The sequence below is a fragment of the Amia ocellicauda genome, chromosome 4 (assembly GCF_036373705.1).
Source record: "Amia ocellicauda isolate fAmiCal2 chromosome 4, fAmiCal2.hap1, whole genome shotgun sequence".
NCBI lineage: Eukaryota > Metazoa > Chordata > Actinopteri > Amiiformes > Amiidae > Amia > Amia ocellicauda.
The window spans coordinates 20,389,309-20,503,845 of NC_089853.1; the positions used below are offsets into that span (position 1 = coordinate 20,389,309).

Consider the following 114,537-nt stretch of genomic DNA (forward strand, 5'->3'; position numbering starts at 1 on the left):
TAAATTAGGCGTCAAGGGATTACTACACTTTACACAGTTTAAATAAATACAGTGCTCAATACAAAAGTCACAAGAAGATAACATCCCTTCAGTGAACCACTACTGTGAGTTCCCTTAGTGCGGCTGAGTGCTAGGGCAACATGTTAAAAATGTTTTCGCGTAAGTAAAGGCATTTTAGTTGGAATGTATACATTGAGAATATTCGTTCTCAGAAAGTGGCAGTACCATTAAGATCAAGGGAGACAGCAAACCCTTCAGCTCAGAAGTTGCTTTGTGGTGTGGGTATATGTATCTATAGTATATGTACTTGGGACAACACTAAGGGGGATATTTTTTTCTTCCCCACACAAAGCCATGCTGAGCAGATCAACTGGGCAGGAGGCGAGAATTAAGCAGACGACCCCACCTGGGCATCACAGGAACTGCCGCTCCCCAGCCCCTATCCCTCTGCAGAGCTTCAGCCAGCAGGGGCAGCTTTTACCTGCTAGCAAATATATAATCTAGCATTTCCGTATACTTGTTTGTTTTTTATGCTTTCATGTTTGATTAATTATTACCCCAGGGGCAGGCAACAGGGTTATTGAAAAGCACTGCAGAGATCACCTGTAAATACTTATAGTCACTAAAGCTAAAGGCGTAGCTCTGAGAGTCCGGACCAACAGATTCTGCAGAGGTACAGCCTCTCTGCTACCCCCTGAGCTGCCCCGGACTGCGATACAACAGCCCTGGTCTTTTCTGCCCGCTGGAGTTTAACTGCAAGGGGACGATTTTTCATTTATCTGGGATTCTCCTGAAGCAATAAATTCAGCCAGTGTGGGGAGAGCTATTCACCATTCTCAACAATGTCTTCTATCTCTTTATATTAGTATATAATATTTCTCTATGTAGCGTGTGTTGGTTTCCCCTTTTTAAAAAGATATGTCTGATTTATTTGTACTTTGCTCTATCATTCTACAAATAAGTGCTATTTTGTTTTTTTGCCAACTCACCCACATAGTAATACAACTATAGAAAACGCACACAACACGCACACATACCCACACAGATGCGCGCACACACGCATGCACACTCACATGTAGAATAGTTGTTGGGACATTAAGCGTTAGAGTAGTGTGTATGTCCTAGTAAGGCAAAACTGGGTTAGGTATAGATTGTAAAACTGGGTTGAGATTAATGCCCGTATAGTCATTTCAGAGTGCAGCACACAGAGAGGAGTTGGGGGGGCGGGGCTGTGGTTGCATCCTCAGCAACCTAGGATTACTCGGTCACTCAGCGGGCTCCTGAGCACATCCCTCTGACAACACAGACTCCCGAAGCCTTTATGTGTCAACAAACTTGTAAACATAATGAAGAAAACCTTTGCAAAGAATACAGATGAAATTGCAAGACGTCACAGCGAGAGAGGGGTTCTGTCTGCTCCCAACTCCCACAAAGAGGGCAGTGGGTTGATCCTCTCAGGGCTGAAAGGTACAAATTTATGCCATATTCTCTCTTCCCATATTCTGGCTGGTTCAACACCCCCCCCTACCCACCTCTCTCTCTCACTCACTCAAACACACACATGCTTTATCTGGCAACACAGTCAAACATGGAGACACTGGCCCCTTGAACACAACTACTGTTTTTGCTACTAGAAAGACTCTGTTTGGTCGAGTCACTGTATACTGATCCAAAGAGAGGAAAAAATAAAATAAAAATAACGGTATTGTGTATTATATATATATACATATACATACATATATATATATATATATATATACACATATATATATATACATATATATATATATACATATATACATATATATATATATATACATATACATATACATATACATATATATATATATACATATATATATATACATACACGAAGAGCTTATTAACTGACTGAATAAAAAGAAAAAAAGGCGATGAATATTTTCTTCAAAAGGAAGGTCTGTTGCTGTAACAAGGTGCAATTGTCCATCGTTTTTATCCAGATTTTTTTTTTTTGCTATAAAATACATCAACTTCTAACCTCAACACACTAGGACTTCCATCACAAATATAGTGCACTGTGCGACGCATAACAAAGTTTGGCCGACTGTTACCCTTTCCTGTTGTTCTCCGGTTAAAAAGTTTGGTGAGGGAAAACGAGGATGCTGGGGGGGGGCAGGCACAGACGGCGTGAGAAGAGGGACTTGTTCGTTTGCTCGCTTGCTTGTTGTAAACTGGCTTGCTCTCTCGTCCGCTCTCCTCTTCGTGGGGCTACACTCGAGGCTCCAGGTGTAATCCACTCCCCAGTTACAACAGCACACACCTGTCCTTTTCTTTCTCTTTTTCCTTCAGCTCTTTCTTCTGCTTGCGCTCGCTGCCCCCGGAGGGTTTGCCCGCGCTGGGGGCTGCCCCGGCTGCGGCCGCGGCCCCCTGAGGCTGCTGAGCTCCCTGCTGCAGAAACACACATCAAAATCATTCCTACATAAATACATAAATACAAGATTTTCCTCATTCGATCCTGCTGCTCACATACATTTCATGACTTCAGGTGAGGATAGGGGGGGTTCAGCTTGCATTATATTCCTGCTGACATGCACATTTTCTTTTTAAGTTTATCGTTTCATCACTTTCACAAGGTTGCAGTGGGTTAAACAGGTTTGCCTCTCACACGCCACTGCTCTGCCCAGAGAGGGCTGTAGAGACACAGCGCTGTTAACAAAAGCGGTAAGTTAGTCTTGGCAGGAACTGTGAGGTACAAGGGCTTTAGTTTTCTCTTGGGCTTCCGCAGTTCAGTGGTCTCCACCGGTTGGCTGCACCCTGGTCCTGCCTCTTCCTGCCCTCACTCAGCATTTCTGGCCTGGTTCTTCTCATTACACTGCTCAAACCTCTTCCCAGCACAGTATCTCTGACTAACATACATCTGCAACAACAGAAAACTCTGCTTGTTCAATAGAAAACTCGGCCTTCAGCATGTTTGTCTCCCCTCGTGCCTCACACTGACCTGCCCCTGTGCGGCAGCCGCCTGCGCCTGCTCCTGCTCCTGGTAGAACTGAGAGGCCCGCCGGTCCTCCTCCTCCTGGAGTTTCTTGGCCAGCTCCAGGTCACTGATCCCTTCTGGGATCTGCTCCCAGTTCAGGTCCTGGCTTTGCTGCTCTTGCTGCAGTGATAGGGCCATCAGATAGTCCTAAGGGGAGAGTTGTGCAAAAATACAGGTTTACTGTGGCTCAGTCACAGTTACTCCATATAAATGAATATGGAAAATGAATGACTGATTGATTAATGAAGAAATGAAGCTAGGTCTAAAATATATATCTTGACCTCATCCTGTGCAGCTGAAATTAGAAACTATACATCAGACACCTTGAACAACTTTGGGAAAACCAAAAAGAGCAAGGGGTTCTGGGGCCCAATCTTGCTACCAACATGGTTTACAAACCCATCACATCCCTACACACACCACCTCCTGCAGTGGAAACCCCTCCAAATGAAAACCGTTGCAAAGAAGTAATTCCGAGTGCTGGACACCTCTTTAAATGCTAACTGATGCAGATACAAATAGTGCAGCTGTCAAGAAGTTTATTTAAACATCATATAAAGAAATCGTAAAAATAAAAAGCCTGATCCTTCTAATCCTCTGCCAGGGCAATACGGGTGGACAGAGCAGAACGTGCTGCTGTAAAGTATGTTTGTATCATATGCACATCCCCTGGACACAGCAGGGCCCCGACTCTCACCTGGTCGATCTGGTCCTGCTGACCCCTGTACACCGTCTCGGGGTCAGAGGGGGGGCGCAGGTGGAATTCTGAGTCGCAGAAGTTGCCGTCGCCATCCACGTTGTGCAGACTCTCCCAAACCACCTTCTCCTCTGTCAGGAAACCCTGGTCCGTCACCAGTAGGTAGAGCTGCCCCTGGGGGTGGAATGTGCATCCGTCAATTTGTGTACAGAAAAGAAACAAGGAAACTGGATATTCAGCGTACAGCTGCCCCTCTAATTCTTCCATGTAATTTTCCTTGGCCCCACACAGGAAGTAAGTTCAACGGACTGTTGGTTCCCAGTCTTTTAAGTACTGGCTAATCATCTTAATTCTCATATAGTGTGTGATCTTTTATAAAAGTATATAAAAGTATGGCATTTTCCTTGCTGGGTACCCTGTAAATCGCCTCTGATAAAATGTCAGCCGAATGAAAAACAATATACAAATGTACAAAGGCAAACAACTCCAGACGGGATGGTACGGGAAAATCAAGCAAAGACAGAGGGATAATAACCGAAAAACAGATGTGCTACAACAAACTGTACAAATCGGCTGTGTGTTGAGGGATACATCCCTACAAGGCCACAGTGTCCTAGTCTCTGAAAGAGCCACATCTCTACTATGGAAATATGTACCCATCCCTCGCCCATGACCTACGCCTATAGCTCCTTGAGTTATTGCACTGGGGTCCATGGCAAGCAGAAAGGGGGAAGGAGGAAGGCGAAGGCGGGTGCTGTGATGATGTCAGTGGGGTGAGCGGAGCAGTTCGGCCTGTTTCACTTGGCAGGCATGCGGCCGGCTGGAACCGTTTGTGCAGGCAAGGTGCGCTTCCTCAGCCGGAAGATAACAGGAAACCATTTTTTCCCCCTATGGAAGGGCCGTGCATTTGTGCAGCACCCGGAAACCACCCCAGAGGCCTGTCCCCACCCTCCCCTCACACTGGAAAAATAAAGGGAAGAATACAAACAAAAAAACATTGTAAATCCCCTGGCAGTCCACTAGGTGGCCTCCAGAGCCAAGGGGACCCCGGTGAGGGGTTTTCCTGTGAGGTGAGCTGCTGTGTTGTGCTGCTGTGCTGTGATGAGCAAGTTAATCTGATGTAGTGCTGTGCCATATTGCTCAGAGTTTGTGCTATGTCTCTATATTGTGCTGTACCGTGCGGTTACCTTGTACTTGGTCATGGTGCTGAAGTGGTTGTTCCTGAAGAAGACGCAGAGTTCGCCCTCCTGCACAGTGGATGTGAGCTCGCACAGCCCGTGATAGGTCAGCTGGGTGGCTGTGTTGTGGAGGAACTGCTCTGCCACGAAGCCTGGGGGGGGATACAGACACAATCACACACCTGACTTGGCCACCTCTATCCTACCAGGTGCTTTTTCACACATAAAGCATCCCAGAGCACCCCCTGCCAAACAAACAGGATGAAACGCAATGTGCAAGGCCAATAAAAAAAAACTTTTACATAAACCAAAAATAGCATGCATCTGAATTATATAAATAAATAAAAACAGTAACTCGTACTTGATGAAACGCCAACTTGTAGAGAGAGAATAAAAAACCCAGCCCTCATCCCTGGGGTCAGCTACCTCAGAGTTGTAAAGTATACAATTGAGTTATTACTTAGCTTATGGACTATTTCAGTGTAGTACATCTGCACAGCTGCAGGCTCCCTATGACCCAGGACACAGACCCCTCCCTGCTTCCCGTGGGAGGGAAATTTCACTGCTATATACATATTATATAGCAATCAACCTCAACTACAGCAAACATTAGCGTAAAACACCAAGGGCCTCCACTGTGTCCGTTGTGCAATGAGATTTGAGTGAAGACTGCATGACTTCATCAACAGATGGTGTCTGCTGTGAGTGACCTCCCATGGTGCACTGCTTCTCCCAGTTCAGAGTACAGCTTTCTGGAAGCCGGTCTTCCAAGTAAAAAAATCCCTACTAAATTGCTGTACTATCACCATCACTGCCAGCAGTTGGAAATGGTCTGTAATCGGGAATTTCCTGTACGTGATAGACTGTGTCAAATCTGTAATTTGTGGGCTGTAGATGCATACCCCCCCAACATTTTCTGAAAAGGAATCCTCCCATGATCACATTGTGCTGTTCCACATGACCAGCACCAGCCTAATGGTAGCCAGAGCACAGAGCGCAGATATTAGACAAGATTACGGCATTGGTTTTTGGTTTGACACCTTGATGGGCAAACACACTGGATCCTCCTCTCCAGTAACCCTCACACTGGCCAGACAGCTGTTTACAGCTCTGCTAACGCATGAGAATGACCTAGGAGTCTATGTGGACTCCTCACTTTCTCCAGCCAAACAATGTGGGGAAGCAATTAAAAAGGCAAACCGATTGTTAGGGTATATTGTCAAAAGTGTAGGGCAGTAATGTTCAGACTGTACAATGCACTAGTTAGAGCTCATCTGGATACTGTGGACAGTTCTGGGCTCCACACTTCAAGAAAGATATCGCTGCTCTAGAGGCAGTTCAGAGGAGAGCAACCAGGCTTATTCCAGGTCTGAAGGGAATGTCCTACTGAGAGACTGAGGAACTGAACCTTTTCACCCTGGAACAGAGGAGTCTGTGGGGACTGGATTCAAGTCTTCAGAATCATGAAAGGCATCGAACACATCAAACCAGAGGAGCTTTTCCAGATCAGCAGGGACACACGCACCCGGGGACACAAATGGAAATTGGACTTCAAGACATTCAAGATGGAAAACAGGAGACATTTCTTCATGCAGAGAGTTTTCACAATCTGGAACAAACTCCCCAGCGATGTGGTTGAAGCTGAAAATTTTGAAACATTTAAAAATAGTTATTAATGGACACCAAACGAGCACGATGGGTCGAATGGCCTCCTCTCATTTGTAAACTTTCTTATGTTCTTATGAACATGCCATGACTGTGCCGTCAGTCAGTACAGGACACAGCGGTACAGTCCTGCCAACTTTCAGGAGCATCCAAAAATCACATGACAGATAGGGGGAGAGAGAGACAGGAAAAGGAAGAGTGGAGTTTAAGAGAGCTTATCAGCTGGCCTCCTGTTTATTGTCTCAGAGAGAGGAACTAGAGAGGAAGAGCACACTACAACCACCCACCTTCCCCTGCCAGCTCGCTGTTATCGGACTGTTTACAAGAGATTATCTTCTCCACCAGCTGGTTGTAGCTGCAGTTCCCCACTGCCTTCACAATGTCACTCATCTGAGGAGAGAGAAAGAAGGATGGAAATGAGAGAGGGAGAGCCTGGTCACCATTTTCATCAGACTGCACAGCTCATACTCACAGCTATTTCCCTACCAGCCCAGCCCCAACTACCACAATGTGCATGCCCCACAATTCCAAACACAAAACAGAGCAGACAAACTCACAACTCTGGGCATCACACAGACTGAGACAGAGGCTCTGGCAGCAGGCAGGCACTCATGGGTGTTTTGCAGGTATAACAGAATTATTTTGTTGTGGGGGATGCATATTTCAGTTTGGCAGGGGTCTTGAAGCATTTTAAACCAAATTAATCCTGACCAGCAGAGCACACCTGGAGCCACTCACCTGCGGGTCGACGAGCCAGCCGTGGTACAGTGGGATGTCGAGCAGGTCGAAAACTATGCACTCGGGCGTGTACTCGAAGACACGCACTCCCGTAAACCTTACATTGACATCCAGCCCCGTCTGCAACTTGTGCAGCACAGCCATGGCATCACTCATGTTCTGCAAGAGAGCAAATGCACTGTTAAAATTTGTGAACCCACACACGCAATCACACACACACAAACACACACGTTTAACTGGGCTCATTGTGTACACAAGCTCCTTATGGTGATGTAACCCCCCTGTGAAATCAGTAGAGCATTAAAACCTCCCCCCGCGTGTCAGGCTTATCACCCTACTGGGTGGAGCTGTGTGGTGTGGAACTCGAGGGAAGATCTGTGGGGAGAATCCCAAGTGGGGAGCTCCCACCTGCATAAGCTACACATGCTCCATATGGCCCCACACCCTCTCCCTTTCAGTGCTGAGTCACCGAAGCAACCCTCGCCCCCCCACTTGCCTGTGCACTCTGCTTCCCCCCCTCTCCATCCTCACACCAAACACAGCCCATCAGAGCCAGCAGCACATCCCTGGTTCTACTCCCTGCGCATCACCATCTCTCAAATAAGGTAGAGGAGGCGAAAATATTAATTCGCAGGCGACATCTGGAAGCTGGCACATGAGAAGAGCCAGCTGACTCAAAATAGGAAAAGCATAAACTCACTGTGTGCCCGCCAGAGCCACCGCCTGAAACCACTTGAGCTGAAACTGAACAGAAACCAGGCCCAATGAAATCAAGCTACGGAAAAGGGATCACGATAGCAACGCCTGGCTTTCAGATATTAAAATTCATATCCCTCCGTCATCTCCTTATCACACTTTCGGAACAAGCAGAGCCTCTAACGCAGCTCTGTTAACAAGGCCTGTTTGACCTTGGGGATGGGCCAGGCAGCCATGCCCAGGTGCTCACAGCTCACAGAGTTGGGGGGCTGTTGGTCACAGAAGCTGGATCTGCATTGTGTTCGTTCTCCTGCACGCACTCCATGCAGCTGTTAAGAGCCTTTCAACAGCATTTTACACTGTCATCTGTGTGCATTCCCAGAAAATGATGCACGGATCATTCTGCAAAAAAAAAAAGAAAAGAAAGCACCCTACCACTGAAAACACCCAGTCAGATGAGATGGTGTCACATGACCCATGACTGGGCTGACTAACAGTTATTCTTGAAGTTGTGTTGTTTTTAATGTACTCCCCTATCATATCCAAATCCAGTTTATCTCTCTCTTTTTATTCTGCCTTCTGGTCAGTGGAAAATACTGCAGTAAAATCCTACTGTCAGTCTTGGAACAGAGATTGGGATTCTTCCAGGGGGCTAAGGGGACATCCAAGCTCTTACAGCGCAGCCAAAAGGACAGGATCCCGTGGTGCAGAGAGAACAGTGTGTCTGAGCTCCCTTCACACACTGCCGGTGTCGGTCAGCCTGCCCCGTGGCACCAGAAAGCTGTGGTCTCGGTCAGGCCACACCAACATGCACATCGGAAAGAAAAGAAAAGCAAAGCAACAAATCATCAGTCCCAAAGCCAACTCTCGTGTTCCTATCCCACCCCCACAGGGCTGGCAGGGTCTCAATTCTGGCTCGGCCCAGAGCTCTGCGGTTCAGCCTAGTGATCATGGGGCCAAGCAGCACAGCTCTCTCTCTGCTATGGTGTCTGGCACAAGAGGGTCCCAGTGCGGCCAGTGCTGTGGTCTGGCCTGCAGCCTCGCCTCACTGCTGCCCTGCCCACACGCTCCCTGGCTCAGACGTCTGACATGCGAGATGGGGAAGCTAGAATCGCACGGAAAATTTTAATATCATAAGGTAAAATAAACTGTGTGGTTTTACTTAAACTGCATTAGTAATTCCAGGTTATTTCCTCTCACCAGTTCATTAGAGTAACAAAGACTTGCAAGATCCACCACAGAAGCAGCCTCTAAAAGAAGGGAGGAGAAAGGCAAGGAAAATAAAAGGATGAGGAAAAAAAAGGGAACCGGCCACCGCATTTCCATCTCTCATTGGCTTCTGGCTTCATGAGACCAGCACAGCTGCGCTTAGACTGGAATGGATCTTTAGCAGACCACTTAATTGACTTTTTATGTGCCTCTTCCTGTCACATGGAGGTTTATGGATTCGCCAAGCAGCAGACACACGACTGGTGTCCTGCACCTCAGCTCTCGCTCTGCTCTCAGATTTCGCTGCCAGCTGGGGCACTGAGGGGTGGGACGCTGGTTGCTGTATCCCAGTTCTGTTCCTCCACTTCCAACATTCTTCCTAGAACCTCAACCACATTCAAGACTGCTCCTCGTTACTTTGAGATTCTACATCTCACTGCTGGGATATAATCTTCAAAGAACAGGCAACTGGAAATTACTGAGGTTCCAAATTGAGACCCAGATCTGCTTTCCTTTCTTTTTCATTATTAATGGTGATAAAAATATATATAAAAAAATAAAATGGAAAAGGGCCTCAACACAGGCATACACTGCGCTGCGAATCACAAACCAGCCTGACTGCAGCCAGAGCTCGACGTTCAGATTGACGGGAAACTCCAGCTGCCAGACCGGAGAGAGCACGCAACTCTGAAAATATCCATAACCATGGTTGGAATAACACTTTACATAAATTACACTGCATGAATACATCAACATGTTATTCATTATGTTGTTTTATGGCTATACACACACTCCCCCCCCCCCCCACTTTTAAATGAATATATGTGAATATAGCTGGGTAATGTTATACATTCCTTATCCAGCACAGTTTAAGGCAAATTCTTTACTGTTTGTTTATGCAATTCTTTGTATCCGTTTATATCTAGTATTTAGCCACCTCTCTCTACTGGTACAATGGAAACACCCCCTTAAAAACACTTCCATTATTAACACACATACACACACACACACACCCCTCCCATTACTGTAAACCTCTTTAACGCTGAAATACACCCCGGCTTTGCCGTCATCTCAAACACTATATCCTTTCTGCTACACCTCAGAAACCCTCCCTCACAGATTTAACATGGGAAATGAAAACAAAGCCAGAAAAAACTATAATGATCATCATCTGTACAAAATCCTTCCACAGAAAACGGTGCATGGTGGAGACCAGCTTTTCAAAAGCATTTTTGTTTTGCATTAAGAGAAAACAAACAGATTAATAACTCCGTTTCCCAAACCACAATTCTGAAATAAGTGATCTGCTTCTCCACAATTGAGATCAGTTTATAATACATTTCAAATGCTTTCTCCCCCCATTTTCATGTCTATCTTTTCATTTCTTATATGTGTTCTCTCTAGTTTGATGAAGAAGCAGTGTTAAAGGGGAATGAGAAAACAACAATCACCTCTCCTCGATGCTTTCACCCGGTTTGTATAAGCAGCACTCTAACAGGGCCTAGGTCTTAAGTTAATGGTGATAAGCGGAGACTCTCATACTGGCTTAGGTATTTAACCAATCTTGTGCATTATTATAAATATATTTGCCGCTGGATGTTATTTTCAGCATTCTCCATCTGCAGGTTAAAAAGCAAAATAAAAATCTTTAAAAAAAATTCTAATAAAAAAAGCCTCAGGCTGTGGAGCCAGCTTGCACGCTCTGTTCCGCACAGGACTGAGAGATTGGAGAAGGAGGCGAGGTGAAGGGAGTGCCGTTCAGACCCACATACTCTCCCAGAAGCTCTGAGAGTTCACACAGCTCCAGGGGGGGGGGTTGGAAACAGCTCAGACAAAATTGGCCAAGTGACCCCAACCCTCCAACATTTCATGTACAAATAACTCTGGGTTACAACATGCTCATCACCTTGCTCTGAATGACACGCGAGGTAAAGGCACTGGCATTGATTCCACGCCAACCGTCATCCACAGCCAGTTCCTTCCCAGACTTGCCTTTATAGCACATGGATGCTCAAGCTCCAGCACAGTAACACAGGCTTGATGTGAACAGGGCTGGGTGCACAGAACGTGGTCTCCCGTTATGCTCAGCGCTCTGATCACGCGGAGCTCCATCTGCAGAAGTCATGCCTGTGCGTCTCATGTGCTTTGTTACCACCAGAATTATACACAGACATCCCTGTTGGTAGCACTGTGCATCTCATACATGTGAGAATATAAAATATATTTTTTTCTCTCTCTCTCTCTCTCTCTCTCTCCTGGAACCTGTACCTGCTCATAGTTTAATCGCTGAGCTTCAGAGATCTCTTTGGGTTTGGCATCGAGAATGTAGTCTCCTGCAGAACAAGAAAAAAAAAACAGCAGGGTGAGACACAGAGAGCAGACAAACTAGAAAAGCCTAGCAGAAATTAAAAAGTAAAAGAAAAACTACCAAATCAATAAAAATAAGTGTGAATTGTGTGGATCAACGGCAATGTGAACAGAGGCTGTTTCGGGAAAAGCCTCTCCCACAGCTCACTAATGAACGCAGGCTTGGCTTGCGTTTCCCGGTGGGACAGAGGGAAGGAGCAGGTGTGGCCCTTAGCTGTGTATTTACTGTTCCACAGACCCCAGAAACGCATCCTCTGCAGTTCTCACAGCATGCTTCTCTCTCCTTTTAATCTTTTACTTGCTGCACTCAGAAAAGAAAAAGACAGTGTTGCAAACATGAAATGAACATCATCTTCGTCCTCTCTGTGTAGACATAGGTGGAATATCAAGGTGATAGCTTTTACAGAGCATTTTTGCAGTGCCCTTAAATTCAGCATCCTAAACAGTTGACATATATATATATATATATATATATATATATATATATATATATATCCTGGAGCACTTTCCACAGGGCAGTGTTGTTTTTCACAACACACAAAGTTTTTTTTTTTTAATTAATTTTAATCAGATTTTATCCAAGACACCTGGAAATCAAAACCAGAGTTGCAGTATGGTTTTCCTACAAGGTTTAACAAACACTATGCAGAACAACAACACAATACTAATATATTCTTCCCACTGGACACTTCCTAACTTAAAATCAATGAAATCATGCCTTACATTATATGCTTAAAACACACGCAGTACAAGACCATATTACCTCTAAAAACAGGGAAAGCAGTAATTAAGGGATGTTCCTTGGCAGACGTTGATATCACAATAGCAACAACTTTGCTGTAACAGGATGCCTAAAGTATGTGTTACGTTACAGGATACACATTTTCAGTCCACTATGGATAACTGTAATTTACATTTGTGGTATAAACATTATTTTTGATGCTCCTATTGAGAGAAATATCTTAAATGTAGAAAAAATAAGATTACAGAAATCCCTCAGCACCGGGAACACATGGTCCACACAGAATACAGGTAGAAAGTCTCGGCCACATAAGTCAGTGTGAAGGGAAGGTCACCGAGCTTTGATTCTAACTTTCCTGATTTTTCTAAAGTATTGTTTATTAAATTAGATTACAAATATCTAGGAAAAAATAACACCCACTTTTCTGCCTACTTCCTCGGGAATGAAATAGAGAAGAATCCGCTTCTGCTCCAGGCAAGTGACCAATCAGATATGGACTGTTTCCTGTCAGGAGTTTGTCAGTCAGTAATGCATTCACTGTGTTAGTCTGGGGCTCTGCCGAGACCACCCTCCCCCCAGTCTCTCTGTCCTTCACTCCCTTGTGATGAGAGTTGTACACACTTATTCCTCTATATGCTGCAATTTTTTTTATTTATTTTTATATATATATATATATATATATATATATATATATATATATATATATACACCAGCTGAGCAGCTGAGGGAGCACTGTGGAGAGATCCCACAGTTGAGCTTCCACATTGATGCATGGCTAAAAAAAGAAACCGCTATCCACTTTGAAGCCTGTTGAATAGCTAATATAACGGAAATTACTATTTATATGAAAGTTATTAGGCTATTTATAAAACCAACTTTGAATAGTTATGCATGTATTTTTCCTGCAGATGGCTCTTAATTATTGCAGGTGGCTTACCTCAGTATCTTCTCCCCTGCACCTATCGTGACTCTCCACCTCCCACCTCCCCCACCACACAAACGCACCCACGCAAGCACACGCACTAGAAAGAAGCACACGGACATCTCAATTTGCAGCTACATACACACATATCTACTGCTGTTAACTCAGTATAAGCAATCCTAACCTTAACAGACAACTGTTAACCCCTAGTTAACCCCCAAGATGACTGGGGAATCTAACCCTAGCCCAGGTCATAACATAACCCTAATTGTATTACTGTCATTAAAAATATATAACACAGATGCTGCTAGATAGCTTATACTTGCTAACTTAATTTGAGTAAATATGCCCAAGAACATTGAGAATTAAGAAAGCACTGCCTTTGATTTGTCAGTGATCTAGATCCTGCAAACAGGGGTGCCTGGATTGAATGGATATGAAGAGTCTGACGGTGGTTCAGGGCTCAGGCCGTGCCAGAGGATCAGGAACATGCCAGCAGGACTGTGGGGGGAGGGTGCAAGGGAGGGAGGGGGGAGTTTGAGTTACGGCAGCAGTGCCCACGATGATGCATAAACACTCTCGTCTTTCACTGCCATCAGCCAGGTGATTCCCCAGCTCTGTGCTGGACCTGCTGACCTCTCACAACAACACTAAACAATGCTCCCCTCCCCTGGCACATCCAGATCACCTTCCTCGTACAAAGCTATAGACCGAATGAGACAGAACTGCACTGGTCCACACTGATTCTCCTGCTAAGTCCACACACAATGCTCCTGCTTGGGCTGGAATCAGATTACTGTGGGTATCAAGAGATCACTGTTCTAACCTCTAACCTCGTTGCGGACACTGATGCAGCCACTGACAGAACAGCTTGTGGCCGAACAGATTGTCCCAAATACACTGAGAAGGAAGACAACGTGGGAAACAGTAATTGTCACTTCAATAAATGTGGGGAATCTGGGAGGGAAGGGGTAGTCTTCTGATAATTTAATTTCCTTTAATCCATTGTCTTACTGATTATTAAAAAATTGTATTAACTTATCTTTTCCCACAGGGGGTCTTTTAACTGAATTTCTGATCCCCATAATCTGTAGAAGGCTAGAAGAAATAAAAAGGTTCGATGTCAGTCTACAGCCTACGGGGATAGAGTCCCAAACAGTGATTAGCAGTTACGAGCGTCAGCGCTTCCATAGTCTGTGTTGGCAGTTACTGTAACAGCTAAGAAGTAACGCGGTACCATGGTCTCAAGGCCAGTAATCCAAGATTTCTGTTTATCTGAGTGTGGGCCAAGGATCCCAAATCAGCAACTGCCAATTAAGTGAATCAGACAAGATCACTGTAAAACTGTACAGACACGTGTAGGTTCCAAAGTTGGCTTTAAACGCAATGTGTTATAATGCCACGGTAGTCGATACAGAGATTATAAAAGAAGAACAGATAAAGACAAAGGTGTAGATGCTGGAAAAATTTAGTGCATTTCACAAACACTGAGGAGAGAGGTGTTCCAGTGAGAGTCCATTACAGACACAGGATAGTAAGGATTAATCTTCCCCTCTTATTTATAACTTGTATGTGGAATTGAATACCGCAGGTGTAGATCGCAGATAGAAGTGGTCATTATCGAAAGAAAGAGAACTTGGTTCAACTTAAAGGAGTTTAAAAAGAAAGAAAGAAGTAATAAGGGTAAAGGCTTGGTCGGGGTGTTGTGCAACACAGTCATGACTCAGACAGGATGGCACATAATTACCACACTCCAGCTTATAATTAGGGTCAGCAAGTTTGTTCTGCCAGTCCAGACTTGCTCTAATGTCTTTGGCTCCTAGCTAAATATACTGTAAAAGGTTGCAGGGTAGCAATTTGCAACATGGCTTTCTGAGCAATACAACAAACTGCTAAAAGCTATACGGGGCTTTTCTCAGCCCTACACCTAGGTGACAGGAATTCAAAAACTCAATTACATTCAATGTAAATATTTCCAGCATCCAGACTTTTCCTATACATGCATCAAGAATCCCACCTAATTACCTAAGGGGGGAAAAAAGCACCAGAGAAAAATGACAAGACACGTACCAAAACCAAACAAACAATCAGCTCCACTTCCAGCTGGATTGAAACACTCATACCGTTACACATTTCAGTGTCTCAAGAGCTCAGTGACACCCCTGTCAATCCTTCTGTCCACTTCACATCCTGACAGCTCTGTCCACAGTAACACACATACCGCATGAGAGAAAATATCTTGTGAGGTGAAAAAAACGCAACCAGGATGTTATCTTCTGGTACATGCCGAAACATTACAGGTATTGCATACAACCCTGTTGCAACACATGATTACATAAACCACAGTTTCTAAACCCCATAAGTTACGTATTTTTTAAGACTATTGCAAGTAATCTACAGAAGAAATTTCAATCATGAACCATTCGTTTGACCTGCCTCATCACAAAAGACAGTTACTTCTTCGAAGCTCAGCTACCCCTCAATTATTGGCTACTGTCGTCGAGTGTGCTGACACAGTGCAGGTCTCTGATCCTGTAATATACATTTCTGAAGCATTCTACAATCCTATTTCACTTTTAACCCCTAGCGATTTTAGAAGATTGAAGAGCTGCCACATGCCTCTCACTTACCTAGATATTCCATCAGCTGTTCTGCTGTGATGATCTCCATCATAGGGGGCATCTTCACCTGTAAGGGAAAGCATCTTTTATGGGTAGTTCAGCAAAACAGCCTGCACTGAAAATAATGACCACTGAAAACTATGACAACAATTACAACAACATACAAGAGTGCATTGAAAAGGAGCACCCTTAAAAACAGTGGGAATAACAATGGCAACACCACCACCCCCATATAACAACACTGGAACACAAGAACATTGACAAAGGGTCCCGGGTTGTTGTTTTGTTGTACCCAAACTGAAGTTGTAACGTATTGTGTCGAAAAGGAAAAGCAAAAATAAGAAAAATCCATTTGGATGGATAGTGGGGTCATTTTTCATTTGCCTTTGCAAGCATCTTACTCTCCTTTGACCAGCTATCTGAAAGTTATATTTACAGTGTTACTGCACAAACTTTGGTGTACATTAAATTTGCCTCCTAGCCGTATATTCTTTATATAAAAAAGTGCTTTATAAAGGATTCAACCCCACTGGTTTATGTATTTTTATTCTTTCCTACTAGAAAACTGTAGCATTAGATTTTAATTAAAAAATAAAAAACTGCAATGTAATACAAACACCAGGCTTTTCATACACTCCTTGTTTGCTATATCGCTTATTAACAGCGTTTATGTCTCTCAACAATCATAATGAAAGTCCAGCATGTACTCGAACACAGAGACGCAGGAAGTTGTACCAGCCTGAAACAAAATCTGCAAGTAAGGCTTCTGAAGACCGTAATTAAATGCTATCTTTCCAATGTAAATTAAGTCGGGATACATGGATGTGGATTTAGATCTGGGATCTAATGCAGGAAAACGTATTAGTGGCGAGAGGTCCCTGATACTGGAGCTGAGCAGAAAGTGCTGAAGGACATGCTGTTGTAAAGAGCACTGCAGCGAGCAGAAACACAAAGGAGGGTCGGTTAGCTTTGGAAATTGCTAGAGAAGAAACTGTAAAACAAGAACTCAAAACTAGCGAGCCACAAAGAGAGGTCTGGTGTGGTTTGGGTTCAGTAGTCATTGTCCCTTGACAGGCCACTTTAATGCACAAATATTAAGTAAGCATCATAGTTACTAGTGCAGGGAAGTGCAGTTCTCCACAGTGAGTTGCACGTTAGTCATTAGGTTCAGGGAGTGATCTTGTGGCTTCTCCCACTTTTGTTTTTCTTCCTCTGCTGATGCATATTCTGGCCTTTGTGTCCCTTGGCTCTCCCTACAAGTTAAGAAACGCAAAGCGGCCTGATTACAGTTTATAGCTTCGTTTAACAAAATAAGAGGACTTGGCAGCTCGTTAAGGTACAAACAAGGCCTTACTGGAAACCCTCCTGTCCACTGTTAATGTATATGCTAATGTTACAGACCCACACTTCAGCAGAGGAGAGGGGAAGACTAATTAATGTTATATTTGATAGTTTTCTTTATTTTTAGGATGCCTTACAAAAGCAGTAGTGATCTATAGCTTACCAATTGATTTTCACACCCTCCTGCAGTGAAATAAGTCAAATTAATTGTATATGACAGTAGAGTATAAGCCACACAACCCTGTACCCAAGATCAAACCCAGTGACACTAGGGACCTTTTCATGGTTCCACACACACCAGCTTGGCTAGTATGCTAACAAGGTGGGAGACCTGTCATATCAAGGTAGCTGACACAGGAAGTGGCCGTGCATAGCAAACTAAAGCAGACTTCCAATTCTTCACGAATTTTCAAAGCACAGGAAGCAAAAGGAAGCTTCCCGCAGAGACATGAGGCTGCTGACGGTCCTGCTGTGAAAAAAGCCACGCATGTGTCTCCAGGAGGAAAGACCTCGATCAGTACGAAAGTAAATCTGTGGCAAACTAGAAGACTACGGTGCTAAACAAAAACACAAACAAGAAAAAGCTGTGGTCTCTAATCTTCATAATAATCATGAGCATCCCAGCTGACACAGCAGCACACACACGCAAAGGAGAGGCAGAGGGGGGGAACAGACAGCACGGCCTGTCATCACTCATCTTTCTGTGTGGAACAGGTCTTCATTGGAGACACTCCTGCAACACACGTCCAATGACCTTTGACTCTGCCCCTACTCTATGCTCTCTGGGCTGCTTTCCTAAACATTACTGAAACAGACAAAATTTAGATGCAGTTGACAAAGTACAGCCTGTATCTTATTTCTACAGGCCCAATTAAAAAAAAAAACATAGGGCATTGTAGAACATTTGGTGCCATATATACATGTATGTATTTAGCAGGCAATTGGACAGCAGATTAACAAAGGGGCCCTTACTAAAGAGCTTTTTTTTTCATCTTTAGTGAAGGAGAGAGCCCTTCATAAGAGGGAAAGAGCTGCTCTCCAAGGAATGACTCAACGGAAATTCAAACTGGAGCCAAACAAAGCACCCTGAAGATAGAGATGGGATCATCTGTGAATCAGTGTGAAAGAGGCAACTCTTTGTGTTTTATAAAATATGGATGATGTGCATTAGAACAGTTTAATTAGATTCATTTCATTTCTTATCTATAGTGGATATGTAATTTTATTTTTAATTGTATTCTTTTAGCCGATTCTTGTCAGCTAATGTTATCTGGTGCCTTCATTTTCACATTTGCATAAACTGCCCAAGCACTTCTTTCCAGGCAGGTAATGTTAGTTTTTAACTGTTCAGCGGCCATTCAAATAGAAAGAAATACAAATACAGACACAGACACGGATTTTGAGCAACGCTGTATGTTGTATGACCAACCTTGAAACACTTAACGCCAGGGATGTTTCTTTGTACGGTTGAATGAATCAGTCTGCCTTGCACAATTCAGTAGTCAGTTTGGGCACAGGCACAAGGCAAAAAGACAAAACTGAGCCAGAGAAATGTATTGCAGATGCTTTTGGTGTTAAGGGTAGTTTTAATTTTCAACTAAAACTTACTTTCTTCTTGAACACAAACTCACTGTATGCAAGTATGCTACCCGGAGAGTGTACACACAAACCGCGCCTTAGCATTTCCTATCGTTAAAGTGGTATCAAGTACCATGGCACCAATGGCACAGACACTTACGAATAGGGGGGGACGCCATAAATGTTATTTGAATTTCCTTGAGAAAACAAGCTGAAGATAAAACAGCAATGCAATTATTTGCACACACAAAAAAGTATTTCAAAATATATTGAAAACATGCTCGTTTTTTAAATTCCCAAGTGGTAGCGGCAATCTCTAGAAGATGTTTATTTGTGAGAGAGGAAATTACTTCCCAAACTGGGTCAACTCCCCTTCTGCCTCCCTCCCGCTCAGTACAATAGCATGCCAGCTTCAAACCTGTTGGTGATGTGTTAGAGAAATCATTGCAGAGCTGCAGCTATAGCCTGTTTGGTCATATCACCCTAAAGAACATAGATTAGTATTATTATTATTATTGATCATGTACTTCATATTGAAGCAGCGAAATGCAAAGCCATCCTTGTTTGTGTGTTTGAATGCCATGTAAACTATTTACCTTCCACGCCAGCAGAAGGACATTCATGATGGCAAGTAGGGGACACGGCCCGTTCTCGTTCTGGGTGATGATGGGGGTGCTCTCCTCTTTCCACTTGATCCACTTGATGTGGTAGACGGACTGGCCGGCGCCGCGGTCCTTGACGGGGACGGCGAGTTGGGCACCCCCGGCTCCGAGCTCGTCGCTCTGCAGGGCGCTGGCCAGCACCCTGTCCTCGGCCCCCTCGCTGGTCAGGTCGGAGCTGGGGCAGGAGTGCAGGTTGGAGAAGGACTCCAGGGAGTCGATGCTGCGCGATTCCCCGGCCGGGCTGGGGTCACTGCCGCTCGGATCCTCGCTCAGATGCTCACTGGAAACTAACCCTATGGAGCTCAGACTTATTTTGTCCGTGTAGAGCATGGTGGGAGGGGAGAGCTTTTGCTGCCCGGGCGATGCACACTCCTGGACGTCTGCAATGCCAATCGCGGCTGTGCTTTTTGCAGAAGAAGGAGGTCCACCCGCTTTGTTGTTGACCAACTTTGTTGTAGTACCACTAACCTCACCATCACCGCCGCCGTTGGGTCCCGAGCACTGGCTGTGTCCCGTCCCATTGCTGAGCTGCTCGGTGCTCCCCTCCCCGAGGCTGGACTGGACCGGGCTGCTCCCAGCCGGCAGAGATCCGCAATTTTCCCGACTATCGTCAGATTTCTGATAACCCGAGGGATCAACACTGGCAGTGTCTGTTGTTGTAGTACTACTAGTACAACCTAAAGTACTGAGAGGAGCAGCAGCAGTAATGGTCTTGCAGCTCTCGCCTCCGCTTTTCAGACAACTGGGCGCTTTATCATCGGCCATTTCCCTTGTTTTGGCAGAACAGGGAGCACCTCCTCCGATATCCATATGGAGGTTTGCATTTTTCTCCATTTCGGCTCCCACTAACGCCTAGTCTTTATCAGGCTTGCAGCTCCAGCTCCTGCTCCAAAGACGCCATGACATCTCTCTACCTCTCTGACGTCACGGCTGGAGGGACGCCTCTCTTCAGGTCACGGAAGGGCGATAGTAATATAATGTGGATCTCAATTTGACGCGGCTCTTCATAAAGGGGTTTATTTGCATTTTAAATATTAATAAATACACGTAAATAATCAAATCTATTAGCTTAATCATTTATTTTCATTATTCTTTATAAAGTTTTGGGAACAAAAAGCTTTTACACATTCAACGATATTGTTGCATTATAACAATACATCTTCCTTCGAAACAAAAACAGTTTGATTGTCTGTGAGAGTGTTTTATTACGACCACGAAGTCAGATCCCCTCCCCCCACCAAAATCCATAAATACTGTATAAAGAAAGACAGAAAACATCAAAGCTTAGTTGCCCATGTTTTATCAACAGGAAGTGCTACTTCTGACACGACGCCTGCGTAGAAGACAGCCGAATGTTCTTAAAGGCGCAGTGACTTAGAAATGCTGGCGTAACAATACACCCATTCGCACGACAAATGTTGTTTATACAGCATTCAGTGATGAATCGTTATGTATTTATTTTTCTTTGTTTGTGATTATTTTTGTTTTTTGTTCAAATACAAATATATATCATCTTAAATTGATTAGGAGGTTATGGTATACTGTAAATAATGGTCAAATTGCATGTTTTTTTAACTACCACGCCCATGTTTGATTTATATTAAAATGTAGTGCATGCAACGTGTTCATGGATAGGCAGTGAGATGTTTTGCTCATGTTCTATGGGGTTGTGACATCAATGCTAAATAAGGCTCTGTACTACAGACCTATTAAGCCTGAACAACCTGATAAAATACATTATTTTGAGAGTGTGATGGTTTTGTTCACACACTATAAGAAGACTAAAATAAAGCAAAACAAAAACGTTGACCAAAGTGATTGCTTTTGCTTTTTTTTTTTTCTACACGCCTTTCTACTCCGGCTCCACAGCTTTCCACCCACACACCGCCCCGAAGAATCCCGGCCCATGACTCCACACTGCGCTAGCTGCCTGGCTGTAATGTGTTACACAGACCAGGGATATGAAATCAAATCTACATAAATTATACAGTAATAGCACTGATACAAATTTAAAGCTTACGGAATGTGAGACATTGATATTTCTAAAAGAAAGAAATCAGGGCAGGAAAACAAAAGAAGTAGGCAGCGATTTGAGAGGGCAATGATTTAACAGCTCTGACATAATGTGTGGGAATGTGCCTCCTTCTGCTGCAGGCCGGCCCTGGCGGTGACCCAGAGAGACTGAGCTGAAGACAGAGGAGGCACAAATTAAACTGCTTAGCATGTTTTGCTACAGTAAAGGCACAGATGCAGCTCAGATGCACACAAACAGTAGTAATGATTAAATAATACATCAAAAACAAGGAAGCACAAAATGCTCCATGTTCCTTCAGTGTTACAGTCAACTGCAAATCATTTGCCATCATTGTAAAAAGATTTGTAAACCCTATAGAAAATGCAGATTCTGTTAAAGGTTCTGCTACTACTTCGTCTATAATAATAATAATAATAATAATAATAATAATAATAATAATAATAATAATATAGAGTTGGTATGATAGAACCAAAGCATATCAAACTACTAACTAAAATGTAGTCATTAGTTTTATTTTTTTAAAGAACACTAAAACAAACAACACTGTTATTTTTTTAAGTGTGTTTGGCAGTCTGTTCTCAGATTGGTGTTTTTATTTTCAGCCCTGTCTCCTAGCACCACTGGTCAGTCTGCTGGTGGTTCCTATGAGACAAGGCCTGGCTGTGTACTGCCCTCTGCTCACTCACTTTCTGTTGCTATGACAGGAAGTGCCAACCCCCCATTGTGACACACTGTATGATGCACTGCACAATAAAGACTAATTTCTCATTCATTTCAGTGGAGTTTTATTATTGTTTTGGTTAATTAACCACTGCTTGCGCTAAATCAAATGGGATAATTCTTTAGGTTGAGTGCTCATTTTTAATTTTATTTTCCGTGGAGGCATCATTTTGGTTGCTCTCACCCAGCTGAACCCGCAGCAAACACATCAACCTGACTCATACTGCGCCCATCTTACCATCTGTCCCCCCAGTTCTCTGTGTCAGATTCTGAGACAAAAATGTTATTCATTTATTGACTGATTTATTTGTTCTTTATTGGGGAAGTCACCCGGATGTGTCTATGAAATATAAAGAAAGTTCAATTATTGTGTCAGAAAAAAAATTAAAAGTCACTCAAACATTACATTACAACCTATATATATATATATATATATATATATATATATATATATATATACTGTTTATCATTTGTCCGTTTTTCTGTTTATCCATTTTCTGCAGTCAAGCCACAGGCCTTGACACAAATTGGATTAATACATTAAAAGATCTGCTCCAGTGTTATTGACTGGAAAATCTGAAAAATCATATCAGTGTGTTTATTGTTTGCTGAAATTTGTATGTAGTTTGTAAATGATGGCCTCCAAAGCTAAATTCCATTACTATTATATATACATTCATGATAAATACTTAATCTCATAGAATTTAACATGCCAACTGTTTATTAAAAAGCAAACAGTTAATTTTAGACATGGAACAATATAAGAAATATTTTACAGTACAGTACAGAATAATTGTTTAAAGTCACGGTTCTGCATTTATTACACTCATGCTAAAGTCAGCCATCGGTTGAAATAATGGGTAACACTTTTCAAACATTCAGCACAAACAACTTGAACCAATTATGTAGTGATATAATGCAAGAAAAAACAACCAAAAAAAACTTTTATGTTTTGCTTACAAATAATGTCAGTTGCATGTGTTGTGTTGACCCCTCCTTGAATGCCTGCAGATCTTTCTTCTGCCACTATGGGGAGCATGCATCACAGAAATTGGCAAGGCGTGTTTTAAGGGTGGAATCTGTGTTTCTTTTTCAGATAAAAGGCCTATTCTTTATTTATTTCATTACAATTCTAAGTAAACAGTGTCTGTTATCGCAATGGTTTTGATTTCATTCCGTTACTGGAGGGGAGATTTATAATGCTTCTGTTGGGATGTTGTAACAACAGAAATAAAATTAAAAATTAAAAAGAGAAATAACAGGAAAACAGCTTCTGCATTGATAACACAGTTCTGTAAAAACAGCATAGAAGGGAATGCATGAATACTAAAGTTAATGAACTGTAGATTTTCTTTTTTTTCTTTTTTATCAAATATCATAGAGCATTTAAGAACCACATTTCAGATTTCAGTCAAATGTTGAATGTATTTTTCAAGTTGATGATTTTCAGAGACAATTTCTCCTCTTTTGATTTGGAAATATATATATTTGTAAAAGACACTATGCCAAACACAAAGTCATTTCTATTTATCTCGAGGGAGTATTAGAAGGCGATAAATATAGCAGCCCACACATTAAAGTGGGCTGCTTTAAATTGTTTCCTTAATATATCTTTACTGTGAAGATATAGACTAATTACATATTTAGTTGTGACATCTGCAATTGCACAGCATTTCATGAAGTGACATTTCCTTACGGTGTCCATCTTTCACAGCTTATTAACCAATTTCTAAGCAGACACCCTTACCCAGGGTGACAATTGTTACACCATATCACTTTATTTTTACATTTGTACCCATTTATACAGCTGGGCATTTATTGGAGCAATCTAGGTAAAGTACCTTGCTCAAGGGTAATAGCAGTGTTCCCACCTGGGGATTAAACCCACAATCCTCCACTCCAGAGTCCAGAGTCCAAACCACTACTCCATACTGCTTATTCACCTGTGCTGTACACATGGGCTTTTGTGTGACCTATGACCTTTTCTCACATGAATACTCTGAGTATGAATCTGCTATGGTGTCAAGGACTTGTTTTCATAAGCCTAAGTATGATGGTACCTGGTGTTGCTCTGCCTTTATCTGCAACATTACCCTCTCTTTTGACAGTGATGGTTGATTTGCTGCAATCCTGGATCAGTGGCTATGTTTCTACACCATTTGCATTTATTGCAGTGCTGTCTGTTATTCAATGCGATACACTTTTGAGACTGCCTAGTTTACACACTTGCTGTATTGTTGTACACTACTGTGCCATGCTTGCTTGGCCACCAATGGCTGCTACAACTTTATATTTATAATAGGAAATAAGAAGAAATAGCCAAAAAAATTATAATCATAATAATCTTAATAATACATTATCTATAGTAGAACTGATTGATATCTGAGAGTGACTTACATGAATGATCTATTAAAAATGTGGGAAAAATAAAATAAATGAGGTGTCTGTGAGTACATGTGTGTATGCCTCCTTTCCCTGAAGATGCCTTTACTGCTAGTGTGTAGAATAAATACTCTGTGACTCAGCTTCTGTGGGGCTCTGTGTTTTGGATGTGTGTTTGGGTCAAGCACCTTTACAATTACTTACTGCCAGATTTCAATGAGAGGCCTATGTGATATGACTCCTTAGCAGCCTCACTCTACAGAAGCAGATAAGCAATCCAGACAGTGTTTTTTGCTTAGAGTCCCTGCAAGTCACCTTTAGTCTGGGGTTTATTATTCAGTTATGAATAATAGCAGAATACTTGATTATTGAAGGGAAATTCTATCTGTAAAATAAAAGGAAATCCAATGTTAGTCTCTCTCTCTCTTTTTTTTTAAATCAACCATGACATATCTATTGCTGCTGAAAACACTAAATTACATGCTATGGGTGAATTTCCTTCCATTCAAGCTGTGTATTTATACAGTATTGTGTTTGCAATCACCACGACGGCATTGTAATAACCAGTACAGATACCTCACAGATTAGGAGCATTTTTGTCATATATGTGTGTGTGTGTGTGTGTGTGTGTATTATTATTTTTAGTATGTCCTGGATTTTTGCAGCTCTATCTTGAAGGTAATGTTAAGAAGGATGACTGCATTACTTGCTTCAGTAGTCTCATCTCTGTTGTGATTCCCTTGTAAGTTGAAATGAAGCTGAGCTTTGCGTTTCTCTTTAAGTAACAGAGAACAGTGGTAAAGCCCTTCAGTGTTCTCCTGTGTGCACAACTCAGTTCAGATTGATTATTAGCTTAGGTTTAAAAAATATTTAAATCTGGCTTTCTTACCAATATATTATTTTGAAATATATGAAACTGGTTCAAGTTTCTTGTAGCTTGCACCTTTCTGTAAATACATCTTTGGTAGAATGCAGAAGTGTGCCTTAATTACACAGACTGTTAAAGGCTTCCATAACATAAGCACAAAGAACCATGATATCTCTCTGACACAAAAGCATTGGAAATAAAAATAAAACCAGTACCAGGGTCATGCCATTGATCCCCTATCTCCTGTCTGTGACAACAGTGCGTTTAATAATGAATAATAATAATGAATCTGAAGAATAGAGAAAAAACACAGTATTTGTGTTAAGCAATACACAGTAAAAGTATGAATATACAAAATATCCTGTTTAGATAAGTAGTCAGTTCCTTAATAATCAGCAGCATTTTCTGCTACAGCTATATAATAAAAACAACCTCTCTGCCTCTGCAAATAATTACATAATTTAAGGAAACGTGTGATTTTAATGATGTATGTATGTTTATATAAACACATACATACCCTAGATTATTTCTGTGCATCTGTGGAAAAAGGTAGATACAGAACGGATCCTAAAAGATGACAAAAGACCTAGAAGAAGACCACATATAAAAGCTGTGAAGATTAAATCAGAAGCTTTGCTGGTATTACTTGGAAAAGAAACACCAGCAGTGCATTGACAAAACTTGCTTCTGATGATCATATACTAGCAAGTATTAGCAATGTGACAAACACGAACAAAAAACAACCTGTATTTGACAATAATAAATTACATCCAAAACAGAAACGAAATCCATAAATAAAAAACCCACAGCGACATAACGTGAAAATGACAATTGAGAAATCACGTCTACGCGGATGGGCGAGGAGAAGAAGAGGTCAGCGACCTTTAAACGGGCTGACGACACAGCGGGGCCCGGGGTTTTGTAACCTGAGAGCGGGGGCGGGGCCTGGTCCCGGCCTGCGCATGACGTCACGCCGCTGGAGACAGCCAGTGAGAGAGACAGAGGGAGAGCGGCCATAAACACGGGGCGACGGCGCCTTTAAGAGGTGGAAATCGGAACCATAACCCGCGCTCGGTGTCAATGCTCTAACAATGAATTTAATCGACATGGTCTTCGTCAAACTCTTAGTTTTTCTTTACTGCGCAAGAAACACCGCAGGTAAGTGGCCGTCCGACGTGTGCTGGAAAGTGTTTTCGTCGCTAATCGCCGGAGAGAGGGAGAGACACCCGGACAGGGAGGGGGTTGATGGACCGACTCTAGGACTGGGAGCGGATAGCGCCGCTGCAAACCCCGTGTTGTGGAAGTAAAAGCAGCACAATGCCCGGGATGGGTTTTATACAGCAATAGCATCACACTCCGCGAAAAGCTCCTCACTTGGGACTTGGGTGACTTTGGCGTCTGTTGCGAGCGGAGACAAGTTAAACTCGGCGAGATGGAGACGCAGTGCACTGATATTATTCATAAAGATGGAGGGGGTTGGATGTGCTTTCTCGTATGACAGTACTGTGGGCATTATGGCATCAGAAACGGGCGCTGTGTGATCCCCCCCCTCTCTCTCTCTCTCTTCCTGGTTTCGCCGTGTTTGATCATTGCGGATTTCAGGCAGGGGCTTAATCTCGGCGAGAAATGACGTGTGTTTACCGGGGATCCGGACCGTGCGTTTCGGAAGCAGGCTTTCAAATGGCTGCTTGTGTCTGATCGCTGATGTAGGGTGTTTTTTGAATGAATCGGCGTGTTAGGGTGTCTGATCGCTCATGTGGGGTGTTTTTGAACGAAGGGACGTGTTAGCTTGCACTAGCTGAGCTCTATAGCATACAAAAACAACAACTGACGTGTAAGGTCTCGCAGGCAAAACCTCCTGCCATGCATGTATGCACTTGTCCTGTGAAGAGCAGCAACTTCATTGTGCGTGTCGGGAACGATTGGCTGGATAGCTCTGTGGTTGGGTTGGCTGTAATGACATTTTGAATGAATACATTTAATTACCCCCCCCCAACCCCTTGGAGAGTCATTATTAAGAAACTACGGCCATGCATCCAGTATGTGTAATGAAGATCACAAATCTATATTTTTCTCTGGGGTAGCTTTGTACCTCTGGCGAGTATGTAAATAAGACCTTTCATGTTATCTCAATCTGAAAGTTTTTCAACCGAAAGGACACCTCCTTATACTGGCTAGAGAAAGACATCGGGCCAGCAGATTACAGGCCCACCTGCTCCATAACTGAGACCGCCAGACCGATTTGATAATTTTTTTTCAAAGGGACAAGTTATGCTTTCTGTTTCCGCTTGATGGGCTCCAGTTGCGCGATAAACGGGGACAAAGGGAGCCCGAGTCCTCCTCTTGTCCGCCCGGCAGGTTTAGCGTCAATTGTGGTCGATACTGACACGAAACCCTCTCATGTGGTGGTGTTTTTTTTTATTTTTAATATTTTATGTAATATTAAACATTTTCTATAATAAAAGCAAGTAGACACCATTGTTGTTTAGCTGCAGGAACAAAGAGCCGGCCAGCGCTGGGACGCATTTGCTGTGATTATTCATAGATGTAAATGGAGGGGACGACGCTGTTTTCTGTGCCATCCGGATGCTCAATGTCTGCTCTTCCTCGTCGACTAAACAATCTAATTGAATCTAGTAAATGTCTGCCAATAGCCATGCAAATCGTAAATATAATCAAAAACAAAACAAAATTAAAGGACGTGCATTTTCAACACCTCCCAGTTGTCTCTTTGTATCCGTGAGCAGGATTTGTTATTGTTTTGCAACTGTAAAATGCAATCTAAAAAGTAACTCAAACGACACAGACAGCAGTGGGGTTCATACTGGTGTATTCTAGTAATTTATTGATAGATTGCCAGCCTTGGTCAGGAGGGTTCCCTGGTAAAAGGGTGAGACCCTTTGTGTGACTCATTTTCTCTATACATGAAACATAGTTTCTGATGTGTTTCTGCCAGGGATGGCACCCATGGCAGTGCTGGCTAGATCTGGTCTTCGAAGGCAACAGTTTGCAGGGCCTTTATGGGTATCTTGAACCCAACGCCACCAAGACCCAGTACAATAATTTAACTGGTTCACTTCTGTCAGCAGGGAGTGTCCATTAAGTAGTTAAGAGCTAAGTCCTTAAGAAAGACAAAAGATCCTTTGGGCCACGAGACCCAGAATAGGGCACTACTGCATCAGGGCTCCCAGGGCTGGATCAGTGGTTCCTATCAAGTCCACAGACGGTTTTGTTTTTAACCATGAAGTCTAAAATAAATTCTAAAATAAGTACTTTATCTAGATGGAGACAGAGTCATGACACCAGACAACCGTTTTAAAGTGTGAAAACCTAAAACTGAAAGGACCTGGGCTGGCTTTGCTCCACAGGAACTGGGCCACAGGAGCCAGGGGCCACTCTCTCATGTGGCAGTTGTGTTTTTCATAGGAGTCCTAAGAGAGTGCTGGGCATCAAGCAATTGAATAAGAAAATAACATTCATAAATTGGCTTACTTCCGCTAGCTTGTGCCTGGGATGCAGTAGTACCCAGTCAGTTCTGAACAGACGGCACCCAAATCTAGCACAGGTGGTTCTGTCTTTGTGTTCCCAGGGCTTTGGAAGCCCCTCCCTAAGTGGTGACAGTGCCGCCCTTTCTGGCATTGTAATTTAATCTCTAAGCAGGCGACCATAAAAGCCAGCATAATATCAGTCACGCAAATATTGATTCATTTTCGCCGTATTGAGTACAACGCTTTAAAGAGAATGAAATGTGAATCCTTCAGTGGATGCATTTCTGTGCCCAGCTGGTGATGGTTGTGTGAAATACATGAAATACACCTTGGGGGCATAATTTAGTGAGACGTGATTTTATTTATTTTTTTTGAAAGCAATTTTTGTTTTTCTACTGCTGCTGCCGTGGTTACTGTTTGGAAGGCGAGGTATGTATTGTCTCTGCGTTGCATTGAAAATTAATGCAGCGCCATGGGGTATTATAATAATGAGATAAGCTTGCGCTGCCTACAAGGATTCTTCATGATCGAGGAGTTTACCTCCACCTGTCTCCTAACACCCCCCCCCCCCCCCCATCCCGTTTAGTCCAACTCGAGTACAGATATCCAATGTTGTTCCCCACATCTCACTGTTCAGCCCTGTTGCACTGTGGTCCTTCACCTCATTTCCAGTAATTCGTGGCATGTAACACTTCATCTTATTTAGCTCCGTAATGAAATGCCTCACACCACATCCTGTATTGTTTTTGTTAAACCACTTGATGCAGTGTGTCTGTTTTTATGGCCCACTGTAAGTGTAGTAATGCAGTTGTCTGTAGCTGAATGGCATAAAGGGCATATGCAAAATAAATAAAACGTATGATGGGGCCTTAGCCTAGCCATCATGGTGATATTTTACTTAATTGAAAACGTGGAGGTGTTTCTGAATTGTTAAAAATGAAACCGTAAGCAGGTGATTTCTGTTTGATAACTCTAAACCTGACACTCTTTTTAAAGAGGAGATCTTTGGGGTAGCATTTTACAATAAATGTAGTTTAATTTGTACACAATAAAACCTGGTTTAGTGACAAAGATTAATCCAAATGTTTACATTGAAATTTATCCCCAGATAGCAACATTTGTTTTAATTATTTATTACAATCTACACTTTTTGTTGTAAACTGTATCAAAGTTTCGTTCAAGTTCATGTTCATTCATCGTTTTTAGAGCCCAGTGACATTAAGATAGTCCCCATAGCAGGGAGGGGAAATTTGCTTCTTTGGCAAAGGGTTGCTTTGCAGAGGGCTTGCTCCAGTCCCTGTGCATCACCAATTGGACAGATGATAGCCTGTGAACATACACCACTCCTTCTGTACTGTGAAAATTGGAATGGAAAATCTAATTGAAAGTGCAGCTCTCAGAAAATATTGAGTGTACAGTGCTGTAGCTGCTGCCATTGTTCAGAAATGGGTCTGCGCTGGTAAATGAAAACGTATTCCATGGAGCACGGGAAAAGGAAATGGCAAACGGTGTCTTGATTCAGGAAACACAGAACAAACAAATTATAGCTCGATCTCAAGACGACTGTGTTTAATTTTAGAGCTGTCTCAGGCTTGCGTTCTTTTCTGAAGAATAACTCTTCTTTAGGCATAAAAAAAATGGTGAGGGGGGCGGGGGAAACCTAAACCTAAAACCTCAAACAAAAAACATGAAAAAACTGAACTCTTTCATGGTGAGCCAACGTTCTGTTTCTGTTGTTCTTGATGGAAAACGAAAGACATCTTCTCATCAAACACAATTAAATATTCAAAGGAACGACTTGAATATTTTATGCAGTGTATAGAAATCGCATTAGTCCAGATGTTGTAAGAGTAATTCTGCTCTCTGCTAAGTGAGTAACTTGGCACTTGACATGTTTTTATTATGAGGGAACAAATCAGTCTTCAGCAGTCTTTAAAGTCATGTTGCCTCCATATCGCCTCCCTTTCACTGAGGTTCAGGTGCCGTTTGCTGATAAGGTGTGTGTTTGGAAGGAAGGTTTCCTGTAACATTTCTTCTGGGAAGAAGTACTCGGTAGGTTGAGTGGGTGGAACTAGTTTTTCAATCTATAGATATTTATTAATTTGGAATTCAAATTCCTCATCCAGTTTGGCAGGATAGTCTTTTGTTCTTATGTTATCACAATTTCATATGGGAATGTGTAGAGGTTTGATTAGCATTGTTTTCCAGAAATCAATACAATGCAATACAATACAGTGCACCTTTTTGGATTGAATCTGAAGGTGTTTGATAATAGTTTACTTTTTAAATTAATGTTTGACACTGTTGATGAAGGCAGCTTCTGCAGTGTTAAGGATGTGTGCTATGTGTTGCTTGTAATTTCTCAAGTGAATAAAACAGTGGTCAGAGTGAGTCTTAGTCATCAGGAGTCACAGGCGCATGGGTTTGCCCAGCCCAATCTTTAATTTTAAAGTCAGTGTTTCTGTGTGCAAATCAGCAGATCATTCCTGTGTTAAACTTGGCTGTTTATAAATCCTTATTGAATCACAAAGGGAAAAGTGTGATCTGAAATGGCTTGATCTTTGATACTTTTCAGGATTGTTGGTGAAAAAGTTAAATACGTTTTTGACAAATCTTTTTTTATTAAAACCTACAGAATTAAAGCCTTTTTTGTGTGTGCTGACTCTATAGATTTGTCACTTTTGGGTTGGATTAATTTAGTCTGAAATCACATTTTTCCATTTGTCTGTTTGTTCAGCAGGAATATTGAAACTTTTGTATTTCTTGTACCTGTCTTGTTTGAGAGTAAATAATCTCTGTAGCTCTTCCATATTTGTCCAGCAGGGTTTATGTTGCGTACGCGTACTGCACCACTCTGAGCAGGCCTATTTGTTTGCATGAAGATTAAGTGGGACCAGGCACTGACAACTGATTTTTTTTTTCTTTCCAATTCTAGATTTTAATTTGTATTAAAATGTGACGCACAGTATAAACGTCTTCTAATCTTTTGTGTCGTTAAGTTGCTTAATGAGATAGCAAATAAATGATCAGCTCTGAAATTAATTTATAGGATTTCATAGCCTAAAGTGTTTGTTGAGAGAGAGAGACGGGGAGGGAGAGATTTTTAGTTTGGCATCATGCCAGGGCAATAGCTCTTCATATTTATATTTTTCTAAAAAGAAGCTGTGCCTGAGAAAATGTATTGGAGCTGTGTCTGGATTCCATGTTTGTTTGTACCTTGTAAAAAGGAACAACCAGAGGAGCTAGGGAAATGTCCTGGGTGTCCACAGAGTAAAATAAATCTACAATTTGCCAGGTTAATTAGCCTTATTAACCAGTAGAGAGTAGAACAATGATTCACAACTACTAATAAAACTCTTCGGTGTTCTGGACATTATATTGTTCCTCCCTATATGACCCCCTCCCCCCTCTCATCTTTATGACATTGATGATTTAATAATTTCCTAACACAGCAGGACTCCTTCTGATTCACCTCAGCAGTGTGTTTTTCTATGGAATGAAACACAGCCACCAATAATAGCAGCACTGAGTACTGGTATCTTGGACAACTTAACCTTTGGGAAAACCAGTGTGATGTAAATGTGACCTGAAAAATTGGCATTATATTACTTTGCTGTTGAATGTTTGTGACCCATATTCTGTACTTGGCTTGCCAAGGGTTAAGCTGATGTAAGGATGTCACAATTAAGCAGTGAGGTGTGTATTTACTTGTAAAGTAATGGCAGATGGGTATGATCCTTCGATTCGCAGAGGATTCATGGTTAGAATCCTTCATAGGCCAAAAGCCCATAAGACCACAAAAAAAAATCCGTATATGGTATCATTTCAGTCAAAGTAATACATATTTATTTTGTGTTTGTTGGTAAAATTCCTATCTCCAACACCTGTGACCTTGTAGGCAAACTCCTAGAGGCAGCCAGAAACTTTATATAAATATATATATCCGAGTTCAAGTGATTTGGATAAATTCAAACCAAGTAAATTGTTTACTTTGTGGATTTCGCTACAGTCTGCAAATATATGCAGCACTGGTGCAGAAACCAGGAGTTTGGCTCTACCTACTATGGCCCTATAATTGCATTCTGTGGATTTCTGATGGTCAGACTTCTCAATCCAGTCTACCCATTTGAAAGCCAGCCTTGCATACTGGATTTAGAATTTTCAGGATTTAAAGAAATAAATAAAATGTCGATCTAGAGACAGGCAAGCCTGATGAAAGCTCTTGCTGCAGGCTGTAAATTCAGCAATCTGAATTGTTGACTGGTCATCAGGTGTGATGAAAGGATTTTGCAAAAGGTAGGTTCAATCTGGGCCCATTGCAGAAGCAAGATGGGGTGGCGGTCTCCAATAAGGATGGAAAAACATGCTTGTGATTGTGTGGGAATGTGGAGAGTGGCGGTTTGTGCTGTAGCTGCTGGAGCACATTCTGTACTTGCTGGCATGAATTATAAAGTCATTCTGTGCAGGGGGACCCATGTGTGATGTGATATCCTGTGATCTGACAGTATGGGATGTTAAAGTTTTAATGAACTCATTCAGGAACCTTGTGAAGATCACAGAGGAGTGGCCAAATGACAGCTAGCCATTCATCTCCGGCAATGTTGGCATTTGCAAATTGATACTCTTTTTTTTTTTGTGTGTGTGAACTTAAGAACAAGAGATTTTGTAGGATGGCTAAAATAACTCCTTTATCTGACACCAACACTGAATTTTGAATCTGAGCTCCAGATCTATTGTTGTAGCAGCTATTTGAAAGAGGAGAGAGAGATTAAATCAGTGCAAATTCTGTTAGGCTTTATTGAAGACTTTAACCCTGATCACATTATTAAAACGGTAAAAACAAAATTCAAGGCAACTTGGAGGTGCCGATTTGAATCCGAGATTGAGTCTGTGTGTTAAATGGATTGCCAGCGACTTCATTCTTGACAGATTCGAGACGGGTATTAAAGCATACCATAAAAACTCATCTAGGCAGTATTATGTATAAATGGCTGTAATTTCTGTCTGAAGTGCACTTGAGTGGTTTTGCATTAGGCATCGGGGGAAGTTTGCAGTCAGACTTCACGTTGCATATTATGTTGATGCATGTTAATTCCAGTAAAGCAGCTTGATGCTACAGTTTTTTTTTTTTTTCTGGAAATCGGGGCAATACACGTTGCTGGGTGTCCATGGTTTGGTCTGCTGAGTGGGCGCTGTTTTGATGACTGGAAACCATCCACAGTTTATTTCAAGCTGTCTTTATCTGCAGCACATGCAGTGCTTACAGCACTCTGGCCCAGTGTAGGAACTGGTGAACGGGAGGGGAAAAGCAATACTTCCCAACTCACATGCTTGCAATTAACCATGGCTTTAAAGTGCAATGTATGATGCGAAGCAGCTCCCGAACTCTCCGAGCTCCTGACTTTATGTAGATTCACAGCGCAAGAACCTCAAGGCAATACATATAGCCTGACCAATGATCTTGTTGAAAGGACTGTTTCAAGTGTACAAGGTAAATTCTCTGGAGATCTTTCTCTCTTTAATGAAGAGTCACAGAAAATGTGTTGTCTTTATATTAAAGAAAAAGACATGAACCAAATCACAGAGGGAGGTGTTACAAAAGTCTACTGAGGAAACAGATTTTTCCTTGTTTCCACTTTTTTTATTTATTTTTTTAGGATAAAACTGAGACCAGGAAAAGTATTGTGAGCTGTAAAGAGCGTATAGTCTTATGGGGCCTGTTGTGTTAACAGTAGATTTATATTGTATATATATACCTATTGGGATTTTTTTTTTTTTGCAAAATGTATAATGTTTACACAGTTTAATAACTCAATTTGAAAACTGCAGTTCATATTACTGTTGTGGAAAATATTAAAAACCTGTATGAGTTATAGAAAACCTTCCTGTCTTAATAACAACTTCACCCAGTCAACTAGCCACAGCCTGACTCACTCAGTTGTACAAACTGGATGAGATTGAGTACAGCCCACTGATGAGTAGTAGGGTGAGTTGATTCTAGTATTAAGTGGTAGTGTCCCAGTTCACTGGAAATTGCGAAAGGTAATGCTTCTGTTCTTCTATTGGTAACAGAGGGACTCCTCAATTTTGAGCGATGTTTCCTATAGAGCCCTCATTGCATTTTATTTATCCTTCCTACCTTTAAAAGGCTTGCAGACACCACCCCCCTTTTGATATCGAAGGGGGAAAAATGGGACCTTTTATTTCAAGTATTCAGTAGTGGAAACTCCAGAACACCTTGAGGCTGCAGATTAATTATTCAGTCTGAATGCATGGAGCTGAAGCTAATCTGCTCCTACCAATGTTTGTGAGAAATGTCATCAGCTAGACTGAAATCCAAAGGCAGTGATTTAAAAGGGTGGTGGAAAAACATCTGTAATTAAAATGTAAGGTTTCCTTTTTCCACAGGTTATGGATACATTTATTGTTTTAATATGTTGCTTAATTTGTCTTTTCAAACCAACCAAGGTGACATGAGGATTATTCTGTGAGAGAATCCCCAGCAGGATTTGCTCAATTTTTCAGTGGGATGCCCATAGTGTTTGTCCTTCTGTGTGGGTGTTATCATTTTGAAAGCTAAGGTGTCTCAAGTAGAGGTCTTCACGGGTCCAAAAATATGTGCCCGAACCCGAAGAGACCCAGAAATGTGCTACCCAGACCCGACTCGGACCCGACTATTATTTGAAATCTGGACCCGGACCCGGCCAGGACACACATACCCGATTGAACCCGATCGGCACAGATCCCACAGCTAATCGCTATTAACAAGTTAATTTACAAGTTGTGAAAATAAAACTTTGTGTCTTACCTAATGTAATGCTAGTAACTTCTCTCCTGTACCTGACCGTGACACGCACAGTCCCTCCTCCTTGCCAGGAAAGCTGGTAAAATAACATCCATGTTGCTCCTCTTGCTGATTGAATGCGAGTATAATCCACTCATTATTTCAGTTCAAAAGCCCACTTGCTGTCACGGTGGCGGAGGACAAACGTGACTTTGCAGCTTTGCAGTTTTTTTTGTATCTGCATAATACGACAACTTCCACTGTTAGCCCATTTGAACTATAATAACGATGCTCGTTCAGTGCCAGGCCGCTGACGTTAGCATTACTAATCTGCTGTCATCTGTGCTGAGATGTGTCTGCCATAGATTTAGATACAAAGCGAATGAACTCCAACCACGATATCTCAAAAATCGCACCAACGCCAATAATGCACTTCAGTTTACGTCATCTGTCTAACACCAATAGAAGGTGGGACTTAATCCGCCATAAATAAAAGAGCTAATCGTCAATTGCGTCACTCGGGGATCACACACAATGTTAAACAGACCCGGGACCCGAAGTACAAGAATGGGACCCGACCCGGACCCGGCTTACCGTTTAAAATATGGAACCGAACCCGTACTGGTCCCAGGTCGGGTCCCGGGTCCTTGGGTTCGGGTGGACCCGTGAAGACCTCTAGTCTCAAGTACTAAATTGGCCTAAATGTATATACATTTTTTGTTTTTGTTTGTTTTCTGCCCTCTAGGGCTCCAGGTTAGTTCTTCTGAAAGTCTTACTTGTAGGTATACTGTATGTCGTTGAGTGTTACACTATTTTAATTTCAATCGCGCTCTTCATCAATAGACTCTTAAGAGCCTCGCAGTCAAGAATAGTCCTATATTTTAAATGAAATTATTGAAGAATAATTTTAGAGGAAGTCCTCAAATGACTGACGCCTGCTGTGAATGCCTTGCTTGAGGCTGGAATCAGAGTTGATTGGTGGAAGAATGTTCTCTCTGTTTCTTCCAGGAAGTAGCTGAGGTTTAAACTTTTCATTCTTTCCTCTGACAGTCCACACAACTCTGCCTTTTAAGGGAAGAAAATGTCAAGGCATTTAAAAACAATAATCGCAGCTAGCTACAAAAATGAAAATTGCCCCAGACAGGGGGTCACTGGGTCTTTCTCAGCTGAGTGTTTTCAGTGTGACCCTGAAACTACCCATTTTCATGTTTTGCATTTAGTGACGTTGCATTATACGCCATTAAGGGCCTGATATAGAGCTTTGTACGACACCAAAGAGGACCTTGGACAAACTTTAATCTTCTCAATAGAAGCAAAGTGAAACTTTTTGGACACCTCCATCCAGATCACTAAGAGAGATTTAATGAGTATTAAAAGGCATCCTCATAACTGTGTGAATTAATACTGGACCTCTTCAGTAAATCATTTACTAACTGTCCCAAGGCCTAGTGCCGACTGAATCTTGACTGAACCATTTCCCAGATGCTTGCAAGAGCTTAGAATCCACATGAATTGTGCTGATGTAAATTTCAACAGCTCATTCACGTTGCTTTTACCAAAGCCAGAATCTGTGCTAACAAAACTACACCAACAGAGTGGGGGAGAGCGTTAGATGGTTGCTCAGCATTACGGTACTAATCACACGATCATGGTGCTTGGTATTCCAGTGGTCATAGTATCCAGTGCATGATGAATAGTTCCCTTTTTGAATGACTGGTTCTGTTCCAGGTGTGATGTGCAGTTGGGGTGGCGTTTATTTTGCTGCTTCTGCCTGAGTTCCCTACCTGGTGATGTGCAAAGTTCCTGAGGCTGTTGACGCATCTGACTAGTTTGTGGTTGTTGGCACCATTCTGTTCCACAGTGCACCTCAGATGGAGGAGGGGGGGCATCGTCCTGCATCTGCCCACCATGTGCTGTGGGCCAACTGTCTGTGGTTACTTGGTTTCCTTAAGCAAGATTATTTGTTCCTCTTTTTCATAAATGCATGCCCTTTTCTGTGCTAAAATAATTATATGGTTTGACCTTAAATCCTAGTGTTCTGCAGCTTGTCTGTATTTAGAAAATCTCTGATGGGGCTGGGGATGGAGGGGTAAGAGGCTGTAGTAGCAAAGCCCTTGGAAGCAGATTTTAAGGAGAGGGGGATGAAATTGCTTTTTGGTCTTTGTTTGCACAAGTGTCAGATTGAGGAGTCTTGGAAAATCAAGGGGAAAGAATACATTAGGGCATTGCAAATCGCTCTGTTTTAATTTTATCCACTTTGAAATGTGGATAGGTGGGGGTCCAGTATGTTTCTAGTGGAAAGCAGAAATGGGGTACGGAAAGTTGAGTGCTTAGCTGTTGTCATCTAATTTGTTCCTTTTGAGTGTGCCAGTGAGTGTGATTCTTCCTGTTGTGCCATACAGCCGCAAACTTCTGAAGACTTGGTTCAAGGGCGTCATCAGAGTCTGAAGCAAAATGCAAAAAAACAGGATGTGTGATGCATGTATGCTTGCTTGTGATGAAAGCTATGAGTAAGTTCTCTCTCGCTTCATGTAATTGGTCCCTTCCTACTAAAAGGTGCAGTGACCTGTTGTTCTCTCAGACTTTTAGGCTGTCAGTCCTCGGTGAAGGAGCGGAAAGTCTTCTATTAAGGCACCTGGGCAGTCTGAAATGAGAGGCTTTGTGGAGAGGGCCTGTCTTGTTCATCAGTGTGTGTGCCTGACTGTGCATGCATGTGCCTGCCTGTGTGCATGTCTGCCCGCCTTTTTTGCCTGTGTGTGGTTGGAAGATAGAGGATATAGCATCCACCCAGCAGCTGCCCCTCCCCCTATTCTTAGTCCTTCAAAATCCAGTGTCTCTCGAGCTGGAGTCGAGGAGGGTCGTAGAGCTGCTGGCAAGACTGCACCCATGTAGTGTTTAAAAATAAATAAACAAATCAAACTAGCTCCTTACACAGTGCTGTGCTCGTCAGCAGAGATGTCACAGTAAATGCATTGCTCAGTATGTTGCCCTCCAGTGTAGCTCTTAATATTTTATTAGGATTACAATATTGGCTGAATGTTATTTTATGTTTATTTAAAAAAAAAAAAAAAAAAAGACTCCCTTATTTGCTGGAGTTGGCTGTAGCTCACTGATGATGCAGGTATTTGATCTCTTTATATGTGGATACTGTGAATTTCAGAAATTGAAAAGTGCCTATTTGAGCTAGTGTGCTAGGGAGGAGTTTGCATCACAAAGATACGATCCGTTATTCTCCAGCACTAGCACTGGGTATTTGCTGTAGCTGCCCTATCAAGGCCTGTTGGTTATGGAATATTGGTTAAACATAGATTTATCCTGCCCCCCAGTAGATAAGCTATGATTAACCCACAATTGTGCTGAACAGTGCTTGGTGACAGGATGCAGTTGAAATGCCAGTGGACTGAATCATACCTATACTTGCTTTAAGCCATGCTGATCTAAGTATGCATTTGAATTTGGAATGTAAGAAACTGATTTTATTCTATTTTTGTCCATTTCTATTTTTAATGGTATGGTTTATTGTAGTAAGACCTTGAGGGCAGGTTTAGTTGCTGTATCTCCTTCTGCTGCCTTTTTATTTTTACTTGCAGATAAAAAGAATAAAACTTTGGCCAGGTACAATGTTGTGAACCTGTGCAGAGACTTTAACAGAAGCATTCGGTTTCCTTTTTTTTTTTTTTGACTGTCCATAAACAAGAGGCCCATCACTGTAGTCCTGAAGGGTTACAGTCTTGAAGGGTAGTTTACACTACCTACCACCTAATTGAACTAATTATTGGCTTAAATGGACCAATTTAACACCTGTTGTTAAATTGTTGGTTATTTAAATAAAGGTAATAACGTTGCTGAATTGGAGCCCTGTGGGAGTCTTGAAATGCAAAATTACCCAGACATACTGTCTTCCTGCCAGCCTGTGTTATTGCTTGTTTTGATACTTGACACTGCAGTAAGCAGCATGTGCTTCTCTGTACAGTGGAGGTGACTGATATCTGGGGGTTGTCCACTGTAAGTCTAAACAGTACTGATTACTGTGGAGGGTATGAAGTAAATGTGGAAGCCCTTTGTGATATCTGTGCTCCATCTCTGAACCCTGACCTGCCCCCTGATGCCAAACCCCTTTCATATTCTGTGGCTTATTTGTGAGGATTCCTTGGCCGGCAGACTGCTGCTGCTGCCAGACTCTAAACTGAAAGCAAAAGAGGGCGCCGGTTCTACGGAGCCACTTCCTCTTTACAGGAACTTGGACATTAGTCATTTTGTATCCCTGAGGTGGTGTTTTTCTTTTTTGAAAATCCACTGCTTGCAACCTCGAACTGTCCTGTCACAGACAATGTGCAGAGTTTGTGAACGTGGCATAGAGCGAGAGTCCTGTCCTGTACACTACATAGGCTCAGGGGTTAAGAACAGACCATCGCAGAGGGCCAATGCGAAGCCTGCCACCCTCCTACCCCTCTTGGAAATGGTGAGTTCAGGAAGGTTCCCTGTCATAACTGGAGGTGCCCTGATGAATGATAAATCTCCTACTGTACAATAATGGTTTTAATACTGACATTTGAGGTCTGGTATTGACGATCTGAATTCTAGTTTCAACCGTAGCCTTTAGGCAGAGTTCCCCTAATATAAACTGGAGAAGAGCTTCTGACCCTGCTGGAGCAAATGAAAGTGCAGTATTTGGAGTCTCTTTAGATGTTTACCAAGTTGTCTTCCTGCTCCCCTCCATTATATTACGTAATATTTCCAGTTGTCCCTCCTCAGACCCTGTTGCTGTCTTCAGGAATGCTGATGTTTTGTAAGGTCTTGAACTATACTGTGTAAGGAACAGCACCCTCTGTTTACCTGCAAATGCACACACCAACCCACATACACCATTCTCTCCAGACTCTCCCAAGCAATTTTTAAGTTTTTTTTTTTTTTTTTTGTCATTTTAATGGCATTTTGACAAATGCAGCGTCTGATTTTTGGATTCTGAACTTCTGATTGCCAAGTGTTCCAGTTCTGTCAGCAGTTGACCTTGAGGACAAGGTGGCTGACAGTGGTGGATGAGAGAGTCCACAGATGCCTTACAATCAGCATTGCCAGCTTCCTTTTTGTTGATCCTCCTGTGTTTAATGGAGTCTAGATTGTCTACCCAAGCATGAAAGATGGAAAGCATAGGTCTGCATTTAGAAAAACAAAAAAACTAAATACACACACGCACATCTTGCAACCAAAACGCTTCCTCATATTAGCTTTGAGAAGAGGCCTTTAATCATTTTAGAGAGACAAATTAGAAAGCGCTGCTTCTTCAGCTCTTGGGAGGCAAAAATATTTCAAACGGAACTGCTTTCATCTCGTGAGGGGACTGCCAAAATTCTCCTTCCCGCAGAATACAAGGTGGATTAAAGTTGTTCAGAGATGCTTTGCTTTTCACTTTATTTTAATGTTGGCCTTGATATTCCTCTTCAAGAAGTTGGTTAAACTTGCATATGTGGTTAGTCATTGGTTGGGTGTTTGCTAAAACTCTGGGTTTGTGAAGCACTGGGAGGGTGCCTGTAAGTAGGGTGAATTAATTCAATATTTTAGCATGTTTTGTATACATGCCAATAGGAGTCCCTGTTACAATAAAACTTATTTTTCTTTTGCAATGACAAAAGTGGAGGAATCACACCTGCTAGTTCCAACATTAACAGCTCTCCTTCTTTTTTGTTTGCATGCTGGAAATGCTAATTCCAGGGTGAGGAAGCTGAGTGCACCATTGCTCTGTTCTGTAATTTCATTTTTTTGCACCCGAAACAATCCTCCATACGAAACCATTCAGCTCCTGGATCTAGCACAAAAGCTTTTTGTTTCACAGAGCATCTGCTTTCGTCTCCCTAATGACAAGGTCTTCACTGGACACAACTGATGGTTAATAGCAGCTTGTGGTGAAGGGGGAGAAAAAAAATGAAACCTGCACCATCGTGGCAGTATCATCACTGTTATGCCAGGGTTTTGGCAATGTTTTATGTTTTCTCCAAAAACATTTTTCATGTACTGTAGCCAAGTTCATAATATGTGCAAGTGGCCATTTTTCAGCTTCACGGCTGTTAATCTTGTACTCCTTGCACCCCCCAGCAACACAGATCGTTGGACTCAAACCCTGTAAAATGTTTCTGTCCCAATGCAACTTGGGCATTTTCCTAGATCCTCGGTTCTGTGTCAGGCGTAACTTCATTAACCTATACACCTTGTGAAATCTAGTAAGAATTAGTCATTGTGCTCCCCCATTTCTGTGCCTCCATCCAGGGATTCTGCTCCCGCACACTTCACACGCCCATTAGTAAGTTTGAACCGCGGTAGACCCAACGGCAAATTATCAAAACTAGTTTATTTCAAGTGCAGAGGTATATATGGCTTCCAGGCTGAGTTCAGATGTGGGTGGTTAGGTTTACTTTCAAAAGCTGCATAAATTGTGCTCATCTTTTACCTCTAAAGGTCCTAACAAAAATTGAACGTTTTTTTTTGTTTTTGTTTTGCTTAATGATTTGTGGCAGATTGATGGGGAATGCGCAGCATCGTTTTGAATGTTTCTCATTAAAATGCTAATAAAAAGAGAACCTGCAGCAATGATCCTTCATATAAAAAAAACAACTGAAACAAACTGACAACAGGCAAGCCGCTAATAATTCCTATAACGAGGCAAATGTATTAGAGGAGGCCTCATTACGAGAGGTCCCAGGAAGAGGACAGTGGCTGGTCTCTCTGTCTCGGGCTCTATGCCTAAAGTGACAGCAAGACAAATCCCAAAGACAAAAGCGCAATCCTCCAGCAGCTGGCTGCTTGTAGGTCTGAGCTGCAGACATTCGCACCCACAGCAACAGGAGCACAGCTGGAGACTGCAGGTTCACAGGAAGCTGGACCGGAGTGTGCATCTTTTTCACAGGGGATGGCTGAGTGCGCATGCGTCGTTGTTGCTGTGAAAGGAATTTGTAGTCAGGCAGATTATTATGGTAATGACTGAAGACGGGATTAAGTTCATTTACAGCGTGCAGGCTGGTAATTTATGGATTTTAAATGAAGTGTCTCTCCTTTTCATCTGAATTTTAAGTAGATTATTTGCAGAGATAATGGGCCCTATCCCAAAGCATTAGGATCACCTTTTTGTTTCCAGTTTGCCATTAACCACTCCACTGCAGGAGCAGAAGGTGCCATCCTATAAATCAATCTAGCAAGGTACGTGGCCCCTGCGACAGGATTGACGTGGAAAACGAGGCAGGTGGTGTCAACTGAGAAAAGACGAATCTGGCCCATTTATATGCTCTTCCCCTTTAATACATCTTAGGTTTCTTTGTAGGGGTGTTTTTTAAAGCCTGCTTGCAAATTGAAACATTTCATTTATTTGTGGGTCAAGCTGCTTAGCATTATGTTTGCAACAAAAGACATTGCTTCTTTGTGCCATGTTACGCAATTACATTCCACACGCCCCCCCCAATTATTTTTTCTTTTTACCCAGAAAACCGAGAGACTGCAGTTTAGATACCTTTAAGCTATTGAATGAGCTCTGCTAATACAATAAACCTATATTGAAAATAGCAAAGAATCCTTGTCGAGAGAGTGTGTGTTTGTGCGTGCTTGTGTTACTTTTATGTAGCCCGACTCGCCCTTTTTATCAACATCCCTTGGGTTGACAGCAAGAGGAATCAGAGACCTACAGTCTAGTCTTTTGGCTTCTAGCTATTTTAAGATTTCTGCTTTATTTTAAAAACATGTACCTGCTATGTCAGGTATCCATGTGAATGAATGTAATCTAAGTGTGAGTCCTACACACTGTTTCAGCTACACAATATAGTTTGGATACAGTAGTGTTTTGTGCCATAATATGCCCCGTAAAATGTCAGTAAATTGTGGAACCAACATCGTATGACCCCAGGCTTCCCTAGATTTTGATTAGGTTGTATTTCTTTGCCTGTACAAAGATTGAAAAGGTATCATGGGCTGGGGAAATGACAAAAACTAATAATGAGTTTTAGGTTCTCTTCCTGAAATGTTCCCTGTAATGTGTGCCATTGCTCCAATCATCAGTCCTAATACTCGGTTTGCAGCTGAGAGACATCTCTCTCCACACAAATGTTGAAAACCTGCATCTGTTCGTGCACTTATTTCTGTTAATACTCTTTTTGTGCATGAAGAGAATGCCGGATGCATAACCATAAAACGGGCTGTGTTCTTGTTACCAGTCATACAAAGATCTATCTTGTTGAACCTGCAAGTGCAAACTTGTTATCCAATTATCGCTAATCTACTGGCAAGGGCTATTGTGAATTAAACAAATGTTGATGTTTGTGTACTTGTTTATCCACTGTGTAGTTTAAAATCTTTAAACCCAGAAGAAAGGGAGGAAGCTTTGATCTAAACTGTTAACTTGGGATAGTGGCAACATTATCGGCAAGCAAACGCTACAGCTCGTACAAAGATAGACCCCGTGATTCCTTTGATAGGACAGAACTCCAGTTTTGTTGTGCAGCTCACCTCGAGGCTTTTCCAGGAATTTCAAACCCAATTACAGCAGGAATAAAATGCTCTGGCAGCTGCAAAGGTCCTGGTCCCATGGCACAGTCGGAGTTGGTGTTCCCACCATCGACACCCAGTCGGTCCCCCAATTTAATGGTCAGATGGCATTATACTGTGTCTGGGATCACCTGTAATGTACAGTCTCTGGTCAATAGGTGCTTTTACACTGCCATTTCTGGTGTCGTGTCTATGCTAACATGAAATCACTTTTCACAGCCAATGCATATTAAATTTAAAATAAAATGTATATATTTTAAGTAACAAGCCATTTAGTGTTATTTATAATAAGGCAAGGTTATCTTATCTGCTGCTTACACTGATGCATGTCTGCCTCCTGCCTTTAAAACAAACACCGCTGCACTAGCACGTAAGTCCAAATTTATTTATATGTATATTTTTAATTAGTTCTTTAGAACACAGAGCTGTAACAAAAACTCTCATTATGAATTATAACAAGTAAAACCAACACTTGCATATTGTTTCACAATAAAATTATATATTTTTGCTAACATAAAATATCAAGCCATTTACTGTTAATTTGAACAATATTTTATTTTTAATATGGGAAGTAGGCAGGTGTGCTCTTGTCTGCTCCACTGAGGCTGTTTGTCTGTCCCCGTCTCTAAAACACACAGCGCTGCAGTGCATGCCGGGATTTGAGCAGGTTGAGAGTTTACACTGCCAAGATCAAATGCTACCGATGCATTTGATCTGCATCTGTACCATATCCTATCGCCGAGCATTTACACTGCCATTTCTGAACAGGATCAAATGCTACCGATGCATTTGATCCGTATCAGAAATGGCAGTGTAAATGTGCCTAATGGTCGTTTAAATGAGGCCTTTTTCAGGCTCGGTGCCAGGCCCTTCTGCTCCTATCCAAAGGTCGCCGATACAAGTGGAATTTGATAGATAGTGTTCACTTTCCATTTGCTTCATTCTCTTTCCGGAACAAAAAATAAAAACTTCCAGAGAATTATCTTTGTCACATGCCTTCTACTGTGTGAGAATGACTTTAAAGTATGGGGGAGGGGTGCAAAGGAAAACAAAAGATAAATGCTGGGACAGCAGAAAAGCTTGGCTTTGTAGACACTCCCTTGTGTTTGAATGGGATTTGTTTCTGTTAAACAAAACAGGGGAGTGATACCAGGAAATTGGGCCTTTATTTTTTTCCTACCCTCCTCGGTTTCCTGGTTTCTGGCTTTCAGTTTCTTTCAGGATAAGTGAAAATAAGCTGGATGTTCTCTGTATTAAGTGTTTGCTAGTTACTGGTCAACAAACCAAAAAGGAAGAAAATTGTTGGATAATATAAGTTATGCTTTTTCATGTGATCTCAAGGTTTTAGGAAAGACTGCTGCGCATTAGGCTTGGGTGGGGGGGAACCCACTGCAAAACATGGTACATGGTAGGGCTGTGCGATATAATGATATATATCGTATGACGATAGAAAAACGTCTATCGTTTCATATTATGCTATATCGTTTATATCGTGCAATCTTTGGCAGTATTTTACGTCATTAGGATGCTTTGCGTTCTTCCCGGTTCTTCCACACGTGCTGGATGCAGGTAGAAATGTGCATCAGAAACATCGACAGACATGGAGGAGAGTGAACTGACACACAATAACCACAATAACAAAAAGAAACTGTAATGCGCAAGCGCACATGTTGCACCTTGCTCTCGTCGCCGGGCTAAACTCGATCTGCAAGCACCCCCCACCCCCGCTAATTTAGATTGATATCCTTTTATAAAATTTAATAATAACGTTTGTTTGCATTTTAATAAATTGGAAAGCAATGCAAACACATGCAGAAAGTATCATTTTCTTTTTATTAAGATGGTGAAGTGGTTCAACAGTTGTAGTAGTATTATTATTATTATTATCATTACTATTATTATAACTATTTTGTATTAACAACGTGCTGTACCTGTAAGTAGAATCGAGATGCGACAGTCAGTGAAGAAATATCCCTGTCTAGCAGATGCTAATGCACCACTATAAACCCGGCTGTGCTAAATCTTCCTGAATCTATACAGCGCATGTGTTGCGTGATCACTATTACTTGTGTTATTGTTTTTATGTGACCGTAAATCATAATGTGTATATTTATATATGTGCTCTGAGGAAGATAAGTCAAAATGCGTAAGCAATATAATGTTCACTTTTTCCCTAATAAATAATTTGAGACATTGGTGAATATGGACCGTTTTTAGACGGGAGCTGCTGTCCTTCCTTCCTTGACCAGATAATTGTTCTATATAAAATCCCTGTGTGTGTGTGTGTGTGTGTGTGTGTGTGTGTGTGTGTGTGTATATGTGTATATATATATATATGGGTCGAATGGCCTCCTCTCGTTTGTAAACTTTCACCTGCAGTGCATTAGCGTTTAACAGTAAACCTGAGAAATTCTTAACTGTTTGAAGATCACAAAAAATCCCAATAAATTCAGTCTTGGCATCTGTACTCCAGATTATTCAGAAATTGTGTTTATGGATGCTGGGGAAAAACAGCAGTTTGTGATTTGGAACTACATTTAGAAATTATATTGTAATGGATACTTTTTTCCACTTATTGTTAGATTGTATTCTGTGCATCTTTCTACACCATTAACATGAGAGAGAGCTTAATCTATTTACTGTTTTGCGATCTTTGCCCCTTAAACAAAACAAACCAACATGGATTTGTGGTAAAGCATTTCGATTTCTTACTCGTTAGTTTCTGCCTTTTTTGCCAGTTTTCTTTTACATTGCCCATTACTGATTTTATTTATTTAAAGAATTCTTAATCTGTAAAAGGGAGCAGAGAAGCCACTGGCAGCTGTAAATGTATTGCGGACTGCATACATGGTAACTGCTGATAAGAAAATTGTCCTGTATTCCCTGTATTTAAAGACCACAATGTTAATTTTTTGTGTTTGCCCCTCCCACTTTGCTTTGCTCACTCCCAATTCCTCTGTTATACACAAGAAGTATAGACCAGGTAGAGAAATTAGACTCCTAACTCTGGGTTTTGAGCCAATCCAGGTTTCACTCTGGCTGTCAAATCAGTTTGGTATGCCTTCTATATGTACCATAGGTAAATGTGGCATGGCTTGTGTCCAGCAAAGGAAATAAAGATCGACAAAGACCGAAAAAGTAGGGATGGCACTAATTCCATGTGTTAGCCTACATCTTTATTCTTTAACATACAATTCAAGATAAACACTGCAGTTATTTTAGATACGCTGCAGTCACGACCCATATCCTATCAGGAGTGAAGGCTGAGCACAGAAAAAGCCGAGAAGTGCCCGGTTCCTGCAGGGCAGGGGCAGAAGGTAGGGGTTCAGTGCAGGGATCCCAGTGGAGAGTGGTTCTCCACACAGGGCCTCTCTGCTCTCGGAGCCCTTCTGCCCCCGAGATGGACTGGTGTCTTTTAAACAGTGTTTTTTTGTTGTTGTTGTTGTTGTGTATGCAATATACCATTTTCTTTTTATATATTTATTACCATAGTTTATTATACTATACTATATTATACTAGGTTGAAAGGCCCTTGGGTGCTGTATTATCAGGGCCACATGTTTGTTTGCAGGCCAGATACTGAATTGTATTTAAAAATGAATGGCTGAAACCTGCTAGGTTGCATACAGATTATTTTGCAGACGAGCTATAAATCAAAAATAACGTGCATGGTTTTATTCCTGCTGGAATGAGATGCAAATGTTTTATCACAGAACTGCAGGTGTTGCTTGGTCATGCGCTGGCTTGTGAATTGACTTCACTGGCAGTGTGGAGTCCTTTATGATTACTCTGCACTCAGAGCATTAAGGTTAAGGTAAAAATTCTGCGTTCGTCCACCTGTGGCCCCTGGTCTGAGGTCTGAAGACGTTATCAAGTTGGCTGGGAGAAGGGAGCTCACACTAGACTTTAACAGGCATTCAGAGATTGTACAGTTGTATGATTGTAATACTATATATTTTTTTTTACAAAAAAAGTAATACCTCTAGCATGTGTGTGTAATTAAAAAAAAAAAAACTTTATAGTGATGCATTGTGTCGGAGTAAATAGCAAGTAGCCTAGATGCTTTGTGCAGTTTCCCAAGCTTGAAGTGACTATCAGTTTTTCTTTCAAAAATTTCTGACCTCTTCTTCCTTAGAATTATGTAATTGACTTGGCCCACAGGCTCATAAGACTCTTTACAATAGGAGCAAAGAAGTGGAGTGTATTTTTGCGGCGAGAGCACACCTGCTTTGCCCTTTTAAGAGGAGCTTCTCTCCGATTGTAGAGTTCAGGGCTGGATAATAAACTGACGTGTGCAATGCAGGAAGCAGGCAGGAAATCCTACTGCTAAAAAACGACGACAACAAAAAACAGGTGTGAAATTTCTATTTGGGAAGATAAAACGTTTTGCTCCCTAAGAAGGCTTTGAAGATGGAAAAACCAAAAACTTTGCCACAGGGAATTTTTACAGTGGGTTGGGGGGGGAAACATTTTTGTGTCAGGATGCACAATAAATGCACAACAAAAGCCAAGCACACGAGCCAGGTGGTGATGTTCTGCTAACCTACACTATACATCAAATAGGAAAGTCAGCTTAGCATTTATCCCCTGACCGGAGGAATTAATTTACCTTTATAAGGAGGAAAATAAACCCAGGATCTTAATGTAATTATTCGGCGCCTGTGCGTCACACAGATACTGCAGGATTTATTTATTTATTTATTATTATGGGTGGGGGGAGGAGAAAAAACCACGCCTGCACTCTCTGCTTTAGTGTGCAGCCCACAATGTGAACATTATTAAAGTGTGAAATAAATAATGCGAACCTCTTGCAATACTTCAGAACATCCTATCTCCCTGGGACACCTTATGATTTTTCTCTCCTGCTTTGATTAATCCTTGGATGCTGAAATTTCTCCTCCCTGAGAGAGCATGCTTGTTTTTACCTTGCAAGGATTCTGGGCGCTGTGCTCCCCCAACCCCCCAACCCCCAAACCACACACCACACCACACCATTGCCTGCCACACTGAGGTCTGCAGAACTGGGGGTGGTTGTACCTTGGCTTTGCGGGCATTGAGCTAGTACACAGTGTACACAAACATCTGTATTATTTAAATCTGTTTAACTGCGTAATGCTGCCTGTGTCTATATGCATCTCTTTGTCTCTACTTCCACTTTACTCCTTCCTGGGCCAGTCTGTTCCAGGTTGTAAGTGCCTGGTAGATTGACTGACTGATTTGCTTGAATTGATTGCTATGTAGCCTGCTGCTCTCCTCACCTGTTCCTACTCTGTGTCTGCAGGTCATTACGGAAACCCACTGAGTAAATATATCAGGCACTATGAAGGCTTGTCATACGACACCGAAGCCCTGCATTTGAAACACCAGCGAGCCAAAAGAGCGCTCTCCCACCAAGACCAGTTTGTGCACCTGGATTTCCATGCACATGGCAGGCAAGTCATTTTATTTTATTTATTGATGTATGCGTTTTGTTGTCTTTGTACTCTTTGGCTTCATCTACACTTGCCCCACGAGAGCCCACATACAGAACAGGGTTCGGGGAACTGTAGTGCCCACTAAGCCTGATGAATTGGCAGGTGGCCTGTCACCATGATCTGCAGTGTGAGGGGTACGAAACTGAGGGAGGATGCAAACATACACTTCCCAAAAAATGGACAGGCTGCGAAGCTTTGGGGAGGTGGCAGAGAACTAGACATCGGTTTGTCTTGATGCGTGGCCGATAATGTGAATAGTATTGAATACAATCTACTAAAAATAAAGATCACCTAGAATTTTTGCAATGTCTTATGCTAGCCTACAGATCAGTATGTTCTGTCGTCTGAGATTTCAGTGTCCCTTGTTGGGTTTCTTGCCTGACACTTGCAAGAGATTTTTGTGTAGTGTGGAAAAGAACAAAAGACAAATACAGAAATTGAGAAGTTAATGAAAGGCTGTATATGAACCAGAAAAGAACCTCTGTTGGATTATGGGATGGGGGGAAAATATTTTTTGGTGAATTTTCATCCAGAAATAAATCCTCAGACTCTGTTTTTTTTTTTGTTTTTTTTCCTTCATAGAGGAATGATAAATTAATGGGAGATAATGAGATACTTTTCTTTTTTCATGTATTATGTATTATACACTCACCTAAAGGATTATTAGGAACACCTGTTCAATTTCTCATTAATGCAATTATCTAACCAACCAATCACATGGCAGTTGCTTCAATGCATTTAGGTTGCTCTTCTATCAGTTGAATCAGTCGGCCCATTCTCCTCTGACCTCTAGCATCAACAAGGCATTTTCGCCCACAGGACTGCCGCATACTGGATGTTTTTCCCTTTTCACACCATTCTTTGTAAACCCTAGAAATGGTTGTGCGTGAAAATCCCAGTAACTGAGCAGATTGTGAAATACTCAGACCGGCCCGTCTGGCACCAACAACCATGCCACGCTCAAAATTGCTTAAATCACCTTTCTTTCCCATTCAGACATTCAGTTTGGAGTTCAGGAGATTGTCTTGACCAGGACCACACCCCTAAATGCATTGAAGCAACTGCCATGTGATTGGTTGGTTAGATAATTGCATTAATGAGAAATTGAACAGGTGTTCCTAATCATCCTTTAGGTGAGTGTACATGTACCTGTATAGTCTCCAATGAGAGGTGCACTCCTTCTTAGGAAAAATTGCTTGGAAAATATCACCATCAAAGCAAAAGGAAAATAAATGGGGGGTATATGTCAGTCAGATGTGTGAATTGCCAGGGCTTATTTGGCAGGCACTGTTAACTGTGTAATGGATGACTTCCATGCGTAATTATATCCATTAACTGTCCTAAATTCGCAGTTAAGATACTGAATCAGAAGGATTCTGTAAATATTATGTTGCACTTCTAGTTTTTTATTTTTAATGAAAACTTAACTCATGATTGTGGCCTAAATGACTGAAATCAAAGCGTGACTCAGTTCACAGGACCTGCATTGTGTTCAGCTGGGCTGCCATACACTGTCCCCATTGTGCTTCCAGCTGCTGTTTTCCTTTATGGCAGAACTGTACAATAAAGATGCAGGGCCTGACCTTGATACTTGGTTTAAGTCAGTGTGAAGTGCATGTCATTACTTATGCAAGAAATCCTGCACTGCCAGCCTGGATAATGGGGGAAGGGTGGTGACTATGTGGGGGAAGCAGAGGGCTGGGGTGGGAGAGCAGGGAGAACAGTGGTGTAATATTTCACTCTTAATGTAACTGCGGAAAAGCTGCAAAGGGGGGGGTCAGAAACCACCCTCCAAAAAATATACAGTTGAGTTGCTCCAAAGCTTATTAAATGATATGAGAGAGAAGGTCAATTATTTTTTGATAGAACAGCATTTATGTATGTATGTATGTATGTATGTATTTATTTATTTATTTATTTATACATGTATCTAGTTTGTGTCTGTGTATATGTACAGTGAAACACCGATCAGAAAAAAAAAATCCCAAACTTTGACCATCCTACGGAGCATCTTTTAAATCCATTATTAAAAAATTGAAAGAATATGGCTCCACAACAAACCTGCCAAGAGAGGCGCCGCCCACCAAAAGTCACAGACCAGGCAAGGAAGGCATTAATCAGAGAGGCAACAAAGAAACCAAAGATAACCCTGAAGGTGCTGCAAAGCTCCACAGCGGAGACTGGAGTATCTGTCCATAGGACCACTTTAAGCTGTACACTCCACAGAGCTAGGCTTTACGGATGAGTGGCCAGAAAAAAGCCATTGCTTAAAGGAAAAAAATAAGCAAACACGTCTGCTGTTCGTCGATAGGCATGTGGGAGACTCCCCAGACATTCGGAAGAAGGTACTCTGGTCAAATGAGACTAAAATTGAGCTTTTTGGCCATCAAGGAAAACGCTATGTCTGGCACAAACCCAACACTTCTCAGCCCCACCCGCTGAGAACACCTATCCCTCGTCTCTCCATACATCCCCTCCAGACCACTGTGGTCTTCCGGTGCCAGAAGACTAACTCTGCCTCCTCTCCACTCCCCCTCCTCCAGAGCTGCTCCTTCTCATCCCTGGTCCCTAAGTGGTGGAACGACCTTCCCACTGAAGTCAAAACAGCAGAGTCCTTGACCTCCTTCTGGCGCTTACTCAAAACACATCTTTTCAGACCGTACAGTCCTATACTCTCCTGTAAGATAGCACTTGTTTTATCATACCTCTTGCGTTACTAGTACTCGTATTTTGATTTCCCCTATGCTCCCTTTCCCGTGGCCCTTGACTGTGACCTAACATCTTGTCTGCACTTAGCTTTTACAATCCAGGATGTTAGACCTCATTTGTTGTATTCACTTATGTAGATTGGAATTTGTAAAATTTATTATGCTTTGAATTGCGCTGTATTATGTACATTTGAATTTGTAATGTTTTATGCCTTGTACTGAACTGTATTTTTGCACTTATTTTGCCCTGGATAAGGGTATCTGCCAAGAAATAAATAATAATAGTAATAACACCATCCCCCATGCTGTGGGGATGTTTTTCATTGGCAGGGACTGGGAAACTGGTCAGAATTGAAGGAATGATGGATGGTGCTAAGTACGGGGAAATTCTTGAGGGAAACCTGTTTCAGTCTTCCAGAGATTTGAGACTGATACGGAGGTTCACCTTCCAGCAGGACAATGACCCTAAGCATACTGCTAAAGCAACACTAGAGTGGTTTAAGGGGAAACATTTAAATTTCTTGGAATGGATTAGTCAAAGCCCAGATCTCAATCCAATTGAGAATCTGTGGTATGACTTAAAGATTTCTGTACACCAGCTGGTAGCAGTAGCTGGAGCAGTTTTGCCTTGAAGAATGGGCAAAAATCCCAGTGGCTAGATGCACCAAGCTTATAGAAACGTACCCCAAGAGACTTGCAGCTGTAATTGCTGCAAAAGGTGGCTCTACAAAGTATTTACTTTGTGGGGGTGAATAGTTATGCATGCTCAAGTTTTTTTTTTTTTTTTGTCATTTCTTGGGGGGGAGGACACGGTGGTGAAAGTACAATCTATATTACTAGATTAAATCTTTTAATATTCACTTTTTTTCTTTTGAGCCCCACTTCCTGTTTGTAGACTCCAAATTAGTAATTTTCGTTGAAACCTCAGATTATATTTAAAAAAAAACAACAACTTTTGTTGCACCAGGTGCAGATATATCTAAAGACATTAAATGTCTTGCATCTTGCATCAGCTGATTTCAAATATAGATCTCTTTTGCAGCTCTTGTAGTATGTTTAGGGAAGTACTGTGCGGCCTTGTCTCCATTGTTATGGAAACAGTAATTGATTGGTGCCACAAGGGAATATTATGTTGCCCACAACAAGTGTGGGGCAAAGCTGACAAAATAAATTCCAGTGAATGTCAATGATAAACAAATTACTACCCAGTTGTCTCTCAAACAACAACTGTATTATTGTTAATAATACTACTACTAATAATAATAATAATAATATTTGTATGGTATATATATATGGTAAAATGTTGTGAAGTGCTATCTTGCAGGGGAGTAAATGAACTAATATTACAAGTACTGTCTGAAAAGATGTGTCTTGAGTAAGTGCCGGAAGGAGGTCAAGGACTCTGCTGTTTTGACTTCAGTGGGAAGGTCATTCCACCATTTAGGGGCCAGGGATGAGAAGGAGCGGCTCTGGAGGAAGGGGAGTGGAGAGGAGACAGAGTTTTCTGGCACCGGAAGACCGCAGTGGTCTGGAGGGGATGTATGGGGAGATGAGGGTCTGAAGGTAACTCTGTGCTGTGTGGTCGAGACAGCGGTAGGTGAGGGTCAGTGTCTTGGACTGAATGCGTGCCGGTATCGGGAGCCAGTGGAGGGAGCAGAGCAGTGAAGCAGCGTGTGCCAGATGAGCTGCAGAGTTCTGGATGAGCTGGAGCGGGTGGGTAGTAGTTGCAGGCAGGCCTGCCAGGAGGGAGCAGTAGTCCAGGCGGGAGAGGACCAGTGACTGGATGAGCAGTTGAGTCGAGTAGTTGGTGAGGAAGGGACGGATTTGGCATATGTTGCTCGGGAAGAATCTACAGGTGCGCGTCAGCGTGGTGATGTGCTGGGTGTAGGAGAGCGCAGGATCGAGGGTGACTCCTAGATTTTTAGCGGAAGAAGGAGAGAATGTGGTGGATTCCAAGGGGATTGAGATGGAGAGATCAGCAGAAGACTGAGGAAGAGTGGGGGGGAAAGAGGAGATCAGATTTTGGAGAGGTTGAGCTTGAGGTGGTGTGAGTGCATACAGGTGGAGATGCGAGAGGGGATGAGAGGGTCAGAAGAGGGAAAAGATAGGAAGATCTGAGCATCATCTGCATAGAAGTGGTAGGAGAAACCATGGGATGCAGTCCCAGAGATTTCAAGGTCAGCGAGGCAGGAGGATGGAGTGATCAACAGTGTCCGATGCTGTACAGAGATCAAGGAGGATGAGGATTGAGGAGAGGGAGGCTGCCCGAGCACAGCTGAGGGAGTCAGTGACTGCCTCAGTGGAGTGAGCTGTGCGGAAGCCGGATTGCAGAGGATCAAGGAGTAAGTGATGGGACAGAAAGGCAGAGAGCTGATGGTATACCGCCTGCTCGAGAGTCTTTGAAAGGAAGGGGAGTAGGGAGACCGCGCGGTAGTTCTGAGGAAAGGTGGCGTCAATGGTTGGTTTCTTGAGGAGTGGGAGCTTGTTTAAATGCAGAGGGGAAACAGTCAGAGAGGAGCGAGGAGTTGAGGAGGGAGGAGATGAAGAATTAGAATGTTGTAGGTTTGTGACGTAGGAGGAGAGAGGAAACTTAAGAGACTAGTTCGGGTTGAGCGGAGAATGGAAGAGATCCAAGGCTGAGGAGGGGAGGGATGGACAGGACGAGACATAAGAGGACAGAGAGTCAAGGGAGGAGGTGAGGGAGGAGAACAAAGAGGAGGTAGCACAGTTGACAGATTGGAAAAGCCATCAATGGAAGGTAAGAGTGAGGGCACTGGAAGAAAGAGTGGAGGTGGAGGGGGAGGGGGAGCGGAGATTACGGCAGAAGGTGACACAGGGAGTGGGTGGGGTGGGGTGGGGTGGGGTGGGGAGGGAGGGGAGAGAAAGGGAGAAGTTGAAGTGGTGTCACGGAGAGTGTTGAAGGGGAGCAGCCTCTAGAGCAGATGAGGTCTAGCTGGCGGCCTGCCCTGTGAGTGGGGGGAGACAGAGAGAGAGGGAAGTTAAAGGAGTGAAGGAGAGGAGGAAATTCGGCACAGTGGGAGGGGTTGGAGAGGTGGATGTTGAAGTTTCCCAGGAGGATGGTAGGTGAGGACAGCGAGGGAAGGGAGGAGAGAAGAAAGTCGAGTTCATCCAGGAAAGAGGCGAGTGGACCGGGAGGGCGGCAGAGAACTAGAAGGAAGAGGTGAAGAGGAGAGAAGGGGAGAGCAGGACAGGAATTGGAGAGATCGTCATGGCTTCTTGCTGGTGCTGTGCGGCGTCTCCTGGCTGGAGTCCTGCAGCTAGAGTCCCTGCCCTTTGGAGATGGGGCCCTTCGGAAGGGGGGCACTGAGGCTGCTGGGGGCTGTTAAATACTCCACCTGTCGCTAATTGGGACAGTGCACACCTGTGTTGTGTTGAATGGCACAAGGCTGTCAGGATGGCAATCCCTCCCACGCAGGACTGCTAATAGCACAATTAACGTCCGCTTTATATCTGAATACAGACAAAGACCGTGCCAGACACACGCAGTTACACTGAACAATCGCTCGCAGCAATGCTAAATAATAACAGCCTACAGTGTAACTGCTTCTGATTTTACAGAAAGTGCATGTCAATTGTATCAGGATGGTCATTTCAACCATACAAAGGTATGGTCCATAAGGTATTGGATTATCTTTTAAAAAATACAACCAAGAAACATGCCCACTAATAACTAGACAAAGGTGTACAGTCTTCCCATTGATATACTAAATGTATGGCCTGATTTTTATTTTTTCATCTTTTAAAGACCACAGTAGTCTTCCATTTGCATCTATAAGCATTCATCTCATTGTGTTTTCTGGTGAGTAAGAGAGAGAGTTATCTAAGGTTAATGTTACACAAATGAAAATGTAACTTCCTTCAGGGCATGGCTGTCATTCAGAAACTGTATGTTGTGGTTGTAATGAAAGCTCGAGCTCACTGTTCCTCTACCATTTTTTTATTTTTTATTTTTATTTTATTATGTTATGATTTCCCACTCGCTTCCCACCAAGAAGGCCATTTTTTAATTGTATTTAATCATTTTGACAACTCTCTTCAATCACTGCCCATCTCTGTAATCTGGCATAGTCCCCGAGTGGCCATGGTGCTGTTGGCACGCTCTGCCTCCTATTACTGCACACACTGTACAAGGCAGTTCATCCCTAAAAATAACCCGTCCCATGAGCTCCCTGATTCCTGCCCGCGCTCTGGCTTTTGTTTACTGAGAGATCGTAATTGGCAGCAGCAGCAGCGACGGGCTGAGTTAGAGGAATTCACGCAGACTGTAAAACAAGTGGGCACTAAGTTATACTCTTGTTTTTTAACATTTGTAAACATGTGGGCGAATCAAAGCAAATCAAAGTTTTTTATTTATTTTTATTCCTGAACTTTCTTTTCTTTTTGTTACCATATACTGATATCCATATCCAAATACTGCTGTTGTTGGCTAAAATTATTCTTCTTTCCAGTAAAATTGTTCCTCATCGTGATTTTTTTTTTGTAAGCATCCAAATCTTCAGTTTGTACAGAGCTGAGAATTAGATTTAGATGTCAGGATATATAATTTTTTCTTTAGTCCAAGTAGTCTGTCAGATAAACATTACAAGAATCTGTGCTGCACAATTGATCGGTTACTGCTGCAGATAAATTAAGCCATTCAGTGTCTGATTGGAGTCCCCCCTTCTCCCTTTTCCCCCTCTCTTCCTTTTAATGCAGTTTAGAAAAAAGTTTGCACATGAAAGCCCTACTTAAAACTAACAGCTGCCATCGGACATTGTGTAATTGATTTGGTGTTAAACTAGTACTGGAGAAGTGTGGGGTGTCTGTACACCAGTGCAGTGTGTTCAGGGTCATTTCAGACACTCCCCTTGTCCTTTACCTCAGTGCAATCTTATCCACTTATCCTATAATTCCCTCTCTTTTTCTTTCACTTTCAAGTTCAATGAAAATATCTAGGCTGAGCTTCCTTGCCTATGCGACCCAAGATCTCTGTGCGCTCCTCGGAAATACTCGGCACCGCTTGGCTGTGAACGGTACAGAGATTGATAGCAAGCTAAAGAAACCATCTCACAGCAGGGATTTGCCGAGATGTTTGTGTTGGTGTGTAGGTGTTCATTTTACAATCATATATTTTTTGTTAACCTTTGCTGTTCCACCCTCCTCGTAGCATTACCTCTATCCCAGGCTTCCTGTGTCTAGCCAACGATATCCAGCCCAACCCTCGTCTTTGTGTCCCTGATCTTTTCAGCCACACCTGTGTCCCAACAATGTCCGCACTAATGCTTTTCTCAGCACCTTGCACATTTTTGTAGAGACCTACAAAACCCACAGGACTGCAATCTCACAGAACCAGGGTTCCCCACCCCCGCTGTACATTTGGGGTGGCCGGTCCTGGAGGTCCGCATTGTCTTGGGCTGAAAAGTATGTACTGAATCCATTTAAAGAACAAAAAGCATCTAATCCAACCAGGGACTGAATTCAGAAACGTATCTAATTAAAGAAAATCGATCAATTAAAGGGGTCAATAAGCCTAAGTAATTGAGTCAGGATGGAGCAAAAACCATGAGAGGGAAGAAACTAAGAGGCTGGGTAGAAAACCGTGCCTACCTCTTGAGCTCTTCCCTGGCAAGAGTCCCTCTGTAGCTGCGTTGGATCAGGGCTGCGTGAAGACTCGGGCACTGTAGGGGGGTGGGAGGAGAGCGAGAGAGGGGTGGCCAGCCTATTTTTGGTGATGCATCTGTTCTTTGGGCAGTGACTAATTGCTACCTAATGGGAGTATGAAGACCTTTCGCTTAGTGTGAACTCGACATAATTTGTGCTACTGCTTCTGCTTCCTGTCAAAAATGAAGGGGACACCACCTTTATAACTTCTTTTATTCTTGGTTTGTGCATACCCCTCCTTCCCCCACTCCCTGGTCACGTGGTGTGATGTGCACAGTGATGTGGCCCATTGTGTGCTGGGGCCTTTCAAATCCTGAGGAGTTCAGCATATGCTTTGCTGCAAAGTTATGTTTCTGATTTATGGCAGGGCTGCCTAGGACAGTCTGAAGAAAAATGGCTGTGATTTAATTTTAATGCACAAATGATTTTTCCATTCCTTACCAGCAATGGCAAAAAAATTTAAAGTATTTAAGTCACAATCTGCTGTACAGTATCAGTCTAAATCATCCTGGTCCTGGGGAGCCCCACACCTCCTCCTGATTTTACTACTCAATTAATTTAATTATGAGGCTTAATTAGTCAAAATTACCCATGTGTTCTGAGTAGTCAGAGATTGATCGTTTAGGGACGCCTTTAAAACCTGATGGACTGTTTCTCGTCACAATCAGGGTTGGTCATAGTTTCCATAAGGAGGCTTTATTCCAGTTAAATTTGTAATTTTATTTTAAAGGGAGGGTAAATTAAATCATGATTTGAAGGGTGCTATGGCAGTAGGAATAAACCATACCTGGTCTTTTTTAATTTATAATGAATTAATGATTCTAGATTTTGTTTAAAAATAAGTTCATCTGCTACACCTGCACTGACTCACTTCTGAGTCTTTAATTATAGCTTTGCTAATGGTGTGCGGTCTCCTCCTGAGTGGATTCTGTTCTCCATTTTTAAACAATTGTGCGAACGATTCATTAACTTGTCGCGGACAGATATTCGATGCCGATTATAGACCAAAGATGAAAGGCTGGCTGGTCTGTGCTGTTCATCACCGTCTAGGTTGATGGTGTACCCAGAGACATGGTTAGGAAGTTACCCGATAGGGGCTGCCTGCCATATTTCCACTACGTGTATTTACCCGCTGCCAGGGCAGGTCTCAGTGGTGTGGTGATGGAGCAATCCATTTGCTATTTTGCGAGCTGAAATTATTTTACACCTTTTTAAAATATAATTTACAGCTTGTTTGCCAGTTTAATAGTCTCACAGACACATTTGCATGAAACATAACATATCATTGGCTATCCTACAAGATGTTGACATTCTAGTTTTGAATAACCCTCTGAAGCTGAGGTTTGGAATGATGTATAAGAAACGTCCACTAAGCTGGGACACTGCAAATATGCTTGTGGACTGCCACATTCTGGGATTCCTGATGTGAAGCCCCTACCTCTTTCTTCAACAGTAATAATGGAGTTCCTATTGCCCAAAACTATAATAATAACATACTATAGTTGTTTAAATGATCAAGTGTTTGATGAAGGTGAAAACAATGCTGTGCACAATGGCCTGAATTGCATTGACCAGAAATGATTCCCACCTGATTGGCAACAGGGGACAAAATGTGTGTCTTTTTCTCCAGGTTGAGAACGACATTCATGTTTTTGTTTTAAATCTAAATTAAAAAGAGTCCTGATTGAAGAGATCATAACACATTTGAATTGAAGTGCTTTGATCCAATTTATGCATTTATCCCCACTCAAATTTCAATTTCACAGTCCTTTGCTATGATACCACACCAAAGCAACCAGACAAAGGTAGTGGTTGGGAAGTGGAGTGCCTAGTTGTACAGCTCAGGCTTGTTTAGGGGACTGTCTTGTTAAAAGTGTGGTGGTGTATTTCATGATTGGGCCCGGGACATCTTGGTTTGAGGGCTTGGGGTTGGGAGTCTTGCGCTCTCATGCCAGCATCTGAGAGGTGGCCGTCTGAATGTGTCTCGACAGCATTGAGAGGACTGGCTGAGCGGAAGTTTTGCGTTATGCTCCAAAACTGGCTGTGATGGCTGTGCCAACCCAGTGGGGGGGAAATGAGCAATCCAGCATGGTCACATTCCACTACCCAAAGTCTTTTAAGGCCAAACTCAGCTGTTAGGCATCTGTCTCCTATTGAGTTTTATTCATGTGAGAGTGTGAGCGAGCGAGTGAGAGTTTGTGTGTGTATGTGTCTACGCTGCTTATCCTTCCTGATTGGGATTATAGCCTTAAGGCCAGTAGGAGTGCAGCGTTGTTAGACGAAGGTCATCTAAGACGGACGAAGCACAGGCTAATCTCTCCGGGAGCTGTGCGTCTTTAACTCTCTCAGTGGAAGACCAAATAGGAAAAACAGGGAGACCATAGCAGGATTTACCACACGCACATAATAGGAATCACAAAAATGTGAAATTCCATTGTCTCTCAGTGCACATGTATCAAAATAAGGAAATATGCACTCTGAAATTAATAATCAGCACCGTTGTTGACTTATCAGTATAGAATAGCCTGCGGCTTGGAGAAAGACTTGAAATTAGTAATTACATAAAGTGATTTATAGAACTGCCCCCCACAAAATAGTGTCCGGTGGAGCTGTACTGTATAACAGGTCTGCCGCTGCTGTAACACTGATTGACGCTCCTGCCACCAGCTGGGAGTACTTTTTGCTCATTGTCCCAACAGAGTAGTTTCAGTCGAGCATGCATCCCCATTAGCCGAGAGTATTGCTAACCAAAATGCTGCTCGTTCTGATTGGAAAGGTGGAGCCGTCAATTTGATCGGCAGTCTGCAATTGATGGCTTGGAGTAAGACCGTGGTCCAGCAGACAACAGTGGCATTTATTCTGTACTAGTGGAGCATGTCTCTCCATGTTAGATGGCTTGCCTGCTCAGAAAATGTTATTTTTCAGAAACAGTTCCCTTGCACAGTGTGTGTGCATTTGTGCGCGTAACAGAGGACAGTGCCGTTCTGTACAACAGAGCGCATCCGTTAAACACATGAGGATGCTCTGAGGGAGCAGAGGTGCATTGGCGAGCTATGAGGCTGAACGTGAGGGATAACCATAGCTTCCACCTGGCTGTAAACGATGCAGCTTTCCCCCCGGGATGGATATTGACTGACTACAGGTTCCTGCAGAGTTTAGTCCACGGTCACTTGGCTTTGCAGTTACAAAGTGGCAATAGACCATGCGCTCCTGGACTTTTAATGTTAAAATATTTATACGAGAATATTCTTTGGTTCTTCTTTGCTGTGCATTCCCCCCCCTTTCCTAGAAGAGGATGCATTGCCTCCTGCTCCCTGTTTTAGGTCTGCATTTTTGTAGTATTTGTCCCCTTGCACTGTAATTATAGTGTCTTGCTGATAAATATTATTGATGTAGCCCCCCCACACACAAACTATATCTATACACAAACTATATCTATTGTTTTCTTAAATCACAAAAAGTGGACTGGTTTCTGACCCATTCCATCTGATCAAAAGAAACCTGCATTCATAATACAACACAATTAAATGGGTTGCATAAATTCATAGCAATATATATATATATATATATATATATATATATATCTTTAACTATTGTTGGTGCAGTACTGCTTTTATCAGTTGTGAGCATTGTCAGTTTTTCTCAATTTTTTTTCTCCCTCAGAATACATGAATGCAGACATTTACAATGCTTCTGGTCCAATAATCCAGTCTGTTTATCTGCCCTAAGAATATTTATCTCTAATATTCACACAGACTGGTGTATATTCATGGTGCAGCATGAGATTGATTGTGAGCAGCAAATCTTGCAGCTAATGTGCTGGAGCAATACACACCAGGGCAGACTGGGCGTCACAGCGTGTGGAGTGACTCCCTTCCTGGTCCATTCTGTGGCGTATGTGTGTGATTACAGAGTCTTTCACCACACTATAATAAGTCAGTACAGTGAAGTTAGGGGAGGGGGATTTTGCAAGAAAGACATCTTGTCACCACTTTAAACTGTGTTTTAATATATCTTTAAAATATATTAAAAAAACATTGGAATGAGTAGTATTTGCATCTGTACAATTGTGTATGTGTATAAAGCTTAATACAGTGCTTTATAAATGGTCAGTCTTTGCATTGAGCATCCCAAGATACGCCTAAAGGGGATTGTTGAGTATTGGAAATGCTGTGCAGGTTCTTCAGCATAAACAAAAGTTTACTCTCCAGTCTAGCGTGCAAAGCGCCTTTCAGGACTGGTCCTGGTGACCTCGGCCCTCTCAAGGCAATTAGCACAGGTGTGCTTGGGCCGTTCAGTAAGTGTTAGAAACCCATTACCCTGCTTTTATTTCCTTGTGTTAAAATGCTGCTGTAAATCTGCTGCATCTCCTGGCCCACCCTACTCTTGGAGTGAAGTTGTCTGGTCCATTTTTTTTTTGGGGGGGGGGGGGGGCTCCCCATCTCTTCGGAAACCGCTATTGACAAGGCCGGGTCAGCCTGTCTCGTTAGCGGCTCGAAATAAATGAAATGACATCCGACCTGATGGAGTGGCATTGATTGTAATGTGGAATTACAAGTGGGAGCTGTAAATCCTGGCAGCCCTTTGACATGGCTGCTCTGGGCCACTGTCCGTTTCTCTCCCTCCATCTGGGAATGAGGAGGGAGTTATTAATAGCAGCCTGAGTCCCTGATCGGCTCAGGAAGAATTACCTCCTGTCCCGCAGTGCATTTCACCCGGCCTTGTCTTACTGCAGCGCTTGGCTGGACAGAGAGGTCCTAACTGGCTGTGCGTGCACAAATACACACACATACATAAGGGAGTGCAAGGGAAGAGAGAGACAGAAGGGCAGAGGGAAGGAGTGGTATGATGGGGCGACAAATGAGGTGTTCAACACAGCGTGCAGCTGCTATATAAATTATTCCTGAGAGGAGGAACTTTTACAGAAGTCACGCTAGGCAGCTCAGGGCAGGGGGTACCAACTTAAGGCATATTGACCAACTTAAGGCATATTGACTTACACTGACCGTGCTGGTTGACTGATGGGTGTGAGAATTTCTAGTAGTCATCAGCAATTATATTGACCTTATCCAAATAATTCAATTTGGCTAATACATGGCCTGTGTGTATCTGGCTTTCTGTGTCTTGAAGTCTTTAGCAGACACACTTGGGTTGCAAAACATTAGATTTTTCCCTGCCTTGACACTTTCAGGGGATGAGGTAAACATGTTAACGTTATTTGAAAGACCTTCTCGTTTCTGAGTCTTCCACAAGGTCACAGAAGTGGTGAGGTGGACGTGTACCAAACGGTATGACAGAGGAGCATCATATTTACTCGCTATTGTTTATTTAGTAACCAATATAATCTGTTAGATTTGCATATTAATCAGCATTTAATTAATATCCGATTTCAATGAATCTCATAAATAGACTTTTTCATTGTTCGGTTTCAGGTTTCGAATGGCCGCACCTATTTTTGCACAGGGCTCGGAGCCTTTGCAAAGTCTGGGGATCCTCTGTATCTCTGTCACCAGTTTCTTTATATTTTATTACCATGATCTAATAAAATTATTGATTCACTGTCATCCTGTGGATTCCTTACAGATTACATTTCTTACATGGGGTAGTTCAGTCTTCAGTAAAGGCTGCAGTCAATAACAAAGCCTGAATTTAAAAAAAAAAAAAAAAAAAAAAAAACAGGAAGTTGGCCAACCCCATGGAACTGACCTTTGTGTTTCTGTGGAATATGGGTGGGATACTGCTGCTCATTGCTGTCAGAGAATTGAGAACATTTAATAAACTAGTTATTTTTGCATGCAAGCTTTACATTCTTGAACTGTTTTTTCACACACTGAATTGATTTAGCTTGTGGTTTACAGTTTCACTAGGCTTTGTCAATATGGGGTCAGGTGGTTGGGCTTCTGTATGTTGTACCCAGGTGTGTTTCCCGGTGGGTGTCTCTCAAGCTTGCAATAAATAAAGCAGTTTTCTATTGAGAAACTTGAGGATTGTTGTTTTTTCTCTAGTATTTCCCAAGGCGAAGAGCAATTGTAATTGGAAATTTAAATCATCTAATGAAATTTAAATTAAGCATAAGTGTGTGTTTAGAAGTCTTTACATATATATTTGTCCCTCTGCATGCATTTTATTGTAGATTGCAATATATAGCCTAGACCCAAGAGATTTAGATTTTTTTTTTTTTTTTTTTCCACTCACTGAGGGTATAGAAAAATACATCTGTAAATAACGGCAAGCACGGCCATATCTAAATTTACCTTTCCTGGGTGTTGTAATTGAAATGTTGAAGTGATCGGCTATGAATCTAGAACTCTGCAACTGCAGACACTGAGAAGACTTACCTGATTAATTTTCTCAAAGTCAGTGTTTTTAAAATGAGTCCCTGTGGAACTGATATTAGCTCATTCTCATATTAAAATATTTCTTAGCAGACACCCTTATCCAGGGTGACTTACAATTGTTTTAAGATTGTTTTACCAATTTATACAGCTGTACCATACTTATTTTTAGTATTAGTATTTAAATAAACAATAATATTGAAATATTCTGGGTAAGTGCTTGTTTTTAGGCATTGCAAGGTAATAAGTAATATTAAAAAGGTGCCAAGCAAATGAACATAGAACATTTTGCTTCCACTAATGAGGAGCTCATTTTTAAAAGTGATAAGCTCAAGATTAGAGGCTCTTTTTCCACACAGGATTCCCTCATACAATTGTTCTTTTCTTTCTTCACTCGAATGTCTCGTTGTGATGCTGGAACATGACCCGAGTGATTTCGAGATTAAGAAGAGCATTCCATCCCAAACTAGGTACGGGATATTCCAGAAGCTCCATTGGTGTTTTTATTTTCCAGGCATTTACAGTAAGTGTTGTAATGTAAGTAAGCGAGTCTCGATGCCAAGGTTAGCTGTAGCCGGTAGGATAACCGCTGGGAGTCCGCAGTCCCTGTGGTATAAATGATCTAACTTGAAAGAGGAGTCCATGCTTAGTCAGTGCTTAGTGTTAGCAACAGTGGCGTGTTCATGCTAGCCCTAGTAACAGCTGTGATTTGAAAAGCTGCTTTGAATCCTATTGTACTTCCTGTCATTGAGAAGTATTTACTTACTCATCCCCTCCCCCTTCCCCTACCTGTAAAATTGAAACTAATCGCACAGTTATCTGCTTTTGATTTGCTTAATGCGACATAGCAGGGGAGATGACAAATGCACCCGTCATGTTTCAGCCCCTGACCCTGGTATTTAGACCTTGGTAGACCAGAGTCCCTTGTGCGATTGAGGGAATTTACCTGGCCATGCTTTCCCCGAAATGTAGTCAGCACTGCCAATATCTGCAACTGATGCATCACTTCCAAAAACATATTGACTGTCTTTTTTTTTTTTTTTACCTCACCCCTTTCCTCTTGCTAGAGCAGAGAAATATTTTTTGATTTTGTTTTTTTGTGTAGGCCTGTGAGTTTTTGAGGTCTGTTGGTGTCCCTTGTACCTGCTTTCAAACAACATTAGTCTTAACTGATCAAGTGTAGTCTGTGGCTATACGGAATCTGGGGTGTTCGGACAAGTTCAGATCATTTCCTAGCAATGCGAGGGTCATAAAACATTTTAACACTGCTTGTGCTGTAGGGAGGATGTAGCAGCTACTCACTACCTGTTTAGTGACGTAAAAGTCCTTTCTGTAGAAATTATTATGGGGGGGGGGGTGAAATTGTAATGAAACTGGGAGGATTCATTTCAGGTTTACACTATAAACAACACATCAGATTAGTCTGATATGAAGAAGAGAAGCTGTCAGTATGATACTATTATTTGATGATTTTATTCCCTCTTTCCCCTGTGCAGACTAAAACAAGGGTTCAGAGCATTTAAAGGCAAGTAGTTTTAGTCACCTTAAACACCCAAAGCCAGCTTCCCCTATTAAAATGTCCATGATGAGACCCATCTCCTTGCCTTAAAACCTACAAACTCTCCTTTCCTTTGTGCAGTAATGGTCCTGGCATACCACCCTAGATAGAAGCAGGTGTTACCAGATGCTTGACTGTGCAATTTGTAGAAATGAAAACGTATATCATGCTACAGTGGTGAGTTACGCTTTTGTACGTGCCTGCCGTGTGGCTGTAGAGCAGAAGCAGGGTATGCACTGTGTGGTCTACAGTTCCTCCTTGTCCATAGGTCCTCCTGTGTCACATGACTTGCATGTGATTGTCCCAATGGAGAGAATGCGTGCCAGCATGGGATTGTAACAAAAAAAAAAAATGAAGAAAACAAGTAAACCATAAATCCCTTACCAGACACATGCTCCTTTATTCTGTGGTTTGGGAACTGGGAGAAATGGTGGTGCTATGAGCCGCACACTGTAGAATCTGAAGGTGCAGATGTTTTGTCATAGCCAGTGAGAAAAGGAGTGGAATTTATTTGATTTGATTAATTTAAATGTTTCTCGGAGCAAACGGCTGCGACTGAGGGTGCACCATTGATGTGGATTATTTATAACCATTATCCGACATTCCTGCTGGTTCTGTTAATAGTCTGCCGTTCCCTTCGCCTCAGAGTCTCGGCAGCTCTCTCCTTATTTAAATGGCAGAGTACTGATTGGTTGATTGAGAGAGTGCCTTGTTGACCAGGAGATCTGGCAGCAGCAACAGAAGCAGCAGCAACAGGGTGTAATCGAGGGGCTAATGTGAGTAGAGCATTGCATCTAGAGGAGGAGGGGAGAGGAACCCGGGGTGTGGGGAGGAGTTGGACGTGAGGAGAAATCTCATCGGTTTGTAGTATGACATGGATCTCTCTCTGCAGCTACTTCAGTCTGTCATTACTGAACGACTCCTTGTCCAATGTGTGCAAAGCAATTAAGTCATTATCTCCATTTTTAGTTCGCAATCTGACAATTCAGCCCATCAAGAAAGTTATACCAATATGAATGCAGTGGTATGCCTACTTTTTATATTAATGTTATTTTCCATTTGTCTTTAGCTGTTCTGCCCTTCACGGATTGTGGACTGAGAGTGTGTGGTTGTAAGAGTGAAAGCATGTGATATGTGCATGCTCCTAAATCCACACACACCGCACAAAGAGATGGCTCAATATGTTTGGGGGATGGGGAGCACATGACCAGTCATCACCCTTCAAAGACGCCCCTTCACTATGTATACATCTCATGTTCTGGGTGTAGCTGGACATGTAATAATAACTAATGAGTCCAGGATTTGATAACCTTGCACTTTCAGACCTGGGATGGTAGCCGAGTAGATTGCTCGTGGGTGACCTACACAATGATAGCATCCTTGGCAATGTGTGCTTTTATAAACAAGAACTGATGCACCCTTTGGAATTGGGGAAATTCCAGCATAACCCTAACACTTCCTTCTGAGCTGTCAGCTGTAACACCCTGTGTGAATTAGTCTTATTAATATGCACTTTGGCTTATTTAGTTTTTTTTTGTTTTGTTTCTCCCCTCCACACTGCAAGCACATACACAGGAGAAACGGGACTTTTTATTAAAAAATGTTACATATTTAAATTCTGCAGCAGTCGGGATCCTAGTCTCATGAAACATTCAGCATCCTGGTCTCCAGTCTGACTTGTGCAGTCATATTTATTAGCTTCCTTAGGTACTCTGTAACATAAAACAGATTTATAAATAAACCTGAAATCTGTTAAATCTCACACATAGGCCAGCCAGGCTGGACAATAAAAAATGTATGCATTTTATTTCAGACAGACAAGAAGAAAGGCAGGAAATATGATACGACACATTAGGAAGTCCATGTAGCTTAGGTTATGGGTTATCTGGGAGAGGGTGGAAAGGTTGCTCAGATTAAACTGTAATACATTCAGACCATGGAACAGCACACAAGAGATTTGATGTAGATGTCTATGTGTGACATCCCATTGGCGGTGAGAGCAGGAGAGTTCTGGCTGCCGTGATATGTAAACCTCCTCTGGGATGGATCCAGAGTCAGCCCTCACGGGGCCAGACGTGGAGCTCTCGTTCCCAGGCTGAGACCGACCCGGTTGTCTGGAGCTCGGAAGACCTGCCTGTTTAGTTTTCTGAAGCGTTTTTCTCATTGCCTGGGAATCGACTGCTGAGATGCAAGTCTCTCTTGAGGAACAACAGACAAATATGTAGGCCTGGTTGGCAGTACAATGCACACCCCCCACCCCCCACTGCAAAATAACAAAACCAAATGAAAACCCACCTGTCAGCATCCATCGAGTCACCAAGCATGAGTGATAAATTTCAGCAGGTTCCACTTGGAGCAGGTCGACAAATGCGACCACAAACGCCAACCGCCAAGTTGCCCTTGGATTGTCGCTAGAGTGGAACTAACTGGGGGGATATTTTGCTGTGGAGGTGGTCCCCTGCTTTTGTTGCAATGGCTGGTTACACTACCAACACTCACAAGTGCATTGTTTCCCCAGTGACAGTAATCCTGCCTGATGGATTGCTCTTGCAGATTCCTGAAGCGGTGTGTCCACATCGGAATTTTTCCCATTCAACCCAACGGGATTTATTTTATTTTGGTCCCGAAGCAGCACTGAAACAATGCTGAACGTGTGTTAGCCTTGTGGTTTAAAAGAATGCTAAATGGTTTTGTTTCGTTAGTCAGTCTCTGCACAGTGCGATGACTGACTTTCAAGCACAAAACTTGTGTGCATTTCGCCAGTATGGTTCAAGTATACATTTACACTAATGAATGGAGCTGATTTTGGCTAACATTGAACAAACTGACCAATAATGTTTACTTTATACATCCTGTGTCATTTATTATCATTGTAACATTTTCACTGTTTCAGTTAAGTCGTATTTGTTTGTTCTCAGATCCATTCATATATTTTTCCATCTGTTCTTGTTATTCCAAACATACATCTTTCCATGCTGCTTTGTGTCCCCCGCAGTCTCTGTAACTTTTTTGTTTTAGCCTAGTCAGGCTCTGAAACCTACTGACTGTATGTATGTATATTCTTTCTTTTTAAAAGGGTTCAATTCGGGTTTAATTCCTACATTTTTTATGGAAAACCAAATGAGTTTACCTAGGTACTTTGCATTTTAAAGATGATGGGCTCTGATCAAAGGAAGGCATTATTCAGATATTTTTGCCGATAAGCACACAGCATGCTTTATATTTCCAAAGGCAAAACAAGGCTGTGTATTCTTGTGCTGCAGCATTTAATGAGACTGTAATTGCAGTCACATTGTTGTGCCAGTTGCAGCCGATACAGACTGTGGGGAAGCAGCGGCTTGTTAATGCAGAAATGCTCTTCTATTGACTTTCTAAACAGCATAATTTGCACACTGTCAGCTCTGGCTCTTGTGGGTTGCTTTCTTTTAACCCTTTTTCGTCTCCTCTCTGATATTTCTCAGAGGACACTTGGTTCTTAGTGTCTGGTGCCATTCAGTAACTAAATAGTGATAGATGCCACTAGAAATCGTGGAGACTGTTTGTGTGCCGGTCAGTCACTGTAGATCTGCACATGGGTCATAGGTAAATTCCAACAATTCCCCCCCAACGATAAATATTAGCCCAACCCCCCACTCCCATCCTTTTAAGCTCCCCCTCTCTCACTCCAAGGATGCTGGAGGTTCTGGAATTTAAGTTTTGGCGAGTTTACTAACTCCTCTGTGCCAAGTGCATGTGCCCAGACTCATTAGCGCGGAGCAGCGTGTTCATGCAGAGTGACGTGCCCTTTGAAGTGCATCTCTGCATCCCCTGAAGCGCCGTGTGTGTATTGAGCTATCAGCTGTATTCTAAGAGATGGCTTGTTTTGTAGATTTATTTATATATTTCCTCTTTTTTTAATGTATAAATTCCTGCATTTGTCACATCACTAGAACCCAGATTATGCTTTGAAGTCGACCGTTGTGGTTTGTTTATTTGAAAACAAGTTTGATGTGTTTCTCCAATGCCGTTTACAACTGTTTTATATACGTGTGTGTGTAATGACACGGCATACTCTTTTTTAATAACAGCCCCTAGCCTTGGGGGGGACAGGCATTCTTCTACCTTGTCATAAATAAGTAAGATCTATCACAGAGGACTAGTGTTAACTCTTCTCTCTGTTTTGTAAGAATGCGGGTGGAATGGGAAGATTGAATGGAAGAGGAATGTTGGGGTGAAGTTCCAAGGTGAACTGTCAGTCTGTCTGTCTGTCTCTGTAAACAGCTGGCTGTTGGCCTGGCCTCCAGAACCCCAGGAACCATCCATGGGTAGCTCTGGAACTCTTCTCAATTTTGTTCTCCCATGCGTCTCTCAGAAGTTGTTTCTCGGCAGTGGTTGTAAAAGCCTCCTTTTGTACTGTGATCTACTGTATTTTCTCACTGTGCGCTGATTTGAAATCACTGTTGTAAATGCGCTTTGTAAAAGAAAGCCGTGATTGATTGGTTGACATTCTCGACGCTCCGTGCTGTTTCCTGGAGGTTTGATCCTTCGGGGATTTGCAGTGTATCCTCCGAGGTGGGGTGTCAGTGTCCCATAACAACTGCAACTGCCAATTCTTCTTTTTTTTTTCTACCTGGCAAAAGAGATTTAAGTCTGCATTTGAGCAGTGAAGGATTTCTTTGTATTTTCAAATCCATTTATTTAAAAATGTATATCTATAACTATAGAAGGATAGCAACCTTAATTTGTATTTAAAAAGTCTAAACTGTGTGGATTGGGGGAGATTTGCATGCTCTGCTGCCAATTCTGCTCATTACAGCGTTCAGTGATCCAAATCCTGTACGGAGTTCTGTGTTGATTAAAGACCCAGTTGAAATGTAGAAATGAAACCTTTACGGTTTTCTACATAGAGCCTCCATTTACTGCTTCAGTTTCAGAAGTGGAGGTTTGTGCGATTGCTGACAGGTGCTAACAAAGCAATCGTAAGAATACTGTATGTCTAGTGTACTTGTATTTTGAAATGGATTGCAAGTGTATGTGAGGGTATCAGTTTCTGTACGGGTTTCCAAATCACAAATACATTTTTTTTCTCTCTTTTACTAACTAGTTTGATAGTTATTTAACAAGCATCCATAATTGACAGGCTTGTCTGCAACTTGTCATTTTTATTTATTTGTTTCTTTGTTTGTATACTACTCACATTAAATTAAAGTCCTGTGGCTGTGCTCGCTCTCCAATTATTGCCAAGTTGTTTCCCAGCATTCACACCATGGAGAAAACGGATGGGGAATGTTTTGGTATAAGTGTTTTATTGGGTATGAGATCGAGCCGTTTTGTGGAATACTTTGCCATAGTCTCCTCCTGTACGTTACCTCCTGGCTCCGCCTGCTGAATGTGGGTTGCAAAAATTATGAAAGGAACAGAGGAGATGTCACAGTTTGCTCGGGCCTTTCAATTTGCTTTAAACATCTCTCTAGACATGGGCGATTTCTCTGCTAATCAGCTGGGCCCACATCTACGATTTCACAAGAGGAAGCCACCAGATGTAGAACTGGGAAAGTCAAAGGGAGGTGAAAAAAAAAAAAAAAGTTCAATTGCAAATGCAAGATTATAGTTCGCTTGAATGTCATGCATGTCAGAAAAATCTTGAGTCAAGAAAATGACTAGTTTGCATGTCTTGGATGCAGCACAGTAAAATGGCTGACTGAGGATGGGCTGCCTGGCTGCAATTCCATTGGATCGAGGGGGTTCTTTGGTAATTCAGTGCATCTCGGCCCAGCAGGATTCCCCAGCCACATTACACTCCCAGCCCAGCCCGTTGCTGGTGGATTCGACCACCGAGTCCCCTGAACCTGAAAGGAATGTAGGTTAATTTCACCAGCACTGTTGTTATGGTTTTCCCCCAGTTCACTGTCAGTTACAGTCACTGCTTGTGTCTGCAGGTGCTGCTCTATGGATGGAGTGGTGTGTGTTGATGTGCGCACTCCCTCAAGTCTTTCGGTTTAGCATCCTGGCACCGTGAAAATCACGTTGCTGAAGAACAACCTGCACATCTGGGAAAAACACAAAGTTATTAGGCCTCAGGCAGCCTGCTGTGGGCTGGTTTCATTGGACTAAGTCTAGGACTCCAGACCTTATGTGGCATCTCTGCTCCAGAACAGAGCAGTTTACCACAATATATTTTTACTATGGACACAAATTTGGCCTTCTCAGCGCACAATGGGAATGCCACTCCTTAACGTTACTGTATAATGTGATATTGCGAATGTTGTTTGCAATGTTGGCCTGTTGTAAACATTGTTATTACGTTATGTTGAGGACCCAAACTAATCAAACATCAGATGCACCACTATTGATTAAATTAGAAAACGGCACTACCTTTTTATTCAGATGATATCAGTGTCTTTAGTTTTTTCAAAAGGTGCTGGTAATTGGGCTTAATCGATGTCGTGGCAATCCTGACACAGTGCTGCAGCCTCTTGTTTCCCAGACGACTTCTGCAGTTGTTTTTAACTAAGTTCATCACGGAAAATGTTGCCTCACATAGATATGTGCTTGTAGACATATCTATGTGCGGACGCCAAACACCTGTATTTTTCTTTTGGTAACTTCAACCAAAAGTCCATTCTTTTGCTGGACTTGAACACCTGTTCCACAGAGTGGTCATTCTGAAATTCTATCCACTCGATCTCTGACACTACACTGCACATTTGTGTGCGAGAGTGCCTGACAACTCTGTTTTTTGTTCGTTTTGTTTTTTCAGTGCATTATCGAATTTTTTTTTTTTTTTTTGGAGAATTAATCTTTTGGCGCTTTTTCCCCTCAAGAACCTTAGTTCATTTAAAATTTAGAATAATCATTGCGGGCACAACTTTACGGACCACCGTTCTAAAGGGAGGCTACTTGTAAGTGGAACGCCTGTCCTAAAATGTACATTCCCCGTCATCCTGATTAATCTGTCTGTTGCTGTTAATTAGAAACTGAACCAGATCTCACTCGACATGCCAGCAAGAAGAAAAAGACCTGCATGATACTAATTTTAAAATGTAACTAGTAAAAGATGTAATCTGCACCTCTATACACCCCCCTTCAGTTTAGACCCACCTTCTTAACACCTGCACTATATAGTCTTAGCAGAATTGGGTGGTATTATGCCTGATTAATGCATGAGTTCTTTAATGAAGTGCTGATCTGCAAGATACTGGATTCTAACCTGCCTTGAGTTTCTCTCTCTCGGCATATTTAGCTGACCCAGTTAGACAGGCAGACTTGCTCATACCGTTCTCTCTGCCTCTCTACCAGTGGTAATATGCATGAATAGGAATATGTAATTGATTCTTCATAAACATGGGATAAGTTAAATGGAAGTAACCCAAACAACGAAACAAACCTTTTGAATTTGGTGACCGGTCAGCTGCTCCTGTGATGCGTAGCTTCATCAGCAGCAGTGCCATAAGCATGCTGGTTTGTTTTCTGCTGCATTGTGGTGGTGTCATATTTGTACAGTTTCACAAACTGAAAAACTTGACTTTGAAATATAACGTCTAAAAATAGAGAAGTAGCAGCACTGCCTGCATACTTTTTAGTTTTTCGTCCCTGCTGTAACACATTCCATTACAAAGCACTGCATCCCCTCTGCAGCAGAGTTGTATGTTGCTGCTTTAAGACTCTGTCGACAGAGCTGAGGTTATGGGGAAGTCGGTGGCTTCAGCACTTGACAGCTGAACAAATCTGGGAGCGTCCTCTTAGGGGTGGGGGTCTCGGTCCTTTGCCTGTTCAGCTTTACAGGGTTTCAATGGCATCTGGTTAGAAACCAGAGACAGAGTTGGCTGGATTTGCATTGACTGGGGTATTAGGACAAAGTGAATTATATACAAAAAGTTTATGTCCTGCCTGTGTTTATAATTTAAATGTATCTTTGTTTATTGTCTCGGTAGTGTTGTTTTCTGTATTTATTATGTTTATATATTTTAACCACATATTGTTTGGCGGTAAAACAAATAATTGGAAAAATTTAATGGAAGCAGAGGCTATTTTTGTAACCTATATCATTGTATGTTATTTATTTTACACACGCACACACACACACACTTGCACAAAACATCCTGGAAATGTGGGTAAGGATGATGTCATTAATATTTCGAAGGATTATTGGTCACCTAATTGGATGTTCCATAAACTAATTTCATTGTGTCTTACCATCAATCTGTGTTCGCTCGAATGCTCCTGCTATTTGGAAATACGGCGCTCCGCAGGTCTGAGGCTGAGGGCCATTGTTTGTTTATGATTGTTACGAGCTGGCGACCCCGCCCTCACTGAGGGATTTGTAAACCAATAAGCAGTTCTGAAGTTGTGGCGGCTGCTGCTGCTTCTGATGTTGATGAAGTTGTTCTTGTTTTGAGCTTGTTAGAACAGTAGAACAGTACTGCTTAATTGCCTTGTTTTCTTTATTTAAAAATAAAATAAAAAAATTGTGAGACTGTTGTGCTCCTTCCTGGCAGAGCATGCACAAAATTTAAATAAATCATTAAACCTCCAGTCCATGTCAGCCAGGCTTCTGTTTTTTTACTGCAGACCCTGTGATGGACCATCTAGCTGGGAATTGGGAGATAAATACAGAGCTTTCTGCCAGTTGCTGTTTTGTGCATTGAGATGTTTATAGCGCCTTATACACTAAGAGCAGGAAACAATAGGGCACTTACAGGAGAGTGGAAGTGTCACTGAAAACTAGGATCACCGCACCACAGCATTCATCCAAATACAGGTCTACTGTGATGAGGCTTTCAACAATGTCATGGATAGCTTTATTTTCCAGAAAACTACACACTTTTCAGCCCCAATAACAAAAATGAGACCCTCTCATCAGATTGGGATGCACAGTCCCTGAAGTATAAATTAGGCTGAAGGGTGGGAAACAAAAATAAACCACCCCAAAATAGAGCGTTTTGAGGAAGACATTACAGAGGGCCACATGGACGGGCTTGAAAACGGGCTTACTCATGTCAGGTCCCAGAGCTGTGAAAATAAGCACAACCCTTCTGTAACATAGATAGAGCCAAGGCAGGCTCCTGATGTATGCTCTGTTAATATATACACAAAATGTATTAAACTTATGTCATTTTTATGCACTGTATGTAGGATGGCGGTAAACTTGTCACCTGTGTAATATTAGTTTTATTTTTGTGTGTTTGTCAAGGTTGAGTGTCCTAATGGATAGGTTATGGTGTCTTTTCGGATCAGCATATGCTGTGTTTTTTTTTTTTTTTAGGACAAATATAAATAAAGGTTCTCATCCAGGCTCAGTAGAACATGTTTGTAAGACGGATCATGCAGTGAAGAAGAACACACCAGTTAAAAAGGATGCGTGATAATGTGTTTCCACCTTGTGTTGGTCGAAACCTTTAGTGAATGCTTGTGACGTTTTCGGCTGAAAAGATTTGGATGCTGAAGTACAGCAGAAGGCTGCTTGTAGAGTGAAGGCGTTTTTCTGCCACGTTAGAAGCTGACTGAATGCAAGCTTAACAGCACATTCCTACCCTCACCCTCCTAGACGTACTGCTTTATTCAAAACAAAATATAGAAGAGAGGATTCTGCCAAATTACTTTTTCTAACACATTTAGCAAGCTGCTTGTGTGAAGCCTTCCAATGTCCCGCATGCAGGAGGTATTGGACTGGAGACACTAGATAATTACTTGATAAACTAGGAAGGTATTCTGAGCAGCTGTCTTACTAATACAATAACTAATTAACTAGCTGACCTGCATCATACTCGGGATGTTTCATTTCCTGTGTGGAAAGAAAGATTGTACTATCACTGCCTTATAAATATAATCACACATGTTCTATAAATTGTATATGGGGGGCATCCAAATTAGGCCTTTGTGAGTTTGTTCAGAATGGAGGTTTCTGTGCACTGCTATCTGAGCCAGGGGTGGAGCAACAATTAATGTATTGATTTTTATGCTTTTTTTTTTTTTAATGATATATATTTTGTATTTACTTAAACACATAATAGCTCTCTTTTGAGGATGAAATTGTGAAAGCTGAAGTGGGGTTATTTTAAGGTATCCTGGCTGCTCTTTAGTTTCTTGCCAAATGTGTTCCCAGTTACAAAATGTTATAATTAGCCTTTTCTCTGAGGACAGATAGAAACAGCAGGATCTCTTCCAGGCAGCTAAGCCTATATAATTTTATCCCCCCCTCCTCCTTGTCTTCCTCTTAAAGCAAACCTCACAGATTTCAGTTTGATTTCCCACACCAGCATCCTGTCAGTGTTCTCTCTCAGGGACCTTTGAGTTGCATGACACTCAGACTTGCTCCCAGGGATGGCCGAAATGTTCCCAGAGTTCCTAGTTCTGGGTGTGACCGGCTTAGTGTCTGGCCTATTCCCATGCCTCTTTCTGGGTCCGCTAGTCCAGACTAATAAACTCTGTTTTCAGCACACAGAGGAGAACAATGGTTATACTTTGTTTTTATTGTGACTTCAAATCCACTGTTGGAAGTTCGAAAACAAGGAGTGGGTTAAGAACAAAATTTTTTTTGTTTTACTACCAGATTTCTTTTTAAATATGAATATAGATAGGTTTTATTTTTCAGGAACTTATGGGTGCTAAGAAATAGAATAAATTGTGTGAACTATTAAGAAAACAGAACATCAACAAGAACAAATTCAATACAGTATTAGAAATTCATGTGAAAGAATCCTGTAAAGAATACATGCTTTTTTTCCTTCTCTTCCATTTTAAAGAACTTACTCTGAGCCGTCTTTTCATTAACCCTTTCAAATGAGATCTGATACTAGTGGCCATTGCTCTGCCAAATCTGTGGATGAAACGGTCCAAGTTCTGTATTTCTATCAATTCAGACTTTGCTCACATCGCTGTGGCTTTCGATTGTTATTATTATTATTTATTTCTTGTCAGACTCTTATCCAGGGTGACTTACAAAACATAAGCGCAATACAAAGTGCAAAAATACAGTTCAGTACAAACTGTAGTGTGGGATGAGGTGTTTTATTCCAGGGATAGATCATGTTCTCCTTCAGTTTCTGAGGACCTTTTCACAATACCCGGATACCGTGGGATGTTACAGCTGGTTTACGATTCCTAATGAAGGCAGGTGGTGGTGGTGGGGGCTTAAAAGGGAGATCAGGACGTTGATCTCAATATTGTTCAAGTGCCTAAATTCTGAATTAAAACTTAAGTGCATATTGACACAGTCAAGCTGAATTTGTCTTTTCCCTGCTCAGATAAGTGGGTTTCGGGACATGAAGAACATTTGGTCGCACAGTTTCCCTTAATCCCTGATTCCACCAGGTCTCTAATTGGAACCCTGACATGCATAGCGAAGCAGAAAGAAATGTAAAGTCATAAGTTACCAGTTTTTGTGGGGAATATGTATTTTTGTATTTCTGAAAACCTAAAAAAGTAGAGTAGTGTGTGTCTTGGTCAGCTCTGGACAGATTTCCACTGTGTGCGACCTAAGGGTTTTTCCTTCATGAAAATAAATTCGCTTCAAAATTGGCACAATCAATATTTTAAAGTATTCTCACAACCGGTAGATTGCAGGATCTCATGGAAGCTTCCTGGGCCTACACTGGGATGCTGATTAGCATAATGTATACTGATGTGTTTTTTCTAACCAGCTTATCAGAGTCCAAGCCAGGGTGGGAGGTAAGGTGTCTGGTGTATCTGCACATCTCTGCAACCACAATGCTCTGTTCCGAAAACACAAATCCACAATCTCCACTCGTGTGTTGACACATGCGTTCACGACTTCACCTGCTCAAGTGTGTAAAAATATTCTGTCACGATTATAATGCATTATCTGATTTCTGCCTACCACTGGACCTCAATTAAGTGGGGACTGCTAAGCTTTTATCAGCTGTGGTAATTGTTACTTTAGTTAACAGCTTTCCGCTACGCTGACTGGCAGCTAATTACCGACTTCATTCTACTTAATAAGGAGTCTTTGACAATTGCTGATTTAACCAAGTGCACATATATGGACGCTATGTCGAGGAAGGTTTTAAAGGACAGCGGACCAGTTAGAAAACATTGGAGATGATACTCCTTTGATAATTAAAATGTTAGTTATTAATTATCTATGCTGTATTTGTCTCCTGAAAGTGGTTCTGCTTTTTGAATGAAAGGCTATTGTGGCTTAGTATTCTGCTGATGCTGGAAAACATTGAATGTGTCAAAGTGATGTTGTGAAGTGCACTTGCTGTGCAAAGATCGGTAGGTTGTACATACTAAATGTTCTTCTCCACTCTGTACCATTCCTACTGTATCTTTACTCTTATAAATTGCATTAATGTTTTGCTTTTGCAGTCATTAGTCTTATGTCCAAGAACAGCCTCTGAACTTTATTTTTTTATTTTTTATTTTAATGGGGAAAATGAGGGGGGGGCGAAGAGCTAAACTTGGCTTTGTTCTACTTCATTCTAGTGTCTCTCAAAATCCAATTATGTGCTGAAAATGACTACTATGAGTTCATCAGTGCCTTACTAATTTGCATTCTGAAGGTGCCCTTTCGGTACTGATGTCAGATGGCCTTGTTCCCCCAGCTGTTCTCAGGGCTCAGGCTAACTTCATATTTTTTACTTTTACACACACTGTAAATAGTAATACTGGAGGTTTGTTGTTTGTCTTAGCTGGTCCGTCACGCTTCAGGATCTCTGAGAATTGCAATGTCTTGGCGAAAGCAGGAGATGAACTATCTGGATGGCAGCCTTATGCAATGTCATGCCAGCACAGCTCGGAACAATAGAGATGATCCACTGGTACCTGATAGAAAAATAATACTAAACAAGAATTGCTGAATTCGGTTGTCTGAATTGGGGAAGATGTACTCGAGTCACAGAGCTCTTTCTCATTTCAAGAGAAGCTGAAATGAAGTAAGTCTTTACCAGAAATGATGCATTTGTTAATGTCAAATGATGCAAGACTAAATTCATTACTCTTTTCCCCCCCCCGTTTTCTATTTTGTTAAAAACAAATTACATCATCGCTGTATTTCATAGAGGGGATAATCAGAACACTCAGAGCAACTCGTAACATGAAGCTGGCATGAAGAAACCTAAGGACACTTTACAAAGGAAAGAAAAACAAACAAAATAAAACAATGGATAAAATAACTGAAACTTCTCTACTTTGCTGAAGCCAGAGCTGAAAAAGGTTGAGTTAAGCTGATGGAAAAGCCAGACTGATCAAATCATTTTTTATCATTTCGGGTCACCAGGGCAAGAGAGATCCTACGTTTGGGGGCAGCGACGCTTAGGAATATTAGACCTAGTAGTCTTTGAGTCAGGATTGGAGACTGGGGCAGGGAGTGTATGCATTAAGCAGATCTGAAAGATATGAAGGGCCTTGTAGGTTAGAAGTAGAATCTTGTAGATAATTGTGAAATTTGACTGGGAGCCAGTGAAGGTGATACAAAGTGGGACTGATATGCTACCAGGTGAGCATCCTGGCAGGGGGTTCTGGGCATACTGGAGACAATCCAGGGCTTTTTCAGAATCCCAGTAAAGGACTCCATTTCAATAATCCACGCGCAATGTCGGAAAGAGGTTCTCTGCTACTGGATCCTTAAGGGATGGTCATAGTTGGGAGATATTATGTAGGTGAAAGAAGGCAGATTTACTGATTTACTGTTATTTTTTGTTGGTTTTTTTTTCTTTTTTTTTGGCACGGTCAAGCTGGCATTTCTACCCCACCTTTTTGTTTTGTGTACAAGCATTGTGGATTGGTCAAGGTTTCCTGACAGTTATGCAACCCACAGCACAACGTTGCACAGAATCTCAGCCTCCTAAAGGCTAGTGCCCTGGTTTCGTGCTCTGCACTGAACTCAACGCCAAACAACTAGACACTGTAGCACTGTTAGTGTTCTGTGTTGTGATGTTCTGTTGCTGATGTGATGGGTTTGTGTGTGTTGCATATGTGCAGTAGATCAGCACCACATGGTGTCCTGACTGTAAGAAATTGTTATCAGGACAGGACAGCTGGCACAGTCACAGAACTCTCTCCCTTCAGGGCTCTGAAGTGCAGTCAGGGTTCTCTACTCCCAGGTGGAATTGGATTGTACAGGCTGTACAAATATAGCAAATACAATAAAATATAAATAATATGATACACATCTAATACAAAATAGTGAGATAGTGTTTAGTTTTTCTCTTCCCTTTTTGTCCAACTGATTTTCCTGGCTTAAGGATAGTTAGACTTTGATTAAACTTCATATTTTCCGGGCCTGACCTTCTCTGTGTGGAGAAATGAAGTCACTGTACCAACGGACAGTGTCAAGGATGACTGATTTCTAGGCAGTGACGCTTTGGTTTTGAAGCAGTGGACTCTGACACAGTTATATTTCTGCTGGCTTTATTTTGTATTTATTTATCTGTTGGTTTTTTTTGTTGCTATCCAAACGATAATGTAGAAAATTCCTGTCCTCTACAGTCTTGGAGGACCCCGAAACCCTGCTTGTGCTGGGAATCACAGTTGATTTGATTTGACTAGACAATAAAATTTCAAACACAGGATTGACTTTTGCTGCCCCTTCCTCCGTGTGATTTACGCAACAGTTGACAACTTGCAAAACCTGAAAAGGAATCAGTGGCTGTGCATTGGGGTGTTTGGTTTATTTGTAAGGGGTCTGCTTATTGTGCTGTGCCACTGCGCCGTGTCTTCCACTCACAATACTGTGAATTGCACTGATAAGGTTTGAGCTGCTTTGTGTTCAAGGCAGGAACTGAAATTACGAATACCTGCTTAGTGAAGCTTGGTCACCTGAAAACATGTAATTAAGCAAAACTACAACAGCTGTGTAGATCATGTGAACTGTCAAATTGAGCATTTAAAAGGACTGGAGGAACTACATGTGAAAAGATGCACTTTTGTTTGAAGATTTTTAATTTTTTTTCCCAGACATTTCAATCTGCGAATGAAGAGAGAGACGTCGCTGTTTACACCAGACTTTAAAGTGGAAATGTCAGCCGAAGAGATGGATTATGACACTTCCCACATTTACACTGGAGAAATCTACGGTAAGTCTTATTAATTATTTCTGGGAAGGCTTTGTGCAGTTGCTAGGGAGGCATCTTGGCCCGTGTGTGCGCGTGTGAGCATCAGCGCGCGTTCAGGGGGTGGTGTGAGCACTTTGCAGTGTGAAAGCCGCTTCTGTTGCCTTTGGGGGAGTTCAGCGACATGGTGTAATACAAGAACCGTTTGTGCTGTTGGTTGGGAATGTGAGAGAATTATCGAGAAACACCCCAATTCGATTTCCTGCCTGTATTACCTTAAAAGAAAAAATGATAAAAATCAAACCAAAATATGGGCATTATAAATTGTATGTAGTATTATTATTGTATTGTTGTTTGTTAGTTATTGTTTTGTTTATTTATTCCATGTCCCTGTCTCTGCCTTTCTGTAATATTGATTTGATTGCAGCTTCTTACTTGTGAGTGTATATCTGTCACCAGCCCTGTATTCCACAAGACTTGGAATTATGCCTTCACACGCTTGTAAATGTAGTGGCTGAGTTATGCCCACTCGACTCGCACTGTAACTTCCTCACTCTGCACTGTGCTGCAGTTTCCCGAAGACATGCATCTCTCATTTTTATTCCACAGGATCCTATTACAGTTGTGTAATGTCCTCAATCACTTGGTTTGCAGTGATAAATTTAATTGCTTGAAGGTGCGCCGAGTGACTAAAGTAATAATTGGAAGTGGCAGAAAAAGATGTTAATGCTTTGCAGACTCCCACCACTAACAGATTGACTCCTGCCTTCAACATTTTTAATAAAATGAGCCCCAGCCTTATTAGTTTTCTACTGTTCTTAGAGATGTGCAGTACTCTGTCTCCCAAAAAGGCTACAGACTGTCCGTAATTATTATGGATTTTTTAGCATTTGCTACAAATGTAATGCGTCTCTAATAATACCTGAACAAATATGGTTTAGCTGTGAGGCTCATAATCACAGAGCGATCTTTTTCGTGGTTCAGGTCAGCAGAAGATGAAGGTGCAAAGAGCAACCTTACTTTGATTTATGTTTTCTCTGCTGGGACTAATATACCTGTCGTTCGCCTCCCTCTGACTTCAGGAGACTCGGTCTGGAGTTTCGGGTCTCCGCTGGCTCTTTGTGTGTATATACTCCGTGCTGGAAGAATCGGTGGGAATGTTGGTAGTGGCTTATACCTTGCAGCAAGGGTACCTCATGATGGCCTTTACTACTGGAAACAATAATTCAATAATTATAACTATAACGTGTGGCATTTATTTTTCCTTGTGCTCAGATTATGGGCAAGGTTGACTTTCCAGCATGCTGTCATCCGCATTGTTACGTGACACTGTGCTGCACGTGATTGACAGCCACATGTATAGTAGAATTCACCAGAGAATCGACTCCAGCTGGATTGCAGCCTTTTTCACATAAATTAATGTTTTTCCCCCACCCTCAAGAAAGCTTTCATTAATGTAGCTGGCGAGCCATTTTATTAAAGGAATGTATATTGAAAAAAGAAACCGAAAGAACCTTGGTAACCTTGGTAGCAATCGTTTTATATTTCTTCTCACAATGCCTTACACCTAAGCAGGGGAACAGTCTGCTGGGTGTATGCTGTACTGAAAGAGATCTTCTGTAACATGTTGTCAAAATTCATGCCGTTTCCATTATGTCTTGTTCTCTAGGCACTCTTTCACGCTGCCTCGTTTCTCCCTGATTGCAAGTATTCCGTTTGTTATGAAAATCGTCCGCCTCAGCACTCTCTTTTCTGGGAATTTGCTGCTGTTCTCCTAACAGCTGTTGAAATCTATATAGATGTGACGCTTTTCAGGGTTTTTACCCCCCCCACATCAATGCAATTTGAGCTATGGAAAAACTGCGGCATTCTAATTCCAGATAAGAGCCTTGAGCGTGTACTGCCACTCCACTGTGGCCCCGGAGAGGCCGGGTGACTTGCTAAAGCTGGCTGGAATAAATTGGAAAAGGTGGTCTTTTTTTTTTCCCTCATTTTAACTCACTTTAATAAAAGCTTCTAAGAACAGAACAGGCTTTGATGTTAAAAGGGTTCTGAACATCTTGTAAAACTACAGACCCCTACTCACTTGCAGCTTAATTTTATTTTTTTTGTCAAATTTTCCTTCCTTCTATATGAATATGAATAATGTATTAATTAGTTATCAAAGCCACTCCCACCAAGCACTCGAAAGTCCAATCAGCAGCTCCAATGTTTTTACAGGTGATGGTCACTGTGAAATGTTTGTCATGTGTGTGGTTTGCCTTTTAGGTCTTTACTGTCCAGAGTCCATTCTTCACATACCATGATGTGGGCAGTTTGAGTTTTGAATTCTGAATTCCATTTACGTTGCATTTTGGTCATACGTTTTTTAATTCTCTTCAGGTGGACAGGGTTTAGAATTCGTACACTCAGGCACACATGCTTGCCGGATGGTCTAAGAATCGTGCACCAACTGCTCTTTCGCCGTGTCTGTGACGGAACCGGCACCACAGTCGTGACAGCAGGCTTTATTAAATAAGTATGTAAACGGCTTTGGTGATACAATTCAAATCTGCTTTTATAAGGAGATTTATTTTTATTCAGGAGCACAATTCTCTCGTTACTGTCCGAGTGGATCCAGTTATCCCGAGTAGAGGGCATATCCCGTCCCTCCGCAGCGCAAAGGATATGAGTATATGATAGATATGATATGATAGATTTTTACAATATAGCTGGAAAACTGCTCTGGTTAGTCTAGGGAACTACAGTGCATCCGGAAAGTATTCACAGCGCTTCAATTTTTCCACATTTTATGATGTTACAGCCTTATTCCAAAATGGATTAAATTAATTATTATCCTTAAAATTCTACAAACAATACCCCATAATGACAATGTGAAAGAAGTTTGTTTGAAATCTTTGCAAATTAAAAATTTAAAACAAAAAAAGCACATGTACAGTGAGGGGAAAAAAGTATTTGATCCCCTGCTGATTTTGTACGTTTGCCCACTGACAAAGAAATGATCAGTCTAATTTTAATGGTAGGTGTATTTTAACAGTGAGAGACAGAATAACAACAACAAAAATAAAAAAAAACACATTTCAAAAAAGTTATAAATTGATTTGCATGTTAATGAGGGAAATAAGTATTTGATCCCCTATCAATCAGCAAGATTTCTGGCTCCCAGGTGTCTTTTATACAGGTAACGAGCTGAGATTAGGAGCACTCCCTTAAAGGGAGTGCTCCTAATCTCAGCTCGTTACCTGTATAAAAGACACCTGTCCACAGAAGCAATCAATCAATCAGATTCCAAACTCTCCACCATGGCCAAGACCAAAGAGCTGTCCAAGGATGTCAGGGACAAGATTGTAGACCTACACAAGGCTGGAATGGGCTACAAGACCATCGCCAAGCAGCTTGGTGAGAAGGTGACAACAGTTGGTGCGATTATTCGCAAATGGAAGAAACACAAAATAACTGTCAGTCTCCCTCGCTCTGGGGCTCCATGCAAGATCTCACCTCGTGGAGTTTCAATGATAATGAGAACGGTGAGGAATCAGCCCAGAACTACACGGGAGGATCTTGTTAATGATCTCAAGGCAGCTGGGACCATAGTCACCAAGAAAACAATTGGTAACACACTACGCCGTGAAGGACTGAAATCCTGCAGCGCCCGCAAGGTCCCCCTGCTCAAGAAAGCACATGTACAGGCCCGTCTGAAGTTTGCCAATGAACATCTGAATGATTCAGAGGAGAACTGGTTGAAAGTGTTGTGGTCAGATGAGACCAAAATCGAGCTCTTTGGCATCAACTCAACTCGCCGTGTTTGGAGGAGGAGGAATGACCCCAAGAACACCATCCCCACCGTCAAACATGGAGGTGGAAACATTATGCTTTGGGGGTGTTTTTCTGCTAAGGGGACAGGACAACTGCACCGCATCAAAGGGATGATGGACAGGGCCATGTACCGTCAAATCTTGGGTGAGAACCTCCTTCCCTCAGCCAGGGCATTAAAAATGGGTCGTGGATGGGTATTCCAGCATGACAATGACCCAAAACACACAGCCAAGGCAACAAAGGAGTGGCTCAAGAAGAAGCACATTAAGGTCCTGGAGTGGCCTAGCCAGTCTCCAGACCTTAATCCCATAGAAAATCTGTGGAGGGAGAAGGTTCGAGTTGCCAAACGTCAGCCTCGAAACCTTAATGACTTAGAGAGGATCTGCAAAGAGGAGTGGGACAAAATCCCTCCTGAGATGTGTGCAAACCTGGTGGCCAACTAAAAGAAACGTCTGACCTCTGTGATTGCCAGCAAGGGTTTTGCCACCAAGTACTAAGTCGAAGGGGTCAAATACTTATTTCCTTCATTAACATGCAAATCAATGTATAACTTTTTTGAAATGCTTTTTTTTTATTTTTGTTGTTGTTATTCTGTCTCTAACTGTTAAAATACACCTACCATTAAAATTATAGACTGATCATTTCTTTGTCAGTGGGCAAACGTACAAAATCAGCAGGGGATCAAATACTTTTTTCCCTCACTGTACATAAGTATTCACAGCCTTTGCCATGACAAATTGAGCTGAGGTGCATCCTGTTTCCACTGATCATCCTTGAGATGTTTCTACAACTTGATTGGAGTCCACCTGTGGTAAATTCAGTTGATTGGACATGATTTGGAAAGGCACACACCTGTCTATATAAGGTCCCACAGTTAACAGTGCATGTCAGAGCACAAACCAAGCCATGAAGTCCAAGGAATTGTCTGTAGACCTCCGAGACAGGATTGTATTGAGGCACAGATCTGGGAAAAGATACAGAAACATTTCTGCAGCATTGAAGGTCCCAATGAGCACAGTGGCCTCCATCATCCGTAAATGGAAGAAGTTTGGAACAACCTGGAGCTGGCCGCCCGGCCAAACTGAGCGATCAGGGGAGAAGGGCCATAGTCAGGGAGGTGACCAAGAACCCGATGGTCACTCTGACAGAGCTCCAGCGTGTCTCTGTGGAGAGAGGAGAACCTTCCAGAAGAACAACCATCTCTGCAGCACTCCACCAATCAGGCCTCTATGGTAGAGTGGCCAGAAGGAAGCCACTCCTCAGTAAAAGGCACATGACAGCCCGCTTGGAGTTTTCCAAAAGGCACCTGAAGGCAACCCGATTGAACATCTCTGGAGAGATCTGAAAATGGCTGTGCACCGACGCTCCCCATCCAACCTGATGGAGCTTGAGAGGTCCTGCAAAGAAGAATGGGAGAAACTGCCCAAAGATAGGTGTGCCAAGCTTGTAGCATCATACTCAAAAAGACTTGAGGCTGTAATTGGTGCCAAAGGTGCTTCAACAAAGTATTGAGCAAAGGCTGTGAATACTTATGTACATGTGCTTTTTTTGTTTTTTATTTTTACTTCATTTGCATAGATTTCAAACAAACTTCTTTCACGTTGTCATTATGGGGTATTGTTTGTAGAATTTTGAGGAAAATAATGAATTTAATCCATTTTGGAATAAGACTAACATAACAAAATGTGGAAAAAATATAGCGCTGTCAATACATTCTGGATGCACTGTATGTAGAGTGAGAAACAGTGTATTTTGTTTCTGTTGGTTAATGACATTCCCTGGTTCAAAATCCAGCCCAGATTTTGGCAGCCTTAGTTCGTGGATGAATTTACATTTCTGAAGCAGAAAAAAATAAGCAAATTACATACTTTTTAATGTGATTTTTACATCCTCTCCAAGCAGTGCACAAAATAGTAGCATTGAGAGGCTGTCCAGTGGGATTTGTGCCTCACTTGAAATGCTTCTTGAAAAGTTGAGTGTTATCTTTCTTGAGAAGACCTGCCCATGAATTTAATTGCCCAAGATCAAAGGGGAGACTCCCAAGGTTTCTATGAATACCTTTGTGATTATTACATGTGCAGTGTTGTTTTCTGTTTGTGTTGGCAGTATTACGGTCTCCCTGCTTGCCTGCTTTGACACTGTCAAATAAAAATACTTAATCTTTTGATATTTAAAATTCATACATTCAGCCTTAATGTTGCCCCCCGAACTCTTGTGTGTGTGCCGCAGTGCGTCGTCTGTGTGGGATGAAGAGACTTGGGCAAAGTGCACGCTAAAACTGCTCCTCAGTGTTCAGTGCTGATATGCTAATATGTTGCTTCATAAATGCCTGTTAAAACTATATTAACTATATTTAATATTGCAATTTGCCATGTCACTTCCTCTTGTTTTTCTAACCATAATATGACTTTGCTCCTTTTTATGTTTTCCTCTGTGAGATCAGTTGGTTTTAAAACTGTTACTGCCATCCACACCCTAAACACACAATCTCCCTGCCCTGCTGCTGACCTGAGATATTGCAGAACTGAGTGTAGATATAGTAGGTGGCAGGGTGCCCTTCTCCTTTCTTTTTCTGATTCTCTCTCTCTCTCACTCTCTTTTTCTCCCCCCCCTGGGTGTGGCGGCTCGCGCTTCTACAGCACGCAGTGGGAATGTGCTATAGGGATGTGCGAGAGCTCGAGTAATGCGAGGCTCCACTTATTTCACAGCTTTCTCCCTTGAAAGCGTGTGAGAACATTTTTTATTTTTACTTTTCATTCTTGCCTGTTTAATTCAGCTCTTATTTAAATCGTTTCTGCCCATTGCAAAAAAATATTCTGTGTGTGTGTGTGTGTGTGTGTGTCTCTGTCTAATTGCAGTCTGACAACTCTGTGATTACTACTGTATTACCTTAGGTATAATTTAAAACTGTCTCTAATGGTTCACAGATTTCATGTTCACTTAAGGAGAAAAATAATGCTTGTTAGGTAAAAGGAAAAAAAAACAATAAACGTAATCCACATCTGACCCTGATGAGTCTCGGGGTGAGGGGTCACTGATGTTGTGGAGCAATCCTGTTGGGTTGATCTTCACTTGACTGATCTTTCTCTCCCCTGTCTTGCAGGTGAGCAGGGCAGCATGAGCCACGGCTCTATAGTGGATGGCAAATTCGAAGGCTTCATCCATACCCGCCAGGGAACATATTATGTGGAGCCCTCTGAGAGATACATGAAGGACCGAGAAGTGCCTTTTCACTCGGTTATTTACCACGAGGATGACATCAGTAAGTCCTTTGCATCATTTTTTTTTTCTTGGTTGGTTGGTTTGTTTTTTCCCCAGCTCAGTTTGGAGAAAACCTTTCCCAAGCACTTTCAGAGTCTCCAGCTTCTTCCAACTAATGTGACTTCCTGCAATGCACGTACACATACAGCGCTGTTGGTTTTGGAGTCCCGGAGATTGTTCGTGCACGTGCACTAGTACGGCTCAAACCCAGCCTACTGCACACCCAAAGACCCACACCACTAAAACTCAGGGAAGGTGGAGAAATGCCCCCCCCCCAATTTGTGAAAAATCAACAAAGATGGGCTTAACATGCATCCCAGTTTGCTTTCATGCTTCCTGTGTCTTTTGCAAAGTTTTGAACACTTATTTCATATACCGATGTGATTTGTTTGGAGAGTAGCAACATTATCTCCACCTGAGCAGAGCTTTGCGATGAGAGAGAATAATAGGTTTATGGGTCACTCATGCCAACATATACAAGCACATGCACAGGAGGGGTGGCGAAATGGGTGAGACTGCACCATTCTAGACCCTGCCCTCAGCACTTGATGGTGGCAGTCTGTTCCCTCGGCGATTCCGGTTTCCCCTCCCTACTGTTCTGCTGTTGTATCTGACTTTTTTGTTTGGTTAGGTTTTTTTTTTTTTTTTATACTCAGGGCCCAGTTCAATGGCTTTTTGTTTTGTTTGGCTTTGCTGATAAGGTGCACAGCTCTCAAAAGAAAATGAAGGGGGTGAAGGCCTAACCTTACTGGAGAAACCTCTCCTTCTCCCCTTGGGAACAGTCCAAAGGAGACCCCTCTTCCACAGAGCAGAAATAATTTGCAGCTACAGCTGTAAGTTTAAGACAAACTAAATCTGTGCCGATGTCTGTGGTTGCAGTTTGACAGAATTTGAAAGGGCCAGCTGTCTTTTGTGCACAGTGTAATTTGGATTCCCTTTTAAAAAAAAAAAAAAAATGATGGGAGAAAGCATTCAGCAAAGCACCAGTAGTAAATGCAAACAGACTAGAGGCTGAGCCCACAACATACAATGTATTGCTTTTGCACAACATCACAAGAGCTTACAAACAACACTGCAGTAAATACATGTAGTCCCATTACAGTGAACAAGATTAAGTAATTAACTGTGCCCTACCTTTGTCATAAGATGACGCAGAACTGCCCTGCTCTTTGAGTCTGATTTACACCGATCAGCCATAACATTTTGACCACCTGCCTAATTGTGTTGGTCCCCCTTTTGCCGCCAAAACAGCCCTGACCTGTCGAGGCATGGACTCCACTAGACCTCTGAAGGTGTGCTGTGGTATCTGGCACCAAGACGTTAGCAGCAGATCCTTTAAGTCCTGTAAATTGCGAGGTGGGGCCTCCATGGATCGGACTTGTTTGTCCAGCACATCCCACAGATGCTCGATTGGATTGAGATCTGGGGAATTTGGAGGCCAAGTCAACACCTTGAACTTGTGATTCATCAGACTGGGCCACCTTCTTCCATTGCTCCATGGTCCAGTTCTGATGCTCACATGCCCATTATAGGCGCTTTCGGCAGTGGACAGGGGTCAGCATGGGCACCCTGACTGGTCTGCGGCTACGCAGCCACATACTCAACAAACTGCGATGCACTGTGTGTTCTGACACCTTTCTATCAGAACCAACATTAACTTTCTTGGCAATTTGAGCTACAGTAACTCGTCTGTTGGATCGGACCACACTGGCCAGCCTTCGCTCCCCACGTGCATCAGTGAGCCTTGGCCGCCCATGACCCTGTCACCGGTTTACCGCTTTTCTTTCCTTGGACCACTTTCGATAGGTACTGACCACTGCAGACTGGGAACACCCCACAAGAGCTGCAGTTTTGGAGACGACCCAGTCGTCTAGCCATCACAATTTGATTAACCATAAATCAAAGCCGACTGTAAAGAATTCCCAACCCTAAACCGATGATAATTAAGAAATCATAACTGTTCCCACACTATATGTACAAAGGAGTCATATTGAATGACGTGTTTGGTGCTTAAAAGCCATCTTGGTGAGAGGTAAAAGCTCAGTTTTTTTTTTTTTTTTTTGTACATTGTCAGCTGTGTGATTTTTTTATAATTTAAAAACCTGTTTGACCTCCCTACTATATGGCAGACTCAAATTAGCGAGGAAGACCGAATCCAAGGAGTAACTTTGATTCAGATGTCACTGTAGATAGTGTTTTTAACAACTGCTGTTTCATATGCTATAAAGGGGAGAATAGAAGCGATTTATTTTTTAAGTGTGATTGTGCCTGAAAAGTGTGAAATGAAGCGCATGACACTGTTCTAAATATAACCCTGATTGAAATGCAATCCATTTAATTGCAGCTGTCATTGACTAGCAATAGAGTGAGTCATCTATGGGTTTCTGTCTCCTGGGTACTGTTCCGCCCCAAGAAGAAACTGCAGCTGGGTTATCAGTTTTTATGCCATTGTTTTTTTGTTTGTTCCCTCCCCTTTTTCTCCTGAAGAATTAAGGTTTCCAGACCCTTATCTGCCAGCCGCAGGTTGTGTCTGAAGTAGCAGGAGAAGCGCAAAGTGGAACACAAAGTTGAAGGCGAGATTCGATCCTTCATGCTCCTAGATACTGTGTTCTCCCAAAGGGCAAAGTGTGACACGGATTTGTGTACTACCTTGCTTAAAAAAATAATAATAATAATAAAAAAAAAAATTGTTTTAGCGAGTGTGTGCGCGTTTGAACGAAAGTGTGTGTAACATGCATTTACCCTCAGTTGCTTTCATACTTCTTGTGTGATATGCATGCCATGATTATCTTAGAAACTCATCCTTAGCTTGTTGGTGCGACTGTGTTTATCCTTAAATTAACTTAACAGTAGTGTTGCGCTAAATTGACCGTAAATCGAGCTGGTGGAGGATAGGTTTCTCAATTGCTGTGGTTTCACACGACGTTCACGCCCTAGAAAAAAAAAATGAAAATAGAAAACCCAGAATCCGGTGTGGTGAATTTCTTTAACTAGCTTGTTTGATAACTTCCCCTATTTCTCCTTTGTTCCCTCAGTGTTGCATTTCTTTATTTCCTATATAATGATAGGCTCTGCTGACAAACTCCCATAAGTATTCAGATCTTGGCAGCAGTCTCTGAACAGCAAGGCTTTATTCCTGTCCCCCCATACTCTGTGTAGTAGAGTTCTAGTAACAGTACATTAAGTGTCTAGTATTGTAGAACCAGCGTTTCAAAACTTTTCTAAGCAAACCGAGGACTAAGGATTACCATTTGCAAACTGCTAAAAGTAATCTTACTTAATTGGCTTCCTAATACAGGTGTCAGATCTTCTAAGGCAGGGTTGCCATGCAGTCGTGGTGCTGTTGTTCCTGTGTGAGGAACTGAAATTGCATCGAGGTTCACTCAGACCTTAACCGTGGCTTATCAACTCACCCTGAGCAGCTCACTCCTTAGCGCCTCCTTGTGGTCTGAAAGCAGTCTGACAAAGTACTCAAAGTATTAATTTCTGTTTTGAGATTAACCACAGCTGCAGTAAGAACAGGAACTATTCTTAAATTGAATTAATTTTGAAAAAGTACAGTATTATCCAACATTTAGTTCCCACCTTCTTGGCTGCGCTGCCTACATTTCTCAATCTGAATCGCTCTACCTCTAATTTCAGTGTGGCCCTTGTTTGTTGTTGGGCAGATGGACATGAAACAAATAAATTAACAAATACTTTTATGACTGAGACAAACAGAGTTACTCCAAAACATGTATTTTTGTTCCTTGTTTTAAAGCTACAGCTTTGATGGAATAGTTTCATTCAGATCAGCCTGAGTCTCTCTGTGTTCTGAGCATTTTCTAGAATAGCAACAAGAAATTACAGATAATAAAATGATTAATTTCAGCAGAGGCAATCAAGCACATCAACCACCTATATTTAGATTTTCAAACACACTTGGTTAAATATAACCCGCCTTGTAAGCAAATTAACATTTCTGAAGTAGCTCTTCAGCTTTGAAAATAAACGATAATGTCTAATTTGGGGTTCTCTGTGCTCTAAAAGCACATCTCTTGAAAATGGAGAAAATATTTGAAAGTAAATGAAGAAACTGATGAATACTCGCTGTTTTTGCAAAAGCACCCACTTTTTTTTGGTCAGACTTTTCTCTCTTAGTCCCTTTTCATTTACAACAGTCTATGATTTGCATCTCAATGAGGTGGCATTCAGCGGCTGGACAAAGGGAGCTCTTTGTTGAATTGGAGAATATATTGTCAGCGATTAATAAAATGCCTTGCTCCCCGTATCCAGTCAATGCAGTGACCAGCGCTGGGCAATCTCCCATTAGTGACTTTACAACAAACAAGCCATAAAAAAAAAGAGAGAGGGAGAGACAGTAGCCGATTCAGAAATCCCCCTCCTCATTACTGGCGGCCAAGCAAGATGTTATGTGTTGAGTCATCAGCCAAATCAGTTAATGTAAATTGGCTCCAGTAATTGATTTAAGCATTAAGCATGGGTGTTTGGAAAGGAGTCTTGGCAGTCAGGGGGTCCTTGACTTTATAGAAACTTACCTATGAAAACAAAGTACAATATATGCTGACAGTGAGCTAATTCTGGCTTTGAGATAAGGAGGGCTTGGTTATATTGGTGATTTTTGTGGTTTGTTTGACATTTATGTATCAAACAAAAAACAAGGTTTTATATGAAAAGATGCCAAGAATTCCCACTCTGCATATTGCTTTTTAAATGCACCAAAAATCTAAGCAAGGGAAAATTAATTTAACACGGTTGAATGCGGTTGAAGACCACTATTAATAGGTATCCCTCAAAGCTGATCGTATTCCGCTATTAAATTATAAATATATTAAATCCAGTAAACCCTCCATTATACAGTTGTCTTATTAGCAGAATTAGTGATGGACAAGCTTAATTCTACTAGCAGCTAAGGCTATTAATGTTTTTGCAATCCCTATGGGGCCTGGGGCCAAACCCTGCTTGAAAATGAGGGCTGAGGTGGAGACTTAGAGATTAGTGTTCATGCATAAGGTAAGACAAAATCTAAATTGAACCCGGGAAGAGGTACAGTAAAAGATGCATTGACATTAGACAGTTTTGGTTATGCAAGTTTGAAGAGTCTCCTAAAATGATTTGGGACGTGCTCTTGTGGTCAGGAGGTCAGTTCTTTATTCAGACATCTCGCTATGTTTCAAGTTCACACAGCATTTTATAAGAAACTTGACATCATAATACAGGACTGAGTTTTCTATTCTGCCTGGTAACAGCACCAGATTAGTGTAATGGGAAAATAGTCTTCATACAAGAGTTTCAAGGCTGCAGTAAAGCAGCTCCCTCTGGCAGAATTTGTGTTTGTATCACAGACTGCAGATATTATTAATAGTGTAGGAGAGTACAGACAATACACAAAGCATACCTTAACGCTAAATAACAATTTGGGTTCTTTGAGTTTTACTAAGAAATTGGTGTGTTTTACACTCACCCAGCGCAAAGCAGTGTTCCTCCTCAGAGTTAATGAGTGGATGTTGGGTGCATCAGCAAACCTGGGCCGTAGATAATCTGAATCCTGTCCACTTGTGAAAAGGCAGTGTTCATCAGGAAGTCCCAGCATGAAGCTGTTGAAAGTATGGGTAGGGGGTGGAGGTGTGTGTGGGGGGGTGGATTTTTTTTTTTTTTTTTTTTTTCCCCATGAGGACTGCACTTGTCTTTTGTGTCTTTTGTGTATGTTGCAAAATCTCTCTCTCTCAAAACCTCTGCTTGCCATTGCACTGAACTCTCAGCTTCAGATTGATCAAACAGGTTCCTGAGAAAAATACTGTACGTCCCCGGGGAGCGAGGAATAATGTTGATATTATCTCAGGGTTCTCATTAGCCACAGCTACCAGCCCCGGCCTTCACAGGAGATGCAGCTCAATTACACGCTAATGGGAGCGAGCAAACAAAGTAACTAGGAGTCAGGATTCAGTAGGGCACTTAATCTTTAAGTATGGAAATGCCAATAAAGCTTGTGTACAAGGTATGTGTAAAGACTTGCCAGCGGTGTCAATGTTTAACACACACGCACATCTACACACATACTCTCGCGCACACACACTCCCACCCTTGCACTCACACACACTTCCTTCTCAGCTGTCATCTTGGGGAGTCTGTCAGACTGACTCAATTTGCTCTGGTTGAATTCGCCTCCAGTTTTTGTTCTTGGAGACTATGAGAGGTGGGGGGAATGCAAAAGTGCTGTGTAATGGGTTTGCCAAACTACAGAGAAATAATTGGAACATCTGTGCCTGCTGTTAAAATAAACCATCAATGTCGTCAAGCGCCTGCTGCTTTCTTAGTGTTAACACTTCCAAAGTGATCTTCAGTTGTTTTTTCCACTGAGATTTTATTTTATTTAAATTACTGGTTCTAAATTTCTTTTAATTATTTCATGAATATATTTGCATTCCCTTTTCCTGTTTGTGTTAAGAGTGCTTGAGCAATGTATCTTTATTTATGTGCTAGTTTTACTACACTTAAGTTGTAGAAATGAGCATTACCTTTTTTGAATTTTGTGTTGGTCGGCGGGGTTCTGGAAAGTCAATTCAACAGTTCACACCCCGGCCTTGTCGGTCACAAGGGAGCTGTGAGAAGTGCAAGTGTTGTGTAAAACCCTCAGCCCTCGGCTTCCTGGGCTCCCTGACACCGAGTGACCCTGTTTGTCCTGGAGTGCAGTGAGATCATGAAGTGCAATCAACAAGCCATGGAGCCAGAATGGAAAACTAAAGCTCCCTTCACCTCCACTCACTGGTTAGCTGGGGCCATTGAGTCATGAGAGTAGTTCAGGTGAACTAAACAAGCTCATTCCTATTTGTATCAGTTTGTTGGTGGGGATTTTGCAGGGCTTCTGAAAATTATGTTGTCTTGGTGCACACAATCCTCATGCTGTAGAGTCGCTACAGTATACCCATGCATCCATCAGTATTAAATAATCAGTTGGAGCCTCACTTGGTGGACACGGGGCACAAGGCAGGGTTCACCCTAGATGTTATGCCAGTCCATTGCCCATTATCTAAAATGTACCGACTTATTATAATTTTTAATATAGAGTCCCTCGGCGACTTGCTCAATGTGAGTGCGAAACCTTTTATCCCTCTTCGATGGCCTGGTATCTACCAGGAACAGGAAGGTCTGGTACCATAACGAAGATAATCTTTCAATTGTGGGGGTTATTATGCCTTCGAAACCTCGTTCACAATGTGCTGAAATGGGGGAGAAACCTAAGTTACAATAACTGCTCCACGCGGATTAGAGAAATTAGCAGTGTCAGCTCAGCCAGACTATTACCCACTGCGGTTTGTTCTTTCGGGTTAAAGAGGATGAAAACTTGTCATATCTGGTTTGAAATCCCATTATACACTAAGGTAAAAAATCCTTTTCAGGTATGATGAGGTTTAGGGTTTTTTAAATGATTTGGGGAAAAAATGTAAAATCTTGCCACGAGCACCATTTTCTGAGGAGAGAAAAGTTTCCTTTATTGATAGGCACAACAAGTTCATAGGGTGGGAGGAGCTCTACTTTCTTTAAATTGAAATAACAAGATAATTTGGTAAATCTTTGCTGATAGATTTGCGGTTTCCAATTTCCAGATATTTCTGCTTGTTGGGTGATTGCAGTGATTCAACATGACAAAACCAAGACCTGGCAACATCCTACACAGATGTGCTCCGTGTGGTGGCTGGAAGTGATTAGGCCCTATCCCCCTCTGTGCTGCAAAAATGTCTAATTTTTTCAGTCATGAAAAAAATATTGTCAGTCACTCCCCCCGAAACAAGCCCCTGACCTTATAATGGCCTTGGCACATTACGGCTGTACAGCCTAGTCCCAAAGGCAGCTGCTGCTTCTGCCACATTTGGATACAATAGAATTGCCCTTCTGTGCCCCTTTTCCAATACTGAACACCTACAGCTTATCCAAGCTGCTGCTTCTTGTCAGAGCCTTTTGCCCTTGCATGTTTCTGGGCGGAGATGCTGCAAGACTCACTTGAATTTCTCCAGGTTTGGCAACACAGGGTTTGCAGACTGGATTGTCAACCCATTAGAAGTGAACATTCTTTATGTTTAAAACCACTGATGTAAAATGTGGCTGGAGGGTAGAACAGATTCTATTGAGCACGGTGTCAGTTCTGAGAGATGCTGCGACTGCAGGAGTAGTAATGCACTGTGATTCTCTGTTGTGTGAGGCAAGAAGTCCCTGTATCTCAGTGACACAACAGTAATTGGGATGATCTTTATTTTTGTCATTGTATGTATGTATGATGCATTTTACACTTTTGAAAATAACTTTGGTCAACATATTTGTGTTGCGCTGTCGTGCAGTCCAGTGCATTGTGGGAGCAATATATTTTAATTTAGTCATGCCTGTTTGTCTTCCGATACACTTTTGTGACATTTTCTTTTAAAATAGAAATTGCAGGTAAATTAACCAAATTGCATTCTTTTAATATTTAGAGTAGCCTTTTAAAATCAACATTTTCCAAAAGTGATTTAAAGGAAGCTATCACAGTAGGCCTGTAGTTCAAGTCCAGGAGATGCATTACAAAGCATGCACAATGGGCTAATCAGTTGTTTGTTTTGTTTTGAGTTTTTCAAATCCAGATGGGTAATTCTAACAAACTCTACATGCAGGTTTAAGTTTCAAAGCACTTCAGATTCCAAGCGTTTGCATGACATCGACTGTATGTGTGTCTGAAACGTGACATTTATACACAGGTGTACAATGCAATTGGCTCATCTAGGTAATGAAGGTAATCTGATGTTGCACAGGCTTGTAACTGGAAAGTTAGAGAGAAGGCCTGTCTGTGTAGGTTTGTACAAAGTGTGAGCAGAGACCTAATCTGTATTCACAGAGTTGATTTATAATAAGTTAAAGAAAGCTTTGTAAATGAGAGAGTGATCCTGTTTTCTCTTCTAGACTACCCCCACAAGTACGGACCAGAAGGAGGCTGTGCTGATCGCTCGGTGTTCGAAAAGATGAAGAAATACCAGGCCTCTGGGGTTGATGCGATGCCCAAGGTGAGAATTTAATCTACGAACATTGCATTGTTCACTGTGCTGTCGAAGGTGCTATCAAGTTGTGTGTCTGTCTGGATGAGAAGTCACCACTGCCCTCCCCCACATACCACGAGCACACTAAGGGCAAACCTCAAAGCTGTGCAATCTTTGCAGGACCTTTAAGACAGTCCGTACGGAAGATGTGTAGCGTAGCTGCCAGTTTAACTCCTCTTGTGTGTCAGGCAGATATGAAAGGGAATTGCTCTCTGGCTCTCTCAGTCAGAAACAGCCAGTCATTTTACCCTCAGTACTGACCATTTTAGAGCAGGGTTTTTTGCAGCCTTCCGTGACCTAGCTGTGAGTAAATGTGCTGAATAATCAGGTTGAGTTTGACCTCTGTGCCATGCCTGGGTACTCTAAGTGCAGCGTTTGCCTTCCAGCATTGTAGGAAAAAATGTCCTTTTGTAAAATAAATACAAAAATGAATCGATAGAAAAAGCCCCAACTTTTCAGTTGATTAAGTTAACCCAAAGCTCATAAGTGTTTCTTTTAATTTTTATGAATTTGATTTTGTCCAAACTGTACTTTTAGTTTGTTTTTAAATGTAAAAAAAAAATCAGGAAAAAAACCTTGGAGAGACTTAGTCATTTCATTGCTAGATAGGGTGGAGTAATTCCCTGTTTGTATTGTTGACTCAGCAGATAACTATTTCAGAATGATTTAATGCATTTGTTCCCTCTGCAACCTACGCCTAGAAGGAAACAAAATAATGAAGATAATTCAAACTGATGTGGTGCAGTGTGTCCTATCTTTGTGACATTTTACTAAAGAGTGTGGATAAAGAATCTCCCTTAAAAGCATAGTCGTTTTTAAATTGTATAAAGAGATACTTGAGCACTCCCTAATTACTGTTCATGCATGGCGTAATGACACAGAAATTCGAGTCGAACCACACTGTCAAATGCTCTGTGCCAAAGTTTACTCGACAAGTCTTTTTTGTAGGAAAATAATAATGTTAAAGTAAAGGGATTTCTGAAATTATTATTATGATGGAATTGATTTACAAAATTCAAATAGAAACAAACACTTGGGAGAGAATCATTAGATTTAGAGTTTGATGATCCTCCTGCAGAAATATAGTCCTTAGCGCCCTGGTGTCCCACAGCCCCCCCCCCACACAGTTAAATTGTTGCCCTGCATCTTAATTACTGGTGCAAAAGGTCATTTGCTGCTTTCCATATTGGATTATCAATACAGTAGAAGTACAAACCTGCTTTCTTGCTGATTTCCAATAGTTTTTTTCTATATTTGTCTGTACGTAGAATGTTTTCTTTACCGTTCTTGTATTGATCTTTTTATTGCACTGGGCATTTTTACAGAACTGGAGAACTGCAAAGGAAATGCTGTCGTAATTTGTTCACACCGGGCCAAAATAGATCAGACAGGGTGATGCTCTTCCCTGTGTTGAGTTTACATTAATGTTGGGTACTATCACTGCTCTCTGACACAAGGCCTCAGATGGTTGCAGAGAGGGGAGAGTTGTAGATTTCGTTGTCTTTTTCAGTCGCCTATCAATCTTCTCCTGCTCTGCCCTGGAGACGCCCATGTTTCCAGGAAGGACGACTGAGAGAATAAGTAGGATAGTGATGTGAGGAGAATTCCACCCTCTGGACTCCACCCTCGAATGCACAACTGCATTCATTGTTTTACTGGATTATTTATGAGGCTGACTGCTCAGTGGTAGAAACTGTGCTGCAGCCCTACTCTGAGAGGTCTTTCCCTTTTTCTTTCTCTTTCCTTTTTTTTTTTTTTTTCATTTGCATTTGATTTGATAATGTGAGATTTTTTTCCTCAGCAATTAACCAGCTAATTTAAGCAGCTGCCGCCAGGGAGACAACGCTCTGTCTCCCCTCAAACGTCTGTATCACAGCTTTGTGAAAGCAGCTTCCTGTACTGCCCTCTCTCAGCACCCAAACAGTGTCTCTGAAGTGAGCACTGCGCCCCTTTGGAAAGACACCCTGCAGACAGCCTGAGGGATTTGTAGCAGCAATCTGCAGTAGTGGTTCGGGCACTATAATAATTATTATAATAGTAGTAGTAGTAGTAATTGTGCATCTTGTATCAGTTTACGGTGTCACAAAACAATCAATTTCCATCCTAACTGTAACAAACTGCTAATTAATTGATACCAGAAAAAAAAAATTATAATAAAAAAAAAAAAATTTAAGTTCAGTTCAATTTCAAGTGTCTGTCACCTCGTGGATCAGCCCAAGCTTTTCTGCCTCCCCTCTTGGACGCCATGCGCCCGTTTAATGTGAGCCTCTCTCCCCCACCAGGAGAGCAGCCCTGTGCAGGAGGAGCAGCCTGAAGGTCCCGTCCTGCTAAGAAAGCGCCGGGCTGCCCAGGTAGAGAAGAATACCTGCCAGCTTTTCATCCAGACCGACCACCTCTTCTTTAAGTACTATGGCACCCGAGAAGCAGTGATTGCTCAGGTAAGGCTGGCATTTTAAAACCCGGGTCTGGTGCAATGGGGAAGGGTGAATGGCAGGGGAAGAAACTAATAAACAAACAAACACCTGTGAGCATAATTTTCTATGTAATAACTGTGATAATTAACTACAGCAGCCAAATATTTTGTGTAGATATCCCTCGAGTCTTACATCTGAGCCGTAAACAAATTAGGCTGATGACTAATCTTTGTGGAACTATGCCTGGTTTGGTCAGAGCATATACTGAAGCACAGTTTGATATCAGGGAAAGTCTGACCCACATGTAAGAGAGGAAAAACACACACAAAACAATTCATTGTTTTGGTTGCAAGCAAAACCAGCAAAGTGTAACAAGGCTCAGAGTGGGTCAACCATTAAACAGTCTGTATTGTAGATTGTTCATTTTGCTCTTGCTCCAGTTTTAGTCATTTGTGCATCTATAACATTTCATTCTTAGCAGCCATAAATCACTTTGCCCTGTGTGAGCACTTTTAATTCATAATTGTGGAGGGGAAAAACACCAAGTTAATTGGAGCCATTACCACAGCTCTATTTCTAATGCAGTGGAAAGAGGCTGGTGGAATTCAAACCTTTGTTTAAACCTTCAGAGCAGAGGCATTGTGCCAGATTCACTGTGGTGTTATACACATGATTTACGAGTACTTAGAGGAAACTGGCACTCTAGGGATAGTGGTGTGTAAGAGAAAAGAAACTACTTTCATTATTATGAAAGAAATATAATAAAATCTTCTTTTCCACATGGTTTATTAAAGAGTCTCATTTGCAATTATATAACATCTATGCATGTGTGAGTTTGTCTTATTTTTAAAATGAAAACACGTTTTCTGAAAATGTGCCACTTAACAATTTATCATATATAATTAATATAAATTAGTTTGTAGCCAGTAACATGGAAAGTAAGAGAACAAGTACATTAAAACACATCTTTATATATATATAATGTTTACTCCTTTTAAAATAAATAAATAATGATTAACAAATTATTAGCAAAGACACGAGGAGAATCATAAGGACAATAACATTGTTTTGCCTGGGGTGGCACTGTACTATTGGCTGGTTTGCTTATACAGAGATTATACATGTGGACTCTGGGCTCTTTAGATGTAGCTTAAATACTGTTAGCTGTGTTGTCATGCTATTGATTGCTTAGGTGAGCGAGCCTAATACATTTATGTGCCCAAAATGTACATATTAACCTTGCAAAAATTGCCCTTTTTTACGCAAATGCTTTTCCTTGATATTCCTGCATAATTCCAGATCTCCAGTCACGTCAAAGCCATTGACTCCATTTACCAGACCACGGACTTCCAAGGGATACGAAACATAAGCTTCATGGTGAAAAGGATTAGAGTAAGTGTTTGTTAGTATGGATTTTTCATACCTCTCTCTCTCCACCTGCGTTCTGTTGAGGTCAGTGACAGAAACATAAGAACGCATTAATCCCTCAGTAACTGCTAATGCCTTTTAACTGTTGAGGGATGGAAAAGCTCTTCCATTTCAAAATTGATTATCAGGCTGTTAGGGATGAAATTAGTTTGTTATGAAGGATGAAAAATAGTCCAGGTAAAAGCAAAGCAAAAATGCCCTGCCTTTCGCTTGTCCTTTTATTGCTTTTCATTCATAAAAAAAAAAGATGTATTTTATTGTGTCTGTAGATCAACACAACGAGCGACGAGAAAGACAAGACCAACCCCTTCCGCTTCGCAAACATCGGGGTAGAGAAGTTCCTCGAGCTGAACTCAGAGCAGAACCATGATGACTACTGCCTGGCCTACGTCTTCACAGACAGAGACTTCGACGACGGTGTGTTGGGCCTGGCCTGGGTCGGCGCTCCCGCAGGTAAAGTTACATTCAACGTTCGTTTGGTTCCAATTCAGCTATAGAACTGGGAGTGGAATAGGAATTTTGGATTGACTTGATAATGGAGGCGCAATTGAAGCCAAACAACAGGAATTCTGAAATGCCCAGTTCCACTCCTTTGGCCATAACCGTACGATGCCGTTTGTTCCTCAGTGGGCTAACTTTGCACTAACTGCCATATCTACAGTAAAAGAGTTGACAAACTCTTCACCCATCTCAATTTTTTTGTTCTAGTTAAAACTTCCTCTTAAGGGGACTTAAACGCATTTTAAATGTATCAATCCCCTATTTATTTTTTATTTATTTTTGTCTTTCTTCAATTATAGAATCATTAAATACGTTAAATAGGCTAATTGTTTTGGGAGCTTTGTGTATGCTGTTGTAACTACATTCATTTTCCTTTGTTTGTATTGATTGACCTTACATATATTTACTTCAGAAGCAGATAGAATAGCCCCTTCCTCAGTGCAGTCATGACGAGGGTTTAGGAAGCAATTTGTAATGGAGCAGTTCAAAAGTACCCGAGATACACTGTAGTGCGATATGGGCTAAAACCTGTTCTGTGTCTCTGTTGCACAGCTGTGAGCAGAGTTTTTGTGCTGATTCAATACTCCACACAACCTGACTATACCTAATTTAATTCCAAACCTTGTGCAGACTTTGTGCAGGTTTGCCAAGTCTTGACTTTTTCTGCTGGTGCAAAATCCTTTGTTCACTTTTAAAGTTTTGCCTTATCAGCAATTCCTATTTATTTATTTATTTATTAACTTTGGCTGCTCTTCCTCAAGTGAACCTAGTGTTTGTGGTGGGTTTCTGTTTAATCCAGTGCATTTTTTTTGCCTGTTTACACCATAACCTACACAACAATAGTGTGCCCAACAGATAACACGTTATTACAATCAAGCCCCTGCGTACCCCTGTGCTCCAGCCTCGCTGTGCTGAGCATTGAAGTGCTGCACTAGAGGGCACGTGGGTACCTACCTCCTTTGGATAGGGTGCCGAGACATCAGGTGCAGAAATGGACAGGTGTACAACATTAAAAGCGCGTTAATAGCCATTAGTTACATGACTCTAGCTGTAGCTAAGAATTCTGTATGTGGTTGCAGTGACAGCGGAGGTGTACTGAATGAATCGCACGGGTGACGTAGAAACAACCTGACAGCCTGGAGTTCAATCAAGAGGCTTTAAGCTGTCTGTCAAGCCAGTAATCATTTCACACACAACTGGCTGGAGCCTACACAGGCTCTGGGAGCGGAGGGTGTCATTTAAACCCACTGCCTGGTGCACATTTCAACTGTGTTTAATTGAGTTCAGGGTCCTTGTTTCGAGAGCAAACAAATTTCTGAGCTATATAAATCGATCCTTGCCTGGAGGATTTGTAAGAAGTCTGTTGGAAATCCTAATTCTTGGCTTTATTTGACTGGATTGAGCATAACCAGGCTTGGGTTAATGTCCTTTTTATTGGTTTTTGATTAATTATCTTTAAAATGTAAGGGAGATCTTAAGAGAGGCATTTACTCAACAGCAGAAGGCGGTGATAGTCAGTGGCGTGGGCAGCAGGAGATCAAGTAAAATGAGGCCTGGTTGTAGAACTAGAACAGGGCTTCTCTGATCAATCTACCTAATGGTGACACTAAAAAGGCACATCTTTTTTGAAGCTTCTGGGGGAAGCAGATTCTTTTTTTCAAATGTTTCTTCTTGCATGCCTCCCTGCTGTGTAAGATACTGGTGCAGATCTTGTAAGCACCTTGTTAACTGTAAGGAGCGGTGCTGGTGGTGTGGTGGTTGTTGTGAAGTTTTTTAATCTTGTCAGGAACTGTTACGTTTCCAACGGTTACAGAAATTTGACTGTACGACGTCTGTTTTTAACATTGACCCTTATGTGACAGACACACACATACTCCCCCACCCCCCACCGTCCCTTGGTGAATTTCTGCCTTCAGTAACAGCTGATATAAGTGCACTTGGGAAAGAGGAGGTAAATCCCTTTCTTCATATGCCTATGCGATGAGTGTAAGCCAGGACAAGAGTTGTGGGAATCCCACCCCCAGCAGGCACACGTGCCAGACACCAGATAGGCACCGCTCAGTAACGGCAGTTCAGTGACAGAGCTTGACGTGGAGAAACCTACTGTCCCAGTCATTCCTGTCACAATGGCAGGAACAGAAACCAACATTTGAATATGCAAACCACATATTTTTATATATTTGTTCCTCCTCCTGTCAATAAAATCCCTGAGAAACAAACTAAAGCCTAATTTTTAACATCAACATGTAATTGTCTGATTCTGCCCGTTTGATTCACATTTTATTTCTGGCTTCTGGTGGGAGCTTTGCACTTTAGCTCTGGACAGCACATTTATTTGGAGGGAACAGGGAATAAAGGCTGTACTCGGCACTGCTGGGCCATTTGGCTGGAGTCGACAGGCTGGCGCGGCTGCATTCAATCTGTTGCTCGTTATGGAGTTTGCCTATTAAGCTAATGTGTTGTATTCAGAAAGAAGAGTGTCATTCAGCACTTGATTTGTGTGTGCTGTCTTTGTTCAGAGGGGGTAATGAACATTTGCATGCTGTTCCAAAACACATCAGGGGAAAACTTTTTTTTAACCCATTCACTTTTCTCTTCAACCTCCAGAATCTGTCTATAAAAAAATATCATGGAAGGTCTGTTTAAAAAAAAAAAAAAAAAAAACCTATCTGATGTTACAGGGAGCTCGGGAGGCATTTGTGAGAAGAGCAAGCTGTATTCTGATGGGAAGAAGAAGTCGCTGAACACAGGAATCATCACTGTGCAGAACTACGCCTCCCATGTGCCTCCCAAGGTGTCGCACATCACCTTCGCTCATGAAGTTGGACACAATTTCGGCTCTCCGGTGAGTACCAAGGAGTCATCCTGGCCGTCCATCTGAGCAGGACTGAGGACTGTGTGTAGGGGGGTTGTTCTGCGTGTTTGTATTTGTGAATTAGCGAGTGTAAGAGTGTGTAGGAGTGAGCATTGTAAGGAATCCACAGAATGACAAAGAATCGATAACATTTTTATTTGGTAGTAAAGAAATCTAGAAAAACTGTTGACAAAGATACAGAGGAGCCCCGGCCTCAGTTAAGGGTCTGAGCCCCGAGAGAAATGGTTACAGTCATTTATAGGACAGAACAAAGATAATAACCATACTTGAGATAACATTGAAATAATCAATTCATATTAATTAATTACAGACTGATGCACAGATCTAACTTGTTATATTTGTTTCTGAATAATCAACAACTTAGATAAGGAGTGAATATGATGCCCCTCTGTCAGGCCCAGTTGGTAAACTTCCCCCTCACTACTTCTGTAACCTTGTGGATGACTATTAGAAACAATGGGAAGGTTTGTTATCAGTTTACCCATGTTTACCTCATTCCCTGAAATGTCAAGGCGCGGAACATTAAATGTTTTGGGAACAGAGAGTCTCTGTTTGCTACACACTGCTCAAGACTGAAAACAGACAAGTACACAAAGCCCCCTTCAAGCTAATAAGTTCAGTATAGGTGTTGATAAATACTCCGATTTCTCACAGCACATGTGTGAATGTGAGCGTGTGTGTATGTGTTTATATGTATGCATGCATGCTTATCACAAATGGAAGCTGTCCTTGACTACTACCGCATCTCTTATCAGACACAGCTGCCAAACAGCAAGAAGATCCAATTAGAATTAGAATTAAGAAGCCTCAGACTAGAATGCGGAGAGCCCTGCATCTCCCACTGCTTCCATTGCTGCAAACAAATGTTAAAATAGCTCACGCAGCAGACAGAGGTGCAGAATTATGAGGTACTTTGGTGGGTGGGTTGCTTACTATTAAGCCTGGGTATCAGTTCTGAAATTTCTTGAATGCCTCACAGAATTGCAAGTCCAAGGTTTCTATACTGCAGCACTGCCTCTGTCATTTGTGGCGATTTAAGTATTTAACCTTTCTGGATCATCTCGTGCACAGCACGGTAGAGCACTCCTGCTGTTGGCAGCTCCAGCAGAGCAGCAGGGTTTCCGGTGTTCAGCAGAATGACTGAACTGTCCCAGAAAGGTCATTCTTGTAGCAGTCAGTGTTCTGTTCAGCCCAGGGCCAAATGGGTTGAATAAAGACGCTAGACGCCCTTAGCCTAGTCAGAACTCGGTCCCATGCATTTCACCAGATCATCCGATTATAGCTTTTGCCTTTGCGGTTTCATCATTTCGTTGCCTCCTACTGTATGTTAGTCATGTATGTTAATCCTTGACTATCTCCCCGCCCCCCCTTTTTTTTGTCTTCAATCCCTCCCTTCCCTCAGCACGACTCTGGTACAGAGTGCACCCCTGGGGAGTCCAAGAGCCCAGACTTGAAGGAGAAAGGAAACTACATAATGTACGCCAGGGCTACATCTGGAGACAAGCTCAACAATAACAAGTTCTCTATCTGCAGCATCCGTAACATCAGCCAGGTGCTGGAGAAGAAGCGAGGATACTGCTTTGTCGGTAGGTTTTCCGCTTCAGAAGGAACCGTTAGGGGAAGGGAAGGGAAGTTGAGGGTTAGCAACCACCCCCCTTTTAAGTCTAAAATCTCCTCTACTCTACCCTAAGTGAATAATGTGCTCTACCCCCCTGCAGCAATATAGTAAATGCAGGTCATGTGGGTCTGGGTGTCCCCTCAGTAGCTCTGGGACTCTTGTGTTTGTATTATGATTAATTTCCTCCCAAGACCTTTTAAATATTAGTTATGGGGCATCTGTGAGGACCACTGTGCCTGTATGAATTTTCAGAGTCGGGACAGCCCATCTGCGGGAATGGTTTGGTGGAGAACGGTGAAGAATGCGACTGCGGCTACAGCGACCAGTGCAAGGACCAGTGCTGCTACGATGCCAACCAAGCAGAGAACGTAAAGTGCAAGCTAAGGCCAGGAAAAAAGTGCAGGCAAGTTGCAGTGTCTACCTGGAGCACAAGCCACAATCTGGAGATTCTGTGCGATGGCCCGCCTACATCCTGGTCTGCAGTACTAGCCCTAGTGTCTACTGACTGCCTGGGTTAAACTGTGTGCAAAAAAAAACATTACTTGGTTCTTGTGTATACATATATAAATAAATAAATAAAGAAATAAGCAGATGTTCATGCTGTGATACTTTGAAAACTGGCAAAGATCCACACCAGCATGAAAGAACTATTCCATAGTGAGTCTAAGAAAAATTGCTTTTCACTACCCTGGGTCAGGTTCATGGAAGTATTTCTATGTAAAGTTAAGGACCCTTATTTTGTTAAAATGAACATGAAACTGACTGATAAAATACCCAAAGATTGCATTTAAAACACCTAGTAGCAATCTTCTATTTATTTATTTTTTTCCATGTAAAAAAAATAATAGTTCCAGATGAACTTCTCGTGGATGCTTGGTGTTTTGGAGAGTATTTTGGTGCCATTGAGAGAATGCTGATGCCTGGGACCTGGGTCTAATGTCACATGTCTTTCTCCTCAGCCCCAGTCAGGGTCCCTGCTGCACTGCCCAGTGCTCCTTCAAGTCCTCCAGTGACAAGTGTCGGGAGGAGTCCGAATGTGCCGAGCAGGGCAACTGCAGCGGGAAGACGGCCCAGTGCCCCACCTCCGAGCCCAAGGCCAACTTCACTGCCTGCCATGGGGAGACACAAGTCTGCCTCAATGGGGTAAGCCCCTCCTCTAAGTGTTATTAGCTGTAGATTTTTTTTTTTTAATTGTGAAAGTACATTTTGATATACATTTTACGAAGTTGTGAAATGCTCCAATGTAAAGAGCATCTGTTGCTCGGTGTGATTTTGTTTTGTTTGTTTATCTTTCTTTCTCGGAGATGCCTGCTTAATTGCTTGTTTTTTGCATAATCAAGAAGCTTGTAACAAAACAGCCAGCTGAGCATCCCTCCCTCCCTTTTTATTTTCTTTTAAGAAATGAAAATAATAAAAATTAACAAGTGCAACATCACAAGGAAATTAGAAATTAGTTTTTTTACTTGCACATGTAAAAAAGACATGCAAAGCATTTGTTTTTCTTTTGTGAGTGTACGGCTTGGGCCTGAGTGCATGAGCTGTTCTGCTGTGAACTCTTTGGAAGCTCACCCTTGTTGTTGTTGTTGTTGTCTCTCCCTGCCCTGCCCCTCTGCAGCAATGTGTCGGCTCAATCTGTGAGAAGTACGGCCTGGAGGTGTGTACCTGTGCCAGTAAGGATGGCAAAGATGACACAGAGCTGTGCCACGTCTGCTGTATGGAGAGAAGTAAGCCATGTGTCCATAGTGAACATTGTGGAGCTTTTTGCCAATATAACAGAATTGCATACATTTCCCCTTTGCTGAAGACAAATTAAGCTTGTGGTCGAAGTTCTGTGGCTGAATATCAAAGTATACAGCCAGGGATGGATTTTGTTATTACTTTTTTTTTTCCACTCTTGTATAGCAGTTCTGCAACTCAATATCAAACTTGCTGTAGCAAGTTGTGAATGTACCTTTATCTGATCCATCAATTAATGTATTGGTATGCTAGAAAATCTTAGAATGATAATTTTTTTTACAGATTAACAGAAGCCACAATCTCCACAATATATATATATATTAATTTATTTATTTTAAGAACAAGAAATTAAGCCTTTTTTCCCTAACTACACCCATGCATTCTCCCTCATCTCTCCCAGTGAAACCACAGACCTGTAGCAGCACAGGGTCTGAGAAGTGGCAGAGGTTCTTCAACAAGAAGGTGACAACGCTGCAGCCCGGGTCTCCCTGCAACGACTTCAAGGGCTACTGCGATGTGTTCATGAAGTGCCGTCTGGTGGATGCCGACGGACCCCTGGCCAGGCTGAAGAAAGCCATCTTCAACCCGGAGCTCTACGAGAACATCGCCGAGTGGATTGTGGTGAGTATCTGGTGGTCTCTGTTTCACAGTGTGGTGTGTTTTAAACTGCACACGTTTCAAGCGGCTGTGATGGATTGTGCGGTGCGCTGGGTCCAGGCCAGAGGTGGTTACTGATTTCTGCAGCACGTGCAGCCCTGGACATGGCAATAGGAAACTCAAAGGGTGCCTTGCTGGAATTTCTCCCTTGATACTTCTCCCTCAGTAACGCTTTCCTTCCCTGTGTTCTGCAGGCGCACTGGTGGGCTGTGCTTTTGATGGGAATTGCCCTGATCATGCTGATGGCGGGCTTCATTAAAATCTGCAGTGTCCACACCCCCAGCAGCAACCCTAAACTGCCTCCTCCCAAACCACTGCCAGGTGAGTGCTGCCCAGAGCCGAGAGCACCACGCTCCGGCAGCGTCCAGTTCCGCTTAGAACTTTGAACAGTTCTGCGAAGGAACCTCTCCCGTGAAGATCCTGTTGTGTATAGTGCTATAAAAGGTGTCTTCAACTAGATGACTGTCATGAACACTGTACATGCTGACAATATGTGTACCTTCGAAAAATTAGCTAGAATGTATGTAAGTATTTTCGTGTAGAATCCAGGCACAACATTTTTTTTATGCATGTTAAATGACGATTCCTTGACAGAGAGGAAGGAAATGGCTTCTTTAAGAGAACCTGTCCAATCGAAGGTTTCAGCACTCGTGAAACGGTATTAGCTATCAGCTTTCTGTTATTAAAAGAAAGATATATAAAAGCAAAATAAATACTAATGAGAAAGTAATTCACTTTAAGCTAGAAAGCTGTGTTTTTGCAACACAGGACTGAGGGTGATTTAAAACTAAACGGAGAAGACGTTTCCCTCTCTGCATTTGTTTGGTTTCTGCCTTGCTGCCTGTGGGGGTTAGGGGAGGTGCCTGGCGCAGTGTGCCGGGGCGAGGTCCGGGCAATGGGGGTGATGCTGCTTTCTGTCTACACACAGGCACTCTGAAGAGGAGACGACCCCACAACACTAACCCACAGCCCCAGCGCCAGAGGCAGCCCAGAGAGAACTATCAGATGGGACAGATGAGACGCTAAGCTGGAGCATTTTGCCTTGGTTCTTCCTAGTGCCTACAGTGGGAAAACTTCACTCCAAAGAAAAACCTGCATCAGTCATTGTCCTCGACACATAAACTCAAATGGCAGACAAAGCAAGCAAGCAAACAAACAAACAAGTGTGACAAAAATAGAAAATAAACACCACTGCTCTTGGACCCGTCGAAGCTGAGGAAGTTGCACAGCTTTCATTGTTGAATGGCTTCATCTCTTAAAAGCTCTCAGTGACGAAAGGAAAAGAAAAATCGCTGATTTCCGTTGTAATGTGGTCTCAACTTGCTTTTTCCATTTTAAATTTTTTTTTTTTTTTTTTCTTAGTGGAATGGCAGTCTTTTTCTGAATGGTGTAGCTATAGTACTTCCTCTTTTTCATTTTTCTTATCCTCCTCGTCTTTGCTTTATTTCCTCTTCTTTAAAATAGTTATTTTTCCATGCAATGTCCTCCTTTGCAGCTGATCATGACTGCAGGTGAACCTGTGTTTTGCTGCCAATCAAGGCCAGGAAGTGAGACAACCTCAAAGTCATAGAGACTTAATTGCCAATGTAATTAATATTCTTTAAAAAAACAAAAAAACTGGAAAAAAACACAAAAAAAGGAAACTACGCAGGCCTGTATTTCTAACACACACATACCCATATGTCTGCGTGCAATTGTACAGAAATCGCAATATAGATTTTTTTTTTTCATTGTATTATAAGATTTTTTTTTTTTCTTCTGCTGTTTAACGAAGAATTTACTGTTTTAATTGACACTCTCAGGATAAAAACAAAAGGAAGTGGATTTTTTTTGTGAGGATTTTCAATGCTTTTTACAGTGGCTGGGATTAACTGCGAAGTTTAGACCCTTTTCCTCTAGCTATCAATGAGTTTGGGCTGTTTTTTTGATATGGCAACGTTGTGTTAAAGCGAGCAGCTGCTAGGATGTAAATTGCATAGACCATGAAAAAAAGAAAAGAATAATAAAAGAATAAAAAACTAAGATCAAATCTTTGGGGGTTGGGGGTCTGTGGGGTGGGGTGGGTGTTTGAACTCTAGTCAAATTCTCCACATAGGCTTCTGCTGAATGTGTCTTAAGGTTTAGTGGAATACACATGCAAGATTGTTTAAATATTGGATACTCTTGATTGCTATAATTTTTCGATGGAGTCGATGTGTAGGCCTCACATGAATGTGCTGTTTCACAGTAAGTATGTGGGGATACAGAGGGAAGGAGAATGTGTGTTTTTACTTATTTTTATTTTTATTTTTTTTGTACCTTGGCTTATTTTACTCTTAGCTGTCGCATTGACATAAATCAAATGAACAACCACTAAGCAGCAGATGACTGGATCTGTTTCTGACTTTAGACTGTGAGGATGGGCGACTGGGGGGAAAAAAAAATGTCAGCGTTTCCAGGGCTTGAATTACATTTTAAACAATCTGAATTTACAACTGCAGACCATCTACTTCAAACCCCAGAATTGGAGGGTGCAGAGGAGGCGGCAGGGGAGCCGTAGGTTGTCGGAGGTAGCAGATAGCCGAGATGAGGAGTAATCCAACAGCCTTGCTTGTGTCTAGTTTTTTTTTTTTTTTTTTTTTTTTTTTCTACAACTAAGTCTCCTTGGCAAAATGCTATCTATTCAGCTAAAACACGCGTTAGTGGTGAAATACAGTTGGCTTGTTGGGCATCGGCTCAGAGTGAAACTAGATTGTCCTTGGTTTGAACACTGAAATTAAGTGCTCGGGAATACCAAAGGAAACCGTGCCAAGACAAACTTTTTTTTTTTTTCTTCGTTATTGTTTGTTGTTATTATAATTGTCTCTTGAAGATCTTTTTCAAAACGTTTTGCTGGACACTCTGGTGTCACTGAAAACTTGTATTGGAGCTTCTGTGGGGTTTTGTTTTTTTAATCATGATATGTGTATATAGAGAAAATATATTGTTTAAGCTACAATTGCTACTGTTTGTTTTGCTTTAAGTCTTAAGATGTTATAGGTGACCAATAAGATCTAAAGAGCAGGAAGGCAGTTTTGGATTAATGTATGTTGCTTGTTTGTCACAAGAGACTAGAAGCAATAAATGCCATGTTCTCTCTTTTTCAAATTATTTAGATATTCCCCTCCGGAGGTATATTCTGTCCCTTTAAATTGCTACATTTACACTTTGGTTTGTGCTAGGACTTAAAAATCAACCAATCAATATAAAATGGAAGCATTTATAAAATAGATTTGAGCAAATGTGCTTTGTGACTAATAGAATTAAGCATTGCAGTATTTGTTCTTTTTACATTTGCCTGTGAAGGACTGGGGGACTCTTGGCAGTCAGCTTGACTGTACTCAGTGTGCACTGCCACCACTCTCCTGATCCAGCCGGACTCATCAGACCTACAGATAAAATGTGCGATTTCTAATAATTACGGATGCGTTTTGTGGTTTTGAGCAGTGGATTCCCAGCAGATGTGAAGAAATGAACTAGACTACAGAGTGGCACAGCTTGACGTTATGTGCAAGAATCTAAGTCTGCAGTCCGTGCACTGGATTTGTAGTATAAATCGTTCAATCAATCGATAGTTAACTGATACTTTTCATTGCTAATTTTAGTTGACTTAAGTGTTGTTTTCAACGGATGATTCAATCAGTTCAAAGTCACTGTTGTGGTAGATTGAACAAATGCACGGACGATGAGGAGTCCTGTCCAGCTTTGGCTCCACTGCATGCTTCAAAGCAGTCCTCAGGAGGGAGTGGTTGACAAAGTGTAAATGAAGCCAAAAGGAAACGCAGCTTTTTTTAATTTTTTTTGGTCGTCGTCGTTGACATGGAAATTTTAAATATTTCAGAATAACAGATTCATACTTATTACTTGTCAGGAAGTTTACATGGATGTGATTGTGAAAGTGAGGCAAGCCGTTCAGGCCATTACACAGACACTAACGTTTGGACATTTTTTTTCCTTGTAAACTTGTACAGTACATAAAGAACTTGCTTTCTTTTTGTTTAAATAAATAAAAGTAAAATATATGGCATTTTTTATACATGTAAACAGACAAAGTTTTGTATCTGAAAACCATACAAGAACATGTTTGAAAACAAAGCAAAGCTAATTGAGTTGAAGAAAAATGTGACAAATCCTTCTCCTTCAATTCTAAACCATCCCTTTAGTATTGTGCTGGTTGAAATGGGTTTGGGGTTGACAATAAAATATTTTCCTTTCTTTTTTTTTCTTTTTTTTTCCCTCCCCCTCCTTCTTTCTTCCACAATGGGTCATTACTGATGCTCATATAAGTATGGTAGATATAACAGATCTTGTCTTTTTTTTTTTTTTTTTTTTCTTTTCTCATTTTGGGTCCCCTTCCTGTTTTGAACTCTTTGTTATTCTGTGGTAGGGACTGGGTAGAAGTGAGAACTGCCTGGAGTTTTATTAATTTTTGTTTTTGTTTATTTTAAAGTCTCGGTAAACTTTGAGAGATGTGCACTGAACTGTCCGATTTTGAGTTGAAATGTGGTAGGTAATCTTAGCAGAAAGATCATGATATAAAAAAAAAATGAAATAAAAACAATTCTAATACTACTGTTCGATTTTAATGTCCGCTGTGTTTTATACAGTATTTTTTTTTTTTTTTTTTTTTTTGGTTCACTTTGAAAATTTTTACTAAAAAAAAGAAAAAAAAATTGCAAAAAGTATTGTGCAAAAGATATGTAAGTTTTTTGAAGTACTTGAAATGCATTAATAAAATAGACTTGATCAAAATAGTTTCTAAGGAACTTTCATTTGGATTTGAAGATGATACCGTACATGCCTCTTTTCCCTGTTTTTCCAAGCCATGGACAGTGTGTGGCATTTTCTATTTGGGAACTGTGAACCAGCTGGAGAAGACTGGAGCCTGACTGGGTAAGTAGATCTCTGTATTTACCTTTTGTACATTTACTTTCACAGAGTCAAATTGTCAACGATCTGAATAGTTGCATTCCCATGTGGTATTAGATGCAAATCGCTCTTCTGTTTCTTTTTCTTCCCACTGCTTCCATTTTGTCACCCTGCATCCACATCCACATTTCTGGTCAAGTTTGTTTTTACTCTGATCCCAGAGTATTCAGTCCTTGCTATCAGGAGTTCCTGGTGGAGCAAGCAGTGGAGAACAGAGCCGACGGGTCTGGTGATCGAGCAGAAGTCGTAGAAATTATAGTTCCTGTTATTTAATGTGATTTCTTAATTCATTCAATCCATTTGAATCCTGAATGCAAGTATACTACAAGACCAGAGTGATATGGTCGTTCCAGTCTTTTACAATGTTAGGAAATGTTGGTCTGGTTTGATTTGAAGCTTGTGTGTGTGTGTGGCTAGGCAATGATTATCCTGAGTATAAATTATAAATGAGGGCTTTATCCCCATGGAAGTACCTGAATCATGAGGTGCATTTTTTATTCAACATATAATGCGATTTATAACCGATGCCCAATTTATCCGCAATGGCAACAGCACTGAGTTAAAAACCATTGTTCCCTCTGCAGTCTGTAGTGGCAGGTAAATGCATGCAGACCTCCAGAGAAAGCTACGACCATTACAGTGTGTGGGCTTTATACATTTTTTTGTAAATAGGCTTATAGTTGTTTTGAAACCCTTTGTCTAGCAGGTTACTTCTGACTGTTTTCCCTGAAAACATTGCTTTGTTGATGTCTCAAATTTGTTTTATTTCAAAAGTCCTTCTCTTTAAAATACCTCATTGATTGCTATGTTTTCTTTCTTTTTGGTAGCTGTATTTCACAGAGCAGAGGTCCTTGGTTCTGCCCCTGGGTGATCCCCAGTGGTCTGGGATTTTAATCCAACCAGCTACGAATACTTGTGATTTTATTTTTGTATAGGCATTGCATTGCAAGAAGAAAACTAGCATTCTGGATTGTGGTGGGAATGAAACAGTGACGACTGCACAGGGAATGAGTGCATATTGTATCACTGGAGGGCGCTATGGTGCACGGCCATGAATGACCCGCACTGCGTGATGATAGTTTGCTGGTCCTCCAGGATGCCAGTGCCCAATGTGTCCTGCTGAAAAAGCAAAAGCAAATCTCTTGCTTTCAGATCCGCCTGATCTCATGGTTATGATTGCTTATGACTCCTAAATATTTTTTATATTTTCTGAAAGATATCATGTCTGCGTTAAAAAGAAAAGGAGAGCAAAAC

General features: G+C 41.9%; 2 protein-coding genes across 3 annotated transcripts; one reads left to right on the forward strand and one right to left on the reverse strand.

Moving 5' to 3' along the window:
- Positions 1 to 1,951: 1,951 nt before the first annotated feature.
- On the reverse strand, positions 1,952 to 20,366 carry mindy2 (MINDY lysine 48 deubiquitinase 2). Of its 2 annotated transcripts, none has more exons than XM_066701304.1 (9): positions 19,367 to 20,366; positions 15,861 to 15,918; positions 11,468 to 11,532; positions 7,295 to 7,453; positions 6,844 to 6,946; positions 4,901 to 5,043; positions 3,714 to 3,887; positions 2,981 to 3,163; positions 1,952 to 2,427 (listed from the first exon to the last, which is right to left on the reverse strand). In XM_066701304.1, exons 1-9 carry the CDS (start codon positions 20,264 to 20,266, stop codon positions 2,287 to 2,289), a joined length of 1,926 nt encoding a protein of 641 aa, XP_066557401.1. In that variant the 5' UTR covers positions 20,267 to 20,366; the 3' UTR covers positions 1,952 to 2,286. The 2 variants fall into 2 exon arrangements, with proteins under 2 accessions (XP_066557401.1, XP_066557400.1); XM_066701303.1 differs by having other exon boundaries at positions 1,952 to 2,430.
- Positions 20,367 to 26,436: 6,070 nt separating this feature from the next.
- adam10a (ADAM metallopeptidase domain 10a) lies at positions 26,437 to 112,926 on the forward strand. The gene is made up of 16 exons (XM_066701305.1): positions 26,437 to 26,595; positions 49,517 to 49,667; positions 80,870 to 80,988; positions 87,884 to 88,042; positions 96,973 to 97,073; positions 99,389 to 99,544; positions 100,820 to 100,912; positions 101,218 to 101,401; positions 104,131 to 104,294; positions 105,727 to 105,910; positions 106,195 to 106,345; positions 106,902 to 107,085; positions 107,558 to 107,666; positions 108,080 to 108,300; positions 108,531 to 108,657; positions 109,265 to 112,926. Exons 1-16 carry the CDS (start codon positions 26,529 to 26,531, stop codon positions 109,360 to 109,362), a joined length of 2,268 nt encoding a protein of 755 aa, XP_066557402.1. The 5' UTR covers positions 26,437 to 26,528; the 3' UTR covers positions 109,363 to 112,926.
- Positions 112,927 to 114,537: the final 1,611 nt, after the last annotated feature.

Excerpts from the sequence above, each read along its gene's own strand:
- adam10a (XM_066701305.1), top strand. The coding sequence starts at position 26,529 with ATGAATTTAATCGACATGGTCTTCGTCAAACTCTTAGTTTTTCTTTAC. Across the intron at positions 26,596-49,516 it reads CTGCGCAAGAAACACCGCAG|GTCATTACGGAAACCCACTG; the intron begins GTAAGTGGCCGT and ends CTGTGTCTGCAG. Across the intron at positions 97,074-99,388 it reads GGGTTGATGCGATGCCCAAG|GAGAGCAGCCCTGTGCAGGA; the intron begins GTGAGAATTTAA and ends CTCCCCCACCAG.
- mindy2 (XM_066701303.1), bottom strand. The coding sequence starts at position 20,266 with ATGGAGAAAAATGCAAACCTCCATATGGATATCGGAGGAGGTGCTCCC. Across the intron at positions 15,919-19,366 it reads TCCTTCTGCTGGCGTGGAAG|GTGAAGATGCCCCCTATGAT; the intron begins GTAAATAGTTTA and ends TTTCCCTTACAG. Across the intron at positions 7,454-11,467 it reads AGCGATTAAACTATGAGCAG|AACATGAGTGATGCCATGGC; the intron begins GTACAGGTTCCA and ends GCTCTCTTGCAG.